Below are 143,528 nucleotides of genomic sequence, written 5' to 3'. Positions count from 1 at the left end.
AGGGAGCTGAAGGCAAAGACCAAACTGAGGAGTGCCTTGGCAATTGGGTAGTTGTAGCTTGGAGATTAGCCTCCCGCAATGCTGCTTGACTATTAAGAGCATAGCTCACCAAAGTTAAGGGATCCTTAACCTTACCATTAAAAAACGCATCATTTCTGTTGCCCCAGATTTCATAACTGAGAGTAGCAAAATCTTCGTAATCTTTAGGTAGTAAGGATCAAAGAATCTCCTTTACCCACTCGTCCACCTGAGACCAAGAGCATGCATGCATTTTCCTCTCCATAAAGCTAAGCGCCCATATTTGAATTGAGGCTAGACATTCGAAGAGGAGATGGGATAAATCACCAAATGGTCCGTTGCACATTGGGCATTTGAGATCTGCGAGAATCCTTCTTTTCAGTGACTTAACACCTTATGTAGCACCAAATTAGTTCTGTGACTTAATTGTTTAATTGCACTAAAGGCATACATCTCTCATACTACAAATAGCTTAATTATATTGCACCATTCAGTCGTGGGGTTTACTCAATCATTTGGTAAAAGATTGTAATAAATGGGACACAAAACATGGAAAATTAAAGGAATGAACCTCACCAAAATGAATTATGTAGCTAAAAGTGAATTGTCACAACTAAGCAAAGAAAAAGGCCATAAAAAGACGAGCACGAAGAAATTTCTAAAATCGATATAGAAAATTGATAATGAAGGATATTGCCTAGTGACTTCTTATGAAATATTACGGGATGTAAAGTACAAATTGAAAAGGAGAGAGTGAATTTAAATACTGAAACTCAGGGATAAGACTATGATTATGCAAAACTAACTTGCTTTGCCTAGTTGTCCAGAGGAGATGAACTTCCCAGTATGATACAAAATTGTAATATTAAGGCCTTGTTCGGATTGTCATTTTTTAGAAAATTTTTTTTACATTTTTCATGAATATTCGTTCTATACTACTTTTTCAATCATTTTTTTATTTCACATATATTATGTCCTAAAAAAGTAATACAGTAATTTTCCTTAAAAGCTTTCCAAAAAAATGCAATCCAAACAGCCTTACGTTGGAAGTGGCCAGTTCACACTATAATTCAACTCTTCGTCAAATTGAAGCGGCTTTTCTTGAATGGACAAAGAGATCAACGTCATCCCACCCTCAATCCAAGACCCAAAAAACATTTGTCTTTTTCAATTTCTACTTTCTCAAAATGGCCTTTGGAACTTAAAGATTGCCCCCACATAAATTTGTACAATCTTCTACATTCACATATACTCTACTAGTAGATGAGTACTATCAATACTGTATGCAATTATTGTAGTTTTACTAATGAAGCTTTGAAAACTGCAAATACTAAATGCTTCTTGATATGCATTAACCCTACTTTGTTTTTCATACAAAATGAGAAATTAATGCTTTTCCAAGGATAATAAATGTTATTGCTAATTGAAGATCAGTACAATCTTTGGTGAAAATACAACACAATTAGTACATATATGAATGGATACACAAAAATAAAACTTCCCTACCTAAAGGACCCTTAAGCTAACTATTTTCCTTATTGCTAAGTAGCAAAGGGAGGGCAAGCAAGGCTTGTGACTCCTTTAATCTTTACAAATGTTATTGCCCTTCTTCTCCAACTTTGCCTTCCTTTCCTAATGATTGTAGATTTACCTTTCAATTATATGTATTTAAGCCTAGCTTGTGCTGTGATTTTTTTCATATAAGAAGCCAAGCTTACTTCTTATTTCTAGATAAGCCAATTAACTTTTAGGCCTTTTTTTCCCAGTCTACTGCATCTATCTCAAACAAGATGAGTGTTTATGTTCTCATTTTATCAAAAGCTAGTGATTGATTTAATTAAACTAATAAGAAGTGAGAAAATAATAGTTTTGGAAGCCTAGGGTTCAGGTTTTAATCTAAAGTTGAATTATTTTTTCAATTATTTTTCTTGTCAAGTAATGAACATATCACACAACTGTATTCTATATCATCTCTCGATGTATCTAAAGTGTTCTCAATTAACTTTATGTCTTTCTTAAGATAAAAAAAGGTTAATTACACCCTTTAAGAGTCTAGGTGATATCAGTGCATTATACAAATACTAACCTACTTTTGTGATTATGCTAAATATGTTTATTTATCTAGTACACAGTTGTATCTCCTTTCTCAATTCATGTTTGTAACATTAACTGGGGAAGAGTATAATGGACAATGTTCTGCTGGCCCAAGAGCTGGTATTAGATCTAGACAGGCGCTTGTCTGTTCCAAATCTGATTCTCAAGCTTGACATGGAGAAAGGCCGTTCCTGTTATTCATGCTTCGCAATTTTGGTTTTTCTGAAGGTGTGATGGATTTACTCTTTCAAACCTTCTCCAATTCCTGGTTTTTGATACTTGTTAATGGGCAGCCGGCCAAATTTTTTAAATCTCGTCGGGGTGTTAGGCAGGGTAATCCGCTATCCCCGGCATTGTTTCTATTTGTGGCTGAATTCCTAGGTCAAGGACTCCAGGAGTTTTGCCGCACTCAGATGGACAGTTGTTATATTTTGGCTGGTATCAAGGAGCCATATCTTGCCTTTGCTAATGATACAATAATCTTTACCCGCTGTTCGGATAGTTGTTTATCGCAGTTACTGAACTTTCTGCTCCTTTACCAAAAATATTCAGGCCAAAAGGTGAATGTGGATAAGTGCGCTTTCCTTGCTTCCTCCAGAATAACAGAAGACCAGTGCAGATTTGTAGTGTTAATGCTTGGCTTCCATAAATAGTCCTTTCCCGTGGTGATCTATCGTAGGTCCTTCGGAGACAAATCTGGAACGGGAACAACAGGTTGCAAGTAGAAGCACAAAAACAATCTTAGAGCAGGAGGAGGATGCTGAGCTGCTGCCTCAACGGAGTGGTGAGGCAGCGGTTGTCCAACTGGAAACTTCCTCTAAAGTGTAGCGCACGCAGGAGATGGGGATGAGACTGTTGGGTCTACTTAGATCCCTGCCAGCAAAGTCCCCAGATTTTGAGAACGCGCTGGTGTACCCGGAAGCAGACATGGGCGGGGAACTGGTGGCAAAGAAAAGTAATCGATTTGAGGCTCTGGCGAAGATGGCGGACAGTGACGAAACTGTGAGGGCCCGTAAAATTTCCTTATTTTATATCATTTTATTCTATTTCTTTTCATGTATTTTCTTTATTTTATTTTACTACCTTAATTTTCTAGACATTTTATAAGTGAATATAGTTTTTAAAATATTTTTCTAGTATAAGTTAGTTCGGGTTAATTTGGAAGTGTATTAGGGACGTGAGACCCGTTAGTACGTAAAGTGCGATAAATTTCGACGACTAGGTAAAGTTTTGCATAAATGAGGATTATTTATAAGGTGTTAAGGGATAATTAGAGGTTAACTAGATAGATTAACCATTGGTAGACAAAAGAATGAGAATAAACTTAGGATAGCTAGGTGGCATGAAATCATTGGTTGTGGACTTTGACCAACCTTTCTTTACCTTTACTAAAAATCAAATTTTGACTAAAATTCCCTTCATTTTCCTTCTTGCTTGGCCGGCTATTGAGTGAGAAAAACCAAGAGTGAGACTTCACTTTGTTCTTCAATTTCTTGTCCAAATCTTGAGTTCCAACCGATTAAATCGCAAACCCCTCCATAGAAGTGCTAACTAAGAAGGAATAAAGGTCTTGGTGGAGGGATTTTTGTAGAAGAACCCTAAGCTACCACCTTTCCTAATGTTTCAAGGCAACTCACCTAGAAATTTCCTGTTTGCTCTTAATAATTGCAAATTAATGGATTAGAGTTGTTAAATAAGTAGTTTTGTGAGAAAGTTTATGATTTGAAGTAGGGTTATGGTAAATTTCAGTTTTTATAGTGAATTTTCTGCCCTCATGTGATGATTGATGATTAGCCATGGTTTGGTAGTTTGTGATGTGTAATTTTGAGGTTGGATATGTTAGTTTCACTTGCCTACGAAAAATTTCAGCTTGTAGGGCTAATTTTCAGTTTTAGGGTTTCAATTTGGGGCTTTATTGTGATTGGTTTTAGAGCCACCAATTGGCTATATATGAAGGGTATTGTAACCCTAATTAGGTGTGTCTAATAGCATGTGATTTATATGTGAAATGGTGGTTGATTTGAGTTGAGTTTGATGATGAAATGTAGGGTGGAAAGTAAAGAAATTTAAAGGGAAATGTTGTCCAATTTTCTAGGCCGTTGGGTTCCTTTAAGTTTGAGTTGCATTTTGGTAGAAATGAAAGGTTTTAGGGTTGTTCGTGTCCCTAGGACCAACTGTTACTTTTTTTTACTCCAAAGTTACATTTTATCTCTTTGTACTAGTAGTTAACTCGGAGAGGCATACAACTTGTAGTCGAGCCTCATTTATGTATTCCGTTTACTGGATTTGTGAATGTGGAAACCCTAATTATCTTGTCTTGGTTATTTTAGGATTTCTCGGTGATTAAAGCCATACTTTAAGCGAAACTTTTGAAGTTATCTTTACTTGAATTGGTGAGTGTACCACTCGCATGACTTGTTGCTTAACTATTTTACCTGTGCCTGCAAAATGTGACTTGATTGACTGTAATACCTGCTTAATTCTGGACGAGACGAGAATGTACTTTATCACATTCGTCTCTCTTGCTTATTTGTCGAGTCACTGTATGTGCTTGTACCTGTTACTTGAACCTGTTACTCGTTCTCTTGCCTGTGTGACTGTTTACTGTATAAACTGAAAATTTTTACTGTGCTTGACTTGATGTCGTTTGGGGGTGTATCCAACGACCTTCTTGTTAACCTTGAGCTCAAACTTCATGGGGAGTTAATTGAATTGAGCCAGCAAGGGTTTGGTCAAGGAATTGACAAACCATGAGGACTGTTCCTGGGGAATTTCTGGGTATTGGAGACTCTGGATTTCCGGTATACTCGAGGATTACCATTCTTGTTCTTGTTCGGAGTTCGGGTCCGGCAAGGGGTATGTTTGGTGAACGGGATTTGGCGTTCTAAGAGGGTCTACGAACATGTTTGTTTCATTAAACGTTGACGGAGGGTCAACGAGTTTGGATCAAGTACTGCCATAGGAATTTGGCTCTTGAGAGTTACCTGTATCCTTTCTATTTGAGATGTTTATTCATTTCCTTATTTGGCGTATATATTTATTTGATTAAAAGCAAATCTCTATGATTCCTAATTGCTTTGAATTTTGGTGCCTCATTGAGCGTAAGCTCACCCCTTCCCATTACTTTTGTTTTCCTTACAGGGTTCAACATGTTGGAAATCATGATTTGAAAGAAAAGAGTAGAGCTAGTGATAGACATCCCTTTTGATTATGCTCCTCTGTATAAGAAAAACCCTAATTGTACTTTGATCCCTTGTGAATATTTTGACTTATATTGCTAGTTAAATTTTTGAACCTTTCAATATATATATATCTCAAAGTGTTTAACCATGTAGATTAAGTGTACTTGTTTCAGATGGTGAACACTTCTGGTATTCATTTGGGAATTCGGACGAGTGTGAAGTTTGAACAAGAAAAGCAAATTTTTGGCGGGAAACTGTTCACAGAATCCGGCCGTATATCCAGCCAGTTTTTGGCCGGATTAGCAGGGGAATTTGAAAAAAATTTTGAAGTGCTCATTGCCTTGAATCCGGCCGGATTGTGACGTGGCAGCTGTTGTTCATTTTCATTTTCGTCTTCGTTCTTCGTTATTCGTTGTACGTGAATCGTTTGATCGCAATGTTATCGCTCAGTATGGTTTGGCCTTCGTGTTCTTGGCTTAGTAAGCTCCGATTATCGGTTTTTTGGGGTTCTACCGCGCATTACACTAGGGACTGCGATGTTTTGACTCCGCAGTCCTGGCGAGAGTTGGGCAGGCGGTCCGCCGAACCCTCTGGTTCGTCTTAGAGGGAGGTGGGGCTGTCACAGTTGGTATCAGAGCCGATTCGCGTGGTCTCTGTGCGGAGTGAGCTTGGGGCCAAGTGGTGTTATGGTCTCGATCATGTGAACGAGTAAAAAGGACTAAATGCGTTTGAGCATAAGCTATGAATTATGAAATATTATAGGTTTTAAACCTTTATCGTGGTACTTGGAGACAATAGATGTATGTCTGGTAGGAATTACAAATGTACATGATTTACTTTTAGGACTGGCTAGCTCGAATTGTGAATTATTTTATTTTGCATTCTTGTGACCGAATCGAAAGAGATGAGAGCCTAGGTTAGAAATGACTTCTGCAGACTAGAAATGTGATTCTATGGAACTTAGTGTGATGTGTTAGGGTGTCATTAAGTATGATTAATCTTGTCTAAAATATGAACTGTGTTATTCTTGTAGGCTGTGGGCAGAGCTCGTGGAAAGGGTAGAGGTGAGCCATGTTTGATTCCGTGTGAGGGTAGTTAGGGGGAAAAGTTCTTAGTTAGTTGTTTTGTACTCTTGGGCTTAGTTTGTATATTGTATTATGGAGAACCCCGATACTTTCATGGGATTTCTTTTGCTTGTATCTAACTGACTGCTATTGTGTGATTTGTCTTATAAAATTGTGTTAAATGTATATTTACTTTTGAGTTGTGTCTACTTTTGTTATTTGTACCTGCATACATTTGTTTTAATATTATATTCATGCTTCAACTCTAGACTGGTTAAACGAAATGGAGGGTAGATGTAGTAGACGAGGTCGTGGGCGCGGACGTAGGCAACCCTCGAATGAAGGGGGAAATCGGAAACCAATGCATGAACCCAATCCTGAACCCAGAGTGGATTCTAACGTTCAAGTAGCCACCGCTATCCAATGCATTACCGACCTTTTGGCTCACGTAGTAGAACATCAGGGCCAAAATCCTGTAAATCAGCAAAAAAACCCTGGTAATCATGCAGAAGGTGAGGATAGAACCCTCGAACGATTTCAGAAGTTCTCCCAACCGAAATTCCTTGGAGGATCAGACCCTGACATGGCCAAAAGGTGGTTGAAAAAGATGATCGAAATTTTTGCCGCGTTACACTATATTGAAGAGAGACATGTGACATTTGCCATTTTTCAACTGGAGGGAGCAGCCCGTTCTTGGTGGAATGTAATAAGATTGAAATGGAAAAGAGCACAAACACCGAGGACGTGGGCGAATTTCATGAGAGAGTTCAACGCGAAATATTTCCCACCTCTAATTCAAGAAAAGAAAGAAGATGAGTTCATTAGGCTTCACCAGGGAGCTCAGACTGTTGCCGAATATGAGAGCCAGTTCACTACGTTGTCTAAATTCGCCACCGAACTAATTGTGACAGAGCATAAGAACAGCAATTGAACACCAAAATTTGACAATGGCTATTGCTCTAACTATCATATTGCCAAGATACCCAGAAAAACATATATCAAGCATCACAGTTAAGATCCAAGAAAAACCACTCCGGTTAGCTTCTCAACCACCAACTCCTCCAATTTAAAGCAAACTAATCTAAGAAAAAGGAATGGTTGCTCACATTTATCAGCAAATGGTCCAACTATTAACCAAAATCTCGACATTAAGATCACAAACCGGCAAGCTGACTTATTCACATACTAACACAATCTTTATTTTATTTTTTCTTTATTTTTTTTTTGAGTAACAAAAGACTTAGTCTATAGCCCTTAGAGCCTTTTGACGCGAACTCCAACATTTGAGGCGAACTCCAACATTTGACAGATGGAGGAGCCCGGTTACTCAGCTCTAATTGCTACGGGACCACGCACTCATAGTAACTACTACCTTTTGACGCGAGAATCGACACTTTAGGTGAAGATCCCCGATTACTCAGTAGTAACAATTAGTGGAGTACAGTCACCTCTTATTTATGATAACATACCACAATAACTAGAAAATATCACAAAAATTACAGCAGCCAGCCTCAAATTTCCAAACATGGAGAACTAAAATTAATAATTGGACCAATTCACATGAAAAATGCCAACAATCATTCCCTATGCCTAGAAAAGTTAACCAAAAATTGGAAAAGTTAAGCAATTACTGCTATTCACCAAAGAGATATTCCTGAACTCAACCACATTAACATAATACCCTTTTATTAATAAACTTGGCAATAACAGAATTAGAGACAACAATCCAGCATCAAAACTTGGTACTCATATGAAACTGATCACTAGAAAAAAAAAAGAAAAGAAAAGAAATGAAAAATAGGCAAAAACTAACTAAAAATAAAGGAAAAGCCCCTAGAAACTAAAAACAAAAATACTAGCACCACAACGATCCCCCCCCACACCTAATTCACACATTGCCCTCAATGTGATAATGTAAAAGCAGAAGGAAGGAGAGGGGCAACGGTACTTCCCTGAAATCATCAAAATAGGGACGGGGTCACAGCGGCGGTTGAGGTGGAAATTGAGGTGCAAGACCCGTATGGTACATAAACACTCCAACAATGATGTGGGTCGAGGGGTCCTAGACAATTCAATAACAACTACAGCCACCAATAAGGACAATAAGCAAGTCAATATCCACCAATGTGTCTCACTTAACAATCCGACCAACAATAGAAACTGGTGTCCCAGCAAATGTATTAAACCAGTAAAGCAGAAGTCGCACCTAAGGGTAAGGCAACAATCAAGTGAGTAAACAATATTATCCCGCAACCGGACAATTAAATGCAAAATGCGTCCACCCAAGTACTCGACAAATGTCCCACCGGTCAATTTCTCCCAACAATAGCAAATTGTTCCCAACAAGTCAATGAAAATCAACCAATGGCAATAACCAAACAAGGGACACAGGTGCCGCGAGAGTCAATAAACAAACCCAACAGTTATCCTACTAACGGCACAACAGAAATTCCAAGCAAAGTAGCACTTCGTCACAGCCCAAAATATTCCAACATATCACGTCAATGGACTCAATACAGAAATCAGCAAAATAGGACTCAAGTGATACCAAAAATAACCCCAACAAAGCAGTGAATTCAACCAATTCGAGCAAGTGAAACTCAACAAATGTCACCAATTGGACAGTCAATTACCCACGTCAAACGCTCAAAAGTAGCACTTGAGCCACGGAACTAGCAATTCCAGCAGTAACCAAATAGAAATTGAGAATTAATAATTTTAAGCAACACTGCAACCAGTACCACTGGTGCTCAGACAGGAAAGTATTAAATCAACGGCAGCAACTCAACCACGAGAACTTAAACTTTAAAATAAGCAAATAGCTTCAAATAGCCGCAACAACGATAGGCAAAAGATCTCAACCAGTACCACTGGTGAGTCGCAGGGAAAAATTAATCAACCAGCCAACAATGCAATGAATAGCAGAAAATTTCCCACTATGGCAGCAATTCAACCCAATTCTGTCCAAAATTGACCCTAGCAATTGCCCAAATCAATACCTTCGTCTATCCAACCAGAAATCCAAACACAAATTCCAGAAATCTATGTTAATCGGGGAAGAAATTACAATACCTCCACCTGTCAATTTTGACAGGTGGTGATGGCGTGGCTGGACAGAAAAACTCGCGTGGGAGGCGGAGCTGTTGGCGTGCGTGAGTGGAGCTTGGGGGTGCGCGGCGTGCTCTAGAGCGGAGCTCGCGGCACTGGAGCTTGTGAGCTTATGAGCTGGTGGAGGCTGTTGGAGCTTCAGGCAGCAGCGGCGAGGCCACGGGGGAAGGGTAGACAGTCGAGCGCTGGAGGGGTGGCACCCTTGGTCTCTGTCGGCAGCTGTGGCGGCGCTGGAAGAAGAGCTGGGAGTTTCTAGCTGGTTAGTTCGCGCGCTGGAGGGTCTGGCCGAGGGCTGTGGCGGCGCGACTGTTCAGGAGTGAAGCAGGAAGAGCTCTCGTGTGGTGGTAGAGAGAGGAAATCTGGCGGCGGCGTGAGCTGAGAATGGGAGAGAGAGAAGATCGCGCCAGGTGGAGCTGCTGTGCGTGGTGGTCAAAGCTGGAGAAGAGCTGTGGCGGGGAGAGGCACGGCAAGCCTCGGCCGCGAGCTGGTGGCGGACGAGCAAACTCGCGGCAGCTCCTGGCGGCGCTCCTGGATGGTGAGAGTGGAGGAGAGGCGCAGCTGAAGTAGAAAAGAACAGGGAGAAAGGGAAAGTAGCGGGGAAGAAGGAAGAAGAAAGAAAAGAAAGAAGAAGAAGAAAGAAAAAGTAAAGAAATGAGAAGGAGAAAAAGATTAGGGCTTCGGGTCCTTTGGAAAATTATTTTTTTTATTTTTTTTTTTTAAAGAAAAAGGAACCTCTGGCTTAGGTGTGGGCACGCCTAACAGCCCCTAGTCTTTTGACCATCCGTCGAAAATTCTCGATCCGTTAGCGTGACCACCTAGCGTGGGCACGCTCAACTACTATAGAGTCCTCAGTTCCTGAACGAAAATTTCTTTCCCTCAGGCGTGACCACCTGGCGTGGGCACGTCTAACTGCTATAGAGTCCGCAGATCCTGAACGAAAATTTCTTTCCCTCAGGCGTGACCACCTGGCATGGGCACGTCTAACTACTAATTTCCTGCCACCAAACATCAAACTATTAATTGACACTAACACTTGACTAAAACTTCAAAAATGCATGAAAACTGAAACAAATAGTCTTGGGTTGCCTCCCAAGTAGCGCATTTCTTTAATGTCTTTGGCTAGACATGCTATGCTTGTTCACGGGGGATAAAATCTTGTGGCTCGTTTCAGTGTTTCATCTTCTATGTAATCCTGATAGCCCTCGTAAATAGAGTAATTCTTGGGCACACGAGCTACGAGCTTCCATGGACTAGTAAATGGCACCAAACAAACAAGTGATGATCTTAAATCTTCACTCACTCCTCCATCAAGAGCACTTATTGGTTCGAGATATTTTGCCATCATGACTCTTACTTTATTCCTGACATGAAATTCAAAATCGTCTGGTATAATAAAATCAATCTCACTAACAGGAATTAAAGAATAAGAGTCAGGAAAATATTGATCAAGGAATGGAAGAGATGTCACCGCATTTGGAGATTGTTCACTGGATTCATTCACTTGAACCATTTGATGTTGGGGTCTCAATTCTTGCTCTTCAACTTTCTTTTCAACTACATCTTTAGATTCTTCTTCTTGAGACTCTTGCAGTACCATGTCATTTGTCAGAATAATTGCACTCTCATCTTCCTCATGGTCGATAATAGTCGGTGACGGCAATTCTTCATAAACTGGAGAAATCAATTTGCTTGTTTTAAATGCCCATTCAAGCCTTGCTTCTTTCATCTCTTTACTCATCCTTTGTGTCTCCTGTTGAAGTTGATGTACCTCCTGTTGAATTTGATATGTGTTAGTAGCTATTAATTCAACTATTTCTTCAAGAGACATACCTGACATGGATGACGGTTCTTGAGACTCATACTGCTGAAAATTCATTGGCCCTATTGTATAATTATAACTGGAGTTATCCCACCATCCTTGATCATACCCGTTTGGATTAGGGTTATACCACGTTTGAGACCATGGTGAAAAATCTCCATAATTATTGAGTGGGACACTCAGATTATCTTGATATTCGGGGCACATACCGGTCGAATGATCCCTGGCATAACAAATTTCACAGGTTGCAGCAGCCATTCTTTCTCTAATAGAGTTTAGTGCCTCTAAATATGCAAACTTAAAAAAAAAATCAGTCTCATTGCCTTCCTCGGAACCAAAATCCAGTCTATCACCAAAATACGGAGTGTTAGAAGCCATAAACTATATAAAAAAAATAAGAGAAAAATAAATAAATAAATAAATAAAAACAAGATGAACTCAAAAAGAAACAAATTAATTTGGCACCAGTCCCCGGCAACGGCGTCAAAAATTGACAGGTGCCGAACCTGTACAATAATAAATACCTACTCGAGAAAAATACATATTTTGTATATAGCGGTGAGTAGGGTCGAATCCACAGGGACTGGGGATAATTCGTTTCTTCTAGAGTTCAAAGTATGAGGGGTTTTAGATTAAATGCTAACTAAATAAATTAACTGCAGAAAATAATTGATTAAGAGTAATAATTAAGGGAAAACTCTAGCCAAGGGTACACTTTAGAAATGGTTCAGGCACTGATCATTGATTCACAGATAATTCCACATTTATTAATAGATTAGTTATAGTTGTCATGCACGCGATAAACAACCAACCTTTCCTTAATTTCTCGATAGTTAAGGTACGACCGTTAACTATTTCTCTAACCCAAAAACAACCCTAGCTACGACCGTAGGATTTAATTTCTAGATTGCATTAATAATTAGAAAGGCCCAATCCTAACTAACAAACACGCTACGATGGTTTATTTAAGCTAGATCGTATGCTCCCCTGACATAAATCCAATTACGCCAGTTGCTACTAAGATAGAGATAACGAACAATTACGGATTCAATTACCTCTATTTAGCAAAATAGCCTATATGAATAATTAATTATTGCGCACTAATCAATCATACATAAGGACTAAAACAATTAAAAACAGGAAACACATAAATACCAATAAATGAGGAAGCGATTAAAATAATTTCGATCTCACAGTAATTGTTGAACCAAGTCTTCAGTTGTCCCCTTGACTAGAATTAAGAGGTTAGTCCTCCATTAATGGAGAACAACCATGCGAAAGAGCTAAGAAAAGAAAACTAAAACTATGCTAAAAGCCTAAACTAAAACTATTGATTGATAAGAGTTCTCTGTACGTTTGTCTCCTTTTTAAAGCCAACAATGACTAAAGCTTCTTATCCCTGTGGTCCCCGCTGGAATTGAGAATCAAACCAAAAGTGGGGCTCTACCGAATTCCTTGCTTTTAGTTTCCTATTGCCCGTAGGACTCCAATCTCCTAATCAGCAAAGGAAATGCAATCTCTTTGTAGCACCATGTGGGCCCGGTTGTTTGAAATCCCAATTATCTCCAAAAAGTCCCTCATTTTTGTAGTTTTCTGTTTCACTTCCTGAAATTGAGTCCAATACCAAATATAAGTAAATATTAACAATTTAAACAATATTTGGCAAGGACAAAGGGGGAAATTAACAATAAAATTACTAACAATTAACACCCTATCAAGGGAGCAGCCCGTTCTTGGTGGAATGTAATAAGATTGAACTGGAAAAGAGCACAAACACCGAGGACGTGGGCGAATTTCATGAGAGAGTTCAACGCGAAATATTTCCCACCTTTAATTCAAGAAAAGAAAGAAGATGAGTTCATTAGGTTTCGCCAGAGAGCTCAGACTGTTGCCGAATATGAGAGCCAGTTCACTACGTTGTCTAAATTCGCCACCGAACTAATTGTGACAGAGCAAAGAAGGATAAGGCATTTTGTCTAGGGACTAAATGTTGAAATTTAGAAGGACCTGGTTGTAGTCCAACTTAGTGCCTTTAGTGACGCGGTGGAGAAAACTCAACGAGTTGAAAGCGCGAGGTTATAAGTTAGAACCTTCCAGGTGAAGAAAAGGGCTATTCCTGAAAGTGGCGTAGGACAAGAGGATACGAGCACACCTCCCAAGTTTGGAAAGGAAAATGGAAGAGCAAGATTTTCGAGGATATCAGGAGGTGCCTCACAGGGAGGCTTGGCCTCTGCTTCCTGTGGTCCCTGCGGGTACTGTGGGAAGCCGAATCGCACGGAGGATATTTGCTAGAAAAAAGGAAGAAAATGCCTACGTTACGGGAGTGCAGATCATCAAATCGCTAATTGTCCAGGCCTATCTCGAGAAGGGAGTGGAAACCGACAATCAATCAAGACCAATTCTGACCAGTCAAAGGGGGAAGGGACTGGACCGAAGGTGTCGGTTCGGGTGTATTCCCTTGAGCAACATCAAGTTTTTGACTCGTCTGAAGACGTGAAAGGTAAGATTATTGTATTCCACCGTTTAACTAAGATTTTGATAGATTCCAGTAGTAAGAAAATTTCGAACACAAAATTTCTTTAAAAGGAAGAGAGTGTGAGGGCCCGTAAAATTTTCTTATTTTATATCATTTTATTCTATTTCTTTTCATGTATTTTCTTTATTTTATTTTACTACCTTAATTTTCTAGACATTTTATAAGTGAATATAGTTTTTAAAATATTTTTCTAGTATGAGTTAGTTCGGGTTAATTTGGAAGTGTATTAGGGACGTGGGACCCGCTAGTGCGTAAAGTGCTATAAATTTCGACGACTAGGTAAAGTTTTGTATAAATGAAGATTATTTATAAAGTGTTAAGAGACAATTAGAGGTTAACTAGATAGAATAACCATTGGTAGAAAAAAGGATGAGAATAAGCTTAGGATAGCTAGGTGGTATGAAATCATTGGTTGTGGAATTTGACCAACCTTTCTTTACCTTTACTAAAAATCAAATTTTGACTAAAATTCCCTTCATTTTCCTTCTTGCTTGGCCGGCTATTGAGAGAGAAAAACCAAGAGTGAGACTTCACTTTGTTCTTCAATTTTTTGTCCAAATCTTGAGTTCCAATCGATTAAATCGCAAACCCCTCCATAGAAGTGCTAACTAAGGAGGAATAAAGGTCTTGGTGGAGGGATTTTTGTAGAAGAAACCCTAAGCTACCACCTTTCCTAATGTTTCAAGGCAACTCACCTAGAAATTTCCTTTTTGCTCTTAATAATTGCAAATTAGTGGATTAGAGTTGTTAAATAAGTAGTTTTGTGAGAAAGTTTATGATTTGAAGTAGGGTTATGGTAAATTTCAGTTTTTATAGTGAATTTTCTGCCCTCATGTGATGATTGATGATTAGCCATGGTTTGGTAGTTTGTTATATGTAATTTTGAGATTGGATATGTTAGTTTTACTTGCCTACGAAAAATTTCAGCTTGTGGGGCTAATTTTCAGCTTTAGAGTTTCAATTTATGGCTTTATTGTGATTGGTTTTAGAGCCACCAATTGGCTATATATGAAGGGTATTGTGACCCTAATTAGGTGTGTCTAATAGCTTGTGATTTATATGTGAAATGGTGGTTGATTTGAGTTGAGTTTGATGATGAAATATAGGATGGAAAGTAAAGGAATTTAAAGGGAAATGCTGTCCAATTTTCTAGGTTGTTGGGTTTCTTTAAGTTTGAGTTGCATTTTGGTAGAAATGAAGGGTTTTGGGGTTGTTCATGTCCCTAGGACCAATTGTTACTTTTTTTTACTCCAAAGTTACATTTTATCTCTTTGTACTAGTAGTTAACTCGGAGAGGCATACAACTTGTAGTCGAACCTTATTTATGTATTCCGTTTACTAGGTTTGTGAATGTGAGAACCCTAATTATCTTGTCTTGGTTATTTTAGGATTTCTCGGTGATTAAAGCCATACTTTGGGCGAAACTTTTGAAGTTATCTTTGTTTGAACTGGTAAGTGTACCACTCGCATGACTTGTTGCTTAACTGTTTTACCTGTACCTGCAAAATGTGACTTGATTGACTGTAATACCTGCTTAATTTTAAATGAGACGAGAATGTACTTTGTCACACTCGTCTCTCTTGCTTATTTGTCGAGTCACTGTATGTGCTTGTACCTGCTACTTTAACCTATTACTCGTTCTCTTGTCTGTGTGACTGTTTACTGTATAAACTGAAAATTTTTACTGTACTTGACCTGATGTCGTTTAGGGGTGTATCCAACGACCTTTTTGTTAACCTTGAGCTCAAACTTCATGGGGAATTAATTGAATCGAGCCAGCAAGGGCTTGGTCGAGAAATTGACAAACCATGGGGACTGTTTCTCGGGAATTTCTGGGTATTGGAGACTCTGGATTCCCGAAATACTCGAGTATTACCATTCTTGTTCTTGTTTGGAGTTCGGGCCCGGCAACGGGTATGTTTGGTGAACGGGATTTTGCGTTCTAAGAGGGGTCTACGGACATGTTTGTTTCATTAAACGTTGACGGAGGGTCAACGAGTTTGGATCAAGTACTGCCATGGGAATTTGGCTCCTAAGAGCCACCTGTAGCCTTTCTATTTGAGATGTTTATTCATTTCCCTATTTGGCGTATATATTTATTTGATTAAAAGCAAATCTCTATGATTCCTGATTACTTGAATTTTGGTACCTCATTGAACGTAAGCTCACCACTTCCCATTACCTTTGTTTTCCTTACAGGGTTCAACATGTTGGAAATCATGATTTGGAAGAAAACAGTAGAGCTAGTGATAGACATCCCTTTTGATTATGCTCCTCTGTATAAGAAAAACCCTAATTGTATTTTGATCCCTTGTAAATATTCCGACTTGTATTGCTAGTTAAACTTTTGAACCTTTCAATGTATATATATCTCAAAGTGTTTAACCATATAAATTAAGTGTACTTGTTTGAGATGGTACTTTTATTTGGCTTTGCTGAACACTCCTGGTATCCGTTTGAGAATTCGGACAAGTGTGAAGTTTGAGCAAAAAAAGAAAATTTTTGTCGGGAAAACTGTTCACAGAATCCGGCCAGTTATTGGCCGGATTAGCAGGGAAATTTGAAAAAAATTTTGAAGTGCTCACTGCCTTGAATCCGGCCGGATATCCGGCCAGGTCTTGGCCAGATTGTGATGTGGCAGCTGCTGTTCATTTTCATTTTCGTCTTCGTTCTTCATTCTTCGTTATTCGTTGTACATGAATCGTTTGATCGCAGTGTTATTGCTCAGTATGGTTTGGCCTTCGTGTACTTGGCTTAGTAAGTTCCGATTGTGGGTTTTTTGGGGTTCTACCGTGCGTTACACTAGGGACTGCGAGTGTTTTGACTACGTAGTCCTGGCGAGAGCTAGGCAGGCGGTCCGCCGAACCCTCTGGTTCGCCTTAGGGGGAGGTGGGGCTGTCACAGAAACAGCATTATTGGGGTTTTATCCTGAGCCTAACAGAATCGCGTCGCATTATCTTTCCCTCGTCATTCACGGGCGACAAAGCTTCAGTAGAGATTGTCCGTTGGAAACTTAATGGAAATGGATATTTCCTTATAGGAGCTACATCAGGTTCGTAAAGAATTGAAACAGCAAGGGCGGAATCATCATGACTTACCATGTCCAGACCTCATGGACATAAGCGACGTGGAGTTAATCGATGGCCTGAACCCTGAAAATCAAAGTGTAGCGAGCAAGAGGAAAGTTGGTAGTCCCAAAGGGAAGTGGAATTAGGTTTTATCATCATCTCAAGCTACTTATCATTTGCGGTCCCATGTTAAATCCAATTAACTATATTGTCTGCAATATTAGGGGTGCTTCTCGTTCAGATTCTCTAAAACATTTGCAAAAGATTTGCTCTGACAACGCAACTTCCTTAGTTATTCTTTTAGAGCCTATGTTTGATAATAATCAATTTGAAGTGGTTAGGAGAAGGCTTCGACTAGACCGTAGGGGTTCTTTTTTGAATGGCAAGGTATGGTTTTTATGGAGTAGTGTTTTCAAATTTTCCTTTACTAAGTATGTGGACCAAGTGGTTCATGCGCGATTCACTTTTCAGTCTGGGGTTGATATCAACTTGACTACGGTTTATGCTAAGTGCTCTCGAGTAGGTAGGCGTCCACTTTGGAGGGCCCTAGAGTATCTCAGTGAGGGGATGGCTGAACTGTGGATTGTAGCCGGAGACTTTAATGTGGTTTCATCAGTAGAGGAGCACAGCGGGGGCTCCCCAGTTAATGTTACAAACATGGAGGACTTCATTTCCTTGATGTTTGCCTGTGGGTTGTCCTCTGTTGACTAATAAGGAGTGAGAAAATAATAGTTGTGCAAGCCTAGGGCTCAAGTTTTAATCCAAAGTTGAATTAATATTCCAATTATTTTTCTTGTCAAGTAATGGACATATCACACAACTATATTCTATATCATCTCTCAATGTATCTAAAGCGTGCTCAATTAACTTTATGTCTTTCTTAAGATCAAAAAAGGTTAATTACACCCTTTAAGAGTCTAGTTGATATTAGTACATTATACAAATACTAACTACCTTTGTGATTATGCTAAATATGTTTATTTATCTAGTACATAGTTGTATCTCCTGTCTCAATTCAACATAAATCCAAAAGTCATAGGAAAGGATTGTTTATGGAAGCCAAGCATTAACACTACCAAAAAGTCCTTTCTCTTTTTTTGTTTGGTGCTTGTTGAGACGGTGGCTCCCACTTGACGAAATCCTACAGGGCAAGGAATTGGCTTTATGCTCTCTGTGTAACTGTTGTCGGATGGCGCAAGAAACATGGAATCACCTATTTTTGTATGGTCCATTGACTATGGCGGTTTGGAGGCATTTTTCTAGAATCTTTGGCTTGCTCTCTAGCAATGTGCCTGGCATATGCTCGATGTTGAATCATTGGTTCCTCTCTCATTCTAGTGTATCAGTATCAGATGTACGTGTTCTTATTCCGATGTTGATTCTATGGTTTATATGGTGAGGTAGGAACATGGCTAGGTTTCAAGCAAGCTCCTTCACTGCAGATCAAGTGATATTTCAAATTGAGCGGTTTTTGGGTCAAATAGGTCGAGGGGTCTCTGCTTTCTACAATTTCTTATTAGGTGATTGGGATTGCCTATGGACGGGGTTCGCTCGTGCCCGATATCGGAAAACACAGATTGACTTAATGTCTTGGCGTCGACCTTCAAGGGGATGGCTAAAGTTGAACTCTGATGCTAGCATGGTGCATGGCAGGGCGTCTAGAGGAGGGGTCTTGCAAGATCATGGTGGAAAAGTCTTTTTCGCTTATTACAAGGAGTTTGGGAAGCAAGATGTTTTGTCGGCGGAGGCAATGTCTTTGCTGGAAGGGCTGAAGTTATGTGCTAATCAGGGGTATAGCTCTTTAGTTGTGGAATCGGATTCAAGGGTGTTGGTTAATATGGTTTGTTTTGGTGCTCTGTCTAAATGGCCTTTGTGTAATTTGCTGAGAGAGATTCGACATTGGCTTGAAAAGCTGAATGGATCGCTACATCATATGTATAGGGAAGCTAACTCGGTGACAGATACCTTAGCTTCTTTGCAACTGAGGTTCTAGATACAGTATGATTCGTTGGCAACCATGCCCGTCGAGATTAGGGCAACCGTCCATTTAGATAGTCGGGAGGTGCCTAAGATTAAGGTATCAATTGTACAAGGGTAACGTTGCCTTTTATTCTCTAAAACCATGTATTCTTTGGAATGTGTCAAAAAAATATAGGGCTGGCCCTTTTCTCAAAAAAAAAAACTCACATAGTTGCTATTACAAAATCTACATTCCTTAAGCTTTAGCGTGATTTTAACTTATCTCTTTAAATTTCTAAATGAGAATTATATGCTCTATAGTCTACATATGGTTTTATTCAAGCAATTCAAGTTTCATGTTCTTTTACATTTGGACTTACAGAAGGAGTATAGCCACCATTCCAGTGATTAATTAAGTAATGTTGTACTAAATAATAAAAAATTAGCAATAACAAAGTCTATTAATTCCAGCTTTTAGTGCATTTTGGTTAACATAAATCCATGTTTGATACCGATTTATGTGCTAATAATAAAGAGTCATGAATTCCTTAGGTTTAGACTAACTAATTACTGTTCAAGCCCAAAAAATTTTTTTGTTCAAACTGACGAACCAAAAACGGAAAGAAAATTAAAAAATGGTTTGAAGTAATTTCTCATATCTAGGTTATTGACTTACCATACATACATTAGTGTTAAAAAAATCCATATTTAATTACTTTCCATATGATCATAGATTTTCTCTTTAAATTTCTAAATAGAAATATACAGATAAGCTTTGACACAAATTCAAAATTTCATACACGTGTAGATTTGGACGTATACGATGTCCTAAAGATAAAGCAACCCTAGTGAATCATCTTAAATAACCTTATCTATTATTCTCCATCATTCCTAAATTGCACACTAGTCCAAGGACTGCTCGACAAATACACGACGTCCTAAATAGTAATTTCATCTTCTCAACCTCAGACCCATAGATACTACAACAGCCAATTCTTGTCCTTCTGAACTTCAATTCCCTAGTTCCCAACAACTCTTTATTTTCAACCTTACAAAAACTAAAACCCTTTTTGATGTTTTAGTTTTTTCTTTGAATTTTCTAACTGCAGTTGGTCATTGAAGGATTGACTTTTTAGGAGAGGGCAATGATTTAGTGATTAATTAAGTAATGCCTTACTAAATAATAAAAAATTAGCACTAACAAAGTCTATTAACAGGCTTTTAGTGCATTTTGGTAAACATAAATCCACGCTTGATACCAATTTATGTGCTAATAACAGAGAGTCATGAATTCCTTAGGTTTGGACTAATTAATTACTATTTAGGCAAAAAAAAATTTTTGTTCAAACTGACTATCCAAAAATGGAAAGAAAATTAAAAAATGGTTTGAAGTAATTTTTCATAGCTAGGTTATAGACTCACCAATCATATATTAGTGTTAAAAAATGTATATTTAATCAATTTCCATATGATCCTAGATTTTCTCTTTAAATTTTTGAGTAGAAATATACAAATAAGCTTTGACACAAATTCAAAATTTCATACATGTGTAAATTCGGATGAATACGACGTCCTAAAGATAAAGCAACCTAGTAAATCATCTTTATTAGCCTTATCTGTTATTCTCCATCTTTCCTAAATTGTACACCAGTCTAAGGACAGCTCGACAAATACAAGACGTCCGAAATAGTAATTTCATCTCCTCAACCTCGGACCCATATGTACTCCAACACCCATTTCTTATCCTTCTAAACTCCAATTCCCCAGTTCCCAACAACCCTTTATTTTCAACCTTCCAAAAACTAAAATCCTTTTTGATGTTTTAATTTTTTTTCTCTGGAACTTCTAAATGCAATTGGTCATCGAAGGATTGACTTTTTAAGGAGAAGGCCTTGATTCAGTCTTGATTGATTTTTATGGGGAACTTTGCCTCATTGGTAAGTTTTTGGGCACAAGTTCGATTCTTTTTTGCATAATTTTTAATTGATTCCCCTATACATTTATGATTTATGTCCCTTTTTAGGTTGGAAATTTAGTTTAATCCATAATTTTTGTGAGAAGATAGAAACTATTGAAGTTTTTAAATGAAATTGCTAGAAAATGTTAGTATAGTGTTTTCAATTTCCATCTTTCTATCTTGTTTTTATTTTTGCTTTTTGGTTTTAATTTTTTTGAAAACCCTTTTGGATTTTATGTGCGATTTTGTTTTTGTAGGGTTTCATGAAGGAGATATGGGAGGTTTTGAGATTAAATGTTCCGCAAAAAGAGGAAAGGGAAATGCTGGATTAAAAGAGGAAAGTGATGCAAACAATGCTGTTGTTGATGACGTTGGACAAGGAGAGGGGGTCGAAGGGAAGGAAGAAAACAATTCAAAAGGCAATAGTGGTGAATATTTTGAGGATTCCGTGACGAAGGGAGTCTAATTTTCCTTCAACACCTAGGGGTTTAATCATTGAGCAAGTGAATAAGTTTAAACCTTTGCCATGTGGTACCAATGCTGCCCATGTTGGAGTTGTAAGTGTTGGCGTGTGTGGGGGTCCTATTGATAGGGGTACAGAACTGGAGTTCTTTACGGCAGGGAGTGCAAAAGTTACAAAAAATTGGGAGGATGGGAGTATGCATGAAGCTTTGGAAGATGGTAGATATGTTGATATAGGTGGAGATGTGGCTGTTGATCTTGGCTTCAGTACCGATGAAAGCAAGCAAGAAACCAGCAAGGGCCGCAGAGAAAGGAAAAGGATGACATTGGAGAATCCTAGTGGCAATAGGGTTAATGAAGATGGTGGATACAGGGCTGAAAATTTGGCTGTGGAAGCTAGGCCGTGGAAGATTTTGAGGTCCAGGACAATAGGTTCAACTGGTAGTGTGAAGTAGACTCGCGGAGAAGGAAATACAAGAGATCACGAAAATGAGTTAAATGTGGAACCTAGCATGCCCAAACTCCAGGCGTAGTGGGATGTAACACAGAAAAATAGTTGCTAAGAAATCGAATCATCAGCATTCTCAAGGAGGTAGGTTGGACCATTCAGTATCAACCAAGAAGGAGCAAAAAGCACTTTGATGCAGTTTATGTTGATCATCAAGGAAGAACTTACTGGTCAGTTACCTTGGCTTACAAAAGGCTTAAAGAAATGGTTGAAGATGGGACTGCAGATGCTAAAGCCATATCCGCTTTTACTCTAATTCTAGAAGAAGAACTTAGCAAGCTGTATAGAATTACGTAAGGAAAAGGGAACAAATACAAAAAGCTAGCAAAAGTGGGTGGGAAGTTTTAGACCATAACACTTAAGTGTTGCAAAAAATAGTTTATAAAAGACTTGTATTAAGAGTTGAAAAAATGAACTTATATTCTTCAATCATCAACTTACAATTTGTAGTGTTTACGTAAAATAAACTGACATAATTTTTAACTAGCAAATCTCCATAAAATTCTCAACAAAAATACTTGCTAGCAAATTAACATGATCTTCCACTTATCAAATCTTAGCAAAAATATTTGTTAACAATTTAACGTGATCTTTTATTAACAAATATCCTAACTACATTTATTCAGTAATTAACTAAATTATTTTTGTACCAAAAGAAATCCAGAAAAGAACTACGAAAAAGTTGCATACTCTAACACTCCTCCTTACTGTTTTTGCTGCAAATTTTGAATTATATTCTTAAATCTTTAGACCTTGTTTTGGACGAGCTTTTGTCAGAAGCTCTACAACACAATGAACTTCTTCTTTTGGTTTTCGAGGTGAAGATCAGCTTTGCAACATGACAAGTGTCCGTTTTACCTAATAGTTTATACATATTTTAGTTTATTTATTGTTAATTCTGAACTCCTAAGATAATGTGAGTGACCATTTTGGCAATATTTGATGTCTTTGAATAGCATTGAGAAGACTTGTGAATTCGTTCTTTTTAGTTGTTAATGTTTATCATATTTTGGTAGGGATGAAGGAACAAGGACAATATGGGGCTGTTTAGAAAAAGTCATCACCGGATTGTATGAGAGTATACGGGGTCCGATAGTGAATTTCGAATCAGATATCAAACCGGATACCGCTAGAATGTTTTGCAAGAGAAATAGTGTTGAGCAGTATACGGCGTCGGATTGAGGGAGTGAAGTCGGATAATCGCGCCAGATACTCGTCAGAGAATTTTTTGAAGAAGAGTGTTTAACAGTATATGGCGCCGGATAGTGAAATTCGTTTCAGATACTGCTTCATATACTTGGGCGGGAAAAATCTGCAAATTGCGCAACTTGTACAACTTGCAGATATCTTTTCATCCTTCTTTCTTGCAGCATCAATGACTTTTTGGCAGCAACATTTTAGGCCCAAGACATCAACTTTTGTCAACTTTGTGTCATTTCATCTCACAATCTTGACTCTTCAACACCAAGCCAAGCTTCTTGTGGAAGATTCAAGAACTCTTGAAGATTATAAATAGAGGAGCCTTTAGTCTTAGAAAGAGCTTTTGGGGAGTTTTAGTTTTAGTTAGTCTTAGAGAGGGAGAGAGCTTTGGAGCAAAAGAGAGAAACAAAACAAACCCACCACATTCATAGCCTTATCCATTTCTCTTAGTTTGTAGGACTAGTTTAGGATTTGTATTATGTATCCATTCTTGTAAAAGCTGAGCAAGGAGGAAGATTGAGATGAAGAAGGGGCACAGTGGAGGCTCTAGTGACAAGGGTTATCCTCTTTCCCAAACTCTTTATCTTGTATTTAACTCCATATTTAGTGAATCTACTAGTTTGGATACTATGTTGTTGATGGTGTTTTAAAGTTCATGCCTTGGGTATTTGGTTGAACTATCTATAATTGTTATGTGTTGATTTCTTGATTATTTTGGGCTATTATCTTGAATTCTTGATTGAGTTATTTAGCATTTTTGTTCTCAAAATCATGATTAACTGGCCATTAATTGTGATAACGTCAAGGTGTTAGATTTGCAATGAAAATTGGAATTTGGCACTAGTTCATGAAAGTGTTAAACCTAGGGAGTACACTCACGAAAGTAGAGATGCACCTTTGTAGCTTGTTTTGTAGTTATTTCATAGAAGCAAATAAGCTTATGGTTGATTTCATAACCATGAAAGTAGGTAAGGATTAGCTATAAGTATGGTTGGTACACCAGTGAAAGCGGGTATCACGTACACAAGGAAATTACACCATGTCTTAATTGAGATTTTAGTACTCAATTAGTCGAGAAATTGCACTAACATGAGTAGATAGGGATTCCATTACCCGGGGAGCTTTCATTTGTATTTTCTTCCCATTAGTAGTTTAGATTTGTTGATTTTAATTTGTTGGTAGTCTGAATAATAGAGAAACTTTAGTAGTGCCGGTAGTTGTCTGTTTTCTCTATGGGTTCGACCATAATTATCCTATACTCACCCACGACCCATATACTTGCAGAAAATCACGTGTGGGGTAGTTTAGGAGATTATAAGTTCAAAACTTGACTGTGAATTGAGTTTTATTGTTGTATGCATACCCAACGCACATCACAACATACCGCTTCTTTTGGTTTCTTGCAGCAAACTCCAGTTCTTTAGGTTTCTTACACCAAACTTAAACAAAAGATGGTTTCTTTGATGTATTCAAATAATCTTCTCGTAAGTTCAAAGTGAAACACCCTTCTATGATATTTGATCTTATACAAGAAAATATGTAACACATAAAATGCTTGTTATGAGATAAATAAAATAAGCTCTAAAACATTTGTATAGTTCTTCACAAATTTTTTCATCACCATCATACTTAGATTTTTCATGAATCATCATAGTACAAGTTCTTTCAATCGACTTATCAATGGTCTTTTCTTGAATTTTATCAGTTCCTAGCAGCATAGAGAGTAAGACAAATCTGCAAAAAAATTGCATATTCCAATAGAGAGTAAAATTGAAAAAGGGCATTATAAGAAATATGTTGCTAGTAGCACAACTCTTTCCAACTGTAAAGCAAACTCCAATGCTAAGCCACATCTTAGAGAAAACCCATCTAGGAAGAAGAAAGTGGATATTTCTTAACAAGATAATCAGGTGGTATTCTCACGTAGGAGAAAGTCAAAATCAAGAAAGGTAGGAGAAAGAAAGCCTTGTACTCTTTCGACTCATTGTCCTAAAAAAGATCATAATACTGGTGATTTTGTGATAGCAATGGCAGGGGTGATAGGAAATGGAAGAGTTATTGAAAAGGCAAATTTCTGATGTAGTTTTGCATGTTACAGGAGAACACGATAATTTCATAGTTTTTTGTGTGATGGTCTGTGGTAACATAGGTCCATCTCAGAAGTATCAATTGTAAAAAACAAAAAAAAGGAATCATGATAATTAATGGAAAAATGACATTCATTTTTTGTGAGGGTGTTTTTGGCATTTCAAGAAAAATTATTCTCATAGAAAAAAAATTACAAAAAATAACCCCACCTCACGCATCTACAGGATTGTAAAATACCAAGGGCTTTAAAGATTAATCTTTTTTATTTTCATAGACAAAAATACTTGCTGTATTTTCTTAAGATGAATTTGATAAGTGTTTATTATTAGTATTATTAAGTAGTATTTTGTGCTTATTTTTGATAAAAATTAAGATGATTTATGATGTAACTTGCTCTCTAAGTTTCTAAATTTTATGAATTTCATTTGAGCAACTTAATGTGTAAATGTTGGTTATAATTGCAAGAATTGAGAAGAGTATCAAATGATGGATCAAGTAGGACACTTCAAATCCATTAGAGCTCAATTCAATGATAGCTTGGAAAGGAAGTTGGTTATTCAAGGAAATCATTCTTGGAGCAATACATGAACTCAATTGAAGACATTGTGTTTTGAGGCTTAGAATTGAATTGGAGCAGAAAAGAAGCAAGAAAATGTACTTGAAGACAATAAGTGACCTCGAATACATGGGTTAAGGTCGCATATTGTAGGTCGCGTATTGTGCACAGATTTTCTGCAACTTGTTCTGCAAGTTGCTCTATTTTCACATTACTTTCAACTCAATTCCAGCACCGAATTTTTGCTGCACATGCTCAAGAAATCCTAAGAAAATAGAATGGAAGTTTCATGTCTTGTCATTGGATACTTTTTGACTCTCTTAACATTATATATATAAGAATCATAAGACAAGAGAGGAGTTAGTCATTAGAAAGAGATTTTATCAAATTTTAACTCTAGAGTTTAGTGTTAGTCTTTTCTTGTTCTTTCTAACAAGAAAATTGTGAGAACAATTGGAGATTTCATTGTACAACTCATTTTTGTTGAAAAAATAGAAGATCATTGGGAGCTTGTTCATCATCTTGGCTAAGGTTTCTTTATTTATCTTTTTACTTGTGATTTAATATATGTTTATATAATGAAACTATGTTTTTTCTTGCTATATATCATATGAGTAGCTAAATTTCTAGATCTATGAAGTATATGAAACTTATAACTACTTGATATGAGTTGAATATGATTTATACTCGTTACCTCTTCTATTAAGTTGTTCATTTATGCATCCTTAGCTCTTGTTGTTACTTGATCACCAATAGTAAGTCTTTAGTTGTTATTATTCAATGAAAATTGGTAATAATAATAGAATAACATAAATGGAGTTTAAGTAGTAGACTCATAAGAATAGAAGTACACTTAAGTGGATTAACTTTGCATTTCATGAAGAACACACGAGTAGATCTAGTTATTCACCATGAGAATAGGAAAAACTAGTCTAGTTTAATCTAGGCCATTTTGTCATGAAAGTGAGTTTTGATAATATTGAAAAGAATCTCTAGTTGAGCAAGAGTAGTATCAAGAGGTAAATCTATTCACTTGTATTTTTTGTATCATAAGTGGACTCTACATCTCTAGAGTCAAGAATTTGGTGAAATTTGTTCGTTGTTATCTTGCAAGCTAATTAGTTAGGTAACTTAAGTTGTAAGTAATTGTAATTTCTCTTGGTTTTATTCATAGTTGGAATAAATAATAAAGTAAGTAAGGTCTTAGCACTTGTAAAAGTTGTTCTTCGGGGGATCGACCCGATATATGGTCTAAACTATTATTTAACCAGTATACTTGCAGTCAAATGGGTATATTTTGAAATTAAACTTGTACTCATATCTAGAATTCGTCAAATTTTTGGCACCGTTGTCGGGGAGAAACAATATTAGGAGCAAACAAACTTTATTAATTTAGACATTTCTTTTAATTGTAGTTAATATTTTAGTGTTTTATTTGTACAGATTTTTCAGTTGCTATTCAGTGTAAAAATACTAATTTTGTAATTCTTCTTTTGTTTGTAGTGTATGCACCAAATTTTACGGGTAGTCGCACCTTTTGATCCGAAAATCGAAAGGATACTACGTAGACAAAGAAGGCGTACACCATAACAAGATGAAGAAGAAGTTCAACACATAGAGGGAATCGCTATAGAGTTGCCTTTTGAAGAAGAAATGGCAGAAAACGAAACAAATAGACGAGTTCTTAGAGATTTTACTCTACCAGGGACACAAGGATCACAAACGAGTATAGTACGGCCAATGGTAAATGCTAACAGTTTTGATATTAAACCATCACTCATTCAAATGGTTCAACAATCTCAATTTAGAAATAATACCGTAGAGGATCCAACTGCACACTTAGTCACCTTTTTGGAGATATATGATGTGGCGACCCCACTTTCCCCTAAGGCGAACCAGAGGGTTGGCGGGCCGCCTGCCTAGCTCTCGCCAGGACTCACGCAAGCAATCTAGCCCAAATCCTTCCGAAGAATAAACTAAGCTGTTACAACACCGTTTCCTTCCTTATTACAAAAACGATTCTCCCAAAAATAGACAGTTACTAAACACACATTAACTTCAAAGATAACAGTAAGTTAGGATAGCCAGTCGACGGCTCCTAAGCGTCTCACGCGTTACATCCAAGAAATAAGGTCGTACAATTCCGGATATACAATTTCACAAACCACATTTACAAACATACAAGCCAAAAATTTGAATTATGGTTTACACATTTCCAGCTTCAAGTGGCAACCCCAAAACAAAACTATATCGTTTAATTCAAATACATTACAAGACACAAAACGAAGTAATAAAGTCCAAATACATTCTTAAGAAGATATAAGTAGCTCAGATTTCTCAAACCTCAAGACCTGTCAAGGAAAACAAATAAACGTGGGGTGAGCTAAAACTCAGTGGTGTCCCAAAACATGCAATCAAATAAACAAATAGCAAGTATTGATTTTGATTAACGTAAACAAATAGGAAAGCAAATAACAGCACAAGGTAGGATACATGGGCTCTCAGGAGCCATTTTCCGCGCTTGATCAAAATTTTCCGTAGTTGACTCTCCGTCAACTCTCACTACCTACGGTCCACGTAGAACTCCTTATTTTACTTAACTCCGGCCACCGATCATACCCCAGCTCCGGGCCCACAAAACAGAATAAATGAGAGCAGTAGTACTCGAGTATACCCTAGGGACTGGTCGAGGAATTCATCCAGCGACGTTATGTCCAACACGTGGTTACCAGGTCAGGATAAGAGTCCCTCCCACCCTTAAGGTGTGGTACATTCCCCTGCCTGGTGATTTAGTACTTGAGATAGGATAAGAGGCCCTCCCACCCTCAGGTGTGGTACATTCCCCTACTCAGTACTTAGCAAGTATTCCAAGGTTTTAGCACTTGAGATAGGATAAGAGGCCCTCCCACCCTCAGGTGTGGTACATTCCCCTACTCAGTACTTAGCAAGTGCAAGCAAGCTATTTCACGAAAATATTTCAAGCAAGTCACCACTCGAAAGAACTAGTGCGATAAAGTACATACTGCCCACTTCGATGGATCAGAAAATCCATTTTCCGATTATCACATATCAAGTCAAGAAAGCACTTTAATCAAGTAGGCGTGGAACAAGCTGGGACACTCACCAAAAAGTGAGGCTCAAAAGTCAGGCTGGAACTTGTAGTCCGCGTCCTTGTTGGATCCTAGAAAATTCAAGTTTTATAAACCATAAGTTTTACTAAACGAACCCTTGGTTTATAAATAAAAGATTATCTTGTATAAATCTAGCTTAATTTCTCAAAACAAGTCAATAACCTCCTTTTAAAATTAAACTGGAAAAAGGGATAAAATGTTTCGTGTGGTTTCTTTTTAAAGATATTTCCCTTCTATAGGCAAACTAAAGCTAAATTGGTTTTAGCAAAGTTTCTTGCCGAGTAAATTTTCCATGTCTTTTATTTGAAATTATTCGAATTAGATGTTTTCAACAAATTTTCTCCAAAACAGCTAATCAAGGGTAATTTTACGAAAACTTAAAGTTTAGTAGTTATTGCAATTACTCCCTGGAGGTAATAAAACTGGTTTAAACGAAGGAAGGCGTAATTAGTCGGCAAGGTTTTAAAGGTCCGATATCTAGATTTTAATATTAACGTACTATACTCAATGTATATAACTTGATATTAAGGCAAAATATTCCCACAAAGCTTGATTTAAAAGTATTCGAATTCAAGGGACCAAAACGGACTTCACGATTCCAATTCATTTGCACATTATATTCCAAGTCGCCAATATAGCAAAAACACAATTCAAACATCAATTTCACTAGGGCTTCATCAATCATTAGCCCTAGGTCTCAACAGATTCAATTCTAATCAAAATCAACCAAAGGAAGTCCAAAGTATTAAAACAATTCCAAATCACAAATCGTGGACCTTCCATATGCATTTTGGCCAAACCACTTAAACAATTCCACCAAGAATTTAACCCTTGTAAAAATTACTCAAATGGCCAAGAGTTTCATCAATCATTAGCTCTTGGTATCAAGCTACCATCCCTTGCTACGAACAGCAGAAATTTTAACTCGAGTATATAAAAAATTAAGTCACGGCTAGTTTACAATCAATTAACTCAAGAAGTTCATGAATTTCTCTCTTGCTTTGAAAGTCAGGAAAATTCCAGCAAGTGTCAATTCAAAATATCTAATAACTCTCCATCTTTTACTTGCTAGATACTCTAAACATATAGCTCATAACCTACTCAACTTAAACTAAAGCAAATAATACACGAGTCCAGAAAATAAACTCATTAAAAGCTTGAGCTAGTACGGCTAGCAACCACGTACAGATTTCCAGCAAAGATATTTCAAAATTTTCAACAAGGTTTCCATCCTTAACTTGCTTTAAACACTAAACACTTAACATGCATTTTGTTTGACATGAAATGAGTCAAGTGACAGATAGTTCCAGTAAATTATTCCACCAAAAGTCCCAACCAATTTGGCCAAAGAAAACTGGAAAATTCTTTCCTTCCTTACTCGGCTACTCTGCAAAAATTTCCAGCAGCTTAGACCATCACTGATCCGGGTTTTACTCGGCCAAACCAGTGTTTTAAGTCCTACATTTTGACATGCAAACACGTAGTTAGCTAATAAACATTCCCAATTCGAGGTTAAATTCGAATAACAGCTGCAAACCTCAAAATTTCGAGTGATTCTGTTCAGCTAGTTTCGGATGAACATGCATGTAACAGATTTTCTTTTATTTTTTTTTTCTGTTTTAAACCAACCAAAACAACTGCAGGCAGAGCTTAGTTATCTTGTTAGTAACTAGCTAATCACAGTTTTAAGCTCAGGACATACAGATTACCAATTTAAAACTGAACTTTCCAGCTTCATTCCCTCGGCAATCACAGAAATCTTCCAGCACTTAGTTAGCCATAATCCAAATTTTTTCCTTCGGCTAAACTTTGTATTTTGCTCTCAAATCTGTCATGCAACTACTTACCTAATTAATTAACATTTCTAGTCCAAAATCAGATTCGGTTGTCATCCGCATTCCCCAATCAAATCAGAATTTGTTCCATTCTTCTCGGCTAAGCTTGCATGCAAGCAAATTTCATTTCATTTTTTTTTCTAGCTTAATCCAACCAGTTAGCTTCATGCAGAGCTTAAACATCTTGTTCTTAGTTAGTTAATCACATCTATATGCTCAGATTACTCCAGAGAAACAAAATTAAAGCTGCATTCTCGTTTCAGCTTCTCGGTAATTCCATTTCCTTCGAATCCAATTTTCTTATGCTTTGATTTCATCATCCGAATGCATCAGCTTCACATGCAAGTCCTTAATCAGCTTAATCTACCTGTAATCTACTGCTTTCAGTCCAGAAATTACCTCTATTGGAAGCTCACTCACGCGACAGATACTGAAGTTTCCTTCCTCTCCTCTCGGCTGGCTCACGCACGCGATGGTTTGGTTCTGGTTTTCTGGTTGCAGCTGGAATGGTGTTGCGGTTGGAACTGATGAAATGGCTGCAGCTGGTGGAGGTGAAGGTGCAGAAAGAACTCATGCACGGCCTCTCCCTTTCTTCCTTCAACTCCCGAACAGAACCAGAACAGGTTGCAGCTCACAGTTTTTTTTTTCTTCTTACTCTCGGTTGCAGAAGGTGGCTCTCTCTCTCGGCCGATATTAACGAGGTAAAGGAATGAAGTGGAATGTTGTTGTGGTCTGAGGTGAAATGGTGGAATGGAGTTGCGGTTTTGAGGGAGGTTGAGTGTATGAGAGGGTAAAAGGAAATGCAGTCCGGCAGAGAATGGAAATGTTCTGATTTGATGGTTGCATGGTAATTTTTCCGAAATTGTGGAGGGCCAATTTGGTCTTTTCACATTTCATCTAAATTTCCACTCAAGTCCTCAATCCTACTCTAATTCCAAAATTTACCCCGAATGCAATTTGAATGTCTACTAGTATACTCGTCTCGCAAAAATTAAACTATCGAGATTTTAACGTCCTAAGTATACTTGGTATACTTATATCGATTTTATCTAAAGTTTATCGATTGCATCTTAGTACTAAGGTTCCTATTAACCTTTAACATTATTAACGATTAAAGTTTAGCTAACGGGATTCGGAGAAATTAATTATTAAATAAACGAAATAATTTACCTTCGAAATATTAATTTAATATAATAAAGCCAAGGAATTTAATAGTTTAGCACAAATTATATTATTTTGCACATGAAAATTATTTTTACGTACTTATTTAAAAACAATTAGATTAAATGCTAAAATTTATTAAAGAATTAGAAATGCAAATAAAATATGCAATGATATTTGTATATATATTTTCAGGGTTCTCACATCCTCCCCTCCTTAAAATGAATTTTGTCCTCAAAATTCTCTCCTTCTTGCATTTTTGGGCAACCGGCAACTTGGTGCTCGCTACTTCCGCACCTCAAGCACTTTCCTTGTTTCCTCCAGCATCCGTTCTCATTATGGCCAGTTTTCCTACAATACCCACAAGTTGCCTGCGGAGTGGTCACACGACCTCCTTGCGAGGCGTTCCTAGGTTGACCTCTTCCATTTGGTCCCCTGCTAGCTCCATTATCTCTTCCCCCTGCATTTCTTGCCCCAGCTCCTCCTGCTAGAGCTCCTCGTGGTGCTCCAGGGCTATTTACTCCGCTTGTTCCTCGACCTATTTTGGCCGGTGAAGTATTTCCATAAGTCGGCTCCCAACTGCTGCTAGGTGCAAATCTTTTCTTGGCCTGGAAAGTTTTTACTTGAGCTCTGACAACTTCAATCCTTTGAACTCTCTCTACAGCATCAGCAAATGTGTCTACCCGAACAGCAGCTAATCCCTCCTGAATTTCCACGTTCAGTCCCTGCACAAACCTCCTTACACGCCTTTGCTCCGTAGCTACCAATTCCGGAGCATAACGGGACAATTTCGTGAACTGAATCTCATATTCGGCGACACTCATCGCCCCCTGCCTACACTTAATGAAATCATCCTCTCTTTTCTCTTGGATGAGAGGTGGAAGAAATTTGGCGTTGAACTCCCTTGTGAAGTTCGCCCAAGTTCTCGGAGTATGGTGCCTATCCCAATTAACCCTCACTAAGTTCCACCAGGAGCGAGCAGCTCCCTCAAATTGGAATGCGGCGAAAGTCACTTGTCTTTCTTCCGTGTAGTTTAAGGTTGCGAAGATGTCAGAGATTCTCTCCCACCAGCCTTCGGCTATCTCCGGTTTGGGTCCTCCATAAAATTTGGGAGGTCCGAACTTTAGAAATCTTTCTAATGCCCGATCCTCAGAATCGACTGGGCCTCCTTGGTGATGCACTGGTCCAGAGGCTTGGTGTTCAGTCAAGCGCTCTAAGACGTCAGTGATCCGGTTAATTGCGGTGGCCACTTGATCTCTAGCCACTCCCTCTTGCCCTTGGTCTTGATTGATCTCAGGTTCCCTATCACCACCCGCTTCTGGGTGTTGCCTAGTAGGTCTCCCACGTCCCCTTCCTATTACTTGGCGATCCATTGCCTAAATTATGCCTATTATTGGAAAATAAGGCATTTAGGCGAGAATAGAAATATTTATTATATTATTATTCTTTTGTAAGTAAAATCAATATGAGAATTGAGAAAAATGAGAGTTAATTAGTCATGTAACTTATTCAACTATATCATGTATTCAAATTGCTCAAATCACAATATTCCTATCTTATTTTTATTTGATTTACATATATATATTGCACTATTCTAAGATATTTCTAAATTCTCAAGAATTTTTTTTTTTTCAACATTATAACAAAGTAGACGCGTAATCATCAAATTTCATACACACAATATGAGTCACATTGCACACCAATTTCATACAACTTCAAGAGCCAAACAATTCACGAATACATTCATTATTTTCATACATAACTCAAACTTCAATCTTTATAAGCATGAAAGAAAACAATACAACAATACACAAATTATTATAACCACATAGCTAATAGCTCAACCCTTAGTTTAGATTCAACTTAACCTTTAGTGGAGTGTAGATCTACCACGTCTAATATTAAATCGAATAACATGATCATTACTTAAGTACATCAATGGCTCTTAAGTATTCTAAATGATCTCAAATATTTCATACATTGGCTTTTCTAACAACCTAACAACTAGTTATCTTTATCCTTTTGGACATTAGTCCCAAATAATCCTCCAATAAAATTTAAGGGGCCAAAATGCCATCGAGAAATCACCTCACATGGCAAATTCGTCAAACTCATCTCTCCTCAATTTTGAAAATTCTCCTCAAGGTTTAGAGCTATTCACAACTGCATAGTTCTTACTTAAACTACGATTTCACTCAAATTCTATATCTAAACCAATATTTTGGGTAAGAGATGGCATATATTCCATTTACCATTAATTGACTAGTAAAATTATTCATCTCAAAAACAAAATTGGCACTAATCTTCAAGGTCTCACTATTGGCTCTTCACCTTTAACTTCCAAAAACTAGACTTAGCCTTTTCGATTCTACTTCTCCAAATTTAATCGTGATTCCTAGTCATATCATAATGCAATATACTAAATTCTTCCCAATCTGCAAATATACCATTGAATGAAATATCTGATACTCGAGTACAGGAATCTAGCAATAGGATAATTCACAGCTCAGGCTGGCCAGTCCCAAGAGTAACTCACCTATATTTGAGATTCCTACTCGACGTACAAATCTAATTCCCTTAACAATAGTAATTACTTCAATCACTAAGTAGTCCATTTCCCACAGTCTGAGAACCCTCTCCCAGCACGAGCTCGATAGGAGCTCTGATACCACCTGTGGCGACCCCACTTTCCCCTAAGGCGAACCAGAGGGTTGGCGGGCCGCCTGCCTAGCTCTCGCCAGGACTCACGCAAGCAATCTAGCCCAAATCCTTCTGAAGAATAAACTAAGCCGTTACAACACCGTTTCCTTCCTTATTACAAAAACGATTCTCCCAAAAATAGACAGTTACTAAACACACATTAACTTCAAAGATAACAGTAAGTTAGGATAGCCAGTCGACGGCTCCTAAGCGTCTCACGCGTTACATTCAAAAAATAAGGTCGTACAATTCCGGATATACAATTTCACACACCACATTTACAAACATACAAGTCAAAAATTTGAATTAGGGTTTACACATTTCCAGGTTCAAGTGGCAACCGCAAAACAAAACTATATCGTTTAATTCAAATACATTACAAGACACAAAACGAAGTAATAAAGTCCAAATACATTCTTAAGAATATATAAGTAGCTCAGATTTCTCAAACCTCAAGACCTGTCAAGGAAAACAAATAAACGTGGGGTGAGCTAAAGCTCAGTGGTGTCCCAAAACATGCAATCAAATAAACAAATAGCAAGTATTGATTTCTCAGGTCAAACGGATTAGTGTATCCTGAGTTATAGACAAAACACTCATGCCTGTTTTGAACATTGATTTGTGCTACGTTTTGAAGTCAGCCTCTGACCGTGCATTTTTCCATTTTGATCCCGTATGATGTGGGTGTTAACTCCTTCATAAGAAATGTAGATCTTAGTTTTGGTTTCGAAACGGTATAAAGTGCGTCGAAATTCGAGTTCCGTAGCTCCTGTTATGACCACAACAAGATCGATCGTCAGAACTGCCTTGAATCTGGACGGGTACTTTGACACTCAACTTTCGTTCTGTTCTGAGTGGATTCAGGTCTTGGGCAAAACATCAAAGTTTTAGCCTTCTGTCTCAGCTTTCTAATACCTTTGTAATTTCCTGATTTGGATTAGTGAGCTGGGAGTTATGGTCCAGCAAACATACCCTGTTCGTTACTCTAGAGTGCGAATTCCTGGAACGGTTTTCTGTACTTTCGACCTATTTCCGTTTAGATCCGGATTGAGGTGTCTTCATGAAAACTGTAACCCTTCCTCTTAGCTTCGTAACGGTACCTCAGGTACCTTGATCCGATACTCATAGCTTCAATTACGCTCAAAACAGTTTTGACGGCAAAGCGATTAGGTTACCATTCCCGTTTCCGTATGCCGTTTCCGCACTCGTATGTGCCGATTTTGCCGTTTTGCTTGTTTTAGGCATATTAGTAGCCGTTTATGATATTATACGATGCAATCTTCTATTTCAGATGGTGGTGAGCTAGGTGGAGCCGGTGGGGCCTACTAGCTACTCCTCGCGGCACAAATTTCGAACTTTTGCTCTTTTGTTCGTTGAGTAAGTATTCAGGCCGCTCATATGTGTTAGTTGCTTATGTGTTTCGATATGTATGAAAAGGGTACCTAGGCGAGGGTGTACTTTATCGCACTCGACCTAAACCCTAATTTACGCACATATTTGTACATGGCATATGTATATGAATCATTTTGGAACTAAACCCCTTGAGCTTGTGGCTCGGGGTGACTTTTGAGTAAATTTTGTGAAGTTTTTAGTTTGGGGCCCGATCTCATGACCTAGATGGACTATTCGAGCCGGTTAGGGCTTGGTCGAAGTCAGTCCAACCTAGTTTGAGGTCACCAAGTTTGTGAATCCGGTTCACCGATTATGTGGACCAAGTTTGTGACCCGAGCTTGTGAACCAAGCTCAATTTCATTCGCTCGAGCAAGTTTGTGAGGTGTCTGGCCAGAGAGGGTGATAAGGTGTACGGTGGGAGTACAAGTGAAGTTCTACGGACCATTTTTTGTGGTCGACGGAGTGTCGGCAGGAGGTCACGCATGGCAAACGATCTGGCTTTGGAGCCACCTGTATCCTTATTATGTGATGTACTTTTCTGCTTTTGCTTTACTCTTACTGTGTAACTGTTGTTACGTGAAATTTACGCTTTTGCCCCTGTTTACTTACTAAGCATATAACTTACCCCATTCCTTTTGTTTTCCTTAGCAGGGGCCGACGCGGGGACTTTTGGCACATACACTAGTATAGTTAGGTTTGCTTGTAATAGTTGGACTATTAGGATGTTGTTTTTGTTGTGGTGGTTTGTATAAGGACCCTCCTTAGGGTCTACTCTTTGATTTTGGTTATAATTATAAGGATGTAATAGTATGAGCAGGTACTTTTGAAGAATGTAATTAGAACACTTTTGGGGTTTGTATATATTGTATATAGTGCTCTTTCGATTTATCTAGTTTTATTACTTTAAGTTTTGAGTCCTGACGCGAGTTAGGCAGGCGGCCCGCCGATACCCTTGGGTTCGCCCTTGAGAGAAGTGGGGTTGTCACAGAACAAGTTTTCCCACGCTTTTTTAGTTAAAGTTATTAAAATCTCATTTTTCGGACAATTTCCTCTGGAACAACTAACCAGGGACAATTTCAAGGAAAGAAAAGGAATAGAGTAGAACCTAGTGTTTTAAAACTAGTGAAATCATTTTCTAACAATAATAAGGTTAGTTTAAGCTAAAGGAAGAAATATCGGTTTGGCAAAGTTTAAAAGTCCCGACACACGAGTTTTTTAACGTTAGCGTTCAATACCAAAATTTATAGTTCAATACTAGGGTAAAATATATTTAAATAACTTGACTAAAGATACTCAAGTTCACAGGATCAAAACGGACTTCATGATTTCAATTCACATGTACATTATACTCAAATTTGCCAATATAGCAAAATCACATTTCAGCCAGCAATTTCACTAGGGCTTCGTCAATCATTAGCCCTTGGTATCCAACAATTACTTATTACAACAGATTAACCAAAATTTCAAATGTTTAAAGTCACTAACATGTATTTGAAACCAAGGACAGGATTTGCAACAATCTCTTATCCAAGATTGCCACCAATAATCTCATTACACGTAAACAAATGCAGATTAAACATTTTCCAGCAATTTATATTCCAAAGTATCCGTTCCAATGCCAAGAAATTCCATCGACTAAACCACAAGTGGTTTATCAACCAACTAGAACTAATGACATGTAATTCCAGCAATTAATTCCATCCAAAAATTTAATGCTCGTGAAAATCACTCAAATAGCCAAGAGCTTCATCAATCATTAGCTCTTAGCATCCAACAATCATCTGTTACAACAAATCAACTAACAACTCAACCCAAGAACATAAAAAAAAATATATCACGGCTAGCTCAATTCGCAACCATTCTAAGAATTCAGATTTTCCCTTTTTTTTTCCATCCTCGGCTCATTTCAGCAACATGCATGATCCAATTAACTAACTAACTATCGGTTTTTAAATTCCAAAATCAGGTTTAATTCAAAATCAGGTTCGAACATCATCAAGAAAATTAACAACCAGCCAGAATTCTATCAAGGTCTTCTCGGTTCGCTTGCATGCATCTTGATTCTGTTCTACTTCAATTCTTCTTGCTAATTCAGGACCGAATAACCTCATGCAAAGCACAATCATCTAGTTTTTAGTTAGCTAAATGAATGATTGAGCTCAGATTACCTCAGATTATCGAATTAAAGCTACAAATTTTCAGCTCAAGCTCTCGGCAGCTCCAAATTCTTAAGGATCAGAATTTCCAATGCTTTAATTCATCATCCAAGTGCCTAAACGTTACATGCATGTCAAGGTTTATGTCTTATAAGGTGTTTTGAACTACCGTATGAAGGCATGCAGCCAGATTCATAGAGAAAAACTGAAAATTTCTTCCTTTCACTCTCTCGGCCACGTCGCCAAATTTCTAGCAGCTTTTTCCAACAATTTCAGCCAAGTTTGTCAATGATTCACTAGTTTTTACTTCAATAAAACCTCAAACCAAGCATGCATCCAAATTTCTCTAAAGTATATGGAAAAAAATTGAAGTTTCTAAGTCACGTTACCTTATTATTTTTTTTTCCTACAAAACAAGCTGAAAGTTAGCTCTCCTTCCTTTTCCTTCTCCTTGGTCCAAGCTTGAAGAATGAGCAGCTTCCTCTCCTCCTTCATTCGCTAACTCTCTCGGCTGGAGCAAGGGAACAAGCCACCAAATGTTCCCCCCAACTTTCTCTACTTTAACTTGGCTGGTACAAGGAGCAAGCCTCCAGATTTCCTCTTAACTCTCTCTCCTTTGTCTCGGCTGAAACAAGAAGCAAGACACCAGTTTTTTTTTCTCCCCACTCTCTCCACTTTTCTCTCGGTTAAATGGAGCAAAACATAGGGAAACTCTGACTAATGTTTCTCTTAAAATTGTAGCAGCTTTCACTCTTCCTCTCGGTTGAAGCTAATCAGTGAAGAAGCTAACAAAGTTTCTCTTCCTATCCTTTACTTTAGCTCTCGGTTTTTGGTCGGTTAAAGAATGCAGAAATGGGAAAGCTATTCAGATGCTCTGTTTTCTCTCTCGGTTGTTGCTGCCTAAGAAAAAAAATGCAGAGTTCTCTCTCTCACTCTTTCTCACGGCTTTGGGTATGAAGATGGAGTGAAAGCTTTGCTCTCTGTTTTCTTTCTTTTATTTCCCCTCAGCCGTTAATATCAAGGTAGGAACACAAGGCTTCTTCAGTTAGTGGTTTGATGAATCCTAAGCTTTCCACTCAATCCATAGTCCACTGGTCGCATAGTGAATTTGCTAGAATGAAGGGTTAGTTTAGTCCTTTAACATTATATCATTTATTTTACCGAACTGAAATTTTTCCTTAACTCACTTGTTAACTCCTAATCTTATTTCTATCTCCTTAATCTCATAAGTTCACACACATTTAATTTTTAGGAAATCAATAAAGCAAGTAGCTTAGCACTAAAATATATTTAATTCATACCAGTTACGGTATACCCCATGTTTTTATTTGGTTCGTACAGTTTGTTTTATACGTTTTAAATTTAAACGTTTAATTAATCTATGAATTAGTATTTAATAATTCTAACGGCAAAAATGGAAATAATACATGCCTGGTTAATTCGAGATGGAAGAAGGCTAAATACATCTTTTCACATCTTGTCCGAATTTTCACTTAAATCCTCATTCGTAATCTAATTCCGAAAATTTACCCCAAATGAAATTTGACTACTTACTAGTATACTAATCTCGTAAAAATTTCAATTATCGAGATTTTAACATCCTAAGTATAATTATAAAGGGTTTTGACCTAGAATCGATTCCATCTTAATTCTAAGGTTTCCGATGGCACTTAACATTATTAACACTTAAAATTAGCTATCGACATTCAACGAATTAATATTAAGGCAATAAATAATCTACATCAAGAAATATTAATTTATCTTGACAAAACCAAGTACTTTAATATTTTGGCACAATTATATTATTTATCACATAAAAATTGTTTTTACGCACTTATTTAAAGACAAATACAAATAATGCTAGAATTTATTAAAGAATCAAAATGCAAGTGAAATATGCATGAATATATATATATATATATTTTTCGGGGTTCTCACACTCACCCCGAGCAGAAACCACGCGAAGCGGCTTTGATTTTTTTTTTATCCCTACAAGCGGTCACTTAATTTTAAAACTAGTCCCATGGTTCGGCATCCTAAACTTTTAACCTTAGGATACACTACAAAGATCTGAAACCTAAACTCTGATACCAACTGTGATGCCCCCACTTCTCCCAAGGGCGAACCCAAGGGTATTGGCGGGACGCCTGCCCAACTCTCGCCGGGACTCACTACAATCCATCATTCAAAACTAGGAATACTTCAAATATCTTTAATATATAATTAAAGTACTCCAAAATATCTCACACTTACAATTAGATAGCTTTCAATTTTAAATACAACCCAGCGGAATATGTACTATAGCCATCTGCTATAATACAACTTAAAATCTTCAAAAGAAAATAATTTAGTACTATTCAAGAGCACTCTTGGTCTCGAACGCTGTTAAGAAAAACAAAAACGTGGAATGAGCTGCACAACCCAGTGAGGTTCCAAGACACTCTAGCAGTTCTAATAAGCCAAGTAATTTGAGTATACCACATGCATGGTTCAAGGTTACATATTGGCACAATAACATAAGACAGTTATCATTGTACGAGTAATTGGAGCATATCACAGGTATGACTCACGGTTGCACGTGGCACATTAGTACGAGACAATTATCATTGTACAAAAAAAACACACATTGAAGGATACGGTGTTCCAGTGGAACCATATCGGTCAACTGCACCTTATAACTTCAAAACCTCTCGGTTTGTCTGGCCATCACCTTATCCCTCCAGGGGTAGTACTCGAGTATACCGAAACGGTGGCCCAGGGTTCCAACTTACCCAACCGAGTCCAGTCCTGGCTCGAGCAAGTTAGTAACCAAGGGCAGGACCCAATTCAACTTAGAGCTTACAAACATGCACAAGTAATCAAGTAAATCGGTAAACAGTAAAAATTTATCATTTTAGTAGGTCGAGTGAGATAAAGTACACACTCGCCTTAAAATGGTGGACAATTTCATATGAACATGTAATTTACGATAATCAGGTAACCAAATAGATCGGTAAACAGTTAGCAGTTCACAGTTAATTGGTAGACATTTATCATTTTAGTAGGCTGCCCATTGGCCGTCCCTACTTTTATCACTTAAGAGTCGAGGAGGTTCACTCCAATCGACTTATGCAGCCATAGCATAATCAATCATTGAAACATTTCACTTAATAAGTCCCTTCAAGCAATTCACTTCAAATAATTCAAGTATATTTCACGTAAATATGCATTTCAAATATTTCATACCGGGCAATTCGAGTACACCTTAGTTAAATGAGACCGAGTATAGTAAACACTAAACACGTAATGACCATGGCATAATCATGCCACAAACTATTCAAATTACCTACTTCTATATAGAACACTCACCAGTACAAGAAATAAGTACAAGCGTTTGTTTTAGGCGTCTCCGTGAGATCCTCTTGAGTGCCTGAGCAATTAATAATGAACTATCCTTAATATCTAATTATTAAGAAAGATTGCACATTTGTACAATCTAAGAAAATGTCACGAAAACGAGTCTTAATTTCTCGAAAATCGAGACTCAAGAGTTGGGCTTAAATATTCAAGGAAAATTCAATTTCCATCTTTGAAATCATTGGACGGAAGCAAGTAGGTATGAAATCATGTAAATAGATTTTCAAACAAGCGATCGAAGATGAAGTGAAACGGGACATATCACTATCCAGCCAGATTGTCGACTGGATTCGAGGCAGAGGCAAAACCCAAATTTTTCAAATTTCACCACCAATCCAGTCAACTATCCGGCCAAAAACTGGCTGGATATACGGCCGGATTCTTTGAAAATGTTCCCGCACGAAAATTTTATAAAATGGTCAAGAAATATCGAATTTGAAGGCATTCTTTGAAAAAGCATAACTCACTCTCTGTAAGTCCAAAATTGGAAAACTTAGTACCAATGGAAACTACTTCAAAAATACTAAAAGTTCTTAGAAGACACTTTTCCATGGTTCCAAATGGAAGACATTCAAATTTTGGCCTAAAGTTACTATTTTAAGCTATCGAGACAGTTTCGGGATTGGTTTTTGGCCAATTAAAATTAGCTATAGATACTTACATTTTTTCAAAATTTATTTAGTGGTGGAGGTCCTCCCCCATCACCTGCCCCATTTAAAACAGGGGGAGAAAAATCCCCTCCACCCTTGCTTCACTCCCCTCGGGAAGCCGCTCCTGTTGCCATCCCTAGTTGTGGTGTTGCTAGAATCATGAGAGATAACCTGCTTAGATGCTTTTAATAAGTAAACTTCATAGTCTGCTACTAATTTTCTTCCTTTGACCGTTCTTTTCTTGTTACAAGTGGTTTAGGTAGAAGTTTACATTCGATAACTGTAGCCAGCACATATCAAACTAGGTATTTACGAATAATTCAGATTTAGTGCTTGGATTAGTTTAGATGATATGGTGGAGAATCTATCACTTTATGATCTCTAAGCAACTATTTATGTTAAGATAAAGTTAATTTCTATGGATGGTTTGGATTCATCTCCAATCACTGCAATTAAAACCAACGATATAGTTTACAATACAGTCATACTTAGTGGAAGTTGGCTTATGCAATCAATGCCGACAATTCAGTTGTTTCTTACTGTCTTTCCTTTCCTTTTTTAGTCGTTTTCATTAAAAGCATCAGATGAACTATTAACTAGTTCTAGACGTACATGCAAGCTGTAAAAACAATTCTCACTTAGCAATCGATGTGCTCTTCAACTCTTTTCTCAGATGGACATTTTGAAGATTTTGTTGCCATTTTCTGTTTCCATTTGCTTAGTGGTGGAGTTTCAGCCTGTCAATGTTGTTGACTTGGCAATTTCTTCACACTGTTGCTTGTAACTTTTGCATGCAAGTAATATTCTCTGTACTGAGAAACTATCAATTCTTAAACTGCAGGCCTATGCAGCTTATATGAGGGGAAATTTGTTATTTGAACAAGATCAGAATTGGGAAGTTGCACTGAAGAGTTTCAAAAGTGCCAGGTACTAAATGTTTAGTATGGTTGTTTCTCCTTTAAATATCCAAGATGTTGCTTGAAGTGTACAGTTCCCTTGTTGGCTAACTTAGTTACTTTCTTTAGGGCTGTTTATGAGGAACTTGGGAAATATGGAGACCTTGAGAACCAAGTTTTGTGCCGTGAGCGGGTTGAGGAATTAGAACCTAGCATAAGATACTGCTTACACAAAATTGGCGAGTCAAATTTACAAACTTCTGAATTGTTACGCATAGGTGAAATGGAAGGACCTGCTTTGGACCTGTTTAGAGCAAAGTTGGAGGTGAGTCTTAAATAATAGAATTCAGGAGTTAGGTGATTAATGAGGTGTGTGGCTATACTATTGGTAGAATCATATTCCACAACTTTTGTCATGACAACTTGGAAACATGAATTTCTCAGCTTAGTATCTAATTATAACTGCATTTTCTTGGATCAAAAGGCTGTTATGTCTGAGGCTAGGTCCCAGCAGGCTGCATCAATGACAGAATTCCATTGGCTTGGGCACCGATTTCCAATATCAAACGCAAAAACAAGGGTGTCCATACTGAAAGGTTAGTAATGAATCATGACATAATTAAGTCATAGTGGTTTCTGAGCAAAATGGATACTTAAGTTTTTCTTCCTTGTATCTGCTTTTTGCAACTGCATTGCCACTTTTTGGGTTGACTCTAGAAGCTGGAATTGTTTGCTTGACAGCTTTTTTAGTTTAGCTGGAAATTCAAATTTAGACAGCATGTTCTCTGTTGTATTTTTCCAAGAATAGTTTTGGGACAGTTATTTTTATTTGGAAATCACCATTTAAATAACATTTAAAAAGTTTAATGGTTTTAATGTGTAATCAGAATATTAGCATTGCAGAAGTTGCTCATTTAAGGTTTGCTGCTTATATAAGTTGTGCTTCTGAAGTAAGTTCATCAGGTCATACAGAGGAACGTGTTAAAGACTGGCATTTGGCCTTTCTAGGTTGAACTTTGTAATGAATTGTGTAATGCCCTCACTGCATTGGTGTAATTAGATAGACATGTTTCTATCTCTAATGCTACATCATAAACTCATTCACAGAAAATTTTCTGCTATTGACTGATTTCTTTCTGGGTTAAGTACCTTGATTTCAATCAGAACGCCAACATAGAGGATGCTGCCTAGAAATCAAAATAAATTCTGGGAGTCCCTTCCATGTACTTTGTGGCTTGATTGCTCCAAAATAAGTTATTCTTAAGTGAATCTCAATTCTAAATTGGATTCTCGATGTTTCTGAAAGCTTTTCTGCTCCTTTCATTTTGTATTGCCAACATTAAACAGATTGATAAAAACCAACAGGATGTTGATTTCCTATGTAATCTGATATCACCTTATGCATCCGCTTTCTTAGCCATTTTATGTTCATTGAGTTGATTAGTACTTTCTATAGCTTTATCATCCAGTCTGAAGGTTTTTCCTTTCTTATGATGCGAACTTGATCAGCTCAGGAACTGGAGAAGGACATTCATGGCCCAAAAGCAGACTCTCTTCCGGCAGATAAAAGACTTGCCACATTTGACAAAATATTTGCTGCATATAATGAAGCCAGAAGCTGCATTCGCAATGATTTGGTGAGAAGCATGAGATTCCCATTTTTTTTTATTCTGTGTAATCAAGTACTTTGTCATCTTAGTGCACTTTTTGCTATTAGGAACAATGATATGTTTTTTTCCTTCCTTCCGGATTTACTGATTTTCACATTATGCTCTCTTTTAGGCTAGTGCAGGAAATTCTGAAAGCATGAAAGATGATCTTAGTGGCCTTGATAAAGCTATTGGTGCTGTTTTAGGACAGCGAACCATCGAAAGGAACCAGTTATTGGTTAGCATTGCTATAAGCAAACTCAATAAGGTCCGTGATGATAAGAATGAAAAAGTTACCAAGCCTGAAGAGCTTGTCCGACTATATGACCTTTTGTTACAGGTGATTACCCATAATTCATATAGCTAGCTTTTTGCAATCTTTTTGTGCATGTAGCAATAGTAGTAGGCATACTTGTAAGTGTCAAAATTTAGTAACTGCTCTTCCAACTGGCAGAATGCTGCTGATCTTTCTGATTTAGTTAGCTCTGGAAGAGATAGAAAGCCAGAAGAGTTGGCTTTTGCTGAAGAGTGTGAGCTCAAAAGTTTGGTTTTCAGAGCTGAAAGGTTCGGTTTATGTCACTGTATTTTCTTTTTTTTGGCTGTTTGTTTCTTTTGTCTCTTACAGGCTTTCACTTCACTCTTTTCTTGTGAATGTATAAGTTGGCTGTAGGTTTATTTTATTGTCTAAAAGTCTTGTCTTCTCTTAACTTATCCTGTCAAATAAATGTATATTCTTAAGTTTGCTTTTTTTATTCTACTTTTCTATTGTTACCATGAAAATTGGTTCAAGGTGTTAGGATTGAGAATGTTTTGATTGTTCAACATGATGACCTTGCTCTCAATTTGTTGGCAGGTGTTTCTATTTAGCCAAATCCTACAGTTTGGCTGGAAAGAGAACAGAAGCCTATGCTTTGTACTGCAAAGTTCGCTTTCTAGCTGATACAGCCCTTAAAGAGCTTCAAAATTTGAAGACAGCTGATCAGGTGTGCATACTTTCCTCTATGGCTGATTTGGTTAATTTAAACATAGTCATAACCAAAGGGCCATCTTTTATTTTTCTTTTATGAAATTTCAGGTTTATGGCAGCTTGTTCTTCCATGTCTACTCACGTGTTGACTGCTTTGTTTGTCTCTTTATTTTTGTCCATTTTCTTTGTATCAGGCTGTGATAAAGGAGTTGCAGACACTGCAAAAAGAAAGTAGATCAAACAGCTGTATAGAGCATGCATTAGCCATCATGGAGGAAGAGCAGGCTCCAGAAAAGCTATCACAAAAGATTTCAACTATATCATTGACTGGAAAGGATAAGAAGGTTTGTGCCCCATTTAACTTTAGGTCCTGGACTTGTTCATCTAGAAGGAAATTAAATGCATCAATCATAGTTGGAGCATGTAAAGTATGATGCTATTATTAATTTCCCCATTATGCTGATGTGGCTTCATTAGATTTCACTTTCTTTTAAGCTGGCCATGTGTTAATGGTTTTTGAATATCTCAAATTATGCATTTTTTTAGCCCTTCAAGTTAATGGTTTTCTTCTAGATATTGATGTTAAAAATTTGCACATTTGTTTACATTGCTTTATACACTTTACGTATATGTTTCTTAGCTACATAATAGGTGAAGGCATTCAGATTTGCTTACATGTTACTTACACTCTATTCCTCGAGTTTTTTTGGTATATAATTAATTCATGCAACTAAAAGCATGGTTTTATTTTGAGATTTGTGGATAAACTGTTGCATGGACCCTCTGTAGTCATAGTACTTTGCGTGGTCCTAGAGATCAGCTTTATGCATGTTCACCATTCACACTTTGAAAGTCATCTTATAGTGCTGATCCACAAGGATTCTCTGAATAAACTGGCCATAGAATTTGTGGATCAAAAACCATGCATTAATTTCTTCTGCTGGAATATTTCCTAGTACTGAAATTTTCGTGCTTCCAGTAGAATATGATAAACGACACCACTGTGATGCTTTGCCTATATGTGCCATCTGTGATGGAACTTCTTTTAGGTCAAGTCCTTATTTACAATGCTTAGTTGGTGGAACATACTTTGTTGGACCATGAATACATGTGCATTGTTATCTTTTACTTTTTTCTCAAAGCCGGTCCTCCTTTTGGATTTTCTTTATGTAGCCATGTATTCAACACAGTTTATCCTTCCTTTGTGATTATTTGAAGAACACAGGCTATTTTGCTCCTCATCTTGTGTGCATAATTTTTTGTTTTCCCTTTGTTTACTTCTCTTCCTTTCCAAAGTTGCTTCTGTTTTAGGCACAAGTTGGTAATATTTTAACGCATTTTGAGCTGGGATTTGTCTCTGTTTTTAATGTTTAAAATGGTTGCAAATTAGTCTAGTTTAACTTTTTAAATGCATAGCTGAAGCGCACTTCTTTAAGCACGTCTCAATCACGCTTCTGTAGTATTATGGCTTAACCTTTTACTGGATGTTGATTCTGTTGTTTCAGTTGGAGAAATTTCTTATGGACAACCTGGATGTGTATGAATCAGCAGTGGATGCCAGTGTCAAGTCAATGTCACGTATTGAGCGCTTCCCACCTTCATTCCAGGCAGCTGCTCGGAGTCCAATAGTTCTTGACCTGGCATATAATCTAATAGAATGCCCATCACTGGAGAACAGGACAAAGAAGGACAAGAAAAGCTTTTTAGGTAGACTTTGGAGATGAGTAGGTTTATTGCGGAGTATTTTTTTGTTTTGCGAGTTTTTATATCCATCCAGTGAGTGATACTCGTGAAAGATTGACCATTCAGCGACGATGAGTTGTGGCAACTTTTGTGGCACTCGGAAAAGATTCAAATCGCCATCAAAATTTTGGCTCTCTAGATTCTGTAAAACAATAGATGGTACTTCGAATTGAATTACAATAATAATTTGCGAATTTTGTAATTTAATTGGTTACGTGGCAAATCAAGGAAAATGACCGAGTGAGATTTGGAGACTTTAATTTGCAAATGTGTCTTGATCTCAAATTGCACGTTTTTTTGGTTTTCTGCATTCTAGAACAGTATTGAAACAAGATTATGCCGTCACCTGAAACCTTGGATAAAAAACACAAATCAAGATTTCAAGAGCAGTTTGGCACACACAGCTTGAAAGAAAAAAAAGGAAAGCGTTTTCTCCATCAGGAACAACGAATGCAATGATTATGCAGTCATTCGTTGAGTTCTGAATCTTAACACCAAGTTTTCACTGCAAAATGGCAATCAACTTCGTTTTCAGAAGCCTTCAGTCTATGACAACCTGGCCCTTTCACACTTCACCTCTCCATCCAGCAAATTAATTTTCATGCCAGCTTTCTCCGTTTTGGAGGCAAACAGTTGGGTTCTAAATGTAAAGAACTCTCTGAAATGCCATAATCTCCAACACCAGGGACTTTACAAAAAGGAATCCTGTGGGAAAAACTATGGATCTCAGCTCTTGAAATTTCACAAATCATTTCAAAGCCGTCCAGCTGCAGCCGCTGAAAAAAAGTGAAGCAGCCCTTCACTTCACCCAGCCTAGCTACCACAATCTTCTCTCTTTCTGAGAAGTCTGATAGAACTTCAACAATCCAATATTCACAACTTTCTAGATCAGAAAGCTTCCACTCACAGTTCCACCTTTGGTACATAGCCCAAATCTCGCCTTTCGCAGGATAAATCACGTAGCCAGGCATAGTTTTCCCAACCTTGACTAGATGTGATAACTGCGAAATTTTCATACCCATGATTACGTCTCCAACGCTAAATGCTCCACATGCGATAGGTAAACTCTTCTGCCACCAATTATTATCCAAGTCAGGTTCAGGTTCAGGTTCCAAAAATTTAACAAGTACTTGGGTTCTTGAGAACACGTTGTGTATAACCACATACTGCCGAGGCATTTTATCTCTTCCACAGTAGACAGCCCAAACCTGACCTGTCAAACTAGAAAGATTTGGGCTTTTTCTCTCCGACATTATTGCATCATCTGCTTTACCACCTGACTCTTCCATCTTCCACATCTCTGCCTCGTCTGGTTTTCCTCTCATATTATTTGGCAATGCTAACTGGTCAACCTCCAACATCCCACTGACTACTCCATCAATCTCTTCTCCAGTTAACCTATATGCCAGAACCTTGTGGGATAGGGAGTATAACATGCGTGGAAGGACGCGAACAGTGATGGAAAAGCCTCCTCCTGTTTCCCTCTGAAAAATGCTCCTGAAACCTGGAACCTTCACCAAATACGTGCAGTCAAATCCAGTATATGTTGAAAAATCTGAGAGAATTTCAACTAATCTATAGTTGCAACTATTTGTAACTTCAGGATTGTAGGACCATTCTTCGAGGTTCCAATCCTCATAAACCGCCCAAACCTCACCTTTCTGTGGATACATGTCAAACTGTTGTGCTGCCACTTCAGTAGTCAGAGAGCATTTGTAGGAGAACTGCAAAGGTGCAATTACCTGTTCCCCCGACTCCAAGTCCAGTCGAAAATATCCACATCCAACAGGTAGCCCGGCCTCACACCATCTTCTCTCTGCATTAGTAACTGGAATTGGTTTCAGCCACATCACAGTAACTGTAGACATAGACCTGGCGATAATTTGAGCATATCGGCGATTTTGATGTTCATTTGATTGATGGTGTGTCGCCCATATTTGGCCTATTGCCATATTATCTACTTCTCTGTCATCATCGAAGTTGTAGATATCCTGATAAAGCACTTCATGGGCCATATTTCTGGAAGAGGATGGATGATCCCTTGAAACAGCATGGTTCTGTTCTGATAGAGTGTTCACGTCAAGCATAACTTCTGCCATATCTCCTTCGGAAGTATTACTGGTAGAATTTGACCAAGCTCCTCCATTTCTCATTAGATGCATGCCCGTTGTCAAACAATCCTGACTCCTTGTCCCCAGGTTTTCTAAAGATACATTTTGACAATCACCAGAGGCTAGAGCAGACATTCCTCCCTTCATTTCAGACAATTCAGAGGAAATTGTTGCTTCTAGAGGAGGTGATTCATAATTTTCCCAGGCAGTGCTACGTTGCAAATTGAATTCAGAACGCTTTTGATTGTCAGAAAGCACAAAGAAAGCATCCTCTATGAGTTTAAGAGCCACATCTGTACCTGGGAAGTTATGCTTCAAAGGTTGCAGCATGTTTCTAAGTTTCTGATACTGATGCTTTATGTCAAATGTCTTGGCTGATGGCACAAGTTGAAGGACCCAGTAGTAGTCAATCTCACAACCTGGAAAGTTGATATTGGCAGCTGATAGGATTTCACATACAGTCTGCTTAGGAACAATTTCACCAAGCGGAAAAAGATTACGGGCTCTTTGCAAAGTATCCCTTGCACCAGCATAGTCTTCATTATGAATCATGTTCTCCACTTTCTCCTTTACACGAAGAGCCTCCAATTCTCTGTTATACTCCTCTATCCTGCTCATCATGTTTCATGTTCCCAGAGTCATGAAATTTCTCGAATTGATGCTCCTAATGTGCCAAGAAGCACGATTGATTATCACTTAGAGATGCAGATTAAGTGAAGCTAATTCAAAAGGAGGCAAGGAATGACGGAACTAAGGAAGTATTCACAGTTTAACACACATAAATGTTCAAAGAGATGAACTCCACAATGACATTAGCAGTGACAAATGCACTGTAGTTAGGCAGCAATTTCTTTGAAAGTTATTTTATGCTTGGAAGGATAAGAGTGGCTTTTCAACCAAACTCACATGTAAAGTCTAACAAATGAGATACATATTGCATGGAACTCAGACAAAAATTTACAGAAATTCGAGATTTGAAAGTCTTTCTATGGTAAAATAAGGACTAAAGTACCTAAATATCACATCCAAATTCAGCAGATCACAATCCCTCACTAGTAAGCCTTTGACAATATGTTACCAGTTAAATTTATGAGCCAGCTTTCTGAAGTTTTGCATTCCCTACGTAACCTCCATAGCCTCTGAGAATGAAATGGAAATCCCATGAGGTTTTAACGACACGAAAAGAAAGATCTAAATAGAAAAGTAATGAATTTATAAAAAATGCAAAGCAACCAATGAATGCCGCCAAAGAACCAAAGGCCAAGGTGATAAAGCCATCCAATTTGACAATTCCCCAGCATGGTAAAATCCATCAAACATCCTGACTAAAGGCCCTCTCATAATAACAATTACTAGTATATAATAATACTCAAATTCCTTTAACTGGGCAAGCATGCATTTTTTTTTCTGCAAAATTTTCCTTTTTTACAATAAATCAACCCCGTTAAAGAACATGGAGAAATAACGTCAGTATTCATCTTCAATCAGTAAAATAAAGCAAGCACCTTTTTATGATCAAGAAACAGCAAAAGTTCAAATTTTTAAACCGAAGCAGAACGTTAGAACCACCAGAAAATACAAAAACAAGCATTGCCCTCACGTAAATCTTCTGGTTCTTCCAAAATAAAAGTTCGACACAAAAATCCCATTAGCATTACAACTAAAAGCTTGCAGCTTTAAGTTTTTCGTACAGCAAAATGCAAGAATGAGCATTTGCATGCATATATGCGACTGTGTTAAAAAGTAAAGATGAGGAAATGAAATTTATGTCTGAAAAGACTAACCTATCAGAAGAAGCTAAAGGTTACTGGATTGATATTTGAGATGAAAAGAAGATGTGAAAAAGCAGAGATTTTTGTTTTCTGGGGTCGGAAAGAATGAACGTCAATTGGCTTCTTGTACCTTTCTCATGAACCAGTCTACCATTACAGCATTCCCATTACTACACATACCACTTACCCCTGCCAGCTTTTTTTTTTAAAATTTTTTTTTCATGGTACGAAAGCAAAAAATCAATGAAAAACAGAAGAAGGAGATTTGCTTCCCAGAATAATCTAAAAAGTTTTCCATCGTTTATCCAACATCAAATAGTCCATTAGCTTATAAATAGTGCGTTATGAATGGTGCTGTGTACTTATGTACTAGATTGCATCTTTGGAAATTTTATATACGAGAATAGTCATAGACAATTAAAGCAAAGTTTAGTGAAAATAGTTTTGACTACTGGCGTAGTAGATTACCAGTAATTCTCCAATTTGCAGCTTTGGAATTTAAGATTAATATCAGTGCCTTTTGTATAGCAATTAGTGGGTATGTGGGTACTTCTTTTATAGCGCTTCCCATCCTATCCCATGTATGGTACTATGAAATTGTGAATTGTTGACGGATTGGATGATTTGCATTTTGCAAAATTTAAAAAAAAAAATTCATGATTGATTTCATTTTCTAGTCTATTTTGATACCACTTGCAAGTTGACAATCATTGAACGAATTGATGGATGGCTGCCATTGAATGCCTTGTCTGACCAGATTAAATTGAAAACGATGGAAATCTCGCAAATACATATTATTGTTGGTATCTAATCCGAATTTAAGGTTAACTTCGATCTTGGACATCAAAGCAAAAGCAAATTCTTTAAAAAGAACAGCATGAATTTCTCCAAATATCATATATTCTTTAAAGAATTGTATTGTGATTCATATCATGCTATGACATGCAAACAACAACTTCACAGGTCGTTTCATAAGATCTAATTCAATTATTGTTGTCATTGATAAAAGGATCTTGCCAAGAGATAAAATTGGAAGCTTCTTATGAATTTTACAGAAAAAAAAAAAAGGGGTTCCCTTAATCCCTTGTCCATGTCCACTGCTGCCTTTGCAAAAGCGCATTCTCTCTTTCTGTCTTTTCATTTTTTTCTTTTCCCTGTTACGATTTTCAAGAAAAGAGGAAAGAAAAGTGGCTATGCCAAAGTGGGTGGCCATTTAAACTTTGGAGTTGGCAAAGGATAGGGGAGGCATTTGGCGCGCACTAATGTGTCATGTTAGACAGTTAATCATTGCATCTCAAAATTAAATACATCAACCACTGGTACTAACTGTTTAGTCACTGCCCCAGGCACCTCACCTCTAGTGCTATAGCTGCTACAATAATCAAATAGTACTAATATTGGAAATCTGCTACTCTGGACTGGATTGGATTGGATTCATTTAACAAGTAATTAAACCCCACTGTCGAAATTATTAAGGAAAATTCAATTTAAAAAGCACCAAGATAGAAATGAGAATTGAAACATGAGCATCCCCACAACGGTATTTTTCCATTTTTTAGTGACAGCCATGAAATATCGCATAAATTGGTCCCCCTTTCCCACATTGTCTCCTCTATTTTCCCTCTGTTCTGACCTCTATCAACAATTTCCGACTCCCTTTTCATTTTTAGTCTCTCTTCTTTCTGCCCTTTACTTTTCTTGGCCTTCTTTTAACTTGAGGACAAGAATTTTCCAATTCAAGATTGTGTAGCATGATATTTTTAATGGGTTTTTTTTAAAAGAAAATTTTGAGGATTCTTTTTATAAAAGAATATTAATGGTTAGATTTGTCGGTGGGGATAGTGATCATGGTCATATGAAGTTGGGTTGGATTGCTAGTTGATGCTATATTGCAGAGGATCAGATGCAAGAGGAAAAGATGCAGTTCGCAAGGCTTGATGATTCACCGATGTTCCGGCAACAGGTTTTAGTTCAATTCTTTGTCCCCATTTATGTACTTCTGACTTTTATTTTTTTTTTCCGTGAATCAATTCTCACATAATGATAATACCGTGGAAATATTAATTTGCTTTCATTAGGCACGGTGTTAGTTTTTCTTTCTGCTGATCATTGCATTTGTTGGGTCAATGGCAACATTGACTTGTGTTGCAACAGAGACTTTGGTTATTCACCTGAGCAAGATTTATATGTGTTGGATCATAGTCAGATGCATTGGACCCTCAAGGTCCAATGCTCTTTTGAGTGCACCATGTGGCTTGACAAGAGCTCGAAACATCTGTGGAAAATGCTAATTTTAGACTACAAGTAGCACACTTTCAAGAAGTAAAAACAACCTACTAATGAGAAGTATTACGCCAGGAATTAGGAGTCATGTTACTTACTAGCTAATATATTTGTTACAGCTTGTTTCCTTTACTGTCTAGTCTGCTAGTGTTTTACAGACAGAATCTCAATTACTTGTCGGATTTTTCATTTGCCAAACTGAGATGCACAACCTTGACATAAGAGCATCACTTTGCTTGTTCATTCTAAAACTGTACTACTACAACTATATTCTTAAAACTTTACTTGTCAATCAGATCCAATGTTTGGAAGAGAGTGCTGAGAATTTAAGGGAAAGAAGTGTAAAGTTCTTTAAAGGATGCCGGAAGTACACGCAAGTCTGAACCTCCATTTTCTTTCAGTATCCTGCATACATGTTCCTTCTATGATTCCACTTCTTATCATGTATAGAATGGTTGCAATTAAGTGCAGTTAAGTATGATCATTACTCCGCTATAGCTACTGAACATTTGTTTATGTATTAGTTAAATTCTGCACTCTGCATTCATCTAATCAGGTCTTTTTTGATACATAACTTCGTATTCCAAGTTCTTCTATTTTAGTTTTATAGCATACTTTAAACGGTAGTCTTCTGATTTTGCTAGAAAGATAAAATCACAAGAAATAGGAAACTAGGTTCTGTTTCTTCCATGTCTAAATTCACATAATTAGATGAAATTTGTTGACATTGATATACTTTTTGAATCAAGGGCCTTTTGGCATAAGACAGGATAGGAACAAGAGCTATTTATGCTGACTTAAATTTCAAATGTAGCTGTAAAAATGGGGGTGTGGAGAGGGATACAACTGTCTTTCAAGCTTGTTTGGGTGTATTAACGAGGAGAAATACCTCCAAGATGATGTTGTGGATGGGTAATCACAACTGCAATGCACGGATTTTGTGCTTAACTAATTTTCTTTTAGAAAACCATCTAAGTTTAAAGAGAATCTTGGTCGATGAAATTGAGCTGATTGGAAATGAAATTTCTACCTGATGATGCTCTTTGACTTCTCTTGCCTTCTTCTTCTAATACAGTAATGTTGTTTTGCGTTGTTAAAGAATCCCTTCTCAGATTGTTTGATATGATTGAATTGTTAATTGCTCATTGCAGCAGATATCAGCCTCTGAAATATTGGTAAACTAGATACTGAGAGGATTCACTAATTTCTTTTTGGGCCATGAAACTGTCTATTAATTTCTGTTGCAAATATACTTGGATAACTCTTTATTGTTAAACTTGCTCATCATGAAGTATACACTTGATTTTGTTTGTTCAAATTTTCCAGAGAAGGTCTTGGAGAAGCATACGATAGGGACATTGCTTTTGCAAGTGCTCTTGAAACATTTGGAGGCGGTCACAATGATCCCATTTCTGTTGCATTTGGAGGTACTTTTTGTTTATTTTCTGTATGAGTTGTTTTCCAGCTTGGAAATTTTCAGACTTGTATGAATTGGTTTCCTCTTAATGCTCCAAAACTTGTGATTATCAAAATGTAGCTAGGAGTTCAAAAACACTTGGGCCCCATGTGCATGAAATCTGTCGCTATACCTGCTGAATCTCTGCATGTCATTTTCTGACAGATTATGTTGAGAACTTTATCTAGTGGTATAAAATTGGCAAAAGAAAGTAAAACTTGAAAAAGGCAGCACCCTTCTCAGCAGAACTTGATATACATGTCCTGAATATCAAGTCATGGGATTTCAGTCAAGTAAATCTAGTCATAATTGTTCAAAATGAAGTGAAGATTAACATACTGCTTTCTTCCAAGCAAGCAGGATGTATTTGTTTTGCCAGCGTATTTGTTTGTTCATCTTTCGGTCTCCTTTTTTTTTTTTGGGTCAATCATTCATCTTTTGCAGGTTTTAATGCTGATGGAGTTTAATATTGAATATGTTAGGCCCTGATATGGCTAAGTTTGCAATTGCTCTGAGAGAAATTGGAATGTACAAGGAAGTTCTTCGATCGCAGGTGATAAATCTTCTTTCAATTTTGAAAGAGCTCATTTTGTTCTTTTTGCTCTTTACTAAAAGTAGTTTCATAAGAATCTACTAAAAGTACTTTCAGTTTCCTTGGCTTCCTTTGATCTAATATTAATATATAGATACATTAACTTCTTCGGCACCATGGCATTTAACCTAGTCTTATATCTGTTTTAATTCCTCTCCTTACTTTCCAATTTTTCAGGTGGAGCACATACTAAATGATAGGCTACTGCACTTTGCTAATGTTGATCTTCAAGATGTCAAGGTACTAGCCATCACTTTGAGTTTAGGCTTTTGCTCTATAAAATGAAGGAGGTGCTCAGAATATAATCCTGTTTTGATGCGGTTGAGCACGAGGCCCAAAGTGTACAAGTAGACCCTGTGAAGGTGCCCCAAGGCCCAGTGACACGAGCACGAGCCAAGAGATTCAAGGAGTCCCTTCAAGCCTTGGTACGTGCCGTCCAAACCCAAGAGAAACCGGTCATTGAAGGAATTGAGTTGGAATATCCTTGCACGACTACTAAAATGCTGCTTACAATTGAAGATGCAAATGTTCAAGCTCCAAACGGCGGGCTGAGCCGCAGTTAAGTACCCTCGCTGAGCCGTACGGGGGTCTCGCTGTCCGATCAGCGAGTCGGGGGTCCAAGGGGGCGACGCGCCCCTGGCTTGGGGGCCCGGGGGCGCAGCGAAGCCCCCGGTGGGGGTTCGGGGGCAACGCCACCGAAGCTTATGATCTATAGTTAGTTGGGCTAGCTTTCGGTCAAGTGAAGGCCCAAGGGGCTGGCCGAACTTTCCTTGTTATTTTTCCAGTTTATTAGGTCTTAGTCACGGCTATTAATAGCCTCAAGCCGCATGTTACATTCAGTTTTTGAGAGTATTGAATAAAATTTCCAGAATTTCGTCCATTCCTTGTGGGAAATTCCCTTAGCTTGTAAAAGCTAAGTTGAACATCCTAGAGTTGATCCTAGGCTGTTCTTGACTTATCAATCAAGCACACATACTTGATTGTGGCGTCCTCTACCGTTAAATCTGTTCTTGAGTGGTCCAAGTTCGGGTTCAACTCCGTCAAATCTTCATCGTGTTCCTCTAGATCCGAAGTAGCTTCCGCGTCTCGTATCAGCTGGCATCAGAGCTAGTTAGAGGTATCACGAATATCCTTTTTATCGTTTTTAGATCTATTTTAGTCTTCTAAATTCGTAGCTCAAGTGCTCGGGTTTGTCAAGTCCGAAATCTGTCTTTGTTGTTTCCTTGTCAGAAATCTGTCTTGGTTGTTTCCTTGTCAGAAATCTGTCTTTGTTGTTTAGTTGTTGTCCGAAATTTTCTGTCCAGTTTTGTCTTGTGTTTATGTTCTGTTTAAATCCAGAAAAAAAAAAAATCTCTTGTGTTGCATACCTTATTGTCATTCCCTTGAGTCGTTGCTGGAATTAATTGCTGGGTTGCCGAATCTGTTTGCACTTGTTTCTTGAACCTTTGTGTTGTTGCTTTGCAAAACTCGAACATCAAAACCTTATTGGGGAAGTCTTGAGCTTCTTGGATCAAAGAGGTTAATCTTGGCAGTCTTGAAACCTGAAATAAACCTTCAACCGTGTTCTTGTTTTCATGGAACTTTGATCTTGAAACCAAATCTGTCCAAGTTGTTTACGTTAATTGCTGTGAAATTGTGGTCTAAGCTAGCTGGCTATTGTGTGAAAACACCCCAACAGAAGTCAAAAAAAAATTTCAAGAAAGACGGCTCTAGTTTCCAATTCTTGACCAGCCTTCAAGTTTTACCAAATCTGATTCAAACTTGGACTTTCAAATCTGAACAGCCCTAGTCTTGGTCAGCATTCAAGCCACCAAATCTGATTCAAACTTGGACTTCCAAATCTGAACAACATCCAATTCTTGACAGCCTACAAGTTTACCAAATTTTGTGCAAAATCTGACTTCCAAATCTGACCAGCCCCAAAATTTCGAATTTGGACCACTTGGGACTCCCAAATCTGACCAAACTCCAAGGTTTCTAATCTTGGCAACCCCAAGTGTCCAAATCAGATCACGGACCAAAAAGACCACGGACCAGCAGCTCAACACATTCCAGAAATTTGGGTTTCGGGTAGAGTTTTCTAGGATTTTCAAAATTTCAGCATTCAAGTTAATTGTCTTACTTTCTTTTGAGTCGTTAGTTATTGTCCAGCTATATTCTGAGTCTTGAGTCGTGTCTAGGTCTTCAGTCATTCACCTCCACTTATTGCTACTAGCTTGTGTGTCACTTGTTGACTAGTCAAGAACGTACACTGCGGTGACGCCTCGTTTGTTCAACTCGAGCAACTAGCAAGCCAAGGAATTGCTTGGTAAGATTATTAGAGAGTGATACACTTGAGTGAAACACGAGTGTGAGTGACCTATACATCGTATTTAAAAAAAAAAAAAAAAAAGAGAGGAACTCGTTTTTGTTTATTTGTTTTGCAGGTGAACTAAATATGTCTAGTGGAGTGGGTAGCCAAACCATGGACATCAAACTACAGTTGGAAGCCATGATGGGGGAGTTCAAACGATTGCTTAAGAATGAAATTGAACCATTGCATGATCGAATTGATCAGTTGGAGAACTCGAGACCTCCACCTACCCCGAGTAAGGGCAAAGAATCGGCATACTCAAACGATGAAGAGGAAGCGTTTGAGGGAAGGTACCAAAATGATCAAAGGTTCCAACGTCGAGGAGATGACACCATTAAAGGTGTCAAACTCAAGATTCCCTCATTCCAAGGCAAGTCGGACCCCGAGGCGTACTTGGAATGGGAACGAAAAATTGAGTTAGTCTATGAATGCCACACCTATACGGAGGAGCAAAAGGTGAAACTAGCAGCCGTAGAATTCACTGACTACGCCTCCATTTGGTGGGACCAACTTAGACTAAGCCGAAGGAGAAATCGTGAGAGACCTGTGGAAACTTGGGAGGAAATGAGGAGTCTGATGAGAAAAAGGTTTGTTCCGAGCTACTATAGTCGAGATCTACACCGTCGGCTACAAGCTCTCAACCAAGGGTCCATGTCAGTTGAGGATTATTACAAGGAGATGGAAATGGCCATCATGAAGGCGGATTTGCGTGAAGATGGAGAGGCCACTATGGCTCGTTTTCTACATGGATTGAGGCCCGAGATTGCCGAAGTAGTGGAACTCCAACACTACCTCGACATGAATGAAATGCTCGAGAAGGCGGTTACAATTGAACGACGCCTCAAGAGGAGGGGTACTGCGCGACAAAGCACTACTTATCAAGCTGGAAATTGGCGCACTTCTCAACCAAAAAGGGAGGAGAAAGCCGCAGCTCCTTCTTACCCTCCAAGGCCGAATGGCCTCCCTTCCAAGGCAACGCCCAAGCCTGACTTTAAGGCTAATAATGCAGCTACCAAACCGCGTGGTCGAGACACCAAGTGTTTTAAGTGTCAAGGATTTGGCCATATCGCTTCTCAATGCCCCAGCCAAAGGACCATGCTGATGTTGCCAAATGGGGAAATTGTATCAGATGAGGAAGAGGAGTACGAGGGGATACCGCCTCTAGAAGAGGAAGAGAATGAATCGAGTGAGGAGATACCTACGCATGAGGAGATTGGATGCCTAGTGGTTCGAAAGGTCCTCACTACCCGCGCCAAAGAGGAGGAACTGGAGGTACAACGGGACAACCTTTTCTACACAAGGTGTCATATCAAGGATAAGGTGTGTAGTGTTGTTATTGATAGTGGGAGTTGTGCCAATGTCGCTAGTCTACTCATGGTAGAAATGCTAGGGCTCCAAGTTATCAAACATCCAAGACCTTATCGCCTTCAATGGTTGAACAATGAAGGGGAAGTCCGTGTGTTTAGACAAGTAAAAGTGCCATTCCGAATTGGCAAGTATGAAGACGAGGTTACTTGTGATGTCGTGCCAATGCAAGCAAGTCACCTCATTCTTGGACGGCCTTGGCAATATGATCGCGATGTCGAATTCAAGGGAAGAGCTAATAAATATGTCTTTACTCATTGCAATAGAAAGGTGACACTTGTACCTCTCACCCCAAAACAAGTGTATGAAGATCAAATGAGGCTCCAAAGGGAGTATGAGCTAGAACTTGAGAGGAAAAAGCGAGAGAAAAGTGAGGAAGAAAAAGGAGAGAGTAGGGCCGAAACCCTAGGGAAGAAAAAGGCAACAAGTGGGTCGGCTATGAGAGAAGAAAATAAGGGGAAGCTAAGCTTGCTAGCAAAAGCCAAAGATGTAAGGCGAGCTTTGTCTTCCAACCAACTCTTACTTGTGCTTGTGTGCAAAGAAGAGTTGGTCACTTCATCCATACCCACTGACTCCTTGCCTTATACTATTTTACCTCTCTTGCAGGAATTTGAGGACATATTTCCTGAGGATGTACCTGATGGACTACCACCGCTAAGGGGAATCGAGCACCAAATCGATCTCATTCCTGGAGCACCATTGCCTAACAAACCAGCCTATAGAATGGGTCCTGAGGAAACAAAGGAATTGCAAAGGCAAGTGGAGGAATTGCTAAGGAAAGGTTGGGCTAGAGAAAGTCTAAGTCCATGCGCTGTACCAGTGATTCTCGTGCCAAAGAAAGATGGAGCGTGGAGAATGTGCACCGACTGTCGAGCAGTCAATGCAATCACGGTAAAATATCGTCACCCTATCCCTAGGTTAGATGATATGTTAGATGAATTGCATGGTGCCATTATATTCACTAAAATTGATTTGAAAAGTGGTTACCACCAAATAAGAATGAAAGAGGGAGATGAGTGGAAAACCGCTTTCAAAACTAAACATGGTCTATATGAGTGGTTAGTAATGCCATTTGGCTTAACTAATGCACCTAGTACCTTCATGCGTTTGATGAACCATGTTTTGAGACCTTTTCTTGGGAAATTTGTAGTGGTTTACTTTGATGATATTCTGATTTATAGTAGAAGCTTAGAGGAACACTTTGAGCACCTCAAAGCCATCTTTGCAGTACTTCGAAGGGAAAGGCTATATGCCAACCTTAAGAAGTGCACATTTTGCACTGATCGTGTTGTGTTTCTAGGATATGTTGTAAGTGCGCAGGGCATTCATGTAGATGAAGAGAAGATTAAGTCCATCCAAGAGTGGCCAACACCTACCTCTGTAAGTGATGTGCGCAGCTTTCATGGATTAGCAAGCTTCTACCGTCGCTTTGTGAAGGATTTTAGCACCATTGCTGCACCTCTTACCGCGGTCATAAAGAAGAACGAGAAGTTCTTTTGGGGGGAAGCCCAAGATAAGGCTTTCCAATTGCTGAAACACAAACTCACACATGCACCACTCCTTGCAATACCTAACTTTGATCTCACTTTTGAAGTGGAATGTGATGCATCAGGTGTAGGAGTAGGAGCCGTACTCATGCAAGGAGGGAGACCGATTGCCTACTTTAGTGAGAAATTAAATGGCGCGGTCCTCAACTATTCAACTTATGACAAGGAGATGTTTGCCCTCGTACGTGCTTTGGAGACATGGCAACACTACCTACGTGCCCGGGAATTCGTCATCAAAACTGACCATGAGTCTCTCAAGCACCTAAAAGGACAACAAAAGCTGAGCAAACGGCATGCCCGATGGGTAGCCTTCATCGAGTCTTTTCCATACGTCATCAAATACAAAACAGGTAAGTCTAATGTAGTAGCTGACGCTTTATCTCGGAGACACATTTTGCTCACTGCCTTAGATGCTAAACTCCTAGGCTTTGAACTCATGAAGGAGTTGTATAAGGATGACTTGGATTTTGCCAACGCTTATGCGAATTGGGGAAAATCTGACTTTGAAAAGTTCTTTGTACATGATGGGTTCTTATTTTATCTTACCAAGCTGTGCATTCCTCGAGGGTCCATACGTGACTTACTTATTCAGGAGTCACATAGTGGTGGACTAATGGGACACTTTGGTGTCACCAAGACATTAGCTGTATTGCAGGAACACTTCCATTGGCCTCGCATGCGCAAGGACGTGGAGAGGATTGTTGAAAGATGTGGTGTGTGCCACAAAGCTAAGTCTCGGGTCAACCCAAACGGTTTGTATACTCCTTTACCCATACCTCACCAACCTTGGGTTGACATCTCCATGGATTTCGTGCTTGGTTTACCTCGTTCAAAGCGTGGCCATGACTCTATATTTGTTGTGGTAGATAGGTTCTCCAAAATGGCTCACTTTATTGCATGTCATAAGACGGATGATGCTTTACACATTGCTGATTTATTCTTTAAAGAGGTTGTTCGTTTGCATGGCATACCTAGGACAATAGTATCCGATAGAGATGTCAAGTTTTTGAGCTATTTCTGGAAATCTTTATGGGGTCGGTTGGGAACCAAACTGTTGTTCTCTACCTCTAGTCATCCTCAAACGGACGGACAAACTGAGGTAGTCAATAGGACTTTATCCACACTCCTACGTGCAATCATAAAGAAAAATATCAAGTCATGGGAGGAGTGTCTACCTCATGTTGAGTTTGCATACAATAGGGTTGTGCATAGTGCTACACAATTCTCGCCTTTTGAAGTTGTGTATGGTTTGAACCCCTTAACTCCCTTAGATTTGTTGCCATTACCTTCTTCTGAGCATATGAACTTAGATGGCAAGAAGAAAGCTGAGTTCGTGAGATCATTACACGACAAGGTTCGTACCAACATCGAGAGGAGGACGGCCCAATATGTCCAACAAGCTAATAAGCACAGGCGCAAGCTTGTCTTTGAACCAGGTGATTGGGTCTGGTTACATTTGCGCAAGGAGAGGTTTCCAAAACAACGGCAAAGCAAGCTGTCACCAAGAGGAGATGGGCCTTTTCAAGTTATTGAGCGCATCAACGACAATGCATACCGCTTAGATCTGCCTGGTGAGTATACTGTTAGTGCTACATTCAATGTTGCTGATCTAAGTCCATTTATTGCAGGGGACGAGTACGATTTGAGGGCAAATCCTTTTCAAGAGGAGGGGAATGATGCGGTTGAGCACGAGACCCAAAGTGTACAAGTAGACCCTGTGAAGGTGCCCCAAGGCCCAGTGACACGAGCACGAGCCAAGAGATTCAAGGAGTCCCTTCAAGCCTTGGTACGTGCCGTCCAAACCCAAGAGAAACCGGTCATTGAAGGAATTGAGTTGGAATATCCTTGCACGACTACTAAAATGCTGCTTACAATTGAAGATGCAAATGTTCAAGCTCCAAACGGCGGGCTGAGCCGCAGTTAAGTACCCTCGCTGAGCCGTACGGGGGTCTCGCTGTCCGATCAGCGAGTCGGGGGTCCAAGGGGGCGACGCGCCCCTGGCTTGGGGGCCCGGGGGCGCAGCGAAGCCCCCGGTGGGGGTTCGGGGGCAACGCCACCGAAGCTTATGATCTATAGTTAGTTGGGCTAGCTTTCGGTCAAGTGAAGGCCCAAGGGGCTGGCCGAACTTTCCTTGTTATTTTTCCAGTTTATTAGGTCTTAGTCACGGCTATTAATAGCCTCAAGCCGCATGTTACATTCAGTTTTTGAGAGTATTGAATAAAATTTCCAGAATTTCGTCCATTCCTTGTGGGAAATTCCCTTAGCTTGTAAAAGCTAAGTTGAACATCCTAGAGTTGATCCTAGGCTGTTCTTGACTTATCAATCAAGCACACATACTTGATTGTGGCGTCCTCTACCGTTAAATCTGTTCTTGAGTGGTCCAAGTTCGGGTTCAACTCCGTCAAATCTTCATCGTGTTCCTTTAGATCCGAAGTAGCTTCCGCGTCTCGTATCACACCTGTTGTTGTTACTCTGTTACTTGTAATACTGTTTATATGTATATATCATTATAACTCTGCATGACTTCCCTCCTACTATTATATATTGAAGGATCTTTTCCATTCTAATCAACACAATCATGTAAATTGCAGGAAGCTCGTAAGCGTTTTGATAAGGCTAATGTTACTTATGACCAGGTATTACATGATTACACCTCGGCAGTTTGCTGATTTTATTTTCTCAAATCAATTTTTTATGAGAAGCTCAGTTGATCTATAAAAATTCCTATTTCATTTACTGTCATTATTGGCAGTGCTGAGAAACCTACTCTCATGTTATGTTTAGATTATGACTTCAGTTGCTTAATAGATCCTTTAGCATTTCCATGTCAATCCTTTAGTCCACTGACATGCCAGGCAGCTTGAGGATTAGAGATAATTAGCAGTTTTATAATTTGGGGTACTTAGGAAACTAAGCATCAATCTTCTTAAGTGAGTAGGAAGCTGCAGAGAACTATGAGATCCATTAAAAGTCAAAGAAATCATCCTTCCTTTGGTACTTTTCCTTTCAAATGTATACACTTCTATATTTAGAGCCATATCTCTCTTAAGAGTATCTCTCTTTCTCCTAGTCACGCACAAAATGGTGAGGGAGCCTATTTTGCACCGCACTGTAGATCTAAAGCTTATATTTAGTGGTTGCTGTGGGGTTTTTTAAGCTCCATTGAACTAAGTATAGGCAGAATTTTACCAACTTAACCCATCAACATACCCAGTCATTAGTTGAGAAGATAGAGCACTGGCTTGTTACTCCTAATCTCTTGCTGCTGTACACTATACAGGAACCCCCCTTGTTTTGATTACAAGCTACTAAATATAACAAAATATACAATTGGAATATCTTAACATACCAATAAAGGATGTACAGTGATGAATCACATGCTGATATAGTTGGTACTTTCTTCTTTTATTGTTAACACCCTATTCCTGCCTCAGGTCCGCGAGAAGTATTTGTCATTGAGGAAAAGCACTAAAAATGATGTAGCTGCTGCGTTAGAGGAGGTATTGAGCATTAGTTTTTTACATTAAATGATTTATTACCAATTGCTTTCGTTGATCAGATAATTGGTTATGGGTAACCATTATCTGTTAAATTCTAATTTGGTAGAGGGACGTTCCAGGAACTTCATAATTCAAGATCTGTGTTTGAGCAATCACGGTTCAATCTGGTTTGTTTTAAGTTTCTAGTCATTTCTTTTTTCTATAGAACTATCAAGATATGGAATTCTCTAATTTCGAAATTGTCTTACCATAGAACTTTTTGATGAAAGGTCAGGTTGGTGCTCTTTCTACTGTTGAGGCAAAGAAACGATTCGAGTTTTTGGATGCTGTAGGTAGTGCAATGGATGCTCATCTTCGTTATTTCAAACAGGTCCTTTTATGATTAGAAGCTCTTAGTAAATGGAGATATGCTTATAATGCACATGCTGAATCCAAAAAGTGATGTCATGTACAGGGATACGAGCTATTGCATCAGATGGAGCCTTACATAAACCAGGTCCAGTTTTTCTTTTTTTATTATGGACTGATTTCTGATAACGTGTTTTAGCACCTCTTTTATTTGTCCAGTAGTTCATATCCCTGGAAGGAACATACAAGAGCATATAGGAGTAATAGTAAGATGCTTAAGAGGAGGTTGAAGAAAGCAATTACAGAGACTTATATAGAAGCTTACCCTGCGAAAGCATTGGACAAGCTACATTGCCGTAACAGCATTCCTTAGATGCATCAATGGGATCCTCCTAGAATAGGACTGGCATACATGCAAGATGTCGCCTCAATCTTACTTAAATTTCCTTACATTTCCATAATTTACCACAGATGTTGCCCAATGTTTCCCATCTATGTATTAATGTTTTACTTTAAGAAGCTCAAACTTAAAAAGTTTTTATTCAGTTGTTAAATTCTATCCTTGATCCTTCAATAGCTGATATTCTCTAAGGAATTGGTTTTGTTCATGGCTGCTTCATGATTTAGCGACTTGTCGAACTGATTGCAACTATTAATAGCAAACATGAAGTAATGGAGAATGGAGTCAAGCAGCCACTACTACGTACTTCTTGCACATGAAAACTTTATTTGTTCAATCATGAAAATAGTATGCAAAATACATTCTGGACATCCTCATTCTATCAGATATTTAAGCCAACCGCACGATCTGTTGAATATATCTATCAGCTGTTTTCCTTGTGGTTGAAGTGGTTTCTGAATGGTTTAAGCTACAGTTTTGATGTTTAATGTCTATATGATAAACTATACATATCTTGTGGAGTTTAGGGAAGCTATTCTGTTACAGGTCTTGGCTTATGCACAGCATGCAAGAGAAAGTTCCAATTATGAGCAGGCAGCTCTAAATGAAAGGATGCAGGAGTACAAAAGGCAGGTTGATCAAGAGAGTAGAAGATCATTCAATGGGTCCATTGGTTCTCCAAGTCATGATATAGTACAACAATTCCCTAGAGGTTCCCACAAAGTCATAGAGGCAGTTATGCAGTCTGCACTGGAAGGGAAGGTACTCAAATTGATATTGATTTCCTTGTAACCAAAGAGAGCTTTCCTTGGTTTCTTTTAGCATTTACTCTTTTCAATATATGTTCCTGATCTCTATGTTTATAGCTAAGTTTTCAATAGTTTAGGTGCAAACCATTAAACAAGGATATCTCTCAAAACGTTCTTCTAATTTAAGAGGTGACTGGAAGAGAAGATTTTTTGTCTTGGATAGCAGAGGAATGTTGTATTACTATCGCAAACAATGGAGCAGGTCATCTGTAAGTAATTTAAACAAAAATTTCATGTCAAAGGCTCCTTCCTTTTGGTTCGTCTCCACTTAATATGTTATTCTCTACTAGTTCCCAGGATCTGGAAGTCACTTTCATGTACATAGAAGTTCTCCCTCAGAACCCAGTTCTGGACTTCTAAGTCGTTGGTTGTCTTCTCATTATCATGGTGGTGTACACGATGAAAAGTCTGTTGCACGTCACACGGTGAACTTACTCACATCAACAATAAAAGTTGATGCAGATCAATCAGATCTGAGATTTTGCTTCAGGATAATTTCACCAGCGAAGAATTACACCTTGCAGGTAAATACTTATTAGCCTGACATGTTTAATAGTTTGAGTAGTGAGAAACTTTTTAGTTGGTGAGGCTGAATGTCTTTTGTAACCCAATTACTTAAAGACTCGTTATCTTGGGCGGTAGCTTAGTAGTTGTTTGGTCATGTAGGCAGAGAGTGCAACAGAGCAAATGGATTGGATTGATAAAATAACTGGAGTTATTGCATCTTTACTGAGTTCCCAGGAACCCGAGAAGGTAAAATCGAACTGCATCAGTGCATTCTAAACGTAGTGTTTGGTTCTCATGAATTATACTAATTCAATCATGTGCCAGCATTTTGCTGCAAGCCCCAGTAGTGAAAGTAGTTCCATCGGAAGTCCAGATTATGATCACGGGACAATTGAAGAACATTCCTCTGATAAGGAATTTGCTTCTAGGAACTTGATACGTTCATCAAAAAGTGCACTGCAGCTACATCATAGTATGAAAATTGATAAGCCAGTTGATACATTAAAAAGATTACCTGGGAACGATGTGTGCGCTGATTGTGGTGCGCTTGAACCAGACTGGGCTTCCCTGAATCTTGGTGTCCTAATCTGTATAGAGTGTTCTGGTGTTCACCGAAACCTTGGGGTACATATATCAAAGGCAAGTTTTTTTTTATCTCAAGTTTGCGTTTTAACCTTCTCACATTTGCTGTTAATTTTCAATATCTTACAAACACATTTCTAGTGTAAAGGTTCTATCAAGACCTAGTCCTGGTTGTATATGAAAGGAATTTTGACAATAAATAGCTCATGAGAAGAAAAGTGCTGGTTGCTCATTGTAGCTGATTACTTTTAGCGCTAGTAGCAAATGATTTTCTTGGTTGCTAATCCTACATTGTTGTGTACTTCAAGTGCAGGTGAGATCCTTAGCTCTCGATGTGAAGGTCTGGGAACCTTCTGTGATAGCGTTGTTCCAGGCCTTGGGGAACGTCTTTGTGAATTCAATATGGGAGGGGCTGTTGAATGCAAGAAAAACTTTTCAGGCTGATGAAATACCAAGGCGGTAAGTGTTGCAGAGTTTTCTGCAGTTGATTATCTTGTTTTAAAGGCTTAATGTTAAATATATATATCTTTGATGCAGGTTCTTTGAGTCTGATAAACACAAACAGTTTTTCAGTAAACCCAGTCATGATGATCATATCTCAGTTAAGGAGAAGTTCATTCATGCAAAGGTACTAACTCTTCTTCTTTTTTTATCTCTATCAGTTCAGTTGGATTATTTACTCAAATGTTCATATCTTAATTGGAAACTATACAAGTATTGTTGAATTTATTGTTGTTCGCAAACTAAGGAAGTCAATTTTACTTTAAAAAGTCACATTAAAGACAATCTCTTAGATATTGACTTTACGGTGATTTGTTAAAATGGACTCTTTTTTTTTTTTAGTTTGATGTGCAATTTAAGGGCAAAGTTTTGGCTATCATGGAATCAGACGAATCACAGATCTTTTCAAGGCATTCAGAAACCTCGGTAGACTATAATCGCTAGGTTTTGTATACTTGTTTTCTTGGAGTAGCTATAAACATGCATGGAGATGACTGCTGCGCCAATGTGACAGTTCAAAAAATAAAAAAAAAATAAGAGCTATAAACATGCATGGACACTCAGATGAGTTTTTGTCTGATTTTGAATTGTTATCTGCACTTTCTGTACAGGGGAATACTGTTTTACTAATACGATGTTTGCTTTTTTTTTTTTTTATCTGGGAAAAAGAAAAAATTAACAGCGTGTTTTCCTTTTGCAGTATGCAGAAAAACGTTTTGTTCAGAAAGTTAACGACAGTAAGCATCTTCTTTCAGTTGCCGAACAATTGTGGGAAAGTGTTCGCATGAATGATAAGAAATCAGCATACCGCCTCATTGTCATATGTGAAGTGGATGTAAACGCAATCCTTAGGCAAGCCTCACTTACTACACCATTAAGTCTAGCCAAGCCAATGAGATTGCAGGATCATGCAAATGCTCATCAGAACTTTGACAATATGGATGGTGGTTCTGTACTATCTGCAAATGCAGAAAGCATTAGTCATAGTCAGTTCATTAATTATCTTCTTGATGGCTGTTCCTTGCTTCACCTGGCCTGCCAAATTGCTGATGTCAGTATGGTAGAGTTGCTCCTACAACATGGTGCAAATATAAATTCTTGTGATTCAAGGGGTCAGGCACCATTGCATCATGCTATAATAAGAGGAAGAATTGCAATTGTCAAGCTTCTGCTTACTAGGTAATTCTTGCATCTGACTAGATTTCTATTATGTTCTTTTCTTTTTCCAATCAACAGATCCTATGCTTCTTTGTTTTCATTGTGGAGAATCCTCATCTTTTTTTATTTTTTTTCGGGGTCCATGTTCAGTTTATCCTCAGTTTCCAAGTGTGATTTTTGTTTATCAGTATAAGAAGGAACTTCAACTTCCTGAAGTTGTGCATTGTCTAAACACCTAGTTCAAGTCCTTCATTGATACAATGCATGACTAAGTCAGCTGTTAGTAATTAATTCATATACTAGAAGACTTTTATTTCCAAATCTAAACATCTAGTAGGGAGTGTGCGTTCGAAAGTTTTTAACTGCTGCTCATGTGACCCCTTGGATGGCAGGGGAGCTGACCCGCAAGCTCCAGATAAGGAAGGTAAAACACCTTTACAGCTTGTTAAAGAATCTGACCTCGATGATGTTGAGATAATTGCTGTCTTGAAAAATGCTAGCAGATAGCCTTGGATCCATGAATCAGAGGTAGAAATGAAAACTTTCGAATGTACTAAATCGGTGCTCTTCTACCCTGGGATCTGAGGTAGTTTGAATATGGCTAGTCAGGTTCTTACCAGTTAAACCATGCAAGGGAGTTACCTCACTTTCGTCTCCCACTGGGTGCATGCCTTTTTCTGAAAGACACAATGTGGTACCAAAAACAGTGTAAAGATGCACGATGCTCGTGTTTGTGTGCCATCCTTTCTGGTTTCTTTTCTTTTGAGATTGGCTAGGATGAATATGCTGTGGCTGTATATAACTTTTTTAAGTAATTTCAGGATGACTCTGTGACCATGGGACTCCTATTGTACTTGAGCTGTCCCCAGAAATGTGCTGTTAGGACGCTTAGGATGGATAATAGTTGTATGATTTGCATTGAATCTTGAAAAATTTTGATTTCTTTCCTTTTGAAATTGCTTCCACCGTTTCTCTGTCTTGTTTTTCCTGTTTTGATTTACAATCAAAGAGCGATAAAAGTAGTCCCTTCATTGTACCTTGGTCCTCCTCATTCAATTCAATCCATGGTAACCCCAAATCTGCCTGTATCCTTCGGCAGAAAGCAAAATTAATTTTTATTGTATACTCAGTTTCCGAGTGTAATTGGGATTTTATCACGTTAAAATTATGAGGCTTTAGCCTCATGGAATAATTAGAAGGATTTTGTGGCAACAAATAATAACGTTAAACAAAAATCATTATGAGCATAAAATGAAGAAGTAAAACTATATGGTATCTGCCCAAGCCTTATATTTTCCAACTCGAACTGCCAATTCCCTTTTTACTTGGATTCCCACTTCTCAATCATCCATCCAGCTACTAATTAGACTAAACAACAATACATAACATTCAGTAATCAAAGTGGAAATCTTTTACTCTTTCCCGATTTTCATAATTTTGTTTCGTCAAATACACTAATTATCAGTGTAGAACAAAACAAGTCATCAGCGAATGCAGAAAATCAGACACATTGATCCACCAAGTCCCATTTGTTTGTCCACCTAAATTTGGTATCAGGCACGAAAACCAATTCCACAAATTTATCGCATAACATCTTCATCAGTGTGACTCGAGCCAGTGATCACCAGAAGCTTTTTGGTGACTAAACATTAACAGTGGTCCTCATTGAAACAGAAAAAGACTGCAGAGGATTGCCAATTTATAAGAATGAACTGCATGTTGATACAGCTTGATTTTTGGTACAATTCACTTGGGAGAAAAGTGGGAGTGTGTAGCTCAAAATGCTCCAGGGAGCATGCAGTCCGAAGTTTCCCTAATCACTCTGCGCTATGAGCAAAGTGTTTCTTCAAACTTTTGCTGGTCTGCCTCGTGTTTTTACCAGTGCCTGCTCAGTGGAGAGACAAAACGTAAAGCAGCAATTTGCAAAGCAATATAATAACTCACTCATGCTAAAATACAATACAAGAAACAAAAGAATCATCAACAGTAAAACACAGCGCTCCAATCTGGCATACCAAATTGCAGTTCATGATTCCCCTAAAATCGTTGTAAGATGTGCAACCTTGTCCATCAGATGTCCTTAAGCTAGCAAGGATCGAAAACCCTGCTCAAGAGGTGGACAGAAGTAAACAATCCAGGAATAAGTAGCTCAACAAAAGTAGTACATAAACATATATATACATATAACGTGCAGCTCAATACCCCGCAATACTTCAGAAGATTAGAAATTATTCTGATCAGATAATCATTGATAATTAGCATTGTCAACATAAGATGCCATGTGCACATCAAAAGCTATTTGCATTAGAAACATCAGGAAAAAACACAGATAAAATGAAACAACGCAAGGATAGATGAATAACTTAGGCTGAATATCTAGGGACATACTAGAGCCAACAAATCCTATTACATTAAAAACATAGAAGGCATAATTATTACCTTTTAAGCTCAAAACCCTTTGCTTCTTTTACCACCTGCTATTGCTAAAGGTAGTACCATGGAGCACATCACCTGCAAAATGAACTCAAATCAGTTTGTTAAGCATGGGATTTTACTCCTCCATTAAGTAACTGAAGCCATGACCTAAAGTAGCATCTATGCTTTTGCTGAGGGCCAAGAGTCCCCTAGCATACTTAGGGTTATGTGTTCAGGTGTGTGCACATACATGCCTCTGTGTGACAGCATCTCATAAAGAACCGCACCAACCCCAACACCCCCTCCCCCCCCCCCCAAAAACCCATTTTTCTGTCCCCAATAGCCGAAAAGAAGGAAATAAGAAAACAGGAGGCAATTTCGTATTCCTGCCATGGAAGTAAAGATCCCAACTACAATCATGAAACTGGTTTCAACAAAAACATGCAACCCTTTCAAGTTCTACAAAAAACGAAACATAATCACATTGTAAATAAAAGAACAAGCGGACCATCTGTGCATTTTAATTGAAAGTAAAAGTCCCACCCACCCATTAAAAAAAGAGGAAAACAAAGCCATATGTATATGTATGTATATGTGTATGTATATATAACAGTAAAAAGGGAAAGGAGGAATGTGATAACAACTGAGATGAATGATGAAGTGTAGAATTTTGTATTTTCACCTTTCACAGATGTATCTTTTGATTGCAGCTGAAAACTTTCACGCAACTTAATTGCAGCAAAAACTGAGGCTGCTCACCGCACTTAATAGATCCGTCTCCTTATACAGTATCCCAAAAATCAGTCGAACAGCCAGCATAACCAAGAACGCAAAAGTCATAACTACCATCGCCTCAAACTCTGCTTAAACCTGACAAGCAACTTCTAGGGCTGCTTGCTTTGAGAGATTGCTAACACTCTCAGAATTTGCACTTATTTGGTATAGATCAATGAACTCGTTTAAAGCTGTGGATTTAGGAATCCAGCCATACCCTTTCATAATTTCTAATATTTTATCTAGTCTTCCGGAATATCCTGCCTTATTCAATCCATGGATCAAAGTACTGCACATTGCAAGACAAGGATTATATCCTTGGTTTCCAATCCTATCAAGTAATTCCATTACTCTAGAAATTTCACCATTTCCAGACAAGGTCTCAACTAGCGTTTCATTTGTCAATCCATCCAGCAATCCCTTGTCCAATGCTAGATCCCAAAGTTTAAAACCTTTTTCCAAATGTCCTCCTTTGAAATACGCACCTATCATCATGCTGTAAATCAGTTCATCAGGCTCAATGCCCCTCTCAACCAAATTTTCAAAAGCTGAAAACATTTTTGACCGATTCCCAACTTTGTTGTAACCATGTAAGAGAGACATGTAAGTGAAATTTGTTGGCTTCAGATTCCTGTTCTGCATGTCTATGAAAAGTTCCTCTGCTTCTTTGATCATCCCAGCCTTGCAATGGTAGTCAATCAAAATTGTGAAGGTTATATGATTTGGTGTGATCTTCTTATCAGTCATTTCATTCACCAAGTCAATTGCTTTAGTCAAATTTTCCCCACTTGCAAAGCCTGTCAATCAAAGTATTAAAAGTCACAATAGATGCAATGCCTTTCTGTATCATTTCATGGAACAGTAACAATGCTTTCTCTGTTTCCCCTTCCTTGCAGCACCCATTGGCAAGGGCATTGTAGACAAAAGAATCTGGTTGGAGCCCCCTTGCTGGCATTTCATTGAATAAGTTAAATGCCTCACATAGGTTTCCTGATTTGCAGTATCCGTCAATTATTGTAGCATAAGTTACACAATTGGGCGTCAAACCCTTGCCAGAGATCCCATCAAACAGTTCCCTAGATTTCTCAATGTCACCTGACTTGCATAGGCCACCTATTAATGCATTATAAGTGACAATATTTGGAAAAATACCCTTCTGGAACATTTCATCATGAAGCAAAAAGGCTTTTTCCATATTTCCTTGCTTACAAAAGCCTGAGATGAGGGAGGTGTAAGTGTAAACATCAGGACGTAAACCTGCATCATACAGATCAGACAAAACTTGCATGGCTTCTGTTAATTTTCCATTTTTCGAGAGGCCATTGATAAGAACACTATACAGTTGCAAATCTGGGAGTAATCCCCGTCCTAGCATAGAGTTGAATGTTGAAAAGGCTTGCTTAATTTCCTCTTTGCAGAAGCCATTTATCATGCATGTATAAACAACAAGATTTGGTGCAATACCACGATCAAGCATCTCCCTAAAATACCTTTCTGCTACTTCCATTTGCCCTGCCTCACTATATCCTGAGACGAAAGCCCCATATGTATATGCATTTGGCTTTAGTCCACACTTTCCCATTTCAATTAGACAGTTTGACACCACAACTGACCATTTTGTCTAGGACAAGTTTTGCACGGCAGTAATCCCCAGAACGACATAACCCATTTATTATGACACCAAAAGTATATACAGAAAGTTCCATGTTTCTCTCCTTCATCTCAGCAAGAACCTCAGAAGCCTTATCCAGACTTCCCTTTTGAATATACACTTCAATTAGATAATTAAAAGTCTGAGTTTCAGGTGCTATGCCCATTGTAGTCATCTCATTCATGAATCCACTGCCTTTTCCATCTGACCAACTTTACACAGCCCATTTATTATAGTATTGTAAGCCACAATGTTTAACTTGATTCCCTTTGCAACCATTGCATCCTTAATTCTAAATGCACCTTCTATGTTACCCTCTTTCATGAAGCCATCAATCAATGCAGTACAGGCAATTTGGTCAGGCCTGAGACCCATGTCATTCATCTCTTCCAAAATTGAGTTAGCTTCCACTGACCTCTTCTGCTTGCAGAACCCATCTATAAGTATCGAACACGTGTAACTATCTGGAATCAACCCCTTATCATCCATTGACCTCTTCAGTTGAAGCGCTTCATCCACAGCCCCCTTTCCACACAACCCTCTTATAACAACATTATAGGTAACCAAATTCGGAGTACACCCATTTTCTTCCATCACGCGTAGGATCCTTTTCGCCTCCCCAACATTCAAAACCTTATTGGGGAAGTCTTGAGCTTCTTGGATCAAAGAGGTTAATCTTGGCAGTCTTGAAACCTGAAATAAACCTTCAACCGTGTTCTTGTTTTCATGGAACTTTGATCTTGAAACCAAATCTGTCCAAGTTGTTTACGTTAATTGCTGTGAAATTGTGGTCTAAGCTAGCTGGCTATTGTGTGAAAACACCCCAACAGAAGTCAAAAAAAAATTTCAAGAAAGACGGCTCTAGTTTCCAATTCTTGACCAGCCTTCAAGTTTTACCAAATCTGATTCAAACTTGGACTTTCAAATCTGAACAGCCCTAGTCTTGGTCAGCATTCAAGCCACCAAATCTGATTCAAACTTGGACTTCCAAATCTGAACAACATCCAATTCTTGACAGCCTACAAGTTTACCAAATTTTGTGCAAAATCTGACTTCCAAATCTGACCAGCCCCAAAATTTCGAATTTGGACCACTTGGGACTCCCAAATCTGACCAAACTCCAAGGTTTCTAATCTTGGCAACCCCAAGTGTCCAAATCAGATCACGGACCAAAAAGACCACGGACCAGCAGCTCAACACATTCCAGAAATTTGGGTTTCGGGTAGAGTTTTCTAGGATTTTCAAAATTTCAGCATTCAAGTTAATTGTCTTACTTTCTTTTGAGTCGTTAGTTATTGTCCAGCTATATTCTGAGTCTTGAGTCGTGTCTAGGTCTTCAGTCATTCACCTCCACTTATTGCTACTAGCTTGTGTGTCACTTGTTGACTAGTCAAGAACGTACACTGCGGTGACGCCTCGTTTGTTCAACTCGAGCAACTAGCAAGCCAAGGAATTGCTTGGTAAGATTATTAGAGAGTGATACACTTGAGTGAAACACGAGTGTGAGTGACCTATACATCGTATTTAAAAAAAAAAAAAAAAAAGAGAGGAACTCGTTTTTGTTTATTTGTTTTGCAGGTGAACTAAATATGTCTAGTGGAGTGGGTAGCCAAACCATGGACATCAAACTACAGTTGGAAGCCATGATGGGGGAGTTCAAACGATTGCTTAAGAATGAAATTGAACCATTGCATGATCGAATTGATCAGTTGGAGAACTCGAGACCTCCACCTACCCCGAGTAAGGGCAAAGAATCGGCATACTCAAACGATGAAGAGGAAGCGTTTGAGGGAAGGTACCAAAATGATCAAAGGTTCCAACGTCGAGGAGATGACACCATTAAAGGTGTCAAACTCAAGATTCCCTCATTCCAAGGCAAGTCGGACCCCGAGGCGTACTTGGAATGGGAACGAAAAATTGAGTTAGTCTATGAATGCCACACCTATACGGAGGAGCAAAAGGTGAAACTAGCAGCCGTAGAATTCACTGACTACGCCTCCATTTGGTGGGACCAACTTAGACTAAGCCGAAGGAGAAATCGTGAGAGACCTGTGGAAACTTGGGAGGAAATGAGGAGTCTGATGAGAAAAAGGTTTGTTCCGAGCTACTATAGTCGAGATCTACACCGTCGGCTACAAGCTCTCAACCAAGGGTCCATGTCAGTTGAGGATTATTACAAGGAGATGGAAATGGCCATCATGAAGGCGGATTTGCGTGAAGATGGAGAGGCCACTATGGCTCGTTTTCTACATGGATTGAGGCCCGAGATTGCCGAAGTAGTGGAACTCCAACACTACCTCGACATGAATGAAATGCTCGAGAAGGCGGTTACAATTGAACGGCGCCTCAAGAGGAGGGGTACTGCGCGACAAAGCACTACTTATCAAGCTGGAAATTGGCGCACTTCTCAACCAAAAAGGGAGGAGAAAGCCGCAGCTCCTTCTTACCCTCCAAGGCCGAATGGCCTCCCTTCCAAGGCAACGCCCAAGCCTGACTTTAAGGCTAATAATGCAGCTACCAAACCGCGTGGTCGAGACACCAAGTGTTTTAAGTGTCAAGGATTTGGCCATATCGCTTCTCAATGCCCCAGCCAAAGGACCATGCTGATGTTGCCAAATGGGGAAATTGTATCAGATGAGGAAGAGGAGTACGAGGGGATACCGCCTCTAGAAGAGGAAGAGAATGAATCGAGTGAGGAGATACCTACGCATGAGGAGATTGGATGCCTAGTGGTTCGAAAGGTCCTCACTACCCGCGCCAAAGAGGAGGAACTGGAGGTACAACGGGACAACCTTTTCTACACAAGGTGTCATATCAAGGATAAGGTGTGTAGTGTTGTTATTGATAGTGGGAGTTGTGCCAATGTCGCTAGTCTACTCATGGTAGAAATGCTAGGGCTCCAAGTTATCAAACATCCAAGACCTTATCGCCTTCAATGGTTGAACAATGAAGGGGAAGTCCGTGTGTTTAGACAAGTAAAAGTGCCATTCCGAATTGGCAAGTATGAAGACGAGGTTACTTGTGATGTCGTGCCAATGCAAGCAAGTCACCTCATTCTTGGACGGCCTTGGCAATATGATCGCGATGTCGAATTCAAGGGAAGAGCTAATAAATATGTCTTTACTCATTGCAATAGAAAGGTGACACTTGTACCTCTCACCCCAAAACAAGTGTATGAAGATCAAATGAGGCTCCAAAGGGAGTATGAGCTAGAACTTGAGAGGAAAAAGCGAGAGAAAAGTGAGGAAGAAAAAGGAGAGAGTAGGGCCGAAACCCTAGGGAAGAAAAAGGCAACAAGTGGGTCGGCTATGAGAGAAGAAAATAAGGGGAAGCTAAGCTTGCTAGCAAAAGCCAAAGATGTAAGGCGAGCTTTGTCTTCCAACCAACTCTTACTTGTGCTTGTGTGCAAAGAAGAGTTGGTCACTTCATCCATACCCACTGACTCCTTGCCTTATACTATTTTACCTCTCTTGCAGGAATTTGAGGACATATTTCCTGAGGATGTACCTGATGGACTACCACCGCTAAGGGGAATCGAGCACCAAATCGATCTCATTCCTGGAGCACCATTGCCTAACAAACCAGCCTATAGAATGGGTCCTGAGGAAACAAAGGAATTGCAAAGGCAAGTGGAGGAATTGCTAAGGAAAGGTTGGGCTAGAGAAAGTCTAAGTCCATGCGCTGTACCAGTGATTCTCGTGCCAAAGAAAGATGGAGCGTGGAGAATGTGCACCGACTGTCGAGCAGTCAATGCAATCACGGTAAAATATCGTCACCCTATCCCTAGGTTAGATGATATGTTAGATGAATTGCATGGTGCCATTATATTCACTAAAATTGATTTGAAAAGTGGTTACCACCAAATAAGAATGAAAGAGGGAGATGAGTGGAAAACCGCTTTCAAAACTAAACATGGTCTATATGAGTGGTTAGTAATGCCATTTGGCTTAACTAATGCACCTAGTACCTTCATGCGTTTGATGAACCATGTTTTGAGACCTTTTCTTGGGAAATTTGTAGTGGTTTACTTTGATGATATTCTGATTTATAGTAGAAGCTTAGAGGAACACTTTGAGCACCTCAAAGCCATCTTTGCAGTACTTCGAAGGGAAAGGCTATATGCCAACCTTAAGAAGTGCACATTTTGCACTGATCGTGTTGTGTTTCTAGGATATGTTGTAAGTGCGCAGGGCATTCATGTAGATGAAGAGAAGATTAAGTCCATCCAAGAGTGGCCAACACCTACCTCTGTAAGTGATGTGCGCAGCTTTCATGGATTAGCAAGCTTCTACCGTCGCTTTGTGAAGGATTTTAGCACCATTGCTGCACCTCTTACCGCGGTCATAAAGAAGAACGAGAAGTTCTTTTGGGGGGAAGCCCAAGATAAGGCTTTCCAATTGCTGAAACACAAACTCACACATGCACCACTCCTTGCAATACCTAACTTTGATCTCACTTTTGAAGTGGAATGTGATGCATCAGGTGTAGGAGTAGGAGCCGTACTCATGCAAGGAGGGAGACCGATTGCCTACTTTAGTGAGAAATTAAATGGCGCGGTCCTCAACTATTCAACTTATGACAAGGAGATGTTTGCCCTCGTACGTGCTTTGGAGACATGGCAACACTACCTACGTGCCCGGGAATTCGTCATCAAAACTGACCATGAGTCTCTCAAGCACCTAAAAGGACAACAAAAGCTGAGCAAACGGCATGCCCGATGGGTAGCCTTCATCGAGTCTTTTCCATACGTCATCAAATACAAAACAGGTAAGTCTAATGTAGTAGCTGACGCTTTATCTCGGAGACACATTTTGCTCACTGCCTTAGATGCTAAACTCCTAGGCTTTGAACTCATGAAGGAGTTGTATAAGGATGACTTGGATTTTGCCAACGCTTATGCGAATTGGGGAAAATCTGACTTTGAAAAGTTCTTTGTACATGATGGGTTCTTATTTTATCTTACCAAGCTGTGCATTCCTCGAGGGTCCATACGTGACTTACTTATTCAGGAGTCACATAGTGGTGGACTAATGGGACACTTTGGTGTCACCAAGACATTAGCTGTATTGCAGGAACACTTCCATTGGCCTCGCATGCGCAAGGACGTGGAGAGGATTGTTGAAAGATGTGGTGTGTGCCACAAAGCTAAGTCTCGGGTCAACCCAAACGGTTTGTATACTCCTTTACCCATACCTCACCAACCTTGGGTTGACATCTCCATGGATTTCGTGCTTGGTTTACCTCGTTCAAAGCGTGGCCATGACTCTATATTTGTTGTGGTAGATAGGTTCTCCAAAATGGCTCACTTTATTGCATGTCATAAGACGGATGATGCTTTACACATTGCTGATTTATTCTTTAAAGAGGTTGTTCGTTTGCATGGCATACCTAGGACAATAGTATCCGATAGAGATGTCAAGTTTTTGAGCTATTTCTGGAAATCTTTATGGGGTCGGTTGGGAACCAAACTGTTGTTCTCTACCTCTAGTCATCCTCAAACGGACGGACAAACTGAGGTAGTCAATAGGACTTTATCCACACTCCTACGTGCAATCATAAAGAAAAATATCAAGTCATGGGAGGAGTGTCTACCTCATGTTGAGTTTGCATACAATAGGGTTGTGCATAGTGCTACACAATTCTCGCCTTTTGAAGTTGTGTATGGTTTGAACCCCTTAACTCCCTTAGATTTGTTGCCATTACCTTCTTCTGAGCATATGAACTTAGATGGCAAGAAGAAAGCTGAGTTCGTGAGATCATTACACGACAAGGTTCGTACCAACATCGAGAGGAGGACGGCCCAATATGTCCAACAAGCTAATAAGCACAGGCGCAAGCTTGTCTTTGAACCAGGTGATTGGGTCTGGTTACATTTGCGCAAGGAGAGGTTTCCAAAACAACGGCAAAGCAAGCTGTCACCAAGAGGAGATGGGCCTTTTCAAGTTATTGAGCGCATCAACGACAATGCATACCGCTTAGATCTGCCTGGTGAGTATACTGTTAGTGCTACATTCAATGTTGCTGATCTAAGTCCATTTATTGCAGGGGACGAGTACGATTTGAGGGCAAATCCTTTTCAAGAGGAGGGGAATGATGCGGTTGAGCACGAGACCCAAAGTGTACAAGTAGACCCTGTGAAGGTGCCCCAAGGCCCAGTGACACGAGCACGAGCCAAGAGATTCAAGGAGTCCCTTCAAGCCTTGGTACGTGCCGTCCAAACCCAAGAGAAACCGGTCATTGAAGGAATTGAGTTGGAATATCCTTGCACGACTACTAAAATGCTGCTTACAATTGAAGATGCAAATGTTCAAGCTCCAAACGGCGGGCTGAGCCGCAGTTAAGTACCCTCGCTGAGCCGTACGGGGGTCTCGCTGTCCGATCAGCGAGTCGGGGGTCCAAGGGGGCGACGCGCCCCTGGCTTGGGGGCCCGGGGGCGCAGCGAAGCCCCCGGTGGGGGTTCGGGGGCAACGCCACCGAAGCTTATGATCTATAGTTAGTTGGGCTAGCTTTCGGTCAAGTGAAGGCCCAAGGGGCTGGCCGAACTTTCCTTGTTATTTTTCCAGTTTATTAGGTCTTAGTCACGGCTATTAATAGCCTCAAGCCGCATGTTACATTCAGTTTTTGAGAGTATTGAATAAAATTTCCAGAATTTCGTCCATTCCTTGTGGGAAATTCCCTTAGCTTGTAAAAGCTAAGTTGAACATCCTAGAGTTGATCCTAGGCTGTTCTTGACTTATCAATCAAGCACACATACTTGATTGTGGCGTCCTCTACCGTTAAATCTGTTCTTGAGTGGTCCAAGTTCGGGTTCAACTCCGTCAAATCTTCATCGTGTTCCTTTAGATCCGAAGTAGCTTCCGCGTCTCGTATCACACCTGTTGTTGTTACTCTGTTACTTGTAATACTGTTTATATGTATATATCATTATAACTCTGCATGACTTCCCTCCTACTATTATATATTGAAGGATCTTTTCCATTCTAATCAACACAATCATGTAAATTGCAGGAAGCTCGTAAGCGTTTTGATAAGGCTAATGTTACTTATGACCAGGTATTACATGATTACACCTCGGCAGTTTGCTGATTTTATTTTCTCAAATCAATTTTTTATGAGAAGCTCAGTTGATCTATAAAAATTCCTATTTCATTTACTGTCATTATTGGCAGTGCTGAGAAACCTACTCTCATGTTATGTTTAGATTATGACTTCAGTTGCTTAATAGATCCTTTAGCATTTCCATGTCAATCCTTTAGTCCACTGACATGCCAGGCAGCTTGAGGATTAGAGATAATTAGCAGTTTTATAATTTGGGGTACTTAGGAAACTAAGCATCAATCTTCTTAAGTGAGTAGGAAGCTGCAGAGAACTATGAGATCCATTAAAAGTCAAAGAAATCATCCTTCCTTTGGTACTTTTCCTTTCAAATGTATACACTTCTATATTTAGAGCCATATCTCTCTTAAGAGTATCTCTCTTTCTCCTAGTCACGCACAAAATGGTGAGGGAGCCTATTTTGCACCGCACTGTAGATCTAAAGCTTATATTTAGTGGTTGCTGTGGGGTTTTTTAAGCTCCATTGAACTAAGTATAGGCAGAATTTTACCAACTTAACCCATCAACATACCCAGTCATTAGTTGAGAAGATAGAGCACTGGCTTGTTACTCCTAATCTCTTGCTGCTGTACACTATACAGGAACCCCCCTTGTTTTGATTACAAGCTACTAAATATAACAAAATATACAATTGGAATATCTTAACATACCAATAAAGGATGTACAGTGATGAATCACATGCTGATATAGTTGGTACTTTCTTCTTTTATTGTTAACACCCTATTCCTGCCTCAGGTCCGCGAGAAGTATTTGTCATTGAGGAAAAGCACTAAAAATGATGTAGCTGCTGCGTTAGAGGAGGTATTGAGCATTAGTTTTTTACATTAAATGATTTATTACCAATTGCTTTCGTTGATCAGATAATTGGTTATGGGTAACCATTATCTGTTAAATTCTAATTTGGTAGAGGGACGTTCCAGGAACTTCATAATTCAAGATCTGTGTTTGAGCAATCACGGTTCAATCTGGTTTGTTTTAAGTTTCTAGTCATTTCTTTTTTCTATAGAACTATCAAGATATGGAATTCTCTAATTTCGAAATTGTCTTACCATAGAACTTTTTGATGAAAGGTCAGGTTGGTGCTCTTTCTACTGTTGAGGCAAAGAAACGATTCGAGTTTTTGGATGCTGTAGGTAGTGCAATGGATGCTCATCTTCGTTATTTCAAACAGGTCCTTTTATGATTAGAAGCTCTTAGTAAATGGAGATATGCTTATAATGCACATGCTGAATCCAAAAAGTGATGTCATGTACAGGGATACGAGCTATTGCATCAGATGGAGCCTTACATAAACCAGGTCCAGTTTTTCTTTTTTTATTATGGACTGATTTCTGATAACGTGTTTTAGCACCTCTTTTATTTGTCCAGTAGTTCATATCCCTGGAAGGAACATACAAGAGCATATAGGAGTAATAGTAAGATGCTTAAGAGGAGGTTGAAGAAAGCAATTACAGAGACTTATATAGAAGCTTACCCTGCGAAAGCATTGGACAAGCTACATTGCCGTAACAGCATTCCTTAGATGCATCAATGGGATCCTCCTAGAATAGGACTGGCATACATGCAAGATGTCGCCTCAATCTTACTTAAATTTCCTTACATTTCCATAATTTACCACAGATGTTGCCCAATGTTTCCCATCTATGTATTAATGTTTTACTTTAAGAAGCTCAAACTTAAAAAGTTTTTATTCAGTTGTTAAATTCTATCCTTGATCCTTCAATAGCTGATATTCTCTAAGGAATTGGTTTTGTTCATGGCTGCTTCATGATTTAGCGACTTGTCGAACTGATTGCAACTATTAATAGCAAACATGAAGTAATGGAGAATGGAGTCAAGCAGCCACTACTACGTACTTCTTGCACATGAAAACTTTATTTGTTCAATCATGAAAATAGTATGCAAAATACATTCTGGACATCCTCATTCTATCAGATATTTAAGCCAACCGCACGATCTGTTGAATATATCTATCAGCTGTTTTCCTTGTGGTTGAAGTGGTTTCTGAATGGTTTAAGCTACAGTTTTGATGTTTAATGTCTATATGATAAACTATACATATCTTGTGGAGTTTAGGGAAGCTATTCTGTTACAGGTCTTGGCTTATGCACAGCATGCAAGAGAAAGTTCCAATTATGAGCAGGCAGCTCTAAATGAAAGGATGCAGGAGTACAAAAGGCAGGTTGATCAAGAGAGTAGAAGATCATTCAATGGGTCCATTGGTTCTCCAAGTCATGATATAGTACAACAATTCCCTAGAGGTTCCCACAAAGTCATAGAGGCAGTTATGCAGTCTGCACTGGAAGGGAAGGTACTCAAATTGATATTGATTTCCTTGTAACCAAAGAGAGCTTTCCTTGGTTTCTTTTAGCATTTACTCTTTTCAATATATGTTCCTGATCTCTATGTTTATAGCTAAGTTTTCAATAGTTTAGGTGCAAACCATTAAACAAGGATATCTCTCAAAACGTTCTTCTAATTTAAGAGGTGACTGGAAGAGAAGATTTTTTGTCTTGGATAGCAGAGGAATGTTGTATTACTATCGCAAACAATGGAGCAGGTCATCTGTAAGTAATTTAAACAAAAATTTCATGTCAAAGGCTCCTTCCTTTTGGTTCGTCTCCACTTAATATGTTATTCTCTACTAGTTCCCAGGATCTGGAAGTCACTTTCATGTACATAGAAGTTCTCCCTCAGAACCCAGTTCTGGACTTCTAAGTCGTTGGTTGTCTTCTCATTATCATGGTGGTGTACACGATGAAAAGTCTGTTGCACGTCACACGGTGAACTTACTCACATCAACAATAAAAGTTGATGCAGATCAATCAGATCTGAGATTTTGCTTCAGGATAATTTCACCAGCGAAGAATTACACCTTGCAGGTAAATACTTATTAGCCTGACATGTTTAATAGTTTGAGTAGTGAGAAACTTTTTAGTTGGTGAGGCTGAATGTCTTTTGTAACCCAATTACTTAAAGACTCGTTATCTTGGGCGGTAGCTTAGTAGTTGTTTGGTCATGTAGGCAGAGAGTGCAACAGAGCAAATGGATTGGATTGATAAAATAACTGGAGTTATTGCATCTTTACTGAGTTCCCAGGAACCCGAGAAGGTAAAATCGAACTGCATCAGTGCATTCTAAACGTAGTGTTTGGTTCTCATGAATTATACTAATTCAATCATGTGCCAGCATTTTGCTGCAAGCCCCAGTAGTGAAAGTAGTTCCATCGGAAGTCCAGATTATGATCACGGGACAATTGAAGAACATTCCTCTGATAAGGAATTTGCTTCTAGGAACTTGATACGTTCATCAAAAAGTGCACTGCAGCTACATCATAGTATGAAAATTGATAAGCCAGTTGATACATTAAAAAGATTACCTGGGAACGATGTGTGCGCTGATTGTGGTGCGCTTGAACCAGACTGGGCTTCCCTGAATCTTGGTGTCCTAATCTGTATAGAGTGTTCTGGTGTTCACCGAAACCTTGGGGTACATATATCAAAGGCAAGTTTTTTTTTATCTCAAGTTTGCGTTTTAACCTTCTCACATTTGCTGTTAATTTTCAATATCTTACAAACACATTTCTAGTGTAAAGGTTCTATCAAGACCTAGTCCTGGTTGTATATGAAAGGAATTTTGACAATAAATAGCTCATGAGAAGAAAAGTGCTGGTTGCTCATTGTAGCTGATTACTTTTAGCGCTAGTAGCAAATGATTTTCTTGGTTGCTAATCCTACATTGTTGTGTACTTCAAGTGCAGGTGAGATCCTTAGCTCTCGATGTGAAGGTCTGGGAACCTTCTGTGATAGCGTTGTTCCAGGCCTTGGGGAACGTCTTTGTGAATTCAATATGGGAGGGGCTGTTGAATGCAAGAAAAACTTTTCAGGCTGATGAAATACCAAGGCGGTAAGTGTTGCAGAGTTTTCTGCAGTTGATTATCTTGTTTTAAAGGCTTAATGTTAAATATATATATCTTTGATGCAGGTTCTTTGAGTCTGATAAACACAAACAGTTTTTCAGTAAACCCAGTCATGATGATCATATCTCAGTTAAGGAGAAGTTCATTCATGCAAAGGTACTAACTCTTCTTCTTTTTTTATCTCTATCAGTTCAGTTGGATTATTTACTCAAATGTTCATATCTTAATTGGAAACTATACAAGTATTGTTGAATTTATTGTTGTTCGCAAACTAAGGAAGTCAATTTTACTTTAAAAAGTCACATTAAAGACAATCTCTTAGATATTGACTTTACGGTGATTTGTTAAAATGGACTCTTTTTTTTTTTTAGTTTGATGTGCAATTTAAGGGCAAAGTTTTGGCTATCATGGAATCAGACGAATCACAGATCTTTTCAAGGCATTCAGAAACCTCGGTAGACTATAATCGCTAGGTTTTGTATACTTGTTTTCTTGGAGTAGCTATAAACATGCATGGAGATGACTGCTGCGCCAATGTGACAGTTCAAAAAATAAAAAAAAAATAAGAGCTATAAACATGCATGGACACTCAGATGAGTTTTTGTCTGATTTTGAATTGTTATCTGCACTTTCTGTACAGGGGAATACTGTTTTACTAATACGATGTTTGCTTTTTTTTTTTTTTATCTGGGAAAAAGAAAAAATTAACAGCGTGTTTTCCTTTTGCAGTATGCAGAAAAACGTTTTGTTCAGAAAGTTAACGACAGTAAGCATCTTCTTTCAGTTGCCGAACAATTGTGGGAAAGTGTTCGCATGAATGATAAGAAATCAGCATACCGCCTCATTGTCATATGTGAAGTGGATGTAAACGCAATCCTTAGGCAAGCCTCACTTACTACACCATTAAGTCTAGCCAAGCCAATGAGATTGCAGGATCATGCAAATGCTCATCAGAACTTTGACAATATGGATGGTGGTTCTGTACTATCTGCAAATGCAGAAAGCATTAGTCATAGTCAGTTCATTAATTATCTTCTTGATGGCTGTTCCTTGCTTCACCTGGCCTGCCAAATTGCTGATGTCAGTATGGTAGAGTTGCTCCTACAACATGGTGCAAATATAAATTCTTGTGATTCAAGGGGTCAGGCACCATTGCATCATGCTATAATAAGAGGAAGAATTGCAATTGTCAAGCTTCTGCTTACTAGGTAATTCTTGCATCTGACTAGATTTCTATTATGTTCTTTTCTTTTTCCAATCAACAGATCCTATGCTTCTTTGTTTTCATTGTGGAGAATCCTCATCTTTTTTTTTTTTTTTTCGGGGTCCATGTTCAGTTTATCCTCAGTTTCCAAGTGTGATTTTTGTTTATCAGTATAAGAAGGAACTTCAACTTCCTGAAGTTGTGCATTGTCTAAACACCTAGTTCAAGTCCTTCATTGATACAATGCATGACTAAGTCAGCTGTTAGTAATTAATTCATATACTAGAAGACTTTTATTTCCAAATCTAAACATCTAGTAGGGAGTGTGCGTTCGAAAGTTTTTAACTGCTGCTCATGTGACCCCTTGGATGGCAGGGGAGCTGACCCGCAAGCTCCAGATAAGGAAGGTAAAACACCTTTACAGCTTGTTAAAGAATCTGACCTCGATGATGTTGAGATAATTGCTGTCTTGAAAAATGCTAGCAGATAGCCTTGGATCCATGAATCAGAGGTAGAAATGAAAACTTTCGAATGTACTAAATCGGTGCTCTTCTACCCTGGGATCTGAGGTAGTTTGAATATGGCTAGTCAGGTTCTTACCAGTTAAACCATGCAAGGGAGTTACCTCACTTTCGTCTCCCACTGGGTGCATGCCTTTTTCTGAAAGACACAATGTGGTACCAAAAACAGTGTAAAGATGCACGATGCTCGTGTTTGTGTGCCATCCTTTCTGGTTTCTTTTCTTTTGAGATTGGCTAGGATGAATATGCTGTGGCTGTATATAACTTTTTTAAGTAATTTCAGGATGACTCTGTGACCATGGGACTCCTATTGTACTTGAGCTGTCCCCAGAAATGTGCTGTTAGGACGCTTAGGATGGATAATAGTTGTATGATTTGCATTGAATCTTGAAAAATTTTGATTTCTTTCCTTTTGAAATTGCTTCCACCGTTTCTCTGTCTTGTTTTTCCTGTTTTGATTTACAATCAAAGAGCGATAAAAGTAGTCCCTTCATTGTACCTTGGTCCTCCTCATTCAATTCAATCCATGGTAACCCCAAATCTGCCTGTATCCTTCGGCAGAAAGCAAAATTAATTTTTATTGTATACTCAGTTTCCGAGTGTAATTGGGATTTTATCACGTTAAAATTATGAGGCTTTAGCCTCATGGAATAATTAGAAGGATTTTGTGGCAACAAATAATAACGTTAAACAAAAATCATTATGAGCATAAAATGAAGAAGTAAAACAAATATGGTATCTGCCCAAGCCTTATATTTTCCAACTCGAACTGCCAATTCCCTTTTTACTTGGATTCCCACTTCTCAATCATCCATCCAGCTACTAATTAGACTAAACAACAATACATAACATTCAGTAATCAAAGTGGAAATCTTTTACTCTTTCCCGATTTTCATAATTTTGTTTCGTCAAAGACACTAATTATCAGTGTAGAACAAAACAAGTCATCAGCGAATGCAGAAAATCAGACACATTGATCCACCAAGTCCCATTTGTTTGTCCACCTAAATTTGGTATCAGGCACGAAAACCAATTCCACAAATTTATCGCATAACATCTTCATCAGTGTGACTCGAGCCAGTGATCACCAGAAGCTTTTTGGTGACTAAACATTAACAGTGGTCCTCATTGAAACAGAAAAAGACTGCAGAGGATTGCCAATTTATAAGAATGAACTGCATGTTGATACAGCTTGATTTTTGGTACAATTCACTTGGGAGAAAAGTGGGAGTGTGTAGCTCAAAATGCTCCAGGGAGCATGCAGTCCGAAGTTTCCCTAATCACTCTGCGCTATGAGCAAAGTGTTTCTTCAAACTTTTGCTGGTCTGCCTCGTGTTTTTACCAGTGCCTGCTCAGTGGAGAGACAAAACGTAAAGCAGCAATTTGCAAAGCAATATAATAACTCACTCATGCTAAAATACAATACAAGAAACAAAAGAATCATCAACAGTAAAACACAGCGCTCCAATCTGGCATACCAAATTGCAGTTCATGATTCCCCTAAAATCGTTGTAAGATGTGCAACCTTGTCCATCAGATGTCCTTAAGCTAGCAAGGATCGAAAACCCTGCTCAAGAGGTGGACAGAAGTAAACAATCCAGGAATAAGTAGCTCAACAAAAGTAGTACATAAACATATATATACATATAACGTGCAGCTCAATACCCCGCAATACTTCAGAAGATTAGAAATTATTCTGATCAGATAATCATTGATAATTAGCATTGTCAACATAAGATGCCATGTGCACATCAAAAGCTATTTGCATTAGAAACATCAGGAAAAAACACAGATAAAATGAAACAACGCAAGGATAGATGAATAACTTAGGCTGAATATCTAGGGACATACTAGAGCCAACAAATCCTATTACATTAAAAACATAGAAGGCATAATTATTACCTTTTAAGCTCAAAACCCTTTGCTTCTTTTACCACCTGCTATTGCTAAAGGTAGTACCATGGAGCACATCACCTGCAAAATGAACTCAAATCAGTTTGTTAAGCATGGGATTTTACTCCTCCATTAAGTAACTGAAGCCATGACCTAAAGTAGCATCTATGCTTTTGCTGAGGGCCAAGAGTCCCCTAGCATACTTAGGGTTATGTGTTCAGGTGTGTGCACATACATGCCTCTGTGTGACAGCATCTCATAAAGAACCGCACCAACCCCAACACCCCCTCCCCCCCCCCCAAAAACCCATTTTTCTGTCCCCAATAGCCGAAAAGAAGGAAATAAGAAAACAGGAGGCAATTTCGTATTCCTGCCATGGAAGTAAAGATCCCAACTACAATCATGAAACTGGTTTCAACAAAAACATGCAACCCTTTCAAGTTCTACAAAAAACGAAACATAATCACATTGTAAATAAAAGAACAAGCGGACCATCTGTGCATTTTAATTGAAAGTAAAAGTCCCACCCACCCATTAAAAAAAGAGGAAAACAAAGCCATATGTATATGTATGTATATGTGTATGTATATATAACAGTAAAAAGGGAAAGGAGGAATGTGATAACAACTGAGATGAATGATGAAGTGTAGAATTTTGTATTTTCACCTTTCACAGATGTATCTTTTGATTGCAGCTGAAAACTTTCACGCAACTTAATTGCAGCAAAAACTGAGGCTGCTCACCGCACTTAATAGATCCGTCTCCTTATACAGTATCCCAAAAATCAGTCGAACAGCCAGCATAACCAAGAACGCAAAAGTCATAACTACCATCGCCTCAAACTCTGCTTAAACCTGACAAGCAACTTCTAGGGCTGCTTGCTTTGAGAGATTGCTAACACTCTCAGAATTTGCACTTATTTGGTATAGATCAATGAACTCGTTTAAAGCTGTGGATTTAGGAATCCAGCCATACCCTTTCATAATTTCTAATATTTTATCTAGTCTTCCGGAATATCCTGCCTTATTCAATCCATGGATCAAAGTACTGCACATTGCAAGACAAGGATTATATCCTTGGTTTCCAATCCTATCAAGTAATTCCATTACTCTAGAAATTTCACCATTTCCAGACAAGGTCTCAACTAGCGTTTCATTTGTCAATCCATCCAGCAATCCCTTGTCCAATGCTAGATCCCAAAGTTTAAAACCTTTTTCCAAATGTCCTCCTTTGAAATACGCACCTATCATCATGCTGTAAATCAGTTCATCAGGCTCAATGCCCCTCTCAACCAAATTTTCAAAAGCTGAAAACATTTTTGACCGATTCCCAACTTTGTTGTAACCATGTAAGAGAGACATGTAAGTGAAATTTGTTGGCTTCAGATTCCTGTTCTGCATGTCTATGAAAAGTTCCTCTGCTTCTTTGATCATCCCAGCCTTGCAATGGTAGTCAATCAAAATTGTGAAGGTTATATGATTTGGTGTGATCTTCTTATCAGTCATTTCATTCACCAAGTCAATTGCTTTAGTCAAATTTTCCCCACTTGCAAAGCCTGTCAATCAAAGTATTAAAAGTCACAATAGATGCAATGCCTTTCTGTATCATTTCATGGAACAGTAACAATGCTTTCTCTGTTTCCCCTTCCTTGCAGCACCCATTGGCAAGGGCATTGTAGACAAAAGAATCTGGTTGGAGCCCCCTTGCTGGCATTTCATTGAATAAGTTAAATGCCTCACATAGGTTTCCTGATTTGCAGTATCCGTCAATTATTGTAGCATAAGTTACACAATTGGGCGTCAAACCCTTGCCAGAGATCCCATCAAACAGTTCCCTAGATTTCTCAATGTCACCTGACTTGCATTGGCCACCTATTAATGCATTATAAGTGACAATATTTGGAAAAATACCCTTCTGGAACATTTCATCATGAAGCAAAAAGGCTTTTTCCATATTTCCTTGCTTACAAAAGCCTGAGATGAGGGAGGTGTAAGTGTAAACATCAGGACGTAAACCTGCATCATACAGATCAGACAAAACTTGCATGGCTTCTGTTAATTTTCCATTTTTCGAGAGGCCATTGATAAGAACACTATACAGTTGCAAATCTGGGAGTAATCCCCGTCCTAGCATAGAGTTGAATGTTGAAAAGGCTTGCTTAATTTCCTCTTTGCAGAAGCCATTTATCATGCATGTATAAACAACAAGATTTGGTGCAATACCACGATCAAGCATCTCCCTAAAATACCTTTCTGCTACTTCCATTTGCCCTGCCTCACTATATCCTGAGACGAAAGCCCCATATGTATATGCATTTGGCTTTAGTCCACACTTTCCCATTTCAATTAGACATGTTTTTGCTTCTTCCATTCTTCTGGCTTTGCAAAGGCCAATTATAACAGAATTATAGCAATATAGATCAGGCAAAACACCTTTCTGCAACATTTCCTTCAAGACATTGGTTGCATCTTCAAACTTACCATTCTGTACATAGCTTTTTATCATGTTTGAATAGATGATGGCATTTGGTTTGACACCACAACTGACCATTTTGTCTAGGACAAGTTTTGCACGGCAGTAATCCCCAGAACGACATAACCCATTTATTATGACACCAAAAGTATATACAGAAAGTTCCATGTTTCTCTCCTTCATCTCAGCAAGAACCTCAGAAGCCTTATCCAGACTTCCCTTTTGAATATACACTTCAATTAGATAATTAAAAGTCTGAGTTTCAGGTGCTATGCCCATTGTAGTCATCTCATTCATGAATCCACTGCCTTTTCCATCTGACCAACTTTACACAGCCCATTTATTATAGTATTGTAAGCCACAATGTTTAACTTGATTCCCTTTGCAACCATTGCATCCTTAATTCTAAATGCACCTTCTATGTTACCCTCTTTCATGAAGCCATCAATCAATGCAGTACAGGCAATTTGGTCAGGCCTGAGACCCATGTCATTCATCTCTTCCAAAATTGAGTTAGCTTCCACTGACCTCTTCTGCTTGCAGAACCCATCTATAAGTATCGAACACGTGTAACTATCTGGAATCAACCCCTTATCATCCATTGACCTCTTCAGTTGAAGCGCTTCATCCACAGCCCCCTTTCCACACAACCCTCTTATAACAACATTATAGGTAACCAAATTCGGAGTACACCCATTTTCTTCCATCACGCGTAGGATCCTTTTCGCCTCCCCAACATTCCCAAGCTTACAGTAAGCATGGATCACACTTGTGTACGTATAAACATCAAGAGGAACCCCGCTCTCTACCACGCCCTCATACACCTTCCAAAACAACTCCATTCTATTACTCTTCATCAAATCCTTCAACAATGAATTACAACACAACAAATTCGGCATAAATTTACCATCTTTAGCTCCCAAAAACACAGAAAAAGCCTCGTTCAAAAAACCCTTTGTCCTATAAGCATCAATTAACAACTCAAACGCAACAGACCTTGATTTCAACCTATCACATTCCTTACAACATTCCAGCAATGAGCTCAAAATATCTAAAACCGGAATCCGGGTCTCGATCATTTTACTCAATAACCGATTGGCAAGTGAGAATAAATTGGAGTTACATAGAATCAAGTTGAGAATTGAGAAAGAATCGAGATTTTGAGGAGTACCCATTTGCTGGTTTGACCAGTTGAAGAAGTCCAAAAGGCGTTTGGGATGAATATCCAGTTGGTTTCTTCGAAGAACTGATTGAACCACATCTGGGTTCAGCTTTTCTTGAGGGACAGTGGAGGATTCTAAGAGGAATTGCCAGTTGTTGTGCATCAAAATCTTGCTGATTTCTTCAGCCGTGGATTCATTTCCTCTGGAGGTGTGGAAGAAATACACCGATGTCCGGAGAACATTAAACTTTATTGCTTTCTTCAAAACCATGTGCTTTTGGTACCGAAATGCATAGGCTTTGCGAGAAGCTGATAACATCATTCCTTTTTTTTTTTTCTTTTTGCCAATACAAAATGGCTCTCAATTTCTTTTACAAATATGATATTGCCTCCTACCCTAGAGCTTCTTCATTTTAATTTCTTCTAAAATCTCCGTCTGAAGCTATGCTCTGTTCTGGTCTACTTGTTTTCGAGACATTCAACCATTCAAGTTTGGGACATCGGGTGGGTATGGAAAATCGGTTCGAATTCACCTGTAAACCCTTTTCTTTTTCACTCGGTTACAGGTGGAGAGTTAAGCCCAGTTTGCTGTACTAATGAATTTGTAAGAGGCCCATTGGCCCTGATCAGTTTAGATTAAACTCGTATCAAGAATACAAGTTGACTCAATTGGTAAAATTGAATAATTTCTTTACAAAGGATCCTTCTGCAAGACGTGTATTCAAATTCTACTACAGATATTAGAGTTGTGTTGATGGATGATTTGTAAAAACTTTCGTAAGCGACCTATAATTCTAAAAATATGTTCTGATCCGTAATGGTGATCGAAACTGAATCCATCCAAACTTTTTTCTTATCCAACAAAAAACCCTATATTGAGAGTCCCTTTACCTTTTTTTTTTTTTGGCTACAAAAGGGCTATGTTTTCAGAACCGGACCGGATAGCGACTCGGCCGAGGTCAGGGGTCAGGGGTCAATGGGTTCGACCGGGGGTCGATAGGGGTCGAACCGGATGACGTCATAAATAAAAATTATTTTAAAATTAAAATGTTATATATATAATATCTAATAATATATTGATATTAATAAAGGCATATTCATATATATTTGATGTTTTAAATATATTTAACAAGAAAATACAAAGAAATTAGAACAATCAAGTAGCAATTTATATTATTTAATAAATATTAACAAGTTTAGAATTAAAATTATGAATTTAATTGAAAAATAACATCAAATTTTAGGACAATATTTATAAAGTATCAAATATTTGAGGTATATCAATAAGTTTTAACAATTTAGGGGGTCAAAACATAATATTAAAAAGTTTGAATTTTTTTTTTAAAAAAATACTGTTGAACCGGAAAAACCGGTTTTTTCCCGGTCAAACCCGGTCAAACCCGGTTTTTGACCGGGTTTTAAATTTCCGGTTTTCTAATGTGACTCGGACCGGCTACCTGGCCGGTTCCCGGTTCAACCGGTTCGACCGGCCGGTCCGGTCCGAGTTTGAAAACAGAGCAAAAGGGGAGAGGTTCGTCCTCTAAATGGTTACCAAACGTGGGGTAGCAACTCTCAATATGTCAGCTCCAAATAATTCTCCAAGTTCAATTGGAGGTTCTCTAACCACCTGCAATTCTGGTTCATTGCTGATGCTACTCTTTGCCAACCAGTCGACGCATTGATTTCCTTCACGCCATATATGCTGCAGCTTGCATTTCCAATCATTTGCTCATGTACTCTCTTACCTGGTTGATCTAAGTTATGGTAAGGGAATAGACTTTCACATTTTGATTGAGATCCATGCTTGCTTTGGAATCTAACTCTATCACCATCTTCCACTCTCCTTACTTTCATGCTAGCTCTAATCCTTTCCAGATCCCCCAGAGTTCCGCAACTATTATATTATTTGCTAATCCAATAATGATCGTGAAAACCAGACTTCCATCTCCCCCAGCTGTCCCTGGACAGACCATCTGCATTCACCTTGCACCAACCTTCCAGAAGTCTCTCCCACCTAATGAATTTTTCCTCTCTTCCCACACTTGACTGTTCTCTCATGATTGCTTCTTTGGCATATTGCACCTGCATTTGAACAACCTCCGGTCTTGTCAATAAACCATGCTCACTTCTTTAGTCATTGCATTTTTCCCTTCTATCAAAACTAGAATGATGTAGCACCTGTATTATGGGTTTGTTTACTTGTTGGCCCTTCAATTGAAAGTTTATTTATGATTGCTTAAGACAAGCAGAACTCCAAATCAGTGTATACACTGTCAGTGTAGGAAAGATTAATCCTAATAATATATGTCAAAAAAAAAAAAGGAGCATATGGATTAATGCTTAAGCAAATAAGCAACTTCGGCAACTGTCAACTAAAAAACAGGACCGACGATGTGTACTAATTACAAACTAGTCGTTCTAGGAAGACTGAGCCCATATTACGAAGGTTGCATGGGCCCATTGAATATTTGCACTTACATTGAGGGCCTTCCCTGTCATGCTGGTTTAGCTGACACAAATTCTGGCCCAACAAATATGCTGATTACCCAAACCCGGTTGCCCATCAAGTGCTCCTTAAACTACTGATGACGGAAAGACTACTATAATAGTGGGCCATTTCAAAAAAGAAGTTCAAACTTTGGTCCAATTGTCACCTTTGCTTGAGGGTGAAACCAGTAAAATTTGCACAGAGCAAAAGCATCAAATTCCATCGTCCGAACATGAACTTGGCATGATAAAAACTGGACTTTGAAGCTTCCCATTAGAATGGCTAATCACCTGTTTATAAACCCGACATCTGTCCTCAATTAATCGCATCAAATAATCCATTGATTACTTTCTTGAATAATCAAACTAAGATTAGAAGCTCATCTAATGGCTTGAAGTAAATCCATTGATATCAAGTGCCATCCTAATAGGCTTTTTTATCCGATGTTGTTGACCTCTTAAAGCTAATCCCACTTTAAAACTCACTCTCAGTTCTTGATGACTCCTTTAACGTACGTGAAGAGACAGGATGTCATATCAATCTCATGGCATGGTATTTTTTACTATGAAAAAAAAAAACACGCTTTTGAGTACAAATTGGTTTCTTCCTTCTTGTTACCCCACATATTGTGCAACGTGTGTTTAATCCGGTACCTTTTCTCGTGGAAATTGATTTGTTTTTGAATGACATTTGAATAACTCTAATTAGCATCATAATCCATATTAACAGTAGTAATACAAGTTGACGAGACCTTAATCTAATAATCAATACTGATATCCCAAAAAAATAAAAAAAAATTGGGGTCGAGTCTCGCTAAATGTGAGTTTTTTCTCCCACTCTACGCGGTTTAGTTTGAGCTGGTCATTTTATTTTGTTATGAAACAATTAAAAGTATGGATGTCCCTTTGTATTCCCAAGAGGATTAATTCATGATTTATGATTACATTATGTATAGAAGTTACAATTCATAAATCTATTCATGTAGTGGAGAAACCGTTTCATAGGTTTCTTCATATTATTGTAGTAGTGGATGTTTAATAGGATTTATGTACCTTTAATCTTGTAGTGCCTATATATAGAGGTACATTGAAACCCTTTGAGATGACCTTTGATTTTGTTGTAATACAAGAATATCATTCTCCATTGCTTTACTTTTCTCTAATATCTCTATTCATACTATAGTAGTTTATTAGTTTTACAACACGTTATCAGCACGAGTCTCTACTTTTGAGCAAAAGGTGAAAACGGAGCCTCTATCGTGAACAAAAGTGAAACACAAGATTTTGTCGAAATTCTACCCGTATTTCTTCAAGTAACTTCTGAGGTAAATTTCTGAGTCACAAACTTATTTCAATTTCTTATGACTAACATTTGAATGATCGAAAAATACAAGTGCCTATTGCTGAGCAATCACTAAACACAAATATATATTGTTTGACACCTTTGAGGTAATATTTCTCCTTTTAATTCTACTTATTTATCTTTATAATTATTTGTTATAAATATTTATAGTCTGGTGCATTGAGTTTTGGAGATGTTATTATAGAAAATCAATTATGTTTGAGAATTCACTTGTCCTTTGAAATACTTAAAGAAAAAGATTCGATCACCTGAAGATGATCATTCTTTAACGAAAATATTTGACCACTAGAAGATGGTCATTATTTCAAAAAGCCTGGTATGATAAATTTACCTGTGGCTACAAGAACACAATTATGCAATTTTCAGAATTACTTCTCAATTGAAATTGTGTCGAGAAAATTTTACTCATAAGATATATTGAAAATGATATTCTCCAGAATTGATTTCTCTAATATGCTCCTGCAGTAGCAATATTAAGAGAAATTTTGAGAAGTATTTTGTACTTATTGCATGCTAATTCTAGTCCATTCCCAGAAGTGAATGTGACTAAATTTCAATTTATTAGTTATGGTTGATGCCATGACTATGATTTTGGTAAATATGTATTTTACCATAACAAAAGAAAAAATTACCACTTGAAGTGGAATAATATTGATGAGGACAAGAAAATAAGGATTCTGAAAATAAATGTCCCGAAGTACATTTGACGAATCAAAATTATAATAGCATTTTCACATGGCCAATTTCTTTAAACACCCTGAAGGTGTATGATAATTGATTTAATTAGTTTTTCTTCCCGAAGAAGAAATAGATGTTAAACATTTGGGATCAAAAGATTATAATGATGATATTTGTCCCATAAGAATTATGGTGATAATGATATGTGTCTCATTAATAAGTGTTACTATATACACTATTTTTCAACAAAAGAGACAAACACAATTAGTGTTAGTGCTTAAGTGATTGAAAGCTCCAGAAGAGCCACTACTATATTTCTCCCTGTAGGAGAAAAGTTTATCATGAATAAAGTACTATTTTTTACAATGTCTCGAAAAATTTATTGAATTTGAATATCCGTTGAAATGGATATCAAATTGAGACATTAAATGATACAATAATAAAGATCATATTTAGAAATCAAGTGAGATAAAGGTTAATTATATTATAATAACCATTCGAGAGAGAAATGGTTATCGGTATAATTGTCTTCATTCTCATTTTGATTTATAATCATCAATTGCAGCAAACCAGAAGTTTACTGATCCCAATGGATATATGATTTGACAAAAGTGAGAATATTTGAGAGCCGACAAGTATTTATACATACCCCCTTTATATTATATATGGCTCCAAAAGAAATTTAGAATTTATGTCGGGTATGAATAACTTTTTACGATTAAATATCGTAAAATATTTGATGAATGATCTATTAAATGATTTATTTATTCTGATGAGTTACGATTCCCGACATTAGGGGGAGGAAGAAATCAACCAAAAGGAAATCACCTGAAAAATTGGATTTCCTCGATCCTCATACAAAATAATGTGAACTGAAAGTTCAAGAAATTATTCATTTGCAGAAAATTGCAAACCAGTCAGATATATATCGACTCCAGAAAAGTTATTAAATCAACTATTCCTGCAGGAAATATCTTGATTAAAATTGATGTCCCTGAAGGACATGCACAAGTGCTACAAATAAATTTAAGGCCGGCCTACCTAATTAAGGTATAAATTGATTTCAAATATTTTCGAAAATTAAATGTCATGACAAAATTCAACTTCTTGAAGAGGTTGCTCTTGAAGAGCCAAATTCTGAAGAGAATGAAATCATAAAAAAAAATTTAATTGGAGCCTAATAAAATATAGCACTTGATATTATAGAAGTTGATGAGAATCATGAATCTATATCGGTTGATGAATGTCGGTGTATAAATGATTGGCCAAAGTGGAAAGATGCGATCCAATCTGAATTGGACTCACTGGTTACAAGAAAAGTTTTTGGACCTGTAGTCCAAACACCTGAAGGTGTAAAGCCAGTAGGATATAAATGGGTATTTGTGAGAAAAAGAAATGAGAAAAATGAAATTGTGAGATATAAAGCAAGACTTGTAGCCCAAGAATTTTCACAAAGGCCTGGATTTGATTATAATGAAACGTATTCACCTGTAGTGGATGCTATTACATTTAGATATCTTGTGAAGTTTTGCAGTACATGAGAAATTAGATATGCGTCTAATGGACGTCGTTACTGCATATTTATATGAAAATCTTGAAAATAATATTTATATGAGAATCCCCGAAGGATTCAACATGCCTGAAGTATGCAAATCAAATCCTAAAAATATTTATTCTACAAAGGTCTCTGTATGGGCTCAAACAATCTGGACGTATGTGGTATAACCGTCTCAATGAATGTCTGACAAAAGAAGGTTATATCAATGATCCAATATGTTCATATGTTTTTATTAAGAAAAATGGATCAAATTTTGTGATAATTGCTGTATATGTTGATGATCTAAATTTGATTGGAACTCCTGAAGAGATTCAAAATAATGTTGAATATTTGAGAAAAGAATTTGAGATCAAAGATTTTGGAAAGACAAAATTCTGCCTTGGTTTATAAATTGAGCATTTGAAATGTAGAATTTTTGTCCACCAAACTGCATATACCCGGAAGGTATTAAAGCAGTTTTATATGGATAAGACACATATATTAAGTATTCCAATGATCGTCAGATCATTAGATCCTAATAAAGATCCTTTTAGATCGTGAGAGGAAGATGAAGAGATACTTGGTTCTGAAGTACCATATCTCAGTGCAATTGGCATGGCAAAGAATATTGGAATGCGACGATTAAAAGATCTCAAATGATGTTTGCATCAGGGGGAAAAATTAATACACAAGAATAGTGTACTCTTTTTCCTTCACTAGGGTTTTTGGTCCCACTGGGTTTTTCCCTAGTAAGGTTTTAACGAGGCATATTCTTTGTGTAATGGACATCCAAGGGGGAGTGTTATGAAACAATTAAAAGTATGGATGTCCCTTTGTATTCCCAAGAGGATTAATTCATGATTTATGATTACATTATGTATAGAAGTTACAATTCATAAATCTATTCATGTAGTGGAGAAACCGTTTCATAGGTTTCTTCATATTATTGTAGTAGTGGATGTTTAATAGGATTTATGTACCTTTAATCTTGTAGTGCCTATATATAGAGGTACATTGAAACCCTTTGAGATGACCTTTGATTTTGTTGTAATACAAGAATATCATTCTCCATTGCTTTACTTTTCTCTAATATCTCTATTCATACTATAGTAGTTTATTAGTTTTACAACATATTTCAAGTACTCCCACTATTATACGTGGTTTTTTATTTCTCAAACTACTGTTTCCTTTTTCATATTTTTCTTTTTACCAAATCTTGCTTACCTTGAGGAGTAAGTGATGCACCAAAAACTTAGGAACTATAATCGTTAAAAGGAAAAAGAGTACGCATTTTCCTCTGTAGATTATATTAGGAGTATATTTACTTCCCCACCCAGGCACCATGGGGCACGAATAAATTTTTCTTGCATCAAGAGATAATTTCCTTCTCTTACGTACTGTAATTTCTACGAATGATTACAAGAAGATGACTCCGAGAAAGAAATGAGCTTTCATTTCTATCTGTTTTAATTTCCTCCATTAATCCACGAAAACTATAATACTTACCAATAGCTATATATAGGTAAAATAAAAGATCTCGTTTTGTTTGTTACAAAAACTTTTTCAGCAGAAGAAGAATGTGATTTAAGAAGCACAGAGAAATTAAAATTAAATTAAATCCTAAAGTCTCGACCTAAAACACAAGATCACATATTTGCACCTCGTCATCAACAAATTAAAAGGAAAATCCTCGTCATTGATCATTCCCTACCTGGAACAGAACTTCTATCGTGTAATATAAAGCTAGATGAGCTGAGGCGGTGGAAATGAATCATGTATGAAAGCAGACGTTTATTGCTTCATTATTCATGCCCACGTCGCTACTTGAATTAACCCTCCTACCTCTCAAAAACGTTTTTGATCCAGGATAAAAACTATCAGCCCATCAATCATGTCCCAGACCAATCCTGAAAAAAGAAAAGCAATAAAAAAAAATTTATGTTCTTCCAGTGATAATTTTCTTTTCTTTTTTATTTAAATCTTTTACTGTTGATATTTTCTTCTGTCCGTATCACTATATATGCCCTGAACAGCTGATCAGAGCTATCGTACAGCGCGAATCGACCGTTGAACCAGTAACCGGATGGGAATATTGGAATGGAACTGGTCGAATGAAGCAATCTTATCAACAGCAAGCAGAGCAGTATTTCTGTCAGCCTCATTTCACAGTCCTTCTAGGGTCATCTTTTCAGGATGGCAATCTAACATCAACAGTACTCAACCTGTTTAATCATCAACCTGAAAATCTGTTTAAAATGTTCACAGTCGGTGAAACAGGGCCACATGAACAAGTAATGGTTGGCCATAATAAATCAGATGAACACAAAAGTTTAGACACGTAAACATGGGATTTAATCTATTAAAACTACAAAAAATTGACCTATGCATATTTTTCCGTCATATTTAAGGTTATCTTGCCAGGAGCTAGTGGTCATTGGGTCCATGATCGATTGAGTTGCCTGATTTTCTGGTTTTATAAGCAATTATTACGATGGATTGACATATTATCTCCGAACAGGTAAACCACCTTATCGTAATTAATTTTTTTTAAAAAAAAAATTACGTGCATAATAAAAACATATGCAAAATGTGACACTTGTTGGATGATGCATTGGATTTGATGGTCGACTTCTGACTTTGATGGCCAAGAGGATGGGGCAAAATTCTGGGTTTTGACCATTCATTGTATGGAGGAAAAACAAGGGAAAATTCTTCAAGTTTCCAGCCGGGTTCAAACGATTGAATTCCACTTTTTGTTGTTTTAGGTAGCTTAAATTCTACTTCTGTCTTGGGCTTTCCTATATATACTTGGATTTAGTATTGAGAAATCCTTCCATTATATATATATATATATATTCACCGTCACCTTAGTAGTGGTTTCTATTCCTTTTTTTTTTTATTTGTTGTTTAATGATGAAAAAAAAAAAAGCGTACGTACTACGTACTGCGTACTGATTCTCAACCTCAAGCACAAGCATATGTGCAACTTTTCTTCAAGACAGCTTCGAATCTCACTAAAACGAGTTTTGACACGATGATAAAGTGGTTGACCATAGAGGTGGCAATTTGTCCCAAGTCCCAATGGGTTACCCATGCTCAAGGGGACTTTGGGCGGGATGGGTATTGGATTTTGATATTGGGTTTAAAATGGGACAAATCCCAATTGTACCCATTAATTGATGGGAATACTTGGGAAATACTTGGGTACCCATTGGGCTCAAATAACAAGGGCTCTGTTTGGTTTAGCTATTTTTGGGGGGTATTTTTGAAATATTTTATTATAGCAGTGTATATGAAAAATTTTTACTATAAATTTTTTTTGAAATATTTGATATACTAATATGGATGGGATGTTTTTTGAGTTATTGTATATTACTGTAACATTGTATTTGAAAAACTTATTTTTTGAAAAAATAGCCAATCCAAACGGAGTCTTAGATTAAAAAATTATCTTTAACAATTTTTATAGTCATACTAGAGAATATAATCTAGTAGTTTTTCTAGTCATTATCCACAAGAATTTTCAACATTTCAGTCAATTTAGACCTGTCATCTTTGGACAATGATGAGGATAAATATTCAACACCTTAAGTACCTTGGTCATCTTGATATATGTTGGAATATGACTGTATATCTATTTTTTCCTTTATTTGTTAATCCAATTTTTTATGGGAATCCTGAGTATAAAGTACTTGCATGTTTATTTAATAAAACTAAAAAAAATTTAATAAATCAAAAATATTAAAATTATATAAAAAATAAAAATGAATTAAAGGAAAAAAAATATGTAGAAAATAGATTTGGGTATTGGGCGGGATCAATCTAAACCCATCCCAAAGTGATCCCGCCCAAGTTAGTCCCAAAACACATATGGGTAAGGTTGGGCCCAAACCCATATGACTCGGTTCCATCACAAACCCAAGCAAATCCCGCCCATCCCGCCCATTTTGCCACCTCTAGTTGACCATTCCTCATTCGTTCGTCGTGAGGTTGTTTATACGATGAGCATACTTGCCTGCCTGCCTGTCTCCAAACCCATGGCCGTATAAATCTAAGTTCTTGCTGATGATTTCGGGTATTCCTAAATGCCAAGTCAACTCCTTTGAACAAATCTCATTTCCGCTTGACAATCGACACTTGTGTTCCTCAAATCAGAAAATAGGAAGTTCCATTACCTGATGCCAACCATATCACTCATCATCATCATCATCTTCTTCTTCTTCTTTTACGTTAGTCTATTTAATATAGCATGATCAGATGGTGGTCTTCTTTTCCAAGCAACGTGATTTTACATCCAACCTATTATACACGGCCAGAAACCCTAGCTAATTATAACTCTCCTCTCCTCATTCACAATTTTTTTGTTTTGCCTTTTCAGTTTATATTTATCCAAAAGAACGAAGATTGATATCTATTCTGCGCATATATCATGAGCCCTGATATGAAACAAGCAAGCATCCAAATGAACCTACACAAATCGTGTTTATTTGCTAATTATTTTTGTTAAAGAGTAACGTAAATTTACCGGCAAATTACCAAATGAAAAAACATTCAATAATGCTTCTTGGTTCAATAATTAATTAATTATGTTCCTACAAAGCAAAGTTTGGTATGATCAGAGATCTGTCTGTCTCTCTCACCAAAAGCATCTCAGCATCATCATATGAAAATGTCAAACGTTAATGCTATCAAGAATGATAAGCCTAGCTAATTAGTATAATGTCAAACTGGGAAAGTTCCTATAACTTCAGATATTGCATCACTAGAGATGGAGAGACCACCAATCTATCTCTATCTCTACTTATATTAGACATGCGGTGCCAAGGATTGGCATGTGGCCTTGCGTAATTAGCTTAACTAATTAAGCTGGTTTCTTGAACAAAGGGCGGGCTAGTGAAGAAGATAACACCAACTCTGGAGGGCGGTAATTAAGTATGCAATAATTCGCAGTCAAGGATATGATTACGACTTTGATTTAAACAGAGCCAACTAAACTAACAGGAATAGCTCAATCAGAAGTAATTAAATAAGCGCTTAATCTATTCAAAAAAAAACTTTGCAAATTTCTTGCTGTACGACAAAGTAAATGTTGGAGTTTGAAAAAGAAGACAAGAATTGCGAGGTTGATTATCCATTCAAACTGCAAGTGTTCAATGTATATACATACATCTTGGTTGTGTATGAGAAATTAAAAGAAACCAAAAAAAAAAAAAAGAAGGGAACGAACCATATCACTTCATTTTTATTTTTTTGATGATCATGCATATATGGCATTCGAGTTGTTTTAGGTCTTCACTAATAGGTGTATTTGTTTAATTAAGAGGTGGAGGTGGAGATGAGGAATATTCTGTGATTCTTACCTTCATAGTATTATATGCTCTTTATAAGAATAAGAAAAATAAAAAACTTCAGCAAATTATTTGTGCTGGGCTAGATGAAAAGTTTCTCCAGAGATTCTTATTCTTAGGTGATCGGCTTTCTTTTCAATAGTTTAGTGAAAAGTGCTGCAAAATTCCTTAATCCAACAGCGTTGTGGTAGTTTATATAATGCAAATAGCATCGCCACTTCTTTGTGTTTTCTTCTTTCCTCCATATTTTACACTCTTATCACTTTCTAAAATTATTCGTACAATAAATGATTAAATCCCTCATCAGCTTGTCCAAATTTCATCCTAGCAAGAATGATACAAAGTCAATTTTGATATGCACGTCCATGTGAAACCAAATTTTTTTTTTTTTTTCAAAATTTTCAATGCAATGAATCAAGCCATTTGAGAGCAATATTTGGTCATGGGATATGCTTTGGTGTTCGACCTTATTCATCCATCTTTGACCCAAAAAAAGTATGTATGGGGGAAAAAATCAATAGAAGAGAAGGGGAGAATTTAACTCAAGTTATCTCGGTTTATTTAATTAATAATTAGTGGATCTCATTATAGTTTCTAATTAAACAGTCATCCTCCAATGACATGCAATGTATTGAGTGGTCAAAATGTTCTTTCTAAAAGAATGCAGACGATCAGAGCCGACCTTTCCCAGATCACGACTTTAATTGTCTTACTAATTGGAGAAACAAAGAGTCAACAATTTGGACATGACCATGTAAACATTCGAGTTAAGAAGTCGCCATTAGCAAGACAAGTTATAGTATCGCACGAGTATCACGCCTTATCATTCAGATTAGCCCCCAAAACACGGGAACTTAGCAGCGGCTGCTCACAAACATCATAATATCAACCAAGTCAGACAGCCACCTGCTTCCACACGGCTGCTGGAACCCTTATTTTCATTGGTTCTTGTCTGTCAATCTGATTGGGAACAGCAGTCTTTCCTCACAGTAGAAGCAATCTGAAGTTTCCAAATTAATATATTTTTTCCCCGTAAACATAAGCCCCACAATCTTGGGCTAAACTTTTATACCACAGGTACAAGTTTGTTCGATTCATAAGAACGGATCATTTTTTTTTCACAAAAGATTGTATGTTTAAATCTTGTTGTCGATGTGAATATTATTATGGTGACGAAGGATCTATAAGAATTCATGTAAATGATTTATGATCATGATAACGAACGAAACTGTATCCATCCAAATTTTTTATTTAAAAGAAAAAAGAGACAGCTTTAATTTAATAGGAATTTTCTAGTGGATCTCTCTCTTCAGCACAGGTAAATTATGTCTCACTGATTGTGTAAATGTACATAATGACTTTATTGGACTCTCTTCATTAAATACTTTTCTAAATTGACTTCATTTTTTATATATAATTTAACGCTCTTAATGAGTGTCGTTAGCCAAACCTCTTGAATAATAGTTACCTCCTTAGCAACCTGGTTGCGTGACTATTCGCCATCAACTTGGGGGTACGACTGGGCTCTCCCGTGTAATTACTAATTAGTCGCGCGCTTCATTCTCTCCTCTATTGGAATATTAATCTTAATTTTTGAAAAGCTTAAAGAAAAATAGGTGGACAACCCAGGGAAAAAAAAATCTTGGCACCAATTATTTGTTCGTTTGCCTCTAGGCTGCAAAGGGAATACGAATACGAAAATAAACTATCTAAAAACCACGAAGTAGAAAATGTTAAGTTAGCAAAACAATTGGTCCTTGTTTGGATCGCAATTTTTTTTCATATTTTTACTTAATATATATTTTAATTATCTTTTATTTTACATATATCAAATCGTTGCTATAGCATGTTTTTATAAAAACTTCAAAAAAAAAAGGCAATTCAAATTAAAGTTGCATACGAATCAAGTTGGTCATGAGTTGATTGTGAACACTGAGTAATTTGAGTCAAAATTCGATGAACTTAAACTTAAGTTCAAGTTTAGTAAAATTAGGTCGATTTTCAACTCAATTAGATAAAAAATTGACTTGATTCGACTCGTTTGCTTGAGCTCATTAAGATTGAACTCGAGTTTAAGTTTGATAAAATTAAATAGAGCCTCGATTTGATTATGATTAGATAAAATGTCCGCTCCATTCGACCACGTTTACCATCCTAATTCAAACCTTATCTTTTGTATTTGCTCGCTTTTAGTGGGACTTCTCTAATTATGATCCTAGTATACTTTTATCACCAAACGTGTGAGCCTTGTCCAGAAATCATGAGTTTATCCTCATCCCGAGCTGATCAAAAAGACTATATGTTATGATTAATTATGATACTAATGTAGACAGGAGATGGCATAGGGGGGCACCGCACACCTTGTCCTTTGTCCTCTTTACGACAACCCAAAAAATTCAATATAAAAAAATGTTGAAACTAAAATTTAAACAATTAGTAATATTATCCGCCATCATTCTCTGTGCGCCCCAGTCTCCATCACGCCTAACACCCCCTAGAACCCAACCAATTATTCTGCCCACTTTACCTTAAAAACAAGCTGTCACCACCTTAATTATCATTCATTAGTCATTAATTAATTTAAAAACTTTTAATCACCATTAATTAACCCCTACCAGCGTTAAATTTTCTTGCAACAAGTAAATAACGCTAACACGTTTGGAAAAAAAAAGAAGTACATAACGCTAACAAGAATGCGTCATCACCGCCGTGCCTGACGTCACCCGACCTCCCACCTAATCGGCTAATTTCTTAGATTATACGTTAAAAAAAAAACAATCCGCCAAATGTATTTCTGACATGGGGTTTTCTAAAACTATAGCGGCCGTGCTGATTTTTTTTTTAAAAAAGTCAGCAGGTCAGAAAAGCCTGTTGCAGCCGTGCTGACTGGGCACGGCTGCAGACTGGCTTTTTGAAAAAAAACCGCCAGGCGCCTGACAGTCAAAAGGCGTCAGGTGCCTGACATTTGACTGTCAGGCGCCTGACAAAGGCCGACAAGGCCATGTGACGGAGCCACGGGATTATTGAAAGGCTGCGTCAAATCAACACGGACGCAGTGAGGTTTTTCCAAAAAAAAATACTAGCCGTTCAAATGAACGGCTAGATTTGATTCAATTGGCTATAAAATGGTTTGGCACGGCTGCTCACTTTCATTTCTCGCTCACTCCCATTTCTCACTCTCAAATTTGCTCTAAGAGACCAGGTGCTCTTTCTTCTTGTAATCGGAATCTGTGAAGTAGCTGCTCTCTCAAGCAGTACCTCTCGGTGGTCAGGCAGATTTGCTGGCGACAAGAAAGTATCTTTGCTCTCTCAAATGGTTTCTAGGGTTAAGCAGATTTGCTGGCTACTTAAAAATCTACTGGCCGAAACTTTTTTGAGAGATTGATAGTTGTAGAAATAGTAGTAGAAAAAGTGTTCGGTTATTTTTGAGAGCTTGCAAAAATTATTGCGTGAACAGGCAGCTTCATTATCAGGTTAATTGGTGCAGCATAATATAAATTAATTATATTATTATAAATGAAATGATATTAGTTAGTTTTAAAAAATTCAGGTTGATTGGTGGATAATAATATTTATTTGTACAGAAAAGTAGATTCGCTGTTGAAGTGAAAGCCGAGGGCTAACATCAGGGACCAGCTGTTGGTATCGCCGTGTTACGTAAGGCCGCCGTGCTAATCAATTGCGGTGTTGATAAAGGCGTAATTTTTTCAGATTACGAATCTTTTCGTACAGGTTAGTATTTAAAATTATTATTAATTTAGTTATTAATTACATTATTTATATTATGTTAATGAAACATGTAGCTTATTTATGTATTTACATGTTATATTATACTGTCATGAAATGATATTAATTAAACATGTTTTTTGTATAGTGTGTTGTTGTTATGCTATATTAATTAATAGTTAATGCAAAGTGTATTAAATTTATTTATAATTTTATAATATTGAAGTGCAGCAAAAAGAGTTAACTAGTGGTGATGGTTCTATAGTGTTGTCGACTACGACTTATATAAAATTATAGAATTACTATATAATATGATTCATATAGAATTAGTAGAAGAATTAATTAAAATTATTAGTTTTTAGAATCAATAAAAAAATTTGAGGAGAAAAGATTGATATAGATGAAGAATTCCTGTACGTAGGACTTTTGTAAGATATCATTTATAATACATTTATAAATATTTACAAATAAATATATTTATATATTTATATAAAAATGTATAAATGTATTATATTATCTATAATTCATATTTTAAATATATTTATAAATGTATAAGTGTATATTATTTATGTGTATATTATTATAAATTAATATTATATAAATGTATAAATTAATATATTATAAATATATATTAATATTATGTATAAAAGTATTAATATAATTAATATGAATATATAAATGTATTAATTTTATGTATAAATGTAAAATTAATATTATGTATATTAATATAAATGTATAATATATAATATAATATATATTATATATAATTTATATAGTATATAATATTTATATAAATATATTATAAATATATAAAAATATTTTTTGAATATAATAAAATATTTATAAAATGTATAAATAAATATAAAAATATATAATATATAAGTATTTAATATATATAATATACATTAATATTAATTATAAATATTTTAATATTATAAATATGATGTTTATATTATATAATATTTCAATTTGTAATATGTATTGTATATTTCATTATATAAATATTTATATAATTTATAATTTATAAATATATTTCATTATATTAATTCCTGCTTATTAGAATACATGGATCTTTCTTTAATTAACAACTATTATGCATTTGATAATGATTTAATAATAATAATAAAATTTAAGTAAAAAATCATGTTGTATTATCAATACAAAGGCATCTAGGAACATGAATAATGAGGTTAGGTTAATGTATTTATTTTAAAAAGTAATAAATTGAAGTATATTTAGGATTATGGTTAAAATTTAGTTTAATCAGGTTATTTTGAAAATTAAAGTAATGAAATTTATTTAGGATAGCTGTGAAATTCTAGTTTACTAAGATTATTTTAAAAACTATATAAGCGACTGACAGGTGCCGAACCTGTGCAATAATAATAAATAAAACCTAACTACCACCTGAAACAGTCAGTAATCAATTCGAGTACTGGAGCAGGGACTCTAGGTGTGCAATGGGTTACTTGATTCACCCTGTTCCCGAAGAGTTTGCTTAATCCGATATACCTGAATTAACTATTTAACTGAATTTCCTAACTAGTAGACAGTGGTAAGCAGGGTCGTCTCCTCAGGGACTGGAGAGATATTTGTTTCTTTTCAAATCAAGATTAATGGGGGGGATTTGGTATCAAATGCCAACTGAACAAATTAAATGCAGAAAATAGTTTATTAAAAGAAATAACTAAGAGAAACTCTAGCCAATGGTGTACTTCAGAAATGGTTCATGCAACTGATCATTGATTCAGAGGTAATTCCAACATTTACTAATAGATTGGTTATAGTTGTCTCGCACGCGCTAAACAACCAACCCTTCCTTAATTTATCGATAGCTAAGGTACGACCGTTAGTTATTTCTCTAACCAAAAAACAACCCTAGGTACGACCGTAGGATTTAATTTCCAGATTGCATTAATAATTAGAAAGGCCCAATCCTAACCAATAAACACGCTATGAGGGTTTATTTAAGCTAGATCATATATTCCCCTGACATAAACCCAATTTAGAACCAAATTTGTCTCAATGCATCTTTTCAAAATTAAAGCTAAATTATCAAGGCATTCATCAAAACTATCTCCATACACACTAAAATCATCCATAAACACCTCAATAATTTTTTCTACATATTCAGAAAATATACTTACCATACACCGCTGAAAAGTTGCTGGGGCGTTGCAGAGGCCGAAAGGCATCCTCCGGTAGGCAAATGTACCAAAGGGACAGGTGAAGGTAGTCTTCTCCTGATCCTCTGGTGCTATTACGATCTGAAAATAACCAGAGAAACCATCAAGAAAACAGTAATAGACACGGCCAGCTAACCTTTCTATCATCTGATCAATAAAAGGTAGAGGGAAGTGGTCCTTCTTTGTCACAGCATTCAGACGCCGATAGTCAATGCACTGACGCCATCCTGTGGGTTTCCTCACCGGGACCATCTCACCCTCTTGGTTCTCCTCAACTGTTACTCCCACCTTTTTCGGGACTACTTGCACGGGACTCACCCAGGGACTATCTGAGATGGCGAAAATTATTCCAACTTCTAGGAGTTTAAGTATCTCCTTCTTGACCACTTCCATCATTAGTGGGTTCAATCTCCGTTGCCCTTGTCTAACTGGCTTTGCATCATCCTCAAGCCGGATTCGATGCATGCATAAGGAGGGGCTAATTCCTTTGATATCTGCTACACTCCACCCAATCGCCTCCTTATGATCTCGAAGAAGGCGAATTAGTCTATCTTCTTGCCCTGGTGACAGGTGTGCAGATATGATGACTGGCAGTGTCTCATTGTCCCCGAGAAAAGCATACTTCAAATGCTTTGGGAGAGGTTTGAGCTCCAACTCAGGCGCCTGCACAATAGAAGGCAACAATTTTGCCTGAGTTTCTGGTACAAAAACAGAAGTAAGCTCATACCTTGGGGAAATTGGTGGGAGCGAATGCAGTGCTCCAACAGCGTGGTCTAGCTCATCATTTATTTCTACATCAAGAGTTGCTCCCAACTCAAGATGTTTGGTCAATGCCACTGCCAGTGCATCAACCCCATCCAATTCAAATATTTCCTGTACAAGGGGCTCAACAACACTTAAAGCATAAACAGAGTTAGTCTCATCTGGGTACTTCATCGCCTCAAAAATATTAAAATTTACAATTTTCCCATCAAACTCCATCGACAAGGTACCCTCATTTACATCTATTTTCGTCCTAGCAGTGCTTAAAAATGGCCTACCTAACAGAATAGGAGACGGATTTAGTGCCCTTTCATCCCCCATGTCTAGGACATAGAAATCTGCAGGAAAAACTAACTCATTGACCTGTACCAAAACATCTTCAACTAACCCTTCCGGGTAAGCATTGGTACGGTCTGCAAGTTGGATTATAATGCCTGTGCCTTTTAACGGGCCAAGATTTAGAGATGCATAGATTGTCTTAGGCATAACATTAATTGACGCCCCCAAATCCAACATTGCTTTCCTAATTGGAGTACCTCCTATCTTGCAGGGAATGGTGAACATACCTGGGTCTCCACATTTTGGTGGGAGCTTCCTCTGGAGTATAGCTGACACGTTTTCTCCCACCGCCACTCGTTCGTTTCCCCTTAGCTTCCTCTTGTGGGTGCACAGGTCCTTCAGAAATTTGGCATATTTCGGTATTTGCTTGATTGCATCTAGTAGGGGGATGTTAATCTCTACTTTCCTGAATACATCCAAAAGTTCCTTTTCCCTCTCTACTTTCCTTGTCTTTTCCAACCTGCAAGGAAAAGGGGGTAAGTTAGAGCTAATAGTGAGTGGAGAGGTGGAGGTTACCTTAGGATCTTCACGAACACGTCCTTCCTCCTCAATTTCCTTTTCTATCTCCTCCTCGCTTTTGCTTTTTGAATTTTTCACTTTAGGTTCTTCCAGCTCCTTGCCACTCCTCAGCGTCATGGCACTTACATTCCTGGGATTTACCTCGGGTTGCGATGGCAGTTTCCCATAAACGTGAGATTCCAAGCGGTTGATGGCAGTTGCCAGTTGACTTATTCGAACATCTTGGTCCTTCTTGTCAGCTTTGGTGTCCTGCTGGAGCTGCGCGGTATTCGCGGCCAAGGATCTGATCTCCTGTTGAAGCTGTGTAGTAGTCGTGGCCAGGTTGGTAGTAGTCGTGGCCAGGTTCTTGACTAGGTCCTCCAAGGAGCTTCCTGTATTGGAGGATGAGGGTTGAGATTTTGGTTGCCAAGGTTGGTGGAATCCTGGTGGACGATTCGGGAATGACCCTTGCTGCCTGTTCCCGTAACTGAGATTGGGGTGGTCTCTCCAACCGGGGTTGTATGTGTTGGAATACGGGTCATATTGCCTGCGGGGCGCGGGCACGCCTCCGGCCATGTTTACCTGTTCCGCCCCGTCCTCTTGCAGAATGGGGCACGAATCCGTGCAGTGGTCCATGCTAGTACAGATTCCACACACCTTTGCTCGCGGTGTGTCTCTCATGGCCAACTGCCTGACTGCAGACGTCAACTCTGACAGTTGCTGCTGGATGGATGACGTCTCTGCCTCATTTACCCTACGGGTAGGATTGCTCTCACGGAAGCCGAACTGCTGAGAGTTTTCTGCCATAGCTTCAATAAGGTCCCATGCTTCCCTCGGTGTCTTGTTCGCCAGGGCTCCTCCACTCGCAGCGTCAATAATACTCCTGTCAGTTGACTGGAGCCCCTCATAGAAGTACTGGATCAACAGTTGCTCACTAATCTGATGCTGTGGGCATCTAGCGCACAACTTGTTGAACCTTTCCCAAAAATCGTACAATGACTCCCCGGAGTACTGCTTGATGCTGCAGATCTCCTTCCTCAAACTTGCAGCCCGGGACGCGGGGAAAAATTTCTCCAGGAATTTCTTTTTCAATTGTGCCCACGTGGTGATACTACCTGCAGGCAGGTAGTATAACCAATCCTTCGCTGCATCCTTGAGAGAGAAAGGGAAAGCTCTCAGTCTTATTTGCTCCTCTGTGACCCCAGGAGGTTTCATGCTAGAGCAAACTACTTCGAATTCCTTGACATGTTTGTGGGGTTCTTCACCAGAAAGACCATGGAACGAAGGCAGGAGCTGAATCAATCCCGATTTCAGCTCGAAAGAAGTATTTTCAGCCAGGGTTGGGAACGTGATGCACAAGGGCTGATGAGTCAAGTCTGGGGTAGCCAGCTCCCTTAATGTCTGGGTGTTGGCCATGCTCAATTCGTTTTCTACTGACTCGTTTGCAAAAGATAAGTGCCCTTCCTTTCGTCTCTTGGTTTCTTGTCTTCGCCTACGCGCTGCCTTCTCGACCTCAGGATCGTATATCAATTCACCTGTGCGAGAGGAACGGGGCATAAACTAGCAAAAATACCAAGAAAAATAAAATAAAAAAAAAATTGAATTCAAAAGAAACAAATAATTCAGACGCCAGTCCCCGGCAGCGGCGCCAAAAATTGACAGGTGCCGAACCTGTGCAATAATAATAAATAAAACCTAACTACCACCTGAAACAGTCAGTAATCAATTCGAGTACTGGAGCAGGGACTCTAGGTGTGCAATGGGTTACTTGATTCACCCTGTTCCCGAAGAGTTTGCTTAATCCGATATACCTGAATTAACTATTTAACTGAATTTCCTAACTAGTAGACAGTGGTAAGCAGGGTCGTCTCCTCAGGGACTGGAGAGATATTTGTTTCTTTTCAAATCAAGATTAATGGGGGGGATTTGGTATCAAATGCCAACTGAACAAATTAAATGCAGAAAATAGTTTATTAAAAGAAATAACTAAGAGAAACTCTAGCCAATGGTGTACTTCAGAAATGGTTCATGCAACTGATCATTGATTCAGAGGTAATTCCAACATTTACTAATAGATTGGTTATAGTTGTCTCGCACGCGCTAAACAACCAACCCTTCCTTAATTTATCGATAGCTAAGGTACGACCGTTAGCTATTTCTCTAACCAAAAAACAACCCTAGGTACGACCGTAGGATTTAATTTCCAGATTGCATTAATAATTAGAAAGGCCCAATCCTAACCAATAAACACGCTATGAGGGTTTATTTAAGCTAGATCATATATTCCCCTGACATAAACCCAATTATACCAGCTGCTACTGGGATAGAGGTAACGAACAATTACGGATTCAATTACCCCTATTTAGCAAAATAGTCTCTATGAATAATTAATTATTGCGCACTAATCAATCATACATAAGAACTATAACAATCAAGAGCAGGGAGTATATAAATACCAATAAACGGAGAAAATAATTAACAACGGCTTAGATCTCACAGTAATCGATGAACCAATTCGTCAGTTGCCCTCTTGACTAGAATTAGGAGGTTAGTTCTCCATTGAGAGTAACTCACGCAATTCCATTGAAGGAAATTGCGTCAATGTTTTACAATAGAGGAACTACTCTGCGGCCCAGAGCCAAGCGGCTGCCTTCTCTTTTTTCTTATTCCCTGGCCAAGTCATAATCACGTGAGATCCCTAGCTCCGTAGTAATCCCGCGGGATCCGGCCTTTTTCTCCTCTTCAAAGTCGGCTGGCCTTTTGTAGCCTTTTCTCCCTTCAATTTCGGTCAAAGCAATATTGGGAGACAATTGCAATGGTCCCCACTTTCCAAGGTCAACAACCGTGGCTTTTTCCTTAGTTTCCTAATGGAAATCTACCACCAAATAGAACTAGTTTCCTAAATAGCAAAATAAACCACAAAAGAAAGTATTTCAAGTTTCCTAATTCAACCATAAGACTAATAATTAGAATTCAAGTCTTCCAAATCTTCCTCTACAGCTGCCCAGAGTTTGAATCGAACTTGGAAATTGATCCCGAACGTGCCACTATCAGATTAATTGGAAGATTGCCCCTTTTTGTCACGTTTTTCTCTTTTTCCTACAATTTAACACCATTAACCAAATATAAGTATAATCCATCAATTAACGCAATATTTGGCTGAAATCAAGGGAAGAATAATTATAAATTTAACAACAAATCATGACTTATCAATTTCCCCCACACCTGAACTATGCTTGTCCTCAAGCATGAGAACAACAAATCAAGCAATCGAATTCAAACAATGGTTGTTGCTCAAATCGTCTATTGCCAAAATACAATTAAAATACATGTCAAGTATTAGTGGCAATTTGCAAGAAATATCTCTCCAATTAGCTTTCAAGATCAAGGGCTCTTTCAATTTATGACTAACTAATCTAAGAATATAAAATATTCAACCAGCATCCATAAGCAAATGGTTCGACTATTAAGCAAAATCTCAACATTAAAATTCATGAATCAGCGGGCTAACACTTCATTCAAATACTTCCACATTTTTCACTTTTAGCATATATTTTTTCTTTTCTAGAATATCCCCACTTATTTGATTTTTTTTTTTCTTCAGGAGGAATGCTTAGTTTTTAGCCATTCAAGCATTTTGATGCGAACTCCGACATTGGCCAAATGAAGGAGCCCGGTTACTCAGCCATCATCGCTTAAAAACCACATACTCATAGCTATCGTCGCTTTTTGACGCGAAAGTCGACACTTGTGGTGAAGACTTCCGGTTACTAGGCAACGATACTAGTGGAGTATAGCCTAATACTATTCATAAATAAGCACCAAAAATAAAATTAAATACCACACAAACCCGCTTCATTTCTTAAACATGGAGAACTAAGATTAATAGCTGAACCAATTTGCACAAAAAATGCTAGACAAATATTTACAATACTTAGAAAAGTTAACCAAAAAGTGCAAAAGTCACAAAATCTCAAATATTCACCAAAGAGATACCCTAAACTCAATCATGTCTTACTCGACACCTTAAAGTGTAAAATCTTAGCAATAGAAAAATTTGAGACATCTAACCATCGTTTATCAGGAATAATCACAAATAAGCACAAAGATAGGCAAAAATTGGACAAAATTCGACAAAGTCAAACAAAAAATTCCAACAAAAATGCCTACACTTGCACTTTTTCAATAAAATGCCAATATACTACCCCCCCACACCTAAACCTTACATTGCCCTCAATGTAAGCAAAGAAAGAGTAAAACAGAGATATTGGGGCAACGACACTTCCCTGAAAACGGAGGAGGGCAGAACTGAACTACGGTTGTGGAGGGAAAGGCGGGCGGAAATCCACGTGATGGAGATACTGTGCTAAATTCTGGGCCATCCCGCCCATTTGATGCTCCATCCGCTCCATACGAGTGTCCATGTGCTGCATCTGGAGCCGAAGGGCTGCAAACTGGCTATTGGCGGAGGAAGACGGTGGAGGTGCCGCAGAGGACAGCCCGGGGTCCTCCCGGTCCATTCGAGGGGGCAGATCCACTCAAAGGGACTGTGGGCTGTGGGGTAGAGATGGAAGGTTTGCTCTTGCCTTTGTTCTTGGGTTTGGTCATTGGATATCAGTAGACAAGACAAAGGCAAAGTAATGGTGCTCAAAATATGTCAACAAATAACCAACAAGGCAAATGATCCCTAGTCACAGCTCCCAATCACAAACAAGTGCAGAAACGGATAATAAACTCACCCCACAAACTAATTAAACCTGTGAACGACAAAATTTTTCCCAAATACTACCAATTCAACCCAAAAATCAATTAATTAGATAACATAGCAAAATTTCCCCAAAAACTAATTAAACAGGCAACTAGAGTAAAAACTTTCCCCAAATATCACTGGTTGGGCACAACGTTAACCAAATAATCAACAATCCATCCACAGATACGTCACAGCACCCAAACAAGCACAAATTTTCTGTCCTCAGCTAGCAAATCAAAAATTTGGCCTCAGCTAAGAAAGTAAAATTCTGGCATCAGCTAATAAAGAACTAGTAATCTGGCCTCAGCTACCTAGTGACGGAAAAATAAAGAAAGAATTCACCGGAGGTATGGAGTAGGCAGTGGATGACAGTGAAGAGAGCAGGGGCGGGCATTGGAGTGAAGGAAGGCGCGTGACGGCCACACGCCCTGGGGATGGTGGCTGCTGGCGAGGCTGGGCTGCTTGAGAGTTGGGGCTAGAGCTGGCGAACAGGTGCAGGCGCGCGGGCTGCTGGGCTTGGGCGCAGAGAAGGAAGGCGCGCTGCTGCGCGCCTGGTTGGCTGGGTGAAGCGTGCGGCCGGTGCGAGCGCCGCCTGGAGGTGAGCTGGAGTCGCACGCCAGCTGCTGCTGGCTGCTAGTGCGCGATCTGTCAGATTGCTTGGAGGCGCGGCGTGCGGGAGAGGATCTCGCGCGGCTGGTTGCTGGGGGCGCGGTCGCGGCGGGCAGCGGCGCGATGGGCGGCGGCAGTCCTTGGCTCTGGTGTGGGGCGGCGGCAGACAGCAAGACAAAAGGAAGAAGAAGAAGGAGAAAAAGAAAGAAAAGGAAGAAGAAAGAAAGAAAAGGGAAGAAAAGAAGGAGTAGGGCTACGGAAGTTTTTTTTTTTTTTGAATAAGGGCAATTTCGTCTTTTCGGCCCTTTTTTTTTTTTTTTTTTTTTTTTTTTTTTTGCTTGAACGTGACCACCTGGCGTGGGCATGCTCAACTGCTATAGAGTCCGCAGAACCTGATCGAAAATTTCCTCCGTCAGGCGTGACCATCTGGCGTGGGCACGTCTAACTACCATAGAGTCCGCAGAACCTGATCGAAAATTTCCTCCGTCAGGCGTGACCATCTGGCGTGGGCACGCCTAACCGCTATGGAGTTCGCAGAACCTGAGCGAAAATTCCTTTTCTTCAGGTGTGACCACCTGGCGTGGGCACGCCTAACTGCTAATTCCCTGCCACCAAACATCAAACCATTAATTGACACTAACACTTAACTAAAACTTCAAAAATGCATGAAAACTAAAACAAATAGTCTTGGGTTGCCTCCCAAGTAGCGCCTTTCTTTAATGTCTTTGGCTAGACATTTTCATGTGTATTCATGGAGGATAAAATCTTGTGGCTCGTTTCAGTGCTTCATCTTCTATGTAATCCTGATAGCCCTCGTAAATAGAGTAATTCTTGGGCACACGAGCTACGGGCTTCCATGGACTAGTAAATGGCACCAAACAAACAAGTGATGATCTTAAATCTTCACTCACTCCTCCATCAAGAGCACTTATTGGTTCGAGATATTTTGCCATCATGGCTCTCAATTTATTCCTGGCATGAAATTCAAAATCGTCTGGTATAATAAAATCAATCTCACTAACAGGAATTAAAGAATAAGAGTCAGGAAAGTATTGATCAAGGAATGGAGGAGATGTCACCGCATTTGGAGATTGTTCACTGGATTCATTCACTTGAACCATTTGATGTTGGGGTCTCAATTCTTGTGCTTCAACTTTCTTTTCAACTGCATCTTTAGATTCTTCTTCTTGAGACTCTTGCAGTACCATGTCATTCGTCAAGATAATTGCACTCTCATATTTCTCATGGTCGATAATAGTTTGTGAGGGCAATTCTTCACTCATTCGAGAAGCCAATGACGTTATCCTAAATGTCAATTGATCCATTTGATCTGCTAGGTTACGCCTGCTCACTTGTGTCTCCTGTTGAATTTGATATGTGTTAGTAGCTATTAATTCAACTATCTCTTCAAGAGACATACCTGACATAGATGATGATTCTTGAGACTCATACTGCTGAAAATTCATTGGCCCTGTTGTATAATCATAACTGGAGTTATCCCACCATCCTTGATCATACCCGTTTGGATTAGGGTTATACCACGTTTGAGACCAGGGTGAAGAATCTCCATAATTATTGAATGGGACACTCAGATTATCTTGATATTCGGGGCACATACCGGTTGAATGATCCCTGGCATAACAAATTTCACAGGTTGCAGCAGCCATTCTTTTTTTAATAGAGTTTATTGCCTCTAAATATGCAAACTTAGAAAAACAATCAATCTCATTGCCTTCCCCGAAAACAAAATCCAGTATATCACCAAAATACGGAGTGTTAGAAGCCATAAACTATATAATAAAAAAAAATAAGAGAAAAATAAATAAATACAAATAAAAACAAGATGAACTCAAAAAAGAAACAAATTAATCTGACACCAGTCCCCGGCAACGGCGCCAAAAATTGACAGGTGCCGAACCTGTGCAATAATAATAAATAAAACCTAACTACCACCTGAAACAGTCAGTAATCAATTCGAGTACTGGAGCAGGGACTCTAGGTGTGCAATGGGTTACTTGATTCACCCTGTTCCCGAAGAGTTTGCTTAATCCGATATACCTGAATTAACTATTTAACTGAATTTCCTAACTAGTAGACAGTGGTAAGCAGGGTCGTCTCCTCAGGGACTGGAGAGATATTTGTTTCTTTTCAAATCAAGATTAATGGGGGGGATTTGGTATCAAATGCCAACTGAACAAATTAAATGCAGAAAATAGTTTATTAAAAGAAATAACTAAGAGAAACTCTAGCCAATGGTGTACTTCAGAAATGGTTCATGCAACTGATCATTGATTCAGAGGTAATTCCAACATTTACTAATAGATTGGTTATAGTTGTCTCGCACGCGCTAAACAACCAACCCTTCCTTAATTTATCGATAGCTAAGGTACGACCGTTAGCTATTTCTCTAACCAAAAAACAACCCTAGGTACGACCGTAGGATTTAATTTCCAGATTGCATTAATAATTAGAAAGGCCCAATCCTAACCAATAAACACGCTATGAGGGTTTATTTAAGCTAGATCATATATTCCCCTGACATAAACCCAATTATACCAGCTGCTACTGGGATAGAGGTAACGAACAATTACGGATTCAATTACCCCTATTTAGCAAAATAGTCTCTATGAATAATTAATTATTGCGCACTAATCAATCATACATAAGAACTATAACAATCAAGAGCAGGGAGTATATAAATACCAATAAACGGAGAAAATAATTAACAACGGCTTAGATCTCACAGTAATCGATGAACCAATTCGTCAGTTGCCCTCTTGACTAGAATTAGGAGGTTAGTTCTCCATTGAGAGTAACTCACGCAATTCCATTGAAGGAAATTGCGTCAATGTTTTACAATAGAGGAACTACTCTGCGGCCCAGAGCCAAGCGGCTGCCTTCTCTTTTTTCTTATTCCCTGGCCAAGTCATAATCACGTGAGATCCCTAGCTCCGTAGTAATCCCGCGGGATCCGGCCTTTTTCTCCTCTTCAAAGTCGGCTGGCCTTTTGTAGCCTTTTCTCCCTTCAATTTCGGTCAAAGCAATATTGGGAGACAATTGCAATGGTCCCCACTTTCCAAGGTCAACAACCGTGGCTTTTTCCTTAGTTTCCTAATGGAAATCTACCACCAAATAGAACTAGTTTCCTAAATAGCAAAATAAACCACAAAAGAAAGTATTTCAAGTTTCCTAATTCAACCATAAGACTAATAATTAGAATTCAAGTCTTCCAAATCTTCCTCTACAGCTGCCCAGAGTTTGAATCGAACTTGGAAATTGATCCCGAACGTGCCACTATCAGATTAATTGGAAGATTGCCCCTTTTTGTCACGTTTTTCTCTTTTTCCTACAATTTAACACCATTAACCAAATATAAGTATAATCCATCAATTAACGCAATATTTGGCTGAAATCAAGGGAAGAATAATTATAAATTTAACAACAAATCATGACTTATCAGCGACTATTTTTTTAAGATTATACATAAATGAATAAAGATATAATTAATTTACTCGTTTCTTGTGATAATAATTACCAGTTATATTTGGTAATTATATTTAAATATTTTACGATAACCAAGCATGTAAATATATATGTTCATTAAAAAGTTTATAACACCTTGTTACTTATGTGTAAATTAGGCTTAATATGTCGAGCGATAACTGTATGGTACTACAACTATATTGGGGAGGAAAAATTATATACGCTGCAGGCTCAATTTTTTACGATCCACCTATGCCCAAAAAAGTTCTCTTCTTGACAGAAATGGTGGGATACGATGAATTATTAGACAGAGTATACAATATCATGGGTTTAGATCGAAATAGGCAAAGGATAAATTTGATATTTCGAAATTGCCCCCAACCTGGTATTTTTGGTGCGATGCCTTTGGTTGATGATAATGGAGTGGCTGGTATGTACTACCTAAAATCTGGTAGTCGACAACCCACTGAAATTTATGTTGAAGTTGAGGAGATTTCGAATTATTGTGGCCATGATAGTCAAACATTTGAAATTGGAAGTGGGATTCAGGCCGAACCACCTTACCATTTATTCGACCCTACAAATCTCCACCATAGTCAGCTTACTCAAGTAGAGGCGGTCGATGATCTCCCGTCCCGAACAGGACGCCGAAAAGGCAATATGCGCTGCAGAGAAATTGACCGTCCAACCACCAGTAGTCGGCCAAGTATGCATAAGTCAACAATTATGGCTCATGCTGCGGATATCCTGACTTCCTCAATGTTAGACCCTCTTCCGTATACCGACATTGATTTAGTTGATGTCGAAATTGGTTCCGAGCCAGAGCCGGATGATGACAATTCTGGTAGTGACGACGACCAAGATGATGTTTATCCGGTTCATTCTATCCAAGCACGGGATCAGACGACATTTGCTGAACCTTTTCTCGGAAGTGAAGGTCCCAGTTTGCGATATGAAGCAGGAGTTGATGCTATACTGCAATTCGACCCGCTCGATACTAGAGAGGCCGAAAAGCTAAAGTTCTGGAGTGAGCGCACGAAAGAATTGGAGTTGGGCCAACTGTTCGAGACGAAAGAACATATAAAGCGAGCAGTTAAATTGTGGTCCATAAAGGAGAACAGAGAGTTCAAAGTTCGGGCTAGCACACCTACAACTTGGTTTGTGCGTTGTAGAGCCCGAAACTCCACACCTCCGTGCAATTGGCAACTTCGTGCAACTCTCCGTGCCTCTCACAAAATGTGGATGATCGTGTCACTTACACCTGGGCATACATGTGTCCGTGTGTGCAATACCAATGACCATCGGGGGTTGAGTGCCGATCTAATTGCCCAACATATTATTCCCCACATTTTGAATGGTCCGCTGTACAAAGTGAAGGAAATTCAGACTTCTGTGAAAAAGGAGTTTCACGTCGATGTGACGTACAAAAAGGCTTGGTACGCCAGACGTCGGGCCATTGACATTGTTTATGGTGATTGGCCGACATCTATTTCACAACTCCCAACATACGTAGATGAACTACAATTGTCCAATCCTGGGACGGTTGTAGTTTGGGACCATCATCCATTGAGTACAGTATCGCAGACGATTTTTGACTATATATTTTGGGCATTTGCTCCTGCTATCCAAGCATTCCGTCACCTGAAACCGGTCATTTGTGTGGACGGAACATTCTTAAAGGGGCCATATCGAGGGAAATTGCTAGTGGCGATTGGGTTTGATGCCTGTAACCATTTATTCCCTCTAGCATTTGCACTTGTTGATGAGGAGAACAATCGAAGTTGGAGTTGGTTCATGAGATTGTTGCGCATTCACGTATGTCGAGATGTACAAAATGTATGCGTAATTTCAGACCGACACCACGGGATTATCCACGCCATGCGGTGTCTAGAGGAGTGGAAAGAGCCGTTGGGGGTCCATCGATTCTGCTTGGTTCACATTCGCAGTAATTTCACTCAGAAATTTAGGAATGAAAGGTATTTTTTCAGACCTACATATGGCTAGTACAAGATTTAGCAATGAAAGGTAATTTTATGACCTACATATGGATAGTTTGATCTGATTATTAATTAATGCGGGAAATTGTATTTGTAGGTTAAAGAGTCTCATGTGGGGTGCCGGAAAGGCAAATCAGACTCGCAAATACGAGGATTATATGAGTGTCATCTTTAGTATTTCACCCGAGGCATATGCCTGGCTAACTGGTGGATCCGTTAGACCGGAGCAGTGGGCCTTATGTAAGGATGGAGGGTATCGTTGGGGTCATGCAACAACAAACATGGCGGAGTGCTTCAATAACTTGCTGCGAGAAAGTCGCTTCCTTCCAATCACTGCCTTGATCCGATACACCTTCAACCAAACAGTGGATTTGTTTGTGAAAAATCACAAGATGGCCTGGGATCAGGTGTATCACTTGCCACTGTATGGCTGGGAAAAATATGTTGCAAATGAGCAAAAGGGTAGGGCGCACTCGGTGCAGGTGTTCGATCATAGGCGGGGAATTTACTGCATAACCACTGCATATCGCCAAGCTCATATAGGTGGTCATGCTCAAACCGTTGACATTGGAAATCGCACGTGTACATGTGGAAAATGGAGAGAACTCAGATTTCCATGTTCGCATGCGATTGCAGCATATTTTAGGTCAGGTCTTAATCCGATGTCACTTGTCGGGCCGGAGTACACATTTGAGGCTTATCAAGCCACATATGAGAGTCCTTTCAACCCGTTAAGAGACCCGAAATATTGGCCTGTAGCAGAGTTGAAACTAAGCCTCCTAACTGATCGTTTGAAGCAAAAAGCACCTGGACCATTGAAGACCAGTAGAATAAGGAATGAAATGGATCGAAAATGCCCTGATGCACCGCGTCGCTGTACTAATTGCTTACAACCCGGGCACACTGCTCCTAATTGTCCATTTAGTGGTTATTTTTATAAATAACCACTGTATCAAATGTTGTTGTCCGTTCCCTTTTGAAAAGACATGTACATGTGCCTATGCTTTGTTAACTATATAATGCTAAATTTACGCGTTTATATTGTGGCTTATTTTATTAGATGTAGATATTTTATTAATTTTTTGCAAATGAAGTAAATATATTTATAAAATTATATACACATAAATATACATAAATACATGTAAATATATGAATGTTGTTTTACTCTCATTTGTTCGTGCAGGTTAATGGAGAGTTGGCGTATCATACCCAACGCCGCCGCACAACAGGGACCAATTGATGACAGTGTTCTGTATCTACAATCCGAGCATAGGTCCGGCGCAGTTTTCAATGGCGTAGGTGCAGACCTTGATGTTAGAAGATGTGACAAAAAATTCTTTCAGCCCCTACGTAATTTGGATCCATGAGTGGCGCACTATATAGATCAAGCAGGATTTCGTGGTGTCCGAGTGGCTGGATATCTTACTGTAGACCATGGACTCATCACAGCTCTCGTCGAGCGCTGGAGACAGGAGACGCATACCTTCCATCTTCCAGTTATGGGCGAGTCGACGATAACTTTGCAAGATGTAGAAGTGCTCTGGGGTCTACGCGTGGACGGGCGTCCAGTTACACTGCATCACGTTAGGCGAACTGTACAAGAGCGCAAACATCTAGTGAACGAGGTTTTAGGCTTTTGGCCGGAAGATGCGATGCTAAAAGGTGGCCGCCTGAAGATGTCTTCTATGTACAGACAGTTGACTACGCCAGTACCGCCTGATGCTCCTGATGAACTGGTACGACAGTATGCTCGCATGTACCTATTGATTTTATTGGGTGGTCTACTATTCGCGGATGCATGCGGGAATGTTGTTAGTCTAAACTGGTTAGACTATGTTCGAGATTTGGAGGCGATGGGGGAGTACAGTTGGGGGTCAGCGACTCTTGCTTGTTTATACTCACGTTTGTGTCACGCTTGCCGTGCTTCTACTACTACCACAGGCGGTCCTTATCTATTACTCCAAATATGGGCATGGGAGCGGATTCCCAGCATTCGACCGGAGATGTATCCAGCGCCTGAGATCGGTGAATTTCCGGTAGCTGGTAGATGGGTGGCTGAACGTACAGGAGTTGATCCTCCGGGTAGGCGCAGCAGCTACTATCGTGAGCATATTGCATTGCTCCGCATGGATGAGGTATTTTACATGTTAAAACTTCAGTTACTATTTGCTAATATACCCTATTATTGTGAAAATAAATAAATAAATTTTTGTTGTGACAGTTCATATGGATGCCGTACAGTGACGAAAGATTAGCTGCACTACCACGATACTGTAGACACGGCGAGCGCATTTGGCGTGCCAGAGTTCCCCTCGTATTTTGGCACATTATTGAGTTTCACTGCCCAGATCGGGTCATGCGTCAGTTTGGACTAGTGCAAAACGTTCCCGAACCTGTTAACACAAATCCGCAAGGGCTTCATCAGTTCGATTTGTCGGGCTATCCTGGAAGGAATTGGGCACAATTCCATAGCGCGTGGATACAATATTGGAATGCTCGCGCAAATGCGGAGGTCACAGGTCAGCTTGCTGATACATTCAGGCCATCAAATGATTATCTCAAATGGTATCACGAGCACACTATTCTATATATTTCGAACCCTAGTGACCAGAATCCGCAGATGGGCCAAATGCTTCAGGGAGTCTCTGGGCAATTTGAATATCTGGTATGCATTTACTTGAGACTTCCGTCATTGGGAACCATTTTTGGAGCATAGGTGCGTTATATAATTGTTCCTAACAACTACGCGATCAATTTTTTGTTACAAACGGGTGCTATGCAGCGTATTGTTCAACAGACACAGAATGTTATCAATATTGATAACATAGGAGAAAGAGCACTTCCACGTCTCTGTACCATCATGGATGGTGCATATGGTTCGATGCAGTATCTCAGACGGTTTGATCGTATGGTTGTAGGACAGTCCGATCCATTCGATTCTGGGCATCCTTCGACATCAAATGTCCCATTCCAGACACCTGGTCGACGAGTTCCATCTCATACAGGCCCTTCGTCTAGTCGTGGTAGACAGAGGAGGCATGATCAGCACGATGGACCGACCGTTGTTGAACCTAGCGTTCAAGTCACGGGAATGGATACTGGTCATCCGCACACGCCTCCGGTTCAGCAATTCACCGCATTCGCACCTTCACCAGTGCCGGGAGTAGATCGGGGGATGGCTGCACGGCATCATGTATCTGGGGACATGTTTATTCCACAGCCAGCGTCGATGACCATTGGTGCACAAGCAACACCGTCGTAACAATTTCCTCCATTTGCTGTACCACCGACGCCAGTTGCTGGCATGTATGGATTTGATCCACGATTTCCTTCTTCATCACAATTACCTCCGTATGAGCATGTCCCCATGACAGGAGACTTTTCTTCCCATGCGGCATTACATCCTATATTCACTCTTCTCAGTGGAACGGGAGGCACTTCTTCATCGTTGGAGCTTCCAGATTATTACAGTCTCGGACAGCCATCGGTCTTCCCGTCTACCAATCAGCGGAGTTATGCATCCGATCATGTATCGACAGGAGATTTTGTCACCTATCGTTCCACGAACGATTCTGAGAGCAGCGATACTTCCGATGCGTTAGAGACGGATGACGTTGACCCTGATAGTGGTTCCAGGGATGATCCGTCGGCTCGTGATTATTCCAATCATCCTGGTGTCGTTATTGGCGAGCGTCAGAGACGACGACCGAAGAGATTTTGCTGCCCTTCTACAACGCCGAAAAATGTTGGTAAGGGTAAGGGGAAGAGCAAAGGCAACAGGCGCCCTAAGCATTGATCACGTGTAAATAATGACTATGTTAGGTAGTTATCTAATGAATGTTACTTTCCTTAACTTTAAATTTCATCTAGTTTAATTTTATTTTTCTCTAAATCCTAATTACTTAAACCTTAAACCCTAAATTCAACAAAGATCCATGGGGGCTAAACTTAAAAATAAAAAATTGTGGGTAAAAATATAATCTACACTTTTTTTAAAACATCACTTTTTTTTACTAACCTTTTATTCATAATCTACTCAAATTTAGGCTAATTAGACTACAAAAGTGATTAACAAATCTACAAACAAAAGATTATTCAGTCTAGTTTCTAAAGTTTTTAAATTAAAATCCTAAACTTAATAAATTTACTAAAACCCCTAATTATACCTGAAAAGTCAGAATTAATTCACAAAAATACGCATTACCATCATAAAGAAAGGCCAGAACTCCAAACATGAGAAATTTATCCATTTTTGGCAAATGTTGAGACCCTAGCACAATTATGCAAAAGTTAGGGGACAAATTATAAATAAAAATTATGGATTTAGATCAAAATAAGTGAACATAAGAACACATTGTATAATTTTCAGAAAATTATACAATGCCTAAAACATATAAAATATCTAAAACTGCATATTAAAAACAAAACAAAGGAAAAATAAAAATAAAAGTTTGGTCCACATTGTTTAACCCAACATTTAACATAACAAATTTGGATATTTGGATGAGGCGTCTGATCCAAACAGAAATTACCAAACAGAAATTACCTACACGACTCTAATACAATGAATGTAAGTCCAAATGAAATATACGAGTTAGTCCAACTTTAGTGTTGGCTTTTGTTCATAATTTAAAATACTAAAATAAGTCATTTTCTATTATAACCTTGTAAAACGAACTTCGTATGTTTTAAAAAATATATATATAATTATGTAATTCATAACTTATATCAAATTACATTGCACAGCACAAAACCCTAAAATCTAAAATCCTAATTCTAAAACCTTAACGCAAAAACTCTAATTCTAAAAACCTAAAACCCAAAACCCTAATTCTAAACCCTAAAACCCTAACAAAAAATCCCAAAACCTAACTGTAAAAAGCCCGTCCGCATTAAAACAATTTTTTTTTGCATATGTCAGCCGCGGACGTGCTGACTGAGCACGTCCGCCGCTGACAAAAGCGCAGACGAGCCAGTTCCTGTCAGCCAGGGACGTGCCCAGTCAGCACGTCCCCGGCTGACAAATGCCGAGCCGGAGTCAGTTCCTGTCAGCCCGGGGACGTGCCCAGTCAGCACGTCCCCGGCTGACAAATGCCGAGGCGAGTCAGTTTTAATCAGACGGGGACGTGCCCAGTCAGCACGTCCCCATCTGACACCTACTTTGCCCGAGGGGGTTTTCAGTCAGCCAGGGACGTGCCCAGTCAGCACGTCCTGGTCTGACATTTCTGTACAACACTGAATTTTTGCAGAGAACAATTTTTAGTTACGGGGCCGTGCACGGCCGCTATACAATTAGAAATAGACCATGTCAGAGCTGCATTTGACGGTTGTTTTTTTTAAATCCAAATAATCTGAGAAATTAGCCTGGAATATGTGAGAAAAACTATACAATAATCTGCGGACGAAAATTGAAGTCTCGATTACTGATCTGGGATATAGAGTGCGTCAGCAGCACCTTTATCTTCCCTTTTTGCATTTCTTCTCCTCTTCCTTTCCGATGGAGGTTCTTTTGCTTTTAGATCATTGCAGAAAGATCTTAATGACGCAGCCAGTTGACTGTTCCGATGAGCTGAAACAAGTCCAAGTCAGCTTATGGTATATGAACATCGAAAATAAACAAACAAACAAAAACAAAAACAAAAACGAGAGAGAGAGAGATATATATATATATATACTTAACAAATTGAATCAAGATGCACTCGACTTTATTTCCCTACACCAGAAATTCAAAACGTGCAGACATATGCCATATCAGAGCTTAAACAATGTGCTTCGGAATCCTTATCAGCAGCACTAATGACACTTGTTTTGTCAATGCAAGTATCACATGTAAGAGGATGACAAAATTGGGGTAAACTGAGAATATCAACGTATAATATGCTCCAATATAAATAACCTGGACTTGTAACGATGATCAATGACAAGACATGAGCCTGTTAATTGAGAAGAAGAATGCTTTTACCGTTTAAAACAATTCAGACTCTTTCTAGTCTTTTTTTTTTAGGAGACTTGCGAAAGCATGCAGCATGCAGCTAAACATTCTAAAACTGCAGGTGCACTGAAGTGCAATTAGGCATATCATTATTTTGAATAATCCAGAGACAGAAAACTCACTTCCAAAATTATGCCAGTCAACTCACCACAAAGTATGACATCTTCCATGTTTACAGATTTACGACCAGCATGCTGTGAGAATAGCTCAAGGTCCTTTGCCAACTGTTCTGCATTTCAGGAAATACTCCATTTTTAGTTCAAACTTCAACAACTGCAAGAAACCTTTTTGTCTGCAAAGGCTAAGGGTTGCATATGCAAGATGTGATCTTTAATCAATATTGGTGCTTTCAATTCAGGAATGTCAGACTAACTATCATACATCTTTCCCTCTCTGCAGGAACAAAATGCGAGCAGCGAGCAAAACTAGTTTTGTTATGGAAACTTGAAATTTGTAAATATTTTGATCCACTTAATATCCTAGTTTAAATTGGCTGAATACAGGGATGCAAATTCGCTGGTGTCGCATCATTTTAATACATTTCGCAGTGTCAAAAAACATTGTAGAAGATGAATTAGGGGAGAAGAAAATGGGGTTGATTAAGGAACAAGCTACAACACCAGATCTCATCCACTCTCATGGTCATCATATTGTTTTCCATAAAAAATTCATGCCAAGAGCAAAGCTGAAAGCTGGAATAGCTAGACATGAAATACAGATTTCATGTTTCATGGAAAAGCTGAAAAACTTAGAAACACATAAAAATCAAACCAAGATGGCCAACAATTAGATAGAGTTCAAGTCTACCTCTATCAGTTAATAAGCAGCGTAAGATGCAATTGTTGCAGAAAATTAGATGTTAAGAATATTATGCAGATTATAAGTTGGTGATCCTTGTCCTCCATCTGAAATGAACAGAATTATCCTAAACCTAATCTTCCAGACAGACCAATTGACCATGATGCAAAATTATCGAGAATCGGTCTTTGGGAGCTGCTACTTTTGTGGCCTAATACATTGAGCCTCCTTGCTCTTGCCTTTCATCATCTCCACACCCCAAAGATGAGCACATTCCCATACTGGATACATGCTGAACTAAATTGGTTATGGACCAAACTTTCAGTCAAGACGACTTCACATTTGAGATTATCTTGATTAAGTTGAAATAATCAAGTTGACTTAATCAAGATAATCTCAAAAGAAGATAAGTCAAGATGAAATAATGTGATTTTAGGAGCTCTATACAATGAACCACTTCCTGCTGAGACAGTTCCACAGCTCAATAGCCCATTCTGTGCAATCATAGACTGGAAATCCTCTACTATCAATTGTATTTGACTATACTCCAAATGGTAACCAAATGCAGAGAGAAAATACACAGAATTGCAGTAAGATGACTAGAATCAAACAGCCTAACAAAACCCAATAAAAATAGTTTCTTTCAAGCCCACCAGAAAAAGGAAAAAAAAATCAAGCACGCATTTTGGACGACGAATTTATCAAAGTTGCTCATTTCCATTATTCCTTTTTTTTGGGCCCTCCAAATAACAGGTAACCATATATAATTTTATTTAAAACTCTAATACAAGCTTAATACACAGAGAACCTTAGGGAGACAAATATTACCGGCATATTTGAAGGCTAGATCCGAAATACAAGCCATGATCGGTTGCGAAACTTCCATCCCATTCTTTTTGGCTGCTCAAAAAATTTCGAATATGAGATGATTTTACATAATATTATGCAATCAAGTATCCAAAAGCTAATTAAAATACCTTCGGCTTCAGCAATGGAGATAGTGCAGAGTCGAAATCGATCTCTTAAGATCTCATTGACTGCTTCTTCTTCATCTCTATCCATTTCGCTTTCATTTTCTCCGGCTCCTCTTTCCATTTTCGACCAATTCAGAAATTTCTTATCTAGGGTTGCTTTTTTTTTTTTTGGTTTGGGGTGGGAATTTTTTTTGGGGCCAAATTGGCCGGAATCAGCACAAAATGCGCGGGAAAAATGAAGGGAGCGCCACGTTTGAAGCAGCTTGGTTTGTTTGTGATGGGCCTAGGCCTTCTGGGCTTCAGTTCCCAACAGTGAACAAACTTTTCAATGGCCCGTAAGCAGCATGTTTAGTCAATCTACTCTTAAATTTTTGGACAAATTTTTTTTTTTAAATAATGGTTAATAAAACAAATGGTAGAAGTGTAAATAACAAAAAATTGAGTCCAAACAACATTTCTCTATAGGATAAAGTGATTAAATTTAAAATTTTTTTAAAAAACATACAATTTAAAGCATCAAAATTGAGCTTTTGTTAAAAGTGTTTTTTTACACCAAAAGCTCCACTCCTAATTTTATGGAATGATGTTTATCAAAGCGTTTCAAAAATACTTTTAACATCCAAAAATGCTTTTTAACTGAAAGCACCGCAACCCCAAACAGGTCCTAATTATTGTTACTAGTGATTCTAAGTAATGATACTCTCTATGTATACTAACGTCAAAATAATAATGTCAGCCCACATAAGATCAACTCTTTTGTAAATCGTCTTGGACATTATTCACGTCTCTTTTTTCCTACTCATTAATTTTTTCAAGGCCTCTCATCTCATGGTAGGTAAACAACAGAGAAATTGAGATTGAAACTGGCAACTTCAAAAAATCACAACTGATGCTTCACAAAATCAAGAACTTATCATGAGGTGGGTGGATTTAGGATATTGTGTTCAGTGAACGCATTGCATTGCATTGATGAGAATAGATCACATATCCTAGAAAAATCTGACGTTAACTCAATGGTAAAATCTTTTCGCGATTACTGATCTGTATCAGTGGAAGATCATGTAACTGAAGAAGCCTTGGCCAAGAAAACAGAAACGTCTACAGAATTTTGGGTATTGAATCATTAATATAGAGCTTGACAGCTACATTTTGACATGCTTCATTGAAGATCCCATAATATTGAAGATTCGCCAGTCTGTGGAGATCATTTACTTGTGCTGTTAGATAATCAATTCTTTGATTCTGCACCATGACTACAGTGCTTATTTCTGGATTTAGGGAGAAGATAGACATAGGAAATTCAGCACATCCAACCTATTTCCTGCAAATTTCATGATAGAGATCGTCAGATACAATTGTTAGCTCATCAAGTGCGGAAAGCAAAGAGAATCACAATAAAGAACGTCATTCAAGATAAACACTAATATTATATACACCCTAATACTTCTTAAAAAAGAGAGAGAGAGAGAGAATTTATACCATTTACTACTATTTATTTAGTCCTCAACTCCTGCAACAGGTAATGTTTCATTATATGGGAAGCTGATATTATTGCTTCTGTTGCAATATAAGAATCTTAATATGCTAAAGCTAAACTATCTGGAAAATTATATAGTTAAAGAAAGGACATGCCACTTTACTTCTCAACGACAAAATTATATGGTACTAAGCAATTGAAAGGACAAAATATACATCCCAACATGGTTATGCCATTTAGGAGCTTAAGAAGATATTGACTAGTTGTTTGAGGAAATTGTGCCTCCAGTGAACATCTTGGTGCTCAAACAAGGAAAAAATCAAAGAACTTTTGAATTGAATGCATTCTAAAGAAGTATTAGCCCATGTTTTTGTAGTCAATAGCCGAGAGATGGGAAAAACACATATAAGAAGAACGTGGGAAATTAGGCTCTAAAACTTGTGCACCAGTCCAGTATTTCCTGAGTCTAGCTGTTAAAAGTACATGGCTCCTGGACCAAATGACAGGCTTGAAAAAGCCACTTCCTCAGCTAGTGTACTTGATGAAGAGCACCAAGCTGTTGAAAGGACCAGTAGCGAAAATAAATCAACAAGACACCCTCGGTGGACCAAGCAAGAAACACTAATCCTCATTGAAGGGAAAAATATCGCAGAGAGTCAAGGAAGGAAGGGCCGCAGATCCAGCTCTATCTTTGTTACAGGTCAGCATGAACCCAAATGGGACTCTGTCTCATCGTACTGCAGATTGCATGGGGTGAACAGAGGGCCGGTCCAGTGCCGAAAGCGATGGAGCAATCTTGTTAGTGACTTCAAGAAAATAAGAACATGGGAGTCACAGGTAAAAGAAGAAGGTGAATCATTTTGGATGATGAGAAATGATTTGAGGCGGGAGAAGAAACTTCCAGGTCACTTTGATAGACAAGTCTATGCTGTCCTCAATGGAAACTCCTATCAAGCTGTAATGGGAATGAGTGTAGATGGAAGAGAGGCTGATGGGACATGTGTAGCAGATACTGAGGATGAGGACGAAGAGGATGTTAACAGGGGGATAGAAACGGGGGTAGTCTTTGATAGTGGTACTCATGCCAGACCAGAAACTCTAATTTCACATCTTGAGAAGTGCGCTCAGGGGAAAATTTTCAGGGGTCCAAACGTACAAGTTGCAAGAGAAAGTCCAAGAAGCAATTCCCCTACTCCAATGCCTCTATCAGGTTTGATACATGCTCAAGTATCCTTTCATCCAAGACTTCAGCAAGCAACCAACTTGGTTGATTGTTCAAAACTGCCGCCCACTTCCTTTTATTTATTATTCTACACCTTCAAAAGATATACAGTATAGGTTTGGTTAGCTCATTCAACTATATATGTCACTGTTAGACTTATCTTTCTCTAGAGCATGCTTATAAAGTTAAAATCTGATCTGCAAATTGAATCTCTCCGAGTAAATCTTCTGTTTTGCTTTCAATCACTGAGTGAGTCTTTACACGAAAATAGTTCTTTTCCCTTGAAACTGTTATGCTAACAATTGCCTCTTAAAGCAGAGAAGCATTGTCAACACTTTCATCAGGCATACTCCAACCAAGGTAAACCTAGATATCTTCATCCCATTATGTCATTTATTATTAACCACACGGAAGAGGGATGACATGCTTTATTTCTCCATATTCAAAAAATTCATGCTGTCACTATGAACTCGTAATATTAGTCAGAATTTGTATATCTAGTCTAGTTAATCAATGATGACAATTTTTCAGTTGTCTAGCATTTGTTTAACTAGCTTGTGACCCTTAGGTCCAGCAAAAGGAAAACAGCCAGGCCCACATTTCTGGACAAGAAGAGTCTCTCAGGAGGATGTGAAGAGAAGAAGACTATCCTTGGATAAATGTGAAGATTTCAACCTCAGTCAGCACTTGATCAAGGTTTTGGAAAGAAACAATCGTGTACTAAATGCACAACTGGAAACCCAAAGAATGAACTCACAGTTAGACAGAGAGCAGCAGAAGGCCCACACTGATATACTAAGTTCTGCTCTCAGTAAGATTTGCGATGCTTTTTCAAGAATTGCAGATAAGTTTTGACAAAGGAAGATAATACATGTTCTTTGCAGCACCAGTTTTTACCCCAGCATTCAACCTATGGATAGAGAATTTATTATCCTTGTGTAGTAGCAATTAGATTCCTTTACTTCCCTAACATATCAAAAGTTGCTCTAGCATTTTAATGGTATTTAATTCTCTGATGTAAAATCCTTGACTACCCAGGTCATTTCCCAGTAATGATTTGATTTTTTTTTTCCCATTAAACTGCCTTATGGTAGCATTCTGGGTCTTAATCGGAAAGCTCATACAAAGAGCACACATCAAAGTATGAATTCCATATTAGGTAGAGGTGGCAATTTGTCCCAAGTCCCAATGGGTTACCCATGCCCATGGGGACTTTGGGCGGGATGGGTATTGGATTTTGATATTGGGTTTAAAATGGGACAAATCCCAATTGTACCCATTAATTGATGGGAATACTTGGGAAATACTTGGGTACCCATTGGGCTCAAATAACAAGGGCTCTGTTTGGTTTAGCTATTTTTGGGGGGTATTTTTGAAATATTTTATTATAGCAGTGTATATGAAAAATTTTTACTATAATTTTTTTTTTGAAATATTTGATATACTAATATGGATGGGATGTTTTTTGAGTTATTGCATATTACTGTAAAATTGTATTTGAAAAACTTATTTTTTGAAAAAATAGCCAATCCAAACGGAGTCTTAGATTCAAAAATTATCTTTAACAATTTTTATAGCCATACTAGAGAATATAATCTAGTAGTTTTCCTAGTCATTATCCACAAGAATTTTCAACATTTCAGTCAATTTAGACCTGTCATTTTTGGACAATGATGATGATAAATATTCAACACCTTAAGTACCTTGGCCATCTTGATATATGTTGGAATATGACTGTATATCTATTTTTTCCTTTATTTGTTAATCCAATTTTTGATGGGAATCTTGAGTATAAAGCACTTGCATGTTTATTTAATAAAACTAAAAAAAATTTAATAAATCAAAAATATTAAAATTATATAAAAAATAAAAATGAATTAAAGGAAAAAAAATATGTAGAAAATAGATTTGGGTATTGGGCAGGATCAATCTAAACCCATCCCAAAGTGATCCCGCCCAAGTTAGTCCCAAAATACATATGGGTAAGGTTGGGCCCAAACCCATATGACTCGGTTCCATCACAAACCCAAGCAAATCCCGCCCATCCCGCCCATTTTGCCACCTCTAATATTAGGTCATTGTCACTTCGTCTTCATCTTCCTGCGGAAAATAACAAACCACGAAAGGGGAACCAGAATCAAGCATTATTTTGATGTCAAAAACCATACTAAAGAAAATGCAAACGTATATACAGCTTCAAATCACCAAGTGATGACATCTACATTCAATTATAGTCCAATGCTTTAACAAACAAAAATTGTTGAAGTTACAGTTGATACCTGATCATCAAATCTAATATACATGGTCTAGGAGGAAACAAAAAGAGACAAACAACATATGGAAATTAGAGCTCTAAAAAACTTCTGGGAGTCTCCTAATATCTAGCCGTTCAGAAGAGGAAGAAGGCAAAAATTCAGCTCTAACCTCTTGTTATGCACTAGGCAGGAACAGCCTCCACAAGCTTTGCAAAATAAAATTGTGTTGTAACTAAACCTCTCTTCCTTATTTTCCAGCCAACTTTCTGCAAAGCCCTCTCGACATCAGCCTCTGCATGTAGATATGCCCTTGTAGCCTTTGATGGTCCAGGGAACAATTCTCCAATTCTCTTCAACAGATCATAGTAAAATGTCTTGGGAGCAAAACTAAGAATCAACCGATTCTTGGCTAACGAAGCAAGATGAGCAATCATGGCGTCTGCCTTACTTTGTGGATAATGTATCAAAACATCTAAGCAGACTACCGTGTCATACTTGCCATCTAAGCTTTCTAAGTCCTTCACTTCAAATTTTGGCATAACTGGTGCGGGTGATACCTCATCTTTACCTTTCAACAGCTCTGCTTCCGCCTGTACCAACCATGGCTATCAAAGCTAAAATCTTATAGACCCCATACACTAGTATGGAGGTAAGAGTTTTACTTAATTAGACAATTGAAGATTATTCTTCCAAGTGTTAGCAAATAGGACTGCCTTTTTTTTTAAAAAAAAAAAAAAAGGGGGGGGGGGGACATTTTATCTGTACAGCGTCTTGTCGATTGGATAGTTTATAGTGAAATCTTTTGGGGTCTATAACTAAACCAAAGGACTACATGAGTAAACTATAGACAGGTGGCATTGTTGATTTAAGTTACTGTAGCCAGTAATAGGGAACATCGGATAGAGAGAAGAGACTAGAGAGGAAAATATACATATTCTATAATTATATAAAAAAGAATCATGATTAGCACAAGGCACAATTTTAGGACTTAGGGATGTGTATTTACCCTATTCCGGACCCCTTTTTCTTTCATTCTTTTCCACTCTTTTTAATTGGTTATAAAAATTTCAGCATTTCATCAAGATGACTACTCATTGTTAGCATTTTAAGCAGCTAATTATCGCCAAAGAACGCATTTTTACTGAATTTTTACGAAAAAACTGGAAAAAGAAATTGTAAAGCATGCCCCCAAGAAATAGGGGAAAAAATAGTAGTTGCTTTAGCTGATCAATGCAATTAACCAATTAGCAAGATGATTAGCAGTAAGGCTCGCCTGCTTCTGAGCTTCAGCAACCATAGCAGCCGAAATATCGCTAGCCAAAACAACGGCCCCTTCCTTCGCCAAGGGAATAGCCAGCGACCCGGTCCCACATCCGGCATCACAAACAGTAACTCCCCGCAAAGACCCTTCATCCTTCAACATTTTCAAAGCATTTTCCACTGTTTTGGAATGCCCAATTCGAATATCCAATTGAACCTTAGTCACATCGTCCGTATCCCCATAAATCTTCTTCCACCTCTGAAACCCATTATTGTTAAAGTACTCCTTAACCACCTCCTTATCCCCACCGCCAACCTCCTCCGCCTGCATTCTCCGCCGCCGTTCCGGGTCAGCCAGAGAGAGCACCGCAGCAAGTGCTGCCACTGACCCGCCACCAATGACGGCGACTGTGGTTCCGTCTAAGGTAGGAGCCATCGAGACAACGTCGGTTGCCGTGGATAGTGGCGGAATGGCAGCAAATGTGAAGGATTTTCGGTGAGGTTTGGTGGGGTTTAGGGTGGGGTTCGGGGTGAAAGAGACAGGGGAGAAAAGGGCTGAGGAGAAAGCCATTTTAGGGGTCAGTATCAAGTTGGCCGCCGGCCGGAGATAGAGTCCAGTGTGCTAGTTAAAAGGTGAAGCTGTCTCGTTGGTGATGATGACGATGACGATAATGTAATCTGAAACGGATATGATTTGGCGCCAGTCGTTCTGGTGGGTCCCCTTCTTTTGTATCGGAGGCGGATGGCTCCTTTTGCCACTTTCTCGATTTAATGAATGGAAAATCGTTTTACATTTTTCAAACATTGCTACGTTTTTCATTAATATCTTTTTTAATTACCTTCTTATCTCATATATATTAAATCGTTATAGTAATTTTTTTCTAAAATATTCAAAAAATTCAATCCAACAAGGCCTAACTTTTTCGTTTCTTATTTTGAAAAATATAATTTTACGTCCCTTATAAATTTATAAGGGTCAAATTTAATTCCTATCTAGATTTCTAACTAATTTTTTATTGGAATCCATCACATGCCTGTACGTGATTATTTTTAAAGGTAAAATTGTTACATCAAATTCTACATAATCCGATCCATAGTCTCTCATATGTCACAAAATAAATTATTCTGTTTCTCATGTTTCACAAAATGGATTTTTTCATCCCTTGTTAATCTTGTGTGTGAATAGTTTTTTTTTAAAATATGTATATATCTATTTAATTTCACCTGAATATTACGAATAGCATATAATATATCTTTATTTGATTTCACCTAAACAGACTAATTGTAATTATACGCATGTTATTCAATTAATATATATATATATATGTGTGTGTGTGTGGGTTTAAAATTAACAATTTTTTTTTAAACTCATGTATATATTTATTTGATTTCATTGACAGGTGCCGAACCTGTGCAATAATAAATACCTACTCGAGAAAAATACAGATTTTGTATATAGCGGTGAGTAGGGTCGAATCCACAGGGACTGGGGATAATTCGTTTCTTCTAGAATTCAAAGTATAGGGGGTTTTGGATTAAATGCTAACTAAATAAATTAACTGCAGAAAATAATTGATTAAGAGAAATAATTAAGGGAAAACTCTAGCCAAGGGTACACTTCAGAAATGGTTCAGGCACTGATCATTGATTCACAGATAATTCCACATTTATTAATAGATTAGTTATAGTTGTCATGCACGCGATAAACAACCAACATTTCCTTAATTTCTCGATAGTTAAGGTACGACCGTTAACTATTTCTCTAACCCAAAAACAACCCTAGGTACGACCGTAGGATTTAATTTCTAGATTGCATTAATAATTAGAAAGACCCAATCCTAACTAACAAACACGCTACGAGGGTTTGTTTAAACTAGATCGTATGCTCCCCTGACATAAATCCAATTACGCCAGTTGCTACTAAGATAGAGATAACGAACAATTACGGATTCAATTACCTCTATTTAGCAAAATAGCCTATATGAATAATTAATTATTGCGCACTAATCAATCATACACAAGAACTATAACAGTTAAAAGCAAGAAACATATGAATACCAATAAATGGAGGAAACAATTAAAATAAATTCGATCTCACAGTAATTGTTGAACCAAATCTTCAGTTGTCCCCTTGACTAGAATTGAGAGGTTAGTCATCCATTAATGGAGAACAACCATGCGAAAAAGCTAAGAAAAGAAAACTAAAACTATGCTAAAAGCCTAAACTAAAACTATTGATTCCTCCCCACCTCTCGTACGTTTTCCCCTTTTTAAAGCCAAAAGGAAGTCTAATGCTATCTCTAGTGGTCCCCACACCAAATTCAAAGTCTTGTACGTTTCTTTTCCTAGAGCCCAAATGACTCATGCTTCTTATCCGTGGTCCCCGCACATGTGGACAAAGCCTCCAAAGTACTTGTTGTTCCAAGTCTCTCTACGTTGCTTTCTTTGAAAAGCCCAAAGCTTGTGGTCCTCACCAATTCAAGGACCCAAAGGTTGAAACCCTTAGAAGTCTGCATTTTTCTATACAAGTCCCTCCTTTTTGGTAATTTTCTGCTTCACTCCTGAAATTGGTTCCAAATACCAAATATGAGTAAATATCAGCAATTAACACAATATTTGTCAGGGATAGAAGGGGAAATCAATAATAAATTTACTAACAAATTATACCCTATCAATTCCCCCCACATCTGAATCATGCTTGCCCTCAAGTATGGGGAAAGTATACAGACACCAAAATTTGATAATGGTCATTGTTCTATCTACCAAATTGCCAAGATACCAAGAAAAATAATCAAGCATCAATGGTCAAGATCCAAGAAACATCACTCCGGTTAGCTTTTAAACCACAAACTCCTCCAATTTCAGGTTAACTAATCTAAGAAAAAGGAATGACGCATAACATTTATCAGCAAATGGTCCAACTATTAACTAAAATCTCAACATTAAATCCATAATTCGGCAAGCTGACTTTTATTACACACTAACACAACCTTCACTTTTTTTTTCTACTTTTCTCTCTTTTTTTTTTTTTTTTTTGAATCTTCTTTCTTCAATAGTAACAAAAGACTTAGTCGCTAGCCATTTGAGCCTTTTGACGCGAACTCCAACATTGGCCAGATGAAGGAGCCCGGTTACTCAGCTTCTATCGCCACGTGACCACGTACTCATAGCAATTACTACTTTTTGACACGAGAATCGACACTTTTAGGTGCAGATCTCCGGTTACTCAGTAGTAACTAATAGCGGAGTACAGTCAAATTTATTTATAGTTAAAAATCACAAAAACTCAATATAACACAAGAACCAAAAAGAAAACTTGCATCAGCTAGCCTCATTTTCAAACATGGAGAACTAAAGTTAATAACCGGACCGATTCACATGAAAATGCCAATAATCATTCCCTATGCCTAGGAAAGTTAACCAAAAATTATAAGAGTAAAACAATCATCGATATTCACCAAAGAGATATTTTTGGATTCAACCACATTAACTTGATACCCTTTTATTATTAAAATTGGCAATAGTAGAAATAGATGCAATAATCCAACATCAAACCTTGGCATGCACTTACGAGCTAATCACTAAAAAGAAGAAAAAGAAAATGAACGAAAACACCAAAAATCACAACTGCTCCCCCCACACCTAAATCCTACATTGTCCTCAATGGAGGTAATAAAGTAATGAAAGTGAAGAGAACAATGAAACTTCCCTGTTGAACAGCTAAGGGATAGGAGGGAACAATGGAGGGGAGCCGAGTTCTGAGACATCCTTGCCACTTGGCGGGTGATGTTCGTCATTCGCTCTTCTACGTTGTGAACCTGTTGTCGCGCCCCATTTTTTGATAAATAAATAAATGGTTTAAAAATGTATTTTTTGATTCAATTTGTGATTGGAAAATGAATTGTGATTTAAAAGAAAAATGGGTCTAAATGGGGGTTTGAGAATGCGACGATTTGACCCAAAATTATAGTTTAAAAAGGGTTTTTAAAACTAAATACGGAGTCGCCACTTGGTAATGAGTTAAGGTGTACCAAGTCACCTAAAAAATGTATTTTTTTTTTAAAAAAAATAGGAAAAAGTAGTGAGAAACCCTTTTTAAACGACTCCTAGTCTACGTAAACCAAAGAAAAAGGTTCGGGAGTCACATTTGACAAAGGGGAAGGCAAGGATAAAATCCAAGGCACCCCTTTGACCTAGCCAAGGCTAGTTGCATGATTTAATCAAAGATTTTCTTGTTTTAACCAAAGAATTTATTACATTTGGATGCACTACATGAATGCAAACCCTAGACCTAGGGGTATTGGGGAAATTTCTCTTCAAAGGTTGAGTGGTACCAATCACATTAATTGTGAAGCCCAATAACGATCCTTTGAAGAAGTCACGAATAATGCGAGTGGGATGCAAATGAATGGAATGCATGTATGCAATGTGAGGACATGAGTTTGAAAAAGTAATAATAAACAATAAAAATGTAAAGGAAAATGTGCACGTGAGTGGGCAAGGTACGGTATGTGAAATGATAATATGAAGTGCATGTGTGCAAGTGATGATAAGAGTGTTCGTGTGCAAGTGAAGAAACACAAAGGTGCTCGTGTGCAAAATGGGAGGAAAAATGAAAGTGTGATGAGGGTATAAAATGGTAGAGTGGATTTAAAAATGCATGAGCCTAGGGAATTCGTGCATATTGGGTACGGGGAGACCTAAATCGTGACTCAATTTGCCCTTTTATAGAGGGAATACAAGCGTGCTAAGGCTTATAAAAAGCCACACTCGTCTATATCCCATATTTAAGGGGATTCTCAAGCAAATGAACCCTTATAAACTAGCATGAAATGCAAAACCTAAATTGAGAGGGAAGGGATTAGAGGGGCATGCGAAATGATAAAACTAAGAAAAATGCATGACATGTAATGAACATGCAAACATGTACTAACGAGGGGAAATTCCTAAGAGTCTAGCATTGGACTAGCCCATTCTATGAATTCCGACTAGCGTTGGACTAGTGGAAACGTTCATTCATTCATCACATTCTTTCATGGCCATGGAAAGCGAGTAGACATGCCAAACACTCGTAAGCACATAGTTCATAACACTTAGCATGCTCGACTAGATGCAAGGCCCTAATAAAGCAAATTAACACGTAACAACTAAGCATGCAAGACACATAAGACAATTAAAGCCCTAACTATTACATTTGCTAGCTAGGCATACGTCTTCGATAGGTCTTCATTGAATGCTCCTCCAAGCCCTATCTATTACAAGCCAAGAGGTGTACACATACCCCATAAAGAATAACTTAAGTAAAAAGCGAAAGTAAATGACATAAATAAAAGGAATCAAGGAAAGGCTAAGAAAGCAAAGTAGACATGCATATTCACATAACACATAGGAGCACGCAGGGTCAAATGAAGTGCAAATGAGGGATAGAGTGTACCTCCCTTGAGTTGACGCCCTAATGAGGTGAAGTTATTAATTTACCCTCCAAAATAATAAAAAGGTCAAGGTACCACTTAAATTATCAAATAAATCAAAGAAAATGGAAACCGACGTCAAATTGAATTACTCGAAGCATTCCAAGGAAAGTAAACTACTCGTACTTAACCAATTAAGACAAACAAAGACCCCATTGAAAGAATTAAAGAGGTCTAAAGGGCCAATTTATTATTATTATAAACACTAAGGGACTAAAAACATAAAATAAAATTAAGAATCTAAGGTGAAACTTACCAAATCAAACTAGAAAATTCACAAAAGGTAAACGAGGAGCAATTTACTAGTAGCTAAACAACCAAATGCCAAAGAATAAAAAAAAATCAAATTAACTACAAGTCTAGGAAAAAGAAATTATTAGACCCTTCAAATTCATTCTACAACTCTTTAAGTATCTACCCAAAATAAATCAAGATGAATTAAAGAGGGAATGGCATGTTAGGAGGACAAAATTAATTAAGTTTTCCAATTAATTGGGCCATGGATGCATTAGATAGAAGTCAAGGGGTGGGAGTGCAATTTTAGAAAATTTCCATGCAAGTTCATGCAATCTACGTGAAGAACAACATGAGAAACAACATTCTGCAGCAGAAATTTCTGCTGAAAGCTTTCGGCAACCCAGCATTTTACAAAGACAGCCTTCGAACATAGCCAAATCCAAACACAACTATCACACAATTCTCTCACTTTGCATCATGAAGCTTGTAGGCTTAAACACCCAAAATCGGACAACAAGCATGCAAAAATTTGAACAGCTCAAGCAGCCTCATGCAAAGTTTTACAAATTTTTCTGCAACATCTCTTGTCAAACCATTAGCAACTCGAAACTTCAACAAGAGAAACAGCACACACAACTTGCTTTTAAGTTAAGGTCTCAAACCCAAATGTGAAGGCTTTGAACTAAGCGTCTAACTACACAATCACCATCATCTAAACAGGAGGAGCATTTAGAAAAATCTCATGCAAAAAGTCTGGAAAAGCTTTTGATGACAAGAAAACTGCTGCAACCCTCCAGCCGCAGCCCTCTATTCATTTCAGCATGTCAAACAGGTTTATTCATACCAAAATTCAACCTATCCGTCATCAACTAAACATACAACTTCATTGCATGATTGAATCAAAAAGATGGAGCTGATCAAGGATAGAATGAAGACCAAAACAGCAAAAGAAGAAAGAGTGCAGCAAGCTTTTTTTTTCAATTTGCTTCCTAAGCTTTCCAAGTTTGCTGCAATTTCCAGCCGCAGCTTTCTATTCATGCGAACCAGATTTTTGATTCAAATGCACAACCTTGATCAAATACTTTTTAGCCCAGCATCACGACTCTAAACCCAGCAACAAACTATCGAGTGACCACAATTCAAATGACCAGAGAAACTTGGGAAGACATCATACAAGATTCTGGAAAATGCATGCAGAAAAAGAGAAACAAAAACTCTCTTATCATCTCATCAACATAGGCTGAATACCAGAATTTTGGCTTGGGCATGCATATGGTGTATGAACTGAGCAACAAACCACATCATTACCATCATCCAAGCAGGCAGAAAACTTAGAAGGAAAAAACATGCAAGTTCTATGCAATAGCCATGAAACAAGTTTCTGCAATTACTTCACATACTCTAGCAACCGAAGACTGCTGCACTTTCTTCTCAAGCTCAAGCTTCTTAATCACAACCGTGATCAAATTTTCCAAACCAACCAATTTCATTCAGACCCAACAAACAGAAAACTTAGCAACTTTATTCAGACAAACAGAAAAAATAGCAACTTCATTCAAACAGAAAAATTAGCAAAACATCAAAGGTTTGAAACTTCAGCAAACAAATCTTTTGAGCTTAGGCAGTTCGCATGGAAGCTGCACTCAAGCATTTCGAATCACAAACCCATGCTCAAAATCCTGTTAAGCTTCTCATGCATACAAACTACAACTTTCGGTCAAGGCTGGAATTACTATCTAACAAAAACAGCAAAAGTTTGGAACCGCAATGGAAGAAAATAGCAAGACACAACCGTAAATTTCTGGTGCAGCAAAATGAATATGCATTTTCCAGCAGGTACTTGGTTGGTCTTAAATCCGAATTTACCTCGGTTAAATCATTGTGTTAAGTACCCAAAACTAACATGCAAGGCTACTTAATGAAATTACTATCATTTCTAGTTCAGATCAAGTTCGGACAGCAACTATAAACATCCACAAATCCAGAAATTCATTCGGCTATTCTCGGATGATCTTGCATGCAGCAGATTTTTTTTTGTTCATTTTTATTTCTTGCTTAACCGAGCTAATGAGCTGCATGCAAAGCTTAATCATCTTGTCTTAAGTTAGTTAATCACATTTATAAGCTCAGATTGCCTCAGGGAAACAAAATTAAAGCTGCATTATTCAAGTCAAGCTCTCGGCTGTCCCAAATTCTTATGCATAACAGATTTCTTTTTCTTCAAATCATCAAGTTTTCACTCGGCTAAATCACTAGATTATGCACTCAAAACCAACATGCATACCTAATAAATGGAATTGTTATCCATTCTAGTCCAAAACAGAGTCAAACACCAGCAACGTTCATAAAAAAAAAAATCCAGAACCTGTTCAG

At 38.2% G+C, this 143,528-nt stretch overlaps 10 protein-coding genes and 2 pseudogenes across 15 annotated transcripts; 7 read left to right on the top strand and 5 right to left on the bottom strand.

The window, feature by feature from the left end:
* Positions 1–18,297: 18,297 nt before the first annotated feature.
* Positions 18,298–18,882, top strand: LOC140014664 (uncharacterized). The gene has a single exon (XM_072065748.1). It carries the CDS (start codon positions 18,298–18,300, stop codon positions 18,880–18,882), a length of 585 nt encoding a protein of 194 aa, XP_071921849.1.
* Positions 18,883–42,809: 23,927 nt separating this feature from the next.
* On the top strand, positions 42,810–47,555 carry LOC140014748 (uncharacterized). Its single transcript, XM_072065940.1, has 9 exons — positions 42,810–42,967; positions 43,066–43,261; positions 43,421–43,532; positions 44,446–44,573; positions 44,719–44,925; positions 45,040–45,149; positions 45,439–45,568; positions 45,747–45,896; positions 47,058–47,555. Exons 1-9 carry the CDS (start codon positions 42,897–42,899, stop codon positions 47,274–47,276), a joined length of 1,323 nt encoding a protein of 440 aa, XP_071922041.1. The 5' UTR covers positions 42,810–42,896; the 3' UTR covers positions 47,277–47,555.
* A 14-nt stretch (positions 47,556–47,569) lies between these two features.
* LOC113708844 (uncharacterized) lies at positions 47,570–51,504 on the bottom strand. 2 transcript variants are annotated; one of them, XM_072065939.1, is made up of 3 exons: positions 51,191–51,504; positions 50,419–50,545; positions 47,570–50,070 (listed from the first exon to the last, which is right to left on the bottom strand). In XM_072065939.1, the coding sequence occupies exon 3, from the start codon at positions 50,025–50,027 to the stop codon at positions 47,895–47,897; it is 2,133 nt and encodes a 710-aa protein (XP_071922040.1). In that variant the 5' UTR covers positions 50,028–50,070; positions 50,419–50,545; positions 51,191–51,504; the 3' UTR covers positions 47,570–47,894. The 2 variants fall into 2 exon arrangements, with proteins under 2 accessions (XP_071922040.1, XP_027087290.2); XM_027231489.2 differs by lacking the exon at positions 50,419–50,545.
* A 1,155-nt stretch (positions 51,505–52,659) lies between these two features.
* LOC140014740 (ADP-ribosylation factor GTPase-activating protein AGD1-like) lies at positions 52,660–69,535 on the top strand. Of its 3 annotated transcripts, XM_072065912.1 has the most exons (19): positions 52,660–53,141; positions 53,758–53,834; positions 54,788–54,888; positions 55,400–55,470; positions 55,687–55,749; positions 63,366–63,410; positions 64,209–64,274; positions 64,394–64,441; positions 64,549–64,644; positions 64,729–64,770; positions 65,569–65,784; positions 65,909–66,040; positions 66,122–66,355; positions 66,498–66,584; positions 66,663–66,977; positions 67,234–67,379; positions 67,458–67,548; positions 68,122–68,600; positions 68,972–69,535. In XM_072065912.1, exons 1-19 carry the CDS (start codon positions 53,082–53,084, stop codon positions 69,084–69,086), a joined length of 2,484 nt encoding a protein of 827 aa, XP_071922013.1. In that variant the 5' UTR covers positions 52,660–53,081; the 3' UTR covers positions 69,087–69,535. The 3 variants fall into 3 exon arrangements, with proteins under 3 accessions (XP_071922013.1, XP_071922012.1, XP_071922011.1); XM_072065911.1 differs by lacking the exon at positions 53,758–53,834 and having other exon boundaries at positions 52,665–53,141; XM_072065910.1 differs by lacking the exons at positions 52,660–53,141; positions 53,758–53,834; positions 54,788–54,888; positions 55,400–55,470; positions 55,687–55,749 and adding an exon at positions 61,622–62,560.
* Positions 69,536–69,967: 432 nt separating this feature from the next.
* LOC140014781 (uncharacterized) lies at positions 69,968–74,041 on the bottom strand (annotated as a pseudogene).
* A 4,642-nt stretch (positions 74,042–78,683) lies between these two features.
* On the top strand, positions 78,684–86,597 carry LOC113708878 (ADP-ribosylation factor GTPase-activating protein AGD1). Its single transcript, XM_072065975.1, has 15 exons — positions 78,684–79,622; positions 80,428–80,472; positions 81,271–81,336; positions 81,456–81,503; positions 81,611–81,706; positions 81,791–81,832; positions 82,631–82,846; positions 82,971–83,102; positions 83,184–83,417; positions 83,560–83,646; positions 83,725–84,039; positions 84,296–84,441; positions 84,520–84,610; positions 85,184–85,662; positions 86,034–86,597. The coding sequence occupies exons 1-15, from the start codon at positions 78,717–78,719 to the stop codon at positions 86,146–86,148; spliced, it is 3,018 nt and encodes a 1,005-aa protein (XP_071922076.1). The 5' UTR covers positions 78,684–78,716; the 3' UTR covers positions 86,149–86,597.
* Positions 86,598–87,030: 433 nt separating this feature from the next.
* Positions 87,031–92,289, bottom strand: LOC113709077 (uncharacterized; annotated as a pseudogene).
* A 13,999-nt stretch (positions 92,290–106,288) lies between these two features.
* On the top strand, positions 106,289–125,355 carry LOC113709140 (serine/threonine-protein phosphatase 7 long form homolog). The gene is made up of 4 exons (XM_027231892.2): positions 106,289–106,592; positions 106,704–106,851; positions 122,653–123,604; positions 123,691–125,355. Exons 3-4 carry the CDS (start codon positions 122,969–122,971, stop codon positions 124,183–124,185), a joined length of 1,131 nt encoding a protein of 376 aa, XP_027087693.2. The 5' UTR covers positions 106,289–106,592; positions 106,704–106,851; positions 122,653–122,968; the 3' UTR covers positions 124,186–125,355.
* Positions 116,291–122,547, top strand: LOC140014851 (uncharacterized). Its single transcript, XM_072066464.1, has 2 exons — positions 116,291–121,448; positions 121,567–122,547. The coding sequence occupies exons 1-2, from the start codon at positions 119,638–119,640 to the stop codon at positions 122,411–122,413; spliced, it is 2,658 nt and encodes an 885-aa protein (XP_071922565.1). The 5' UTR covers positions 116,291–119,637; the 3' UTR covers positions 122,414–122,547.
* Positions 125,356–126,761: 1,406 nt separating the features above from the next.
* Positions 126,762–129,410, bottom strand: LOC113707678 (protein MHF1 homolog). Its single transcript, XM_027229960.2, has 4 exons — positions 129,237–129,410; positions 129,088–129,159; positions 127,610–127,690; positions 126,762–127,038 (listed from the first exon to the last, which is right to left on the bottom strand). Exons 1-4 carry the CDS (start codon positions 129,352–129,354, stop codon positions 126,890–126,892), a joined length of 420 nt encoding a protein of 139 aa, XP_027085761.1. The 5' UTR covers positions 129,355–129,410; the 3' UTR covers positions 126,762–126,889.
* Positions 129,411–130,257: 847 nt separating this feature from the next.
* Positions 130,258–136,168, bottom strand: LOC113708886 (magnesium protoporphyrin IX methyltransferase, chloroplastic). Of its 3 annotated transcripts, none has more exons than XM_027231578.2 (3): positions 135,461–136,168; positions 134,357–134,777; positions 130,258–130,554 (listed from the first exon to the last, which is right to left on the bottom strand). In XM_027231578.2, exons 1-2 carry the CDS (start codon positions 136,016–136,018, stop codon positions 134,370–134,372), a joined length of 966 nt encoding a protein of 321 aa, XP_027087379.1. In that variant the 5' UTR covers positions 136,019–136,168; the 3' UTR covers positions 130,258–130,554; positions 134,357–134,369. The 3 variants fall into 3 exon arrangements, with proteins under 3 accessions (XP_027087379.1, XP_027087378.1, XP_027087377.1); XM_027231577.2 differs by lacking the exon at positions 130,258–130,554 and adding an exon at positions 133,986–134,032; XM_027231576.2 differs by lacking the exon at positions 130,258–130,554 and having other exon boundaries at positions 134,122–134,777; positions 135,461–136,167.
* LOC113709050 (trihelix transcription factor ASR3-like) lies at positions 131,194–132,787 on the top strand. The gene is made up of 2 exons (XM_072065747.1): positions 131,194–131,920; positions 132,501–132,787. The coding sequence occupies exons 1-2, from the start codon at positions 131,194–131,196 to the stop codon at positions 132,785–132,787; spliced, it is 1,014 nt and encodes a 337-aa protein (XP_071921848.1).
* Positions 136,169–143,528: the final 7,360 nt, after the last annotated feature.

This window comes from Coffea arabica, chromosome 9e (assembly GCF_036785885.1).
Source record: "Coffea arabica cultivar ET-39 chromosome 9e, Coffea Arabica ET-39 HiFi, whole genome shotgun sequence".
Classification (NCBI taxonomy): Eukaryota; Viridiplantae; Streptophyta; class Magnoliopsida; order Gentianales; family Rubiaceae; genus Coffea; species Coffea arabica.
Note: the sequence above shows the minus strand (reverse complement) of the source record. Positions and strands in the feature narration are given on the sequence as shown.

Bases quoted from the DNA above. Each gene is read 5' to 3' on its own strand.
- LOC140014740 (XM_072065910.1), top strand. From the start codon at position 61,655: ATGGCTCACTTTATTGCATGTCATAAGACGGATGATGCTTTACACATT. The intron at 63,411-64,208 runs GTATTACATGAT...TTCCTGCCTCAG, and splicing joins CTAATGTTACTTATGACCAG to GTCCGCGAGAAGTATTTGTC. The intron at 64,275-64,393 runs GTATTGAGCATT...GGGACGTTCCAG, and splicing joins TAGCTGCTGCGTTAGAGGAG to GAACTTCATAATTCAAGATC.
- LOC140014851 (XM_072066464.1), top strand. From the start codon at position 119,638: ATGTCGAGCGATAACTGTATGGTACTACAACTATATTGGGGAGGAAAA. The intron at 121,449-121,566 runs GTATTTTTTCAG...TTGTATTTGTAG, and splicing joins CAGAAATTTAGGAATGAAAG to GTTAAAGAGTCTCATGTGGG.
- LOC140014664 (XM_072065748.1), top strand. From the start codon at position 18,298: ATGGCTAGGTTTCAAGCAAGCTCCTTCACTGCAGATCAAGTGATATTT.
- LOC113709140 (XM_027231892.2), top strand. From the start codon at position 122,969: ATGGGCGAGTCGACGATAACTTTGCAAGATGTAGAAGTGCTCTGGGGT. The intron at 123,605-123,690 runs GTATTTTACATG...TTGTTGTGACAG, and splicing joins CATTGCTCCGCATGGATGAG to TTCATATGGATGCCGTACAG.
- LOC113707678 (XM_027229960.2), bottom strand. From the start codon at position 129,354: ATGGAAAGAGGAGCCGGAGAAAATGAAAGCGAAATGGATAGAGATGAA. The intron at 127,691-129,087 runs GTAATATTTGTC...CCTGAAATGCAG, and splicing joins TCTAGCCTTCAAATATGCCG to AACAGTTGGCAAAGGACCTT. The intron at 127,039-127,609 runs GTGAGTTGACTG...GACTTGTTTCAG, and splicing joins GGAAGATGTCATACTTTGTG to CTCATCGGAACAGTCAACTG.
- LOC140014748 (XM_072065940.1), top strand. From the start codon at position 42,897: ATGAGGGGAAATTTGTTATTTGAACAAGATCAGAATTGGGAAGTTGCA. The intron at 42,968-43,065 runs GTACTAAATGTT...TACTTTCTTTAG, and splicing joins AAGAGTTTCAAAAGTGCCAG to GGCTGTTTATGAGGAACTTG. The intron at 45,569-45,746 runs GTGTGCATACTT...TCTTTGTATCAG, and splicing joins ATTTGAAGACAGCTGATCAG to GCTGTGATAAAGGAGTTGCA.
- LOC113709050 (XM_072065747.1), top strand. From the start codon at position 131,194: ATGGCTCCTGGACCAAATGACAGGCTTGAAAAAGCCACTTCCTCAGCT. The intron at 131,921-132,500 runs GTTTGATACATG...TGTGACCCTTAG, and splicing joins TACTCCAATGCCTCTATCAG to GTCCAGCAAAAGGAAAACAG.
- LOC113708886 (XM_027231578.2), bottom strand. From the start codon at position 136,018: ATGGCTTTCTCCTCAGCCCTTTTCTCCCCTGTCTCTTTCACCCCGAAC. The intron at 134,778-135,460 runs GCGAGCCTTACT...TGGTTGGTACAG, and splicing joins TTGCTGAAGCTCAGAAGCAG to GCGGAAGCAGAGCTGTTGAA.
- LOC113708878 (XM_072065975.1), top strand. From the start codon at position 78,717: ATGGCTCACTTTATTGCATGTCATAAGACGGATGATGCTTTACACATT. The intron at 83,418-83,559 runs GTAAATACTTAT...TTGGTCATGTAG, and splicing joins CGAAGAATTACACCTTGCAG to GCAGAGAGTGCAACAGAGCA. The intron at 85,663-86,033 runs GTAATTCTTGCA...CTTGGATGGCAG, and splicing joins GTCAAGCTTCTGCTTACTAG to GGGAGCTGACCCGCAAGCTC.
- LOC113708844 (XM_072065939.1), bottom strand. From the start codon at position 50,027: ATGATGAGCAGGATAGAGGAGTATAACAGAGAATTGGAGGCTCTTCGT.